Below are 142,932 nucleotides of genomic sequence, written 5' to 3' on the forward strand. Positions count from 1 at the left end.
GCACTGCTCAACTTTGGTTTATGGTGGTGTGGAGGACTGAATATGGGATCTCAGAGCCGTAAGCACTAGAGTCTGTTTGCATAACCGTTATGTTATCTCCCCCACCCCCAGGGTGGATATTTCTTGAGAGTGCAGAAATTCATGCCCTTTTACCCCCTGCAGCTTCTTTACTAAAAGAGTGTACCTGGCACAGAAAAGATGCTCCTAAGTGGCCTGGGAAGTGTCACAGTGGATAAAGCAGTGGACTCTTAAACATGAGGTTCGGAGTTTGATCCCCAGCATTGCATGTGCCAGAGCGATGCTCTGATTTTTTTTTTTTTAATATTTATTTCCTTTTTGTTGCCCTTGTTTTTATTGTTCTTGTAGCTATTGTTGTTGATGTCGTCATTGTTGGATAGGACAGAAAGAAATGGAGAGAGGATGGGAAGACAGAGGAGGAGAGAAAGATAGACACCTGCAGACCTGCTTCATTGCCTGTTAAGCGAACCCCCTGTGTGTGGGGGGGGGCTTGAACCGGGATCCTTACACAGGTCTTTGCACTTTTTGCCATGTGTGCTTAACCCGCTGCGCTACGCCCGACTCCCGATGCTCTGATTCTATCTTTTCTCTCCTCTCTCACTAATGAATAACTAAACATCTAACAAAAACAAACACAAAGAAAGAGAAAAGGAAAGGAAAGGAGGAAAGAGAAGAAAAGCTGCTTCTAGGGCCTCTTGAGTCTGGCCATGGTCTTCTAAAGCAGAGAGCAACATAAGTAAGATTCTAGAGGCATATTTAAATTATGCAAGACCCAGGCTGCCTGTGCAAGGACTTCAGATCACTGACCCCAGGAACATAGATCATGGAGAATTGGCTGGTGGGTGCTCATGTTCCTGACCCAACAAATGGGACAGCCCTAGCAAGAACTAAGAAGTCACAGTCTCGGTCTGAACATGGCCTGCAGTTTGGCCTTGAGGCCGCTCCCATCCTTAGGTCCACCTGCATATTCATTCATTCTGTCCCTAAGTCTCACTACACTCCTATCATTCAAAGCAGTGTCACAGGTGCGTCTAGGAGCCTTCCCTTTTCCTTCTTTTCTTCTTTCCTTCCTTCCTTTTCATCCCTGTCCCCTTCTCCTTTATCATACCTGTGTCACCCTTGGCCCTCCAATATGTGTGGGCTGGCACCACACCCTTCCTTCCCAGCACAAAGAGGTTACTTTTGAGAGGACCAGGGTGAAACTACATGTCTCTTTTGAGTCTTGCCTGGTGTCTACCTCCCTTGGCTCTGGCTTGGCTCCTGAGGTTAAGTTTTGAATCTCTTAGGTCCTTAGGAAATCACCAGTCTGTTTTCAAAGTTTGCCCCAACTTCACGCAAGACCCATAGAGTTAGGATCTCCAGGGGAGGTTAAGGGGTCTTGTGATCTTCATTCCAAAGGATGAAGCATGAATGTGGGGCTCATCAGTGACAGCCCCAACCCCTTTATTTTCCAGACTGGCAAAAAACCGCTTAGAGCAGACAGCTCTGAGAGGAGGCCAAGGTCTCAGCTACATGCAGTCCCAGAGATTACCTCTGGGCTTTGTCCCATCTGCTTAATGAGGGCTAGTGCTATAACCTTGGTCTAACTTTCAGGGCCCTTGAGCCAGGTGTCATTATCTTAGGGATGGGAGTGACTGGCACAAGGTCACCCCCCCCCCCCACACACACACACATATACACCTACACCTGCCTGTTAGGTGCCAGGGGAGGAGGATTCACGTGGGAACAACTTGTTGGGGGAGTTGACATTCTAGTAAACAATACAGCTAGTCAATGAGCGAGATCATTATGATAACAAAAGAAAGGGAGTTTTGACAGTCAAAGGTGTGAGTGTGTGTGTGGGGGCTGCAGGCCTGCCCAGGAGGGGGCCACTCCAGCAGAGACCTGGAAGCCCCAGAGAGACCCCAAGGGGGGGGAATCTGGTTGTCAGAAGCTCAGAAGCTGCAGAGGGGAGGTAGCCCCCTCAGACCCAGCCGTTCCCTGGGGTGCTCCCCCTCCCCACCCACGGCAGAGGTGGGCAGCATCTTTGTCTCCATGGTTCTCTTTATAGCCTCTGCGACCCCCCAGCGCTGTTCCTTTTTGACCCCCCGAATAACTTGTTGGCTTCTCCCGGCGAGGCGGAGGGGTGTTTGTTCCCCCGGGGGTGTGTGGGTGGGTGGGGTCACGGCCCTTGGGCAGCTGGGTGACCACTCGAGCCCCTGGAGGGGCCCCTCATCGGACACCCCCCTCCCCGCCTCCGCCTCCCCCTCTCCGCTCGGAGACTGGGGTCAAAGGCAGCCCGCGTCACGTGGTCGCCGAGCAGCACCGAGTCGGCCGCGGGAGATTCCGGCTGGAAGCCGAGACCTCCAGCCCCGAGAGCGGCGCCCGCTCCGGTCTCGGGGCGCCCCCAGCCGGCCCGCCCGCGCTCCACCACAGGATCGAAGCCCGCTCCCGCCGTCGCGGCTCGGGGATTCGAGGTAGGCGGCGCGGCCCGGGGGAGGCTGCAGGGAGGCACGCGGGGGCTCCGCGCTGCGCCCCCCAGCGCGCGCTCTTCCCGTAGCCGGGGGTGCAGGGGTGGGGGTGCAGGTGGGTGCGGCAAGCCGCCTCCGCTCGGGGTCCGGGCCGTGGCCGGGGCTGGGGGCTGGGCAGCGGCGGGCGGGCGGGGCGGGAGGCGGAGCGGCGGCGGCTGCGGCGTGGAGCGGGGGTGGGAGCGGCGGGCGGCGGCAGCCGTGAAGGGGTTAAGCCGGGCCGGGACCCGAGGCCGACGGCGCGCACGCACACCCCGGGGTGGGGTGCATGGGTGCAGGGTGCAGGGGTGGGGGGGAACCTCGGCGTCTGGCCTGCAGCGACCCCCATTCCCCGGGCGGCGCCCACAGCCGTGGCAGGTAAGCGAGCGGGAGGGCCGGGCCGGCCAGTCCCCTGTCGCCGAGTCCCGGGCCCCGAGCCCGGCCATGCAGGCCGCGCGGAGCCCCCCGGCGGCCGCCTGCTCAAGTTTGGTGCGGGCGGGCTCCGGGCGGGCGGGCAGAGTCGGCGGGGCCCTGGGCACGCGGGGGCGGGGGTGGGTGGGAGGACAAAGGGGGTGGGTGGCCGCGCGGGGTCCCGGGCAGGCCGGGGTGCTCGCGAGGGCAGCGCGGCAGCTGGAGGTCACGGATAATGTCACTCACGAGGAATGCCCCCTCCCCCCTCCCCTCCTCCCGGACTGGGGAAACTTTTGTCTGGAGAGGGAGTGTGTGGGGGGGGGCGGGTTAGAGGCCGGGTCCCCGCTTTGGGAAGGCGAAGGCAGCCCGACCGGTTTTCTCAGCCGCCTGGTCTCTAACTCCCTTCCACTCACCCCCCCCCCCCCGGGCTCTCGGCAGCCCCCTCCCCCCTGATCCTTTCAGAGCAGCCCCCCCTTGCTGGGATGGGGGCCGCGGGGGTGGGGGCAGGGGGCGCCTACGGACGAGTGGGCTGTAGTGCTGGGTCCATGGTGCTGTGGACCGGCCTCCTGACTTTGGCCCAGACTGGGGCACCCAGTCAGCCTGGGCAGGTCCAGGGCTTGGGGCACCTCACCCAAAGTCACGCCCCAGGACTCTATCCCGCCCCCCACTCCCTTTCCATCCCTCAACACTGGGAATGACCTGGGGGGGGGGGTGTTACCCTCTGGCTTGAGTTTCTGGAACTGACCTGGTTGTCCTGTCACTTCCCCAGCTGTGACCTGGGGCTGGTTCCTTTTCCTTGCCCTAGCCTCAGTTTTCTCAGCCATGAAATGGGAAAATAGAGTATCTGCTAGAGTCAGATGCATGGGGATGGGGGGGGGGCAGCAAAGGGCGGTGTGTTTATATTCAACAGGTCTCTATTTACACATTTACTAGGTGCCAGGCGTTGGGCTTTGAAGGGTTACTTGCTTTTCACATGTGCCATCTCACTGAATTGTTCCATGTGACTGCCAGCCACTTTTTTTTTCCCAGAGGGGGAAAACTGAGGCACATAAAGGTAGAGGCCACACAGGTAAGAAATAGCTGTGAGCTTAGATTTGATGTCCCATGCCTGAGTTTGATCCGCCAAGATCCTGCTGTAAGGGAACTTGGTTTCATTTTTAGTTGAAGTCAGTGTGGTCACCTGCCCTTGTCTCCATGACCCTCATCCCTAGGTGCGGCCGCTTCTACCTGCAGGTGCTTCAGGCCAAGGTCCTGTGTCCTGGTTTCTGTTGTTGTGGGCAGCTGGAACAGAAGCCATTGGAATAAGAGCCTTGGTGTCCCTGGTGGCCCGAGTCTTCAGTTGTTGGCTTGGCCCCCTGCAGGAACCTTCTCCCACCCAGTGTTGGTGGCATAGGGAGGAGCCCGTCTCCCTGGCTCTGGCTGAGAACAGCTGGTGGCATTGTAAACAGGCTGTCCCCCCACCCTCCTTCTCCAGCACCCAGGGGACCCTTGGTCCTTTCATTTCATTTTGGACCAGGTCACTTTCAGATCAGCAGGGGGCAGATGGAGGGCCAAGAAGCAGAGCCCTTGGGAGCATGAGAAACCTAAGAGCAAGGGACGTAGAGGCCAGATGTCCCCTCGCTCCACTCATCCCAAGGCCCTCCTAGCCAGACTACTGGACTGCTGTCGGAGCCCCCACTCCCAGAGGCCATTGACAGTAGTGGAGATGGACTTTGAGTCAGTGTTAAGATTGGAAAATCCTAATAGAAAATGCACGTGTATGTGGGTTTCTGAGCCTGGAAAAGTGTGGACCCTTAATCAAATAGCCTATGAGTAATGATCTATCATGGCCCAGACTTCCACTGGTGGGAGTATCCTGTGCTAGCCCGACCTTTTGGAGGAGGCACTTGATCATGAATATTGGCCCTGATTAGGGAGCTTGAGTCACTTTTTTAAAAAATTTTTTAAAAATATTTTATTTATTTTATTTTTGAGAGAGATGCAGAGAAAGACACAGAGAGAAACACCAGAGCACTGCTCAGCTCAGGCTTATGGTGGTGCGGGGGATTGAACCTGGGACTTAGGAGCCTCAGGCATGAGGGTCTGTTTGTATAACCATTATATTATCTCCCCGCCCTTTAATTTTTTTTTTAAATTACGTTTATTTATAGGATAGAGACAGCCAGAAGTCAAAAGGGAAGGGGGTGATAGAGAGGGAGAGAGACAGAGAGACAACTGCATCCCCTGCTTCACCACTCACAAAGCTTTTCCCCTGCAGGTGGGGACTGGGGGCTCGAACCTGGGTCCTTGCACACTGCTACATGTGCACTCAACCAGGTGAGCCACCACCCAGCCCCTTCCATTCCCTTTAGAAATGGAAAATAGTGGCCTAGGAGGTGGTGCAGTGTATAAGGTGTTGGACCCTGAAGCGTGAGTTCGATCTCCAGCAAAGCAGGTGTCAGAGTGATGCTCTGGTGCTATCTCTCTCTCTCTCTCTCATCAATAATGAACACATCTTTAAATGTGTAAGAATGGAAAGAAAATTGCTAGCTAATAAGTGACTACCTGAAACAATAAAGTGGGAAGTAAGAACAAAACCTTCTTGGAGAGGAAGATATGTGTGTTTTTGATTTAGCTGTTCTGTGGATGTTTCCTGTTCCCTGGGGAGAAGGTGCCTTCTGGTCTGACAGCTCACTATCAACTTTTTTTTTTTTTAAATTGCCACCAGAGTTATCACTGAGAATTAGTGCCAACACTGCAAACCCACTTCTCCTGATGGCTAGACTTTTCTTTAAAAATGTTTTTTTTTCTTTTTATTTATTTATTATTTATTAATTTATTTAAAAAAGGAGACATTAACAAAACCGTAGGATAGGAGAGGTACAACTCCACACAATTTCCACCACCAGATATTTGTATCCCATCCCCTCCCCTGATAGCTTTCCCATTCTTTATCCCTCTGGGAGTATGGACCCAAGGTCATTGTGGGTTGCAGAAGGTGGAAGGTCTGGCTTCTGTAATTGCTTCCCCGCAGAACATGGGCGTTGACTGGTTGATCCATACTCCCAGCCTGCGTCTCTCTTTCCCTAGTGAGGAAGGGCTCTGGGGAAGTGGAGCTCCAGGACATATTGGTGGGGTCGTCTGTCCAGGGAAGTCTGGTCAGCATCATGCTGGCATCTGGAGCCTGGTGGCTGAAAAGAAAGTGAACATACAAAGCCAAACAAACTGTTGAACATTTTGTTTTCTTTTTAAAAAATTCTATTTATTATTGGATAGAGACAGAGAGAAATTGAGAGAGGAGGGGGAGATAGAGAGGGAGAGAAAGAGATACCTGCAGCTCTACTTCATCACTTGTGAAGCTTTCCTCCTGTAGGTGGGGACCAAGGGCTTGAACCCGGGTTTTTGTGCACTGTCATGTGTGCGTTTAACTAGGTGTGCCACTGCCTGGCCCCTCCATGTTTTTCCTCTTTCAAATTTTTAAAAAATATTTTGTTTATTGGGAGCCTGGTGGCACATTACCAAGTGCAAGGACCTGAGCCCCTGCCTGCTCCCCCCCCCCCCACCTGCCGGGGGTTCATTTCATAAGCGCTGAAGCAGGTCTATAGTTGTCTATTTTTTTCTCCTTCTCTCTGTCTCCCTGTCCTCTATAATATCTCTCTGTCCTGTGTAATAGACAGAGACAGGTACATCTGCAGCCCTACTTCACCACTCATGAAGCTTCCCCCCTGCAGGTGGGGACCTGGGGCTCAAACCTGGAACCTTGTGCATAGCAACATGTGTACTTAAACAGATGTGTCACTGCCTGCTCCCCTTTTTATTTCTATTTTATTTATAGGACAGAGAAACTGAGAGAGTGGGGGAGATAGGGAGAGAGAAGGATGGACACCTGCAGATCTGTTTCACTGCTGAAACTGTCCCCTCCTGCTGGTGGGTCCTTATACATAGTGAGCTCAACTGGGTGCACCACCACCTGGCACCTCACTGTCAACTCTTTGGAACTAGAATGGGAATTCCACTACTTCTGGGGATTCAGAAAAGCAGGTGGGTGTTGAGTGGAGGACATGGGGAGACTGTCCTTGTCATGATGATGGGAGTGGGAAGAAAGGCCTCTAGGAGAATCAGCAGGTAAAGGGAGTCGGGTAGATGAGTCAGCCAGGGAGAGGGGTGAGATAGCATCATGGTTATACAAAAAACTCTCATGCCTGAGGGTCTGAATTCCCAGGTTCAATTCCCAGCACTACTGTAAGTCATAAGCCAGAGTTGAATTATGCTGTGGTTATAAGACAGAGAGACAGAGTGATAGACATAAAGAAAGGAGGGGCTGGGTGGTGGAGTATCTGGTTGAGTGCACATATTACCATACACAGGAACCTGGGTTCAAGCTCTAAGTCTCCACCTGCAATAGTGAAGCTGTGTTGCTGGCGTCTCTCTTTCTCTTTCCTGCTCTTCCTTCCCCCTTTTTAATTTCTCTCTCCTAACAAGTAAATAAAAAGAAGGAAGGAAAGATAGATCCTGAGTCTCCCACAGTAAGAAATATTCAAGGAACAGTTGTACAGTCACAAGTTGAGGATGTGCATCATAAACTGGGCCTTGGTCTAGGGACCAATTGGGGGAACTTTGTATCCCAAGACCTTAGGAATGAGCTTTGGTCTGCACAGCCTGGCGCCCTCTGCCTGCCCTGGACTTTGGCCCTAGACGAGCCTTCTTCCATGCTTTGGGACCACAGCCAGGTCTGGAAGTCCCTAAAGACTGGGCAGGCTTCTGCTGGCTTGGAATTCAGTTCTGGGTATGGCTTCAAATATCTGGGCTGCTTGGAGGACTTGGACATTCTTTACTTGAAACGGAACACTGGAGTAATTTGTTAAATATGTATGGAAAATGTCTGTGGATGGGAGGGTGCACTTGGGGGGGGGTTGTTGGGGAGCAGAGATGAGGTGAAGTGCTATGGCTCTGCCAGGGGAGGGGGCATGGAGGTGCTGGTGATGGCGACGCAGGAGAGGCAGGATGCAATGGGTGATAGATGGGTTTTCGAAGGTCAGTGGAGGGGAAAGCCCTTCTAGTTGTGCAGGTCAGCTGGTTGGGCTTCCTGGGGGAGGAAGTGTTGTGAGGATGTAGGCTGGGGGGAAGTGGGGGGACTAAGGGGAGGCAAGATTGGGCCATGGGGAGCTGGCCAGCTCCTGAACTGGAGTTGGGGTTTGGTTCTGGACTGGTTGGGGAGGACGGAGGACTGGGAGTTGCTCATGGAGCCAGTGCCTGTTACTGTGCCCAGTGCCAGGCTCCTGACAGACAACCCATTGAAATCTCACAATGCCCCTGCAGAGAAGCTGCTGTGCCCCTGCTGCTGCTAGAACTCCACCCCTGCCCCATTTTCTGATGGGGAGATGGAGGCCCAGCCCAAGCTCTTCTCACCCTTCTGCTTGCTGGCTGCCCTGCTCAGAGGCCCTTTGGCTGGTGAGACTGACAGGGCCGAAGTGATGGTGCTGATCCTGGCCTGGCTGGGGTTGTGGAGTCAGGAGGGAAAGAAGGGGAGCATTGGATGTGCGGTACAGGGGTTGGGAATTAGGGGGGCTCCACCTTGTCTTGTGGGGCTCCTGCAGGCCTAAAAAGCTAACAAGGAAATGAACAGCAGGGGGACAGGTTGGGTGGGGCTCCCCATTGCTGAAGGCATGCAAAGAGGATGAAGGGTTGCCAAAGACCTGGGTGATCTTTTTCAGTTCCTTTTTCTTTTTTGCCACCAGGGTTACCACTGGGGCTCCTGGCACTACAAATCCAATGTTCCTGGTGGCCATTTTTTTCCCTTTATTTTTACTTGATAGGACATTGAAGTTGAGAGGGGAGGGAGGATAGAGAGGGAGAGAGACAACTGTAGCACTGCTTCACTGTTAGTGAAGCTTCTCTCTTGCACATGGGGAGCAGGAGCTTGAGCCCAGGTCCTTGTTCATGGTGATGTGTGTGTGTGCTCACCAAGTGTGTCACCACCAGTTCCCCCCCCCCTTTTTATCTTTATTTTTATTGGATAGAGACAGCCAGAAATTGAGAGGAATGGGGAGATAGGGAGAGAGACAGAGAGACACCTGCAGTCCTGCTTCACCACTCATGAAGCTTTCCCTCTGCAAGTGGGGTTGGGGGCTTGAACCTGGATCCATGTGTACTATAACATGTGCGCTCAACCAGGTAGGTGCGCCACCACCCGGCCCTTTCCCCCCCTCCATTTTTAACCAAAGAATCTCAGCATTTGAGGAGATGCTTAGCCTCACTTCCTCCTTCTCCCCCCATTTCTTACAGCTTTCTAGACTGACTGATTTCCTCTTGTTTGTTCTTGGGGAAGTACCATGCACCCCAGCCTGCAGTGCTGTACTTGAGGGTGGCAGTTCTAGTCCTATGACCTCGGAGGCCCCCCTGTGTTATGTTTGGATCAGCCTCCAAAACTTGGGGCACTGGAGAATGTGGGTTCATAGAGGACTGGGACCTTCTGTTTGGTTTCTCCAGTCTGTGGAGTGAGTGCAGTCTTTTTCCTTAAAGGTGAGAAAATAAGGCTGAGTCACGAATCAGGCTGACTCAGTAGAGGGTTGAGAAACCTGGGGGTGTTGAAAGTGAGGAGTGTGTGGCTGGGGAGGTAGTTCAGTGGGCAGAACACAGGACTTCATTTCCAGTACTACTACATGGGAAGGAGCTGCAGAGTTAGGCTGAGTACAAAAAGGTGGGCTAGAACAGAGGAGAAGAGAGGTGGGGGGTTGAGGTGTTCGTTTCCCAGGTTCATTTCCCGGGTTCATTTCCCAGTACTGCATATGCTGGAGCAGAGTGGTGCTGTGCTTTCTCTCTTTCGATAAATCTTGAGCAGCCAGGGAGGTGGCACAGTAGCTAGAACTTTTGCTTGGAAGCATGAGGTTCTGAGTTCAATCCTTGGCATGGCTTGAGTTATGCTCTGGCTCTTGTTCTCTCTTATCTCTCTTCACTAAAAGATTTAATTTTCTATTAAGTGAGGTAGAGGGGGACGGGTGGTGCTGCACCGGGTTAAGCGCACAGCATGAGGACTGGCATAAGAATCCTGGTTCAAGCCCCCAGCTCCCCACCTGCAAGGGGGTCGCCTCACAAGCAGTGAAGCAGGTCTGCAGGTATCTTTCTCTCCTCCTCTCTGTCTTTCCTCCTCTCTCGATTTCTCTCTGTCCTATGCCAGCGACAGCAATAACAACAATAATAACCACAACAACGATAAAACAACAAGGGCAACAAAAGGGAAAAAGATAGCCTCCAGGAGTAGTGAATTTGTAGTGCAGACACTGAGCCCTAGCAATAACCCTGGAGGTTAAAAATAAATAAATAAAGGAGCAGGAGTGGTGCAGTGAGTGGGTAGGTGACAGCATTGTTCCCTGCCTTCCTCACTGTAGAGGTGAAAAGAGGGTCTTCTGGTCTCTGGAGTCATCAGCAAAGGTGCTATCTCTCCTTCCTGCCTTGGGGCTGTTAGAAAGCTCTGTTCATCAGCCTCTGCTTAGAGATAAGATACTTGGTGGAGGTGGGGTGGTGCACTGTCTTGTCTTGGACTGTGTGGCTTCAGAGCTTGAACCAATGTTATCAAAGGAGTCACAGCGGGGCTGGGTGGTGGCTTACCCAGTCAAGCGCACACATCACCATGCATGTAAGGATCTGGGTTCGAGCCCCACCCACTGCCCACCTGCAGGGGGAATGCTTCATGAGGGATGAAGCAGGTCTGAAGATTTCTTTCTTTCTCTCCCTCTTGCCTTCTACTCTCAGTTTCTCTGTCCTATCTAATGAAAATAGAAAGAAAGTGGTCTGGGAGGTGGTACAGTGGATAAAGCATTGGACTCTCAAGCTTGAGGTCTTGAGTTCAATCCCCAGCAGCACATGTACCAGAGTGATGTCTGGTTCTTTCTCTTTCCTTCTTTCTTTCTCATTAATAAATAAAATCTAAAAAAAAAGAGAAAGGAAATAGAAAGAAAGAGAGAGAAAGAAAATAAAAGGGTCATAGAAGGGCCCAAAGCTATCTCTTCTTCTTTTTCCTACTTCTCTTCTGCTGGAATCCTGCTCATCTCTGGTTTATGGTAGTTCAGAAGATTGAGCCTGGGACCTCAGAGCCTCAGGTGTGAAAGTCTTTTTACATAATCATTATGTTATCTCCATTCCTGGGACTGTAACTCTTATCTAGATGTTTCTACAGTTTGTGCCAAATGACCACCCAGTCCATTTATTTGTTTACTTACTTATTTATTGGATAGAGACAGAAATCGAAAGGGAAGGGGGAAGACAGAGAGGGACAGAGACAGAGAGACAACTATAGCATTGCTTCACCGCTTGTGAAGTTTTCCCCTTGTAGGTGGGGATGGGGGTTTGAATCCTGGTCCTAGTGCACTGTAATTTGTGTCCTTAGCCAGCACTACCACCCTCACCTGGTCCTTTTTATTTTTATTTATTTAATTTTTTAAAAGATTTTATTTATTTATTTATGAGAAAGATAGGAGGAGAGAAAGAACCAGACATCACTCTGGTACATGTGCTGCCAGGGATTGAACTCAGGACCTCATGCTTGAGAGTCAGTGCTTTATCCACTGTGCCACCTCCCAGACCACACTTGGTCCTTTTTAAACCTTACTGGTTTCATTTCTCAGCACAGGTGGGGTGAATCTAAAAATGCATGTTTATTCCTCGGAGAGCAAGAGTATGGGAAGTGCCCCACCCCTTGACCCCGTGTGCCCCCTCTCTCCCCACCTCAACCCCCCACCTCTCTTCTCCTCTGTTCTAGCCCACCTTTTTGTACTCAGCCTAACTCTGCAGCTCCTTCCCATGTAGTAGACCCTGCCATCTGGACCTTTCTGGGGCCCTCACCTGCATGGCTGAGAGAGTCCTAACCCCTTGAAATATGGTTCATCTCTCCCAGGCTGTCTGCTCTGGAGGCTGGGCCTGTGTGTGGCTGCCTGAGTGGTAGTGAGGGTTAGGAGTCCTGGGTTCAGATCCCTGCTCTGTCATCCCTCATGGCGCAATCTTGAGCAAAGGGCTTAAACCTCTCTGGGCACTGGTTTCCTTTACTGCTAACTGAAAAGAAAAAAACCTGCTTTGCTTTTGCTTTTTGCTTGAGTAGCTCAGAGCCAGGGCCACAGTTAAGAGCTCAATCACCGGGAGATGCTCTAAGCTAATAATAGTTCTTTTTTTTTTTCTTTTCTTCTCTCTTCCTTTCCTTTTCTTTCTCTCCTCCTCCTCCTCCTCTTTTTTTTTTTTTTTTTTAACCAGAGCACTACTCAGCTCTAACTTATTATAGTCCTGGGGATTGAACCTGGGACTTTGGAGCCCCAGGCATGAGAGTCTCTTTCCATAGCCACTATGCTATCTATGCTTGCTCAATACTGGTTATTGTTATAGTGTGTTATAGTGCTCTGTCTTTTAGAGGTGGTGGTGGTGGGAGGAATTCCTGGAGCTTGAGTTTCAAAACCTTCTCCTTCTCTTCCTTCTTTCTTTTCCATCTGCTAATGAGAGAGTGAGAGGGTGAGTGAGCAAGTGAGAGAGAATACACACCAGAGCATCACTCTGGCATTTGTAATAGAAGGGATTTAACTTGGAGTCTCATACCTGCAAAGTCTGACACACTGCCTGCTGTGCCACCTCCCTGGCTGATATATATATGATTTACTTATTAATGAAAGAGAGAGAGAGAAGGGAGAGAGACACACACCACACACAGAGAACATTAGAGCATCACTCTGGCATGAGCAGTGCCAGTGATCAAACTCAGGACCTCATGTTAGAGAATCCAGTGCTCTACCTACTGGGCCACCTCCTTCCTGGGCTGCTCAGAATGTTCAGTGGCTTGAGAGGCCTCATTTAGAGCAGGAAGCCAAGACCCCAAGAACCTGGGCAGGTTGTCTAGAGGATGGGATTAGTATGAGGTCTTGTGTAGGAAGCTCTATGCAGCTCTGTTATCTTTGTCACACCTGTCCCCGCCCCCCCCCCCCTCGGCCTAGTGAGCTGTATCTCAAACTTATATCAAACTTGTAGCCAATAGCTGAAGCTTCCAGAGACCTTCTGCAGCCCCCTCCCCCCAGCACCCTGGGAGAGGAAGAGGAGGGTGGTAGGGAGAGGTGGCTGGTGCATGGAGGAGAGGCCAGGAACTCAGCTCTGGAGCCAGAAGGCCTGGGTTCAAATCCCTGTTTGGCTCCTTCTTGTTCCTGGGACTTTGGGCAAACATGTCAGTTCTCTAGCTCTCCAGAGAGGCAGAAGTGGTCCCCATGTTACACAGGGCTAAGGATGACAGGGAAGGGGCTTAACTGGGAGCTCCACCCACATTCCCTAAGGGGGTGGTTGTAGAGGCTGATCCTGTTAATCCTCCCAGTAGCATTAGGAGCCTGGTCTGTCTTCACCCCCCCACCCGTTAGCAGATGTGGACACCCCAGGAGTAGCAAGTGGATGCTGTGCCTGCAGAAAGGCTCAGATTGGGGGTCATAGTCAGGGCCTCAAAGACAACTGAGGCCGATGAAGCAGACTTGTTCTGGGAGGCACTGGCGATGGGACAGAACCAGAGCCGGCCAAGAAGGATGGGCTTTTGTCTGGAGCGGATTCAAGTGGCAGCGGTGAAGGTGGTGCAGGTTCAGGTGTGGACTCTCCTCCTTCAGGCTGGCGGAGGGTTGCCTGTCAGGGCAGGCCCTGGGAGGCCGTCATGAGGTTTTCACAGCAGCAGCCTCCTCTGGTTTGCACCACCAGCCTGGCACCAAGCAGCATGTCCATGCAGGGGGCCAGCCAGGAGGAGCGGGTGTCATCATGGCAGGTCTCTCTGCCTCTGCTACTCACCCTGCCAGCCCCTGCTCTGCTTTCCTCTCCTCGAGGAAGCCCTCCCTGTTTCACCTGCAGTCAAGCCCTTGGTTCTCAGAGTTGGTCTTTGGAACAGGGAAGCCTTTAGAAATGTCAGTTACTGAACCCACCTCAGGACTACTGAATCAGAAATTCTGGTGGTGGTGGTGGTGTGTGTGAAACTTGCAGTAGATTTTAAGAATAAATGTATTGATTGATCATTTACCAGAGCACTAGCCTATGGTGGTGCTGGGACCTTTGGTACCTCAGGCATGGATTTTTTTTTTTTTTTTTTTTTTGTATAATCATTATGCTCTCTCCCTAGCTAAAATTTTATTTATTTATTTTTAAAATATTTTTCTTTTTAAATTATCTTTATTTATTGGCTAAAGATAGCCAGAAATTGAGAGGAAAAGGGGTATAGAGAAGGAGAGAGACAGAGAGATACTTGCAGTGCTGCTTTAACAGTTGTGAAGCTTTTCCCCTGCAGGTAAGGATTGGGGTCTTCAACCAAGGTCCTTGCGCATTGTAACATGTATGTTCAACCAGGTGCGCCACCACTTGGCCCCTTATTATTATTCTTTTTGTTAAAGAGATTTATTCACTAGTGAGTAAGAAGTGAGCGAGAACTAGGGCACTGTTCTGAGGGAATATATGTATTTTAAAGCAGAGCACTGCCCAAACTCTTGCTTATTATGGTACTGGGGATTGAACCTGGAACATTGGAGCCTCTGGCATAGAAGGCTCTTGCAGAACCATTATGCTATGTCACTAGTCTCAGAGCATCGATATGTACATGCAGTCTTGAGGATTGAACATAGGACCTCATACTTGAGAATCCAACGCCTTAGTCACTGTGCCACCTCCTGGGTAGCTCAGTCATCTATTTTGAGACGCTGTAGAGATGATTCCCATGCATGCTGAAGTTCAAGGAGCATTTGGTTAGGTAATTTTAGAAAATGGATGAGTCTCTGTTTATAGGCTCAAAGGAGAATAGAGTTTCAGATCCCCGGAAGATGTGGGAGATCCAGCGCAGAGCTCAGTCTCTCTTTCCCCCCTGTCTTTAAGGAGCTACCATCTGTGACACTTAGTAGCTTCCCTTTCCTGGGAACTGAGCTTGCTGCACACTGCACAGTGACGAGGTACAGCAGGACCCCAATGTGATTACAGGAGACAGTGCTAGAACTACTTGGAGAAGGCAGGATCAGAGGACACGAAGGGTGGTGTGCTTTCTGGATAGCAGAAACAAGCCTGTTGCTTTGTAGGACTGAGCCTGGGGTTGGGCAGAGAGTGGGTGTGCTGGGGACAGGGGGTGGGGGGGGAGGATGCATGTTGGGTGTGGGGGTGTGAACTTATAGCTGTGACCCCAGAGGGCTGAATAGCCTCAGCAGGCAGCAGTCCAATGGTTTCTAGCTTTTGAGGGATTTTTAAGAGTGATGGTCATATAATTGCCACTCACATTTATTGAGAGCCTCTCAGTGCTTGCAAGACGCTCCTATGTAGACACCTCTTAGAACACTGCCCAGAATATTCCTGTTGGGTCGGCTTTATCATCACTCCCATTTCACAGGTGAAGGTATTGAGGCCACACAGTCGTGAGGTGGCAGAATTCTGTGGAATTCTACAGGGGTGTTTAGCAGCAGGAGCTCTTGGGAAGAAAGGCAGTGGGTCAAGCGTTTTTGGAGGGTGGAGTTGTGTGAGGGTGGTCAGACCTCAAGCCTCCAGGATAGAGCTTCCATGGGAAATATAGTCTCTGTGTGTGTGTGTGTGTGTGTGTGTGTGTGTGTCTCTGTGTCTCTCTCTGTCTTTCTCTGTCTCTCTGTGTTAATTTTTTTTTTTTTTTTTTTTTTGCCTCCAGAGTTACTGCTGGGGCTTGCTGCTGGCATTATGAATTCGCTGCTCTTGGCAGCGGTTTTTTTTTTTTTTTTTTCTTTTTCCATTTTATAGGATAGAACAGAGAGAAATTGAGAAGGGAGGGGGAACTAGAGAGGGAGAGTGAAAGATACACACCTGCAGACCTGCTTCACCGCTTGTGAAGCAACCTCCTGCAGGTGGGGAGCTAGGGGCTCGAACTGGGATCCTTGCGATTTGTACTGTATTTAAAAAGCTTCACTCTGGTGTATGTGTGATGGTGTATGTGTGATTCAGGACCTCATAGTTGGCCAGTCCAACTGTTCATCTACTGCACCTCCTCCTGGGTCACTTCTTTTTTTTTTTTTTTTTTTAAAGATTAATTGATTTATGAGTGAGAGGAAGAGATGGGGGGCAGGGGGAACGAAAACACCAGAACACTCCTCTGCCATATGTGTAGCCAGGGATTGAACTATGCTCAAGGATGTCATAACTTTTTCTTCCCAAGCACTGTCTCCTGTGCCGAGTATATATGTATATATATTGTATATATGCATATGTATTCATTTTATTTATTGCATATGCAAGACAGTTTTGTATAAGACAGAGAAACAAGCCAGAACACCTCTCTGGTACATGAGGTGCTGGGGATTGAACCAGGATCCTCAGGCATGCAAACCTAAAATCCTGTCAATTAAGCTATTTCCCTAGCAGTCTTTCTCTCTGTTTTTATGGACTGACCATTTGAGGCTTTGAAATTCAGTGCTGAGTTCAAAGTCCCACAGCCAGGGGAGGAGAACCTGGTGCTGACCCGGCTGTTTGTGTCATCACCCTCTCCCCCAATCCCTCTGTCTCAAAATCTGCTTTTTATTTATTTATTTTTATTTTTTCCCAAAGCACATCTCATCTCTGGTTTATGGTGGTGCTGAGGATTAAACTTGGGACCTTCAAGCCTCAGGCATGAAAGATGTTTGCATCACCACTATGCTATTTCCCAGCCCTTCTCAAGTATATTTAAGTGAGAGAGAGAGAAAGAAAGATGCATGCACGCACATGCACACACACTCCAGAGCACTGGCTTGCTCTTGCTTGTGGTGGTTCTGAGGACTACTGATCTACCTATGTATCTATCTAATCTTTCTTGTCATTTTAAATGTTTTATTAATGAGAAATCAAGAAGGAAAGGGGAGATATAGAAGGAGAGAGAGACACCTGTAGCACTGCTCTGTAGACACCACTTGCAAAATATCCCCTCTACAGGTGGGGACCAGGGGTTTGAACCCAAGTCCTTGCACGTGGTAATATGTGTGCTCAACTAAGTATACCACCACCTGGCCCCTTTTATTTCTATCTTTCATTTATTAGTGAGAGAATCAAAGCATCACTCTGGCACTTGTCATGCTAGGGATTGAACTCAGGACCTCGTGCTTGAGAGTTCAACACTTTATCCACTGTGCCACCTCCTGGCCTGGACTGTAGACTCTGCTGTTCTTTCTGCTTCTGTCTCCAAGATATTTCATGATCCCATGCAGGGACTTCTCCTTTATTAGTGGTGAACCCAGAACTCCCATGGCCCTGCCCAGGGAAGGTTTATCCCGGAAGGCTCTCCTTGCCTTCCCCAGTTTCAGTTCTGGACATGCTGGGTAGCCCTTGAGCTGGCCTGGAGCAAAGCTGGGGCTGACCCAGGCAGGTGGGCGTGTTTGAGGAGCAAGCTGCCAAGGAGGGACTGGTTGGCTTCCCAGAGGAAAGAACCCTGAGAAGCCCAAAGCCCAGACGGAAACCAAGGTCCTGGGAGGATACTGGGAACAATGGAAGTGGGATGAGGGAAGTCGGCCTCTAGCAAGGACTCCTGGAGATCCTCAAACAACAAAAGAGGGAGTCAGGAGGCTTGACTTCTATTTCTTTTGGAGGATGTTTATGTAACTTCCAGAAAGTGAGGGTCCACCACCTTGTGAAATTTGTCTCCTACTGTTTAAAGACCCAGGGATTTAGAGCCACCAAGGACTTGAGGGAAGTCTCCCCTCTTAAAGGTGAACCAGGGTGCTGGGAGGCGGGAGGGGCTGCTTGCGGTGGCACAGTGGGTCTGGAACCTGGGTCTTCTGGGCCTTGTCCACCTGAGTCACTGCGCCCACAGGAAGGCTGGGCAGTGGCTGCCTAGGCATTCCCTTTGAAACACACCTGGAGCTGCTGAGGTGGGAACAGGTGGGCTGCTGCCAGGTAGATAGAAGGTTGGGGTGGGACGTCTTCCAGATGCTGGCCCAGCTGTGCACTGGCTGCCCCTCAGCTGGGAGTCACACCCTATAGGTGTGGAGGCCAGGCTATTGTTCCTCATGATTCATCTTCTCCCAGCCCTGGAGATTGACTAGGCCCCAAGCCCTAATCCCAGCCCATACGACTAAAGCTGCTGTGTGTGTATGTGTGGCTGCAAGTTCACAGATAGGTTGGGGCCCAGAGAACCTGAGGGAGTCTCTCCTTCACCACCCCTTCCTTATCTCCTGTGTATTCCGTGACCGGTGGGGTGGGGGCAGGGGATCTGTGAGCCCCTGAAGCCACAGGCCACTTTTGGCAGGTATTTCTGTATAGGTACCTCATGCTAACCGATTGTGCCACTGGAGCTCCTGGTAGGTGTGTGTGTGTGTGTGTGTGTGTGTGTGTGTTTGCTTTACCAGAGTACTATTCAGCTTTGGCTTATGGTGGTGCTGAGGATTGAACCTGGGACAGTGGAGCCTAAAGCATGAGTGTCTATTGCATAACCATTATGCTGTCCTATCAGGACCCCTACTGTATGTTTTTTTTTCTTTCAGAGGGAATTTATAGGTTTCATCAGGTTGTCAGAGGACTAGGGGGTACCCAAAAGGGCTAAGTGTTTATCAGGGCATTGCAGGGGTGCATGGAGGCTACCGAGAAGGTTGCTGAAAGGCATATGGCTCACATGGAAAGTAGCCTGGTGGCAATATGGTGTCATGGTTCTGAGAGTAAGTGTGGGACCCGGCCACTGTTGGGTTCTGACCAGCTTTCCCCTTCTTCCTTTTACTCCTCCTTTTACTCCTCTTCATCTTCTTCATTCTCCTTTTCCTTTTTTTCCCCCAGAGCAGTGCTCAGCTCTGGCTTATGATGCTGCTGGCATTCAACATGGGACCTTTGGTGACTTGGGCATGAAAGTCTTTTTTGCATCACCATTATGCTGTCTCCCCAACCCTAGCTCCTTTAGTTTTGAGTTGTCTGCACTTGACTGTCCCCATCCTCAAAATAGCAGGAATAGTTATTTCAGGACTGGAGAGATGGTTCCCTGGGTAGTACGTTGCCTTGCCATGTGTGAGGCCCTGACCCACCACATGGTGGGGGGGGTACCATGCCACTGGGAGAAACTATGATGCTGTGATATCTCTTCCTTCCTTCTCTCTGAATGATAGAGTGGTCTGGGAGTCATGAAATGAGGCCCTGCATTTAAAAAAAAAGTTATGGGGAGCCAGTCGGTAGCACAGTGGGTTAAACGCACGTGGCGCAAAGCACAAGGACCGGCGTAAGGATCCTGGTTCGAGCCCCAGCTCCCCACCTGCAGGGGAGTCGCTTCACAGGCCGTGAAGCAAGTCTGCAGGCGTCTGTCTTTCTCTTACTCTCTCTGTCTTCCCCTCCTCTCTCCATTTCTCTCTGTCCCATCCAACAATGATGGCATCAATAACAATAATAACTACAACAACAATAAAAGAACAACAAAAGGGAAAATAAATATTTTTTTAAAAAGTTATATCATGGCATTATAGCTTTTTTTTCTCTCGACATTTCAAGATATATTTATTTAGTTATTGACATGAGAGTGCCCAAGAAAGAGAATGAAAGCATCACTCTGGCATATTCAATGCTGGGAATTAAGCTCAAGGCCTCATACATGCAGGTCTGGCACTCTACTTGCTGTGTCATCTCCTGGACCATGGCCTTAGGAACTTTTTATTATTTTTACCAGAACACTGCTCAATTCTGGCTTCTGGTGCAGGGGTTTGAACTTGTGACCTTGGAGCTTTAGACATAAAAGTCTTCTGTATAACCACTATACTGTCTCCTCCACCCCCTTAGAGACTTTCCAATGTGTAAGGAATATACTCTAGTGCCCGATGCAAAGCAATCACTCTGTGAAAGTTGGCTGCTATTATCATTAGTTCTAGCATGGCTACTAATTTGCCCTGTGATTTCTTGAAGTGCCTTATCTCTGGCCTCAGCTCTGCGCTGGAGAACTCTAGGGCCTGACTGGAGTGCAGGGGGGGGGGGGGGGAGGAGAGGGCGGGGCAGCTCTCTGTGGCCAGAGCTCCCTGGATCAGGTCCTCCCTGGTGGCCTGAGCGAGGTTTTGTCCAGAGGCAGGGTTATATAAACCTGCCTGGGATGCTCAACCTTGCTTTGCCCTCCGTTGTCTCTCTCTCCCATTCCCCCATGGAGCTCTGGCACTAGCTGACTTGTTTCTCCAGCTCTTGGGAAGAAATGGAGCCTCTGTTATTCCTTTAGTGATTGATGTAGTCCAGAGGTTCCATGGGCAGGTGACCCCTCCCCCTGCCACCTGGAGAAAGAAACAAGCACTTTCTTTCTTGCTTCCTTTCTTTCTTTTTATTCTTTTATTTATTTTTTAATTTTTTTTTTTTTTTATAAAAAGGAAACATTGACTAAACTATAGGATAAGAGGGGTACAACTCCACACAATTCCCACCACCAGAACTCTGTATCCCATCCCCTCCCCTGATAGCTTTCCTATTTTTTAACCCTCTGGGAGTATGGACCCAGGGTCACTGTGGGATGCAGAAGGTGTTGGAACGTCTGGCTTCTGTAACTTTTTCTTTCTTTTAAAAAAACGTTTTTTAAAGTTTTTATTTTTGGAGGTGGCAGGGGAGGCAGGCTGTTGGCTGGGGGCAACTTCACTCAGGGAGGGAGCTCAGAACTCCCTCCCTGCCCCAGGGAGCCCCTAGGCTTCTTCACCTAGGAACCTTCCTGGAGGCAAGGAAGCCAGCCCCTGCTGAGCCTGCAGTGTGTCCTCTGTCCCTTTTAAGAGAACAGAGGTCACAAACTGGCAGGTCATGTCCTCCCTGTCCAAAGCTCACTTCACCCATGCCAAACACTGAGTACTGTGCCAGCAAATTATCATCATCATCATATTTAACGTAAAACCTGGAACTTCTGGCTTCCCTTCACAAACTGGGAAGATCAGAAAACCTTGAGCCTACATTTCCTATAGGACAAGGTAGTGCAGGCCACCTTGCACTGTCCCTACCCAGTCTGGCCTCTTCACCAGCCCCGGGGCCCTCCCCAGGATGAGCTGGGCTGCCTAGCCACACAGTGGCAGCTTCTCAGGAGGAATGTAACAGTCAGTGGGCCTATGCCCCTCAGGTGGTGGTATACACAAGGAGAGGCACAGCTGCCTCACTCTCACTGTCCTAGGGGATAAGGAGGCAGGGAGCAGCCTCAGAGGCTAAGACTAAGACCTTGCATCCTGAGTGCAGCAGAGGAGGGGCCATCATTTCAGGTGTTCAGGGAGCTGGGCTTGGGCTGCTTTTGCTTTGATTCTTTTTGTGAGAACACACACACACACACACACACACACACACCATCCACCAGCCTGTTTGTCCAGCTGAAAGGGTCCCTAAGATTTTTTCTGTTTTTCTTTTTTTAAAGATATATGTATTAATTAATTAACTAATTTACTAATTTTTGCCTCCAGGGTTATTGTTGGGGCTCGATGTCTGCACTATGCCCCTGATGGCCTTTTTTTTCTTGTTTTTTTTTTTTTTTTTGGATAGGACAGAGAAAAATTGAGAAAGGAGGGGAAGATAGAGAAGGAGAAAGATAGACATCTGGAGATTTGCTTCACTGCCTGTGTAGCTACCCCTCTGCAGGAGGGGAGCTGGGGGCTCAAACCAGGATCCTTTTTTTTTTTTTATATTTATTTATTTTCCCTTGCTTTTATTATTGTTGTAATTGATGTCGTCATTGTTAGATAGGATAGATGGAGAGAGGAAGGGAAGACGGGAGAGAAAGGTAGACACCTTAGACCTGCTTCACCACCTGTGAACCGACTCCCCTGTAGGTGGGAAGCCGGGGGCTCGAACCAGGATCCTTATGCTGGTCCTTGCACTTCGCACCAGGTGCACTTAAGCCGCTGTGCTACTACCCGATTCCTCAAACGGGGATCCTTATGCAGGTCCTTGCGCTGTGTACTATGTGTGCTTACCCTGCTGCGTCACCACCTGACTCCCTGTATTGATTTATTGATGAGAGAGAAGCAGAGCACCCACTCTGGCACATGAGATGCTGGGGGTCAAACTCCAGAATTCATACCCAAAAGTCCAATGCTTCACCCATTACACTACCTCCCAGCCCACAAAATTAATTAATGAGTTAGTTGTTATTATTTTCTAAAAACCTGAGCACTGCTCAGTTCTGGCCTGTGGTGACAGCAAAGAGTGAACATGGGACCTCAGAGCCTTAGACGTTCAAATCGTTTGGCACAATAACCACTGTGCTATCTCAACTCCTTTTCTCCCTTAGGTTTATCTCACCCCTTTCACTGAAGCCCTAATCATTCCTCCAGGTGGGCAAAGATACCGTCTCCTGCAATAAGACAAAGTTTAGGGGTCAGAATTCTTCCAGGTACACTTCGGTGGTGGGTGTGATGTGGAGCTATATCTCCTGTTACCGCACAGTCTTGTAAATCACTATTAATCACAAATAAAAAGGTGACTTGATACAGAAACAAAATAAAGCACAGCTACAGGACTTCGTACAGGTACTGGGGTGCTGTCCTGTTCTCCCAATATATAAATTTTTGTAATAAAATAGAAGAATTATTTTGGGTGCAAGAAAAACCTGGATGCTTGTGAGAAAGTGCTTGCATGTTTCCATCTCTTTTCTTTTTTTATTTTATTTTATTTTATTTTATTTTATTTATTTTTTTATTTAAGAAAGGATTAATTAACAAAACCATAGGGTAGGAGGGGTACAACTCCACACAATTCCCACCACCCAATCTCCATATCCCACCCCCTCCCCCGATAGCTTTCCCATTCTCTATCCCTCTGGGAGCATGGACCCAGGGTCATTGAGGGTTGCAGAAGGTAGAAGGTCTGGCTTCTGTAATTGCTTCCTCGCTGAACATGGGCGTTGACTGGTCGGTCCATACTCCCAGTCTGCCTCTCTCTTTCCCTAGTAGGATGGGTCTCTGGGGAAGCTGAGCTCCAGGACACATTGGTGGTGTCTTCAATCCAGGGAAGTCTGGCCGGCATCCTGATGACACCTGGAACCTGGTGACTGAAAAGAGAGTTAACATACAAAGCCAAACAAATTGTTGAGCAATAATGGACCCTTTTCCACTTGGAAAAGTGGAGAGGAAGTATTAGGGAGGTACTCACTGCAAACTCTAGTATACTTCTGCTTTCTTACTTTGGTGCCATACTCCAAACTCAGTCAATTTCTGCTTTGCGTTTCTACCTCTTTTTTTTTTTACATGCATAACATTCCCCAGATTCCCATTTAGCAATACAACCCCCACTATTTCATTCATCATTTTTCATGGACCTGTATTCTCCCCACCCACCCACCCACCCCAGAGTCTTTTACTTTGGTGTAATACTCCAATTCCATTTCAGGTTCGACTTGTGTTTTCTTTTCTAATCTTGTTTTTCAACTTCGGCCTGAGAGTGAGATCATCCCATATTCATCCTTCTGTTTCTGACTTATTTCACTCAACATGATTTTTTCAAGGTCCATCCAAGATCGGCTGAAAACGGTGAAGTCACCATTTTTTACAGCTGAGTAGTATTCCATTGTGTATATATACCACAGCTTGCTCAGCCAGTCATCTGTTGTTGGACACTTGGGTTGCTTCCAGGTTTTGGCTATTACAAATTGTGCTGCCAAGAACATATGTGTACACAGATCTTTTTGGATGGATGTGTTGGGTTCCTTAGGATATATCCCCAGGAGGGGAATTGCAGGGTCATAGGGTAGGTCCATTTCTAGCCTTCTGAGAGTTCTCCAGACTGTTCTCCACAGAGGTTGGACCAATTGACATTCCCACCAGCAGTGCAGGAGGGTTCCTTTGACCCCACACCCTCTCCAGCATTTGCTGCTGTTACCTTTTCTGATGTGTGACATTCTCACAGGAGTGAAGTGATATCTCATTGTTGTCTTGATTTGCATTTCTCTGACAATCAGAGACTTGGAGCATTTTTTCATGTGTTTCTCGGCCTTTTGGATCTCTTCTGTGGTGAATATTCTGTCCAATTCCTCCCCCCATTTTTGGATGGGGTTATTTGTTGTCTTGTTGTTGAGTCTGGTAAGCTCTTTATATATGTTGGTTATTAAACTCTTATCTGATGTATGGCATGTAAAGATCTTCTCCCATTCTGTGAGGGGTCTCTTGATTTGGGTAGTGGTTTCTTTTGTTGTGAAGAAGCTTTTTAATTTGATGTAGTCCCATAGGTTTATACTTGCCTTAGTCTTCCTTGTAATTGGATTCGTTTCATTGAAAATGTCTTTAAAATTTATGCGGAAAAAAGTTCTTCCAATATTTTCCTCTAAGTATCTGATAGTTTCTGGTCTAACATCCAAGTCCTTGATCCACTTGGAATTTACTTTTGTATTTGGTGAAATACAGTGATTCAGCTTCATTCTTCTGCATGTTTCAACCCATTGTTTCCAACACCATTTGTTGAAGAGACTCTGCTTTCCCCATGTAATAGTCTGGGCCCCTTTGTCAAAGATTAGATGTCCATAGGTGTGGGGCCTCATTTCTGGGCTCTCAATTCTATTCCACTGGTCAGTGTGTCTGTTCATGTTCCAGTACCAAGCAGTTTTGATGACAATGGCCCTATAATATAGTTTGAGATCTGGCAGTGTGATGCCTCCGGTTCTGTTCTTTTTTCTCAAGATTGTTTTGGCAATTCTAGGTCTTTTCTGGTTCCAGATAAACATTTGTAGCATTTGTTCTGTTCTCCTAAAAAATGTGCTTGGGATCTTGATGGGGATAGCATTAAATTTGTAGATGGCTCTGGGTAATATATTCATTTTGATGATGTTAATTCTTCCAACCCATGAGCATGGAATATCTTTCCATTTCTTTGTGTCTTTTTCAATTTCTTTGAGTAGTGACTCATAATTTTCAGTATACAAGTCTTTCACTTCTTTGGTTAGGTTTATTCCTAGATATTTTATTGTTTTTGTTGCTATAGAAAAAGGAACTGATTTCTGGATTTCAATTTCTTCTAACTTAGTGTTTGCATAGAGGAATGCCACTGACTTTTGAATGTTAATTTTATAACCTGACACATTACTGTATTGCCTGATGATTTCCAAAAGCTTCTTGCTAGATTCCTTAGGTTTTTCCATGTATACTATCATGTCATCTGCAAATAAGGAGAGTTTGACTACTTCTCTTCCAATCTGTATTCCTTTAATTCCTTGCTCCTGCCTGATTGCTATGACAAGAACTTTCAACACTATGTTGAATAGTAATGGTGATAGTGGGCAGCCCTGTCTAGTACCTGATCTGAGGGAAAATGCTTCCAGTTTTTCACCATTGAGTATGATGTTGGCTGTAGGTTTGCTATATATAGACTCCACTATCTTCAGGAATTTTCCATCTATTCCTATTTTTTGTAGTGTTTTGATCATAAAGGGATGTTGTATTTTGTCAAAGGCTTTCTCTGCATCTATTGATATGACCATGTGGTTTTTGGTCTTGCTTTTGTTGATGTGGTGGATCACATTGATTGATTTACGTATATTAAACCAACCTTGCATGCCTGGGATAAACCCCTCTTGGTCATGATGGACAATCTTTTTGATATACTGCTGTATCCGGTTGGCTAGAATTTTGTTCAATATTTTCGCATCTATGTTCATCAGAGATATTGGTCTGTAGTTTTCTTTTTTGGTTGTGTCCCTGTCTGCTTTTGGTATCAGGGTGATGTTGGCTTCATAGAAGCTGGCAGGGAGTATTCCAGTGTCTTCAATCTTCTGGAAGACTTTTAAAAGTAGAGGTATTAGTTCTTCTTTGAAAGTTTTGTAGAATTCATTTGTAAAACCATCTGGTCCAGGACTTTTATTTTTGGGAAGATTTTTGATAACTGTTTCAATTTCATTAGCTGTGATGGGCCTGTTCATGTTATCCACTTCCTCTTTACTTAGTTTTGGAAGTTGGTAGGTATCTAGGAAATCATTCATTTCTTCCAGGTTCTCTAACTTGGTGGCATATAGTTGTTCATAGAAGCCTCGCAAGATATGTTGAATTTCTGCAGTGTCTGTTGTGATATCTCCTCTTTCATTTACTATCCGATTTATTTGGGTCTTCTCCCTTTTTTGTTTTGTGAGTCTGGCTAAAGGTTTGTCGATTTTGTTTACTCTTTCGAAGAACCAACATTTACTTTCATTGATCTTTTGTATGGTTTTCCTATTCTCAATGTTATTTATTTCTGCCCTAACTTTAGTAATTTCTGTCCTTCTGGTTGCTTTAGGGTTCCTTTGTTGTTCTTCTTCTAGGTCTTTAAGATGTGCAATCAGGCTGTTTATTTGTGCCTTTTCTTGTTTCCTAATGTGTGCTTGTATAGCTATGAACTTCCCTCTTAGGACTGCTTTAGCTGTGTCCCAAATATTTTGATAGCTTGTGTCTTCATTTTCATTGAACTCTCGAAACATTTTGATTTCTTCCTTGATTTCCTCTTTGACCCAGAAGTTGTTAAGAAGTGTACTGTTGAGCTTCCACATTTTGGCACTGTTACTAATCTTTTGTTGATTGTTAAGTGTTAGTTTAATTCCACTGTGGTCTGAGAAGATGCTTGGGATGATTTCAGTGCTCTTGAATAGGCTGATGCTGTCTTTGTGGCCTAACATATGGTCTATCCTTGAGAATGATCCATGTGGATTTGAGTAAAATGTGTATTCCAGTTTCTTGGGATGAATGACTCTGAAAATGTCCAATAGTTCTAGTTTATCTATCTCTTCATTTAGCTCCCTTATGTCTTTACTGATTTTCTGCCTGGATGATCTGTCAAGTTGAGATAGTGGGGTGTTGAAGTCCCCTACTATGATTGTGTTACTGTTAATATATTGCTGTAGCTCTTTCAGTAGAAGTTTGATGTATTTAGATGGCTTCTCATTGGGTGCATAGATATTAATAATTGTTAAGTCCTCTTGATTGACTGATCCTCTGAGCATTAAGTAGTGTCCATTCCTATCTTTTTTAATCTTATCTATTTTAAAGTCTATCATGTCAGATATGAGAATAGCTGTTCCTGCCCTTTTTTGTGGGCCATTGGCTTGAATGATAGTTTTCCATCCTTTCACTTTAAGTCTGTGTTTGTCTTGTTGCGTTAGGTGAGTTTCCTGTAGACAACATATTGTTGGGTTGTGTTTTCTGATCCATCTTCCTACTCTGTGTCTTTTAATAGGTGAATTCAGGCCATTCACATTTATTGATATCAAAGATTGAAGATATTTTAACGCCATTCTTATAGAGTTTTAGAGTGTTTTGATATATGTTCTATTTGTGGTGGTCTGGTTGTTTATAGGAAACCTTTCAGAACTTCTTTCAAGGCAGGCTTGGTGATGGTTGCTTCCTTCAACTGTTGCTTGTCTGAGAAGGTTCTGATGCTTCCATCTAGTCTGAATGACAATCTAGCAGGATATAGTATTCTTGGCTGAAAGCCTTTCTCATTGAGCACTCAATAGATATCTTGCCATTCTCTTCTGGCCTGTAGTGTTTGTATGGAGAAGTCCGCTGCTAATCTTATGGGTTTTCCTTTGTAGGTGACTCTTTGTTTTTCTCTTGCAGCCTTGAGGATCCTTTCTTTATCCTTATTCCTTTCCAATCTAAGTATGACATGTCTTGGTGTCTTTAGGTCTGGGTTAATTCTGTTTGGGACCCTCTGGGCTTCTTGAATCTTTATGTCTTTGGTGTTGTCTAGACTAGAGAAATTTTCAGCTATTATGGCCTGGAGAACGCTTTCTTCCTCCCCTTCTCTTTCTTCCTCTGGTAAGCCAATAATGTGTATATTGTTTCTTTTGAAGTCATCCCATAGGACTCTGTTGTTGTTTTCAGCATCTCTTAACCTCTTTTTGAGATCTCTTACTTCTTTTTTAGTTGTCTCTAATTCATCCTCAATCTTGCTAATTCTGTCTTCAGCCTCATAGATTCTACTCTCTCTGCCCTCTACTGCTTTCTGGAGTTCATCTAATTTGTTGCCCTGCTCTGATACTGTTTTAGCTTGTTCAGCTAGTTGCCTTCTTAGCTCAGCAATTTCAGCTTTCAGCTCTCTAATAACCATGCGATTATTAGAATTTTCTTCCATATTCTCATTTGTTGTTCCTGCAGTTCTGATTACAATTTTTTCAAATTCTTTACTCACTCCTGTTATTATTTCCTTAGCTAATGTTTGGATGTTGAACTCGTTGTTTTGTGCTTCGCCCTCTGGAGGACTTTTAGCTGGACTCTTGTCCTGGTTCGAGTCTCCATTATTTTTTCTTGTTGTTTTAACCATTTTATATAAGTTAACAGTTTTTTCAATCCCTGAGTTGGAGTTCAGTGGTGTAAAAGCCTTTTTTTTTCCCCCTGTAGGCTATGGTAGCCTGAGGGCTTTTAAACTATCAATAGGCTTCTTGGCTTAATCAATGACTCCTGACCAAGAGATAAAGCAGGGTGTGGCAGAGATAATCCAGTGGTTATGCAAAGAGACTTTCACAGCCCTTCAGCTATGCCACCGAGGTATAGGTCTTCTCCTGAGTTTCCCTGTTAGATCTCTGTGCCCTGGTGTCCCTCCCTGTTGCTGCTCCAGATTCTGAGGGTAGTAGCAATGGAGACTCAGAGTTGTACTTGGTGAGTCTCTGGGGAGTCCTTTCCTCCCTTCAGCTGTCCCCTTGTTGGTGGAGCAGACTGGAGGTGGTGTCTCCACTGACAAACTGTCGAACTGTTAGCAGTCACTTAATCTCTCCTTAGGCCCCTCTCTCCTCTCTGTCACCAGCCACGCGTGTTTGTACTCACGGGTGATTTACTGGGTTTCTGTGGTCATTCTAGTCCTGTCTTGTTTCGGTCCGGGTGGTCTCCTTTGGTATTCCTAGTTCTCTTTTTCTTTTTTTTGGTTTGTTTTAGTTATTTATTTTTTTTAGTATTGTTAGTTTATTAATTTTTAATTTTTTTATTATCTTTATTTATTGGATAGAGACAGCCAGAAGTTGACAAGGTAGGGGGATATAGAGAAGGAGAGAGACAGAGAGACACCTGTAACACTATGTCACCACTTGCAAAACTTTCTCCCTGTATGTGGGGACTGGGAGCTTGAACCTGGATCCTTGTGTATCTGCTCAGTCAGGTACACTACCTCCCAGCCCTTTGTTAATTTATTTTGTTGAGAGAGAGAGAGAGAGAAAAGAAAACCCAGAACATTGCTCAGCTCTGGCTTATGGTGGTGCTAGGGATTAAACCTGGGATTTGGAACCTCAAGCATGAAAATCTTTTGCATAACCATTATGCTGTGCTGTCTCTTCAGCCTAGTTCATTTTTTTTAACCTTTATTTATTTATTTATTTATTTATTTATTTATTTTTGACACCAGGATTATTGTTGGGGCTCAGTGACTGTACTACAAATCCACTGCTTTGGTGGCTATTTTTCCTTTGTTTGTTTTTTTCTTTTTGATTAGATAGGACAGAGAGAAATTAAGAGGGGAGGGGGAGATAGAGAGGGAGAGGGAAAGATAGACAACTGCAGGTCTGCTTTACTACTCATGATACTTCCCCCTGTAGGTAGAGAGCAAGGGCTTGAACCCAGGTCCTTGTGCATGGTAACACATGTGCTCAACTGGATGTGCCACTGCCTCCCCCCACCCCAAGTTATTTGTTCTTTCCATCTTTGGTTCCTTTAGGCTAGGCTGCAGCTTCACCCTTCTTGTCATGGGAGTCCATGGACTGCTTTGGGGACCTCTCTGTGGGCAGAGCCCGGGGCTGGAAGGGAGGATGCCTGGGTGGCGGCTGTGCTATGTGAGGTGGCCACGTCTCGTTCCTTCTCTGGGCTTGTCTCCCACCCTCTGTGCATCAATGTGCCAGGCCCTCCCAGTGACCGAGGCTGCAGAGTGCCGTGTGTGCCATGTCTACATGGGCAGCAGAGGGAATGGGGCAGGTGCCCAGTGCCCATGGCCCAGTCCCAGCCCCTGCTCAGGAGAAACATGCCAGGTGCTAGGGAAGGAGACTGGCCAGCAGCCGAGGCCAGATTGAGTGGAGGCTGTGCCCTCAGGTCAGGCTGCACAGGCAGGGCTTGTTGTGCCTGGGGACCCTGTGACCTGGTCCCAAGTTGGGGGGCGGTTCCCACTGGGTGGTGCAGTCACAGATGGGTAAACTGGAGTACACCGAGGGAGTCACTTATGAATACATGGAGAGCTGGGCCTGGACCCCAGGGCTTCTGACCACCCTACCCCAACCCCTGAAAGGCCACTTAGCTCTGTCCCCACCTCCCTGGGCAGAGCCAGGGCCAGGTTGCATAGCTAGACCAACCGTCTGATTGTCTCTGGTGACCTCAAGGGTAGGGTCTGAAATGGGAACTGCTGCCACCACCACCGCCACCACCACCGCCGCCACCACCACCACCACCACCGCCGCCACCACCGCCGCCGCCACCGCCGCCGCCGCCGCCACTGCTGCTGCCATTGCTGTCACAGCCACCCTGGAGGCACAGAACTGGTTGGGCGTGCAAACCACTCCTCACACATTTTCATCCGCCATTCTGGTTCTTCCTTAAAGTGTCTCTGCTGGGCCAGCTGCCTCTGTGCCCACTTCCGCCTGGCACTGGACTGCACGCTTTTTATTCCTAGAACAAAGCCTCCTTCTGATGATCTTCCTGCTGACAACAGGGAAAGGGCAGGCAGGGCACTGGACCCCCCTCCACTTCTGCCCACTGGGAACAAAAGGGCATCCTTGGTCACAAGTGGGGTTTCACAGCTGGGAGGGCAGCAGCAGCCTGGCCCATGTCTCTATGAGACTGGAGCCACCATGACCCAGTGCCAAATTCAGTAGTTGTCCTTGAGTGACTGAAAGGATGGACAGAAAGGATGGGGAAGTGACATAGCACTGGAGCACAGGACTTGCAAACAGAAGGTCTTGAGTTTGATCCCCAGCACTGCACGTACTAGAATAATACTCTGGCATGCTCATTCATTTTCATATTCCCTCCCTCCTCCCCCTCCAATACATGTTTTTTTTTTTTCATTTCTTTATTGGGGAATTAATATTTTACATTCAACAGTAAATACAGTAGTTTGTACATGCATAACATTCCCCAGTTTCCCATATAACAATACAACCCCCACCAGGTCCTCTGAATCCTTCTTGGACCTGTAGCAATACATGTTTTTTTAAAAAATGATTTTTATTTATAAAAAGGAAACACTGACAAAATCCATAAGATAAGGGGTACAACTCCACATAATTCTCACCACCAGAACTCCATATCCCATCCTCTACCCTGATAGCTCTTCTCTTCTTTATCCCTCTGGGAGTATGGACCCAGGGTCATTATGGGATGCAGAAGGTGGGAGGTCTGGCTTCTGTAATTGCTTCCCCACTGAACATGGGTATTGGCAGGTTGATCCATACTCCCAGCCTGTCTTTCTCTTTCCCTAGTGGGGCAGGGCTCTGGGGAAGTGGGGCTCCAGGACAAATTGGTGGGGTCATCTGCCTAGGAAGGTCTGGTTTTCATCATAGTAGCATCTGGAACCTTGGTGACTGAAAAGAGAGTTAACATATAAAGCCAAACCAATTGTTGACTAATCATGAACCTAAAGGCTGGAATAGTGCAGAAGAAGATTTGGAGGTCTCTGTTTTATAGATAGTTAGTAGGCCTATTTTAGTTACATTCCAAATGGCCCATGACTATACTAGTGGGTTTTTTGTTTGTTTGTTTTGCTTTGTTTTTTCTGAGCCTGGACATCTGATATGCAGGTGGACTCAAGTTATTGTCTGGGGAGATGATGTCATGGCTGGAAAAAGGACCAGAAATCTGGATCAGGGAAGAGAGTAGCTCCCAAATATGGGAAAGGGGTATAAATATTGTTGACTGTAAACCCCATTGATTTGATTTGATCTGATCTGGGGCCCATATTCAGCTTAGGAGCCTATGTGACCTCTGCATCCCTGTAGATCTGAGCTCACATTGTGTGGTCATGAGTAGCAATGTCCCAAGCTGCCCCAATTTTAGGACCCATCTTCCTCAGGTGGAGCATAGAGTATGTTGTCCAGCCTCCCTTTGGAGGATAGAACATTCTCTACCGTTGTTGATCCATGTTGAGTACAAGGTCCTATGGGGGCCTATAGAGGAGTCTATGTGTTGTTCCTGTACATTATTTTTAAAAAAAGATTTTGAAAAACTGGGGGTTGGGTGGTGGCACACTGGTTTAAGGGCACATAGTACAAAGCACAAAGACCTGCGCATGGATCCTGTTTCGAGCACAGAGGGCAAGTGCTGTTTAGTCTGGCTACCGAGGGGAGGCTGCTCGAGGGTCAGGATGGAGCTCTGACTTGTTTAGGCAGACAGGAAAGGAATAGGATTCCCTTGGGAGAGGGATGGATGGAGATGGGAGCAGGCCAGGCCAGAGGTTGCTCAAGGGTTGGGTCGGGATGGAGCTCTGACTTGTTTGGACAGAAAGGAATAGGGTTCTCTCAGGAGAGGGATGGAGGTGGGAGCAGGCTAGGCCAGAGATTGCTTGGGAGAGGACTTGGTGTGTGCTCATGGAGGTGCCAGGCTGAGTCTCTGCACAGAAACTGATGAAGGAGGTGTGAGAGGAAGTATGGCCACAGCTAAGTTCCTGGCTTGAGGGAGAAGCAGGGCATTATTAATTCATTCATTGGTTTTTATTTTGTTTATTTTTAACTTTTTGTTTATTTATTAGGTAGAGACAGAAAGGAATTGAGAAGGGGGAGGAGATAGAGAGGGAGAGAGACTGAGAGACACCCTCAGCCTTACTACAGCACTCATAAAGATATCTCCCTGCAGATGGGGACCAGGGTCTCGAACCTGGGTCCTTGCGCACTATAGTGTGTGTGCGATTAACCAGGTGCACTACTGCCTGGCCCTTAAATTTTATTTTAACGAGATAGAGATGAAGAGAGAAAGACACAGACACTGGAACATGATGGCGGAGGAGGACCTAGTGGGGGTTGTATTGTTATGTGGAAAACTGGGAAATGTTATGTATGTACAAACTATTGTATTTTACTGTCGACTGAAAGCCATTAATCCCCCAATAAAGAAATTTTAAAAGAGAAAGAAAAAAGAAGAGAAAGACACAGACAGGGCAATCAGAGCACTGCTCAGCTCTGGTTTATAGTGGTGCTGGGAATTGAACCTGGAACCTTGGAGCCTTAGTTGCCAAAGGTTCCTTCCTTCCTTCCTTCCTTCCTTCTTTCCTTCCTTCCTTCCTTCCTTCCTTCCTTCCTTCTTTCCTTCCTTCCTTCCTTCCTTCCTTCCTTCCTTCCTTCCTTCCTTCCTTCCTTCTCTTTCTTTCTTTCTTTTTACATAAACCTTTGTGCTATCTTCCCAGCCTGCATCAATCCTCTTCTGCGTCTCCCTTGTCTGTCTATCCCAGGGGCTGACCTCAGCAGTGGGAGTGAGGGGAGGCTCATGGAGTGGGTGACAGTGATGGGTCTTGTGTTGCAAGTAGGTGATGGCACAGGGCTGGAGTAGCATTGTACATGGCACTTGCATATCCCAGGGGGCACTTCTGGGTCCTGGCTGGGTGGGGCTCATACCTTGCCTGTGGAACCGTGGAGAAGTTGACCATGGGTGGAATGTGGCCCCTCGGAACCCACACTTGAACGGAGCCCAGGCATGCCAACTGGGCCCTGGGTTTCTGTAAGCCTGTTTCCCAGCAATTGAGCCATGCCAGGATGGCCAAGGACATTTCAGAGCTCCCCAGGGCTTGCAGCCAGACTGTCGCCAAGCGCTGCTTGTTTTCCCAGGGTTCAAGCATTTTTAGGGGGTTGGAGGAAGCTCTGGAGCAGTTCCAGGGACTTTTCTTAACAGCTGGGTAAATTGACCTCCAGACTGAGCAAGGCACTTGACCAAGGTCTCACATGGCCACCTCCCTTCTACCCCCCCCCCCCCAGTTCCCATGTGCCCTGCTCAGACTCCTGGCCTCCTGCCTGGACCTTTGTAACAGCTCCCATCTCAGGGGCTCTCCAAGAGCTGTGTTTGTTCTCCTATTATCACACTCTCTCCATCACCTGCCAGGCACGTGTGCTCTCAAGTGTGTCTGGTCTCCTACCCCCTCCTGACACAGTAATGGGGTGTGGATGGATCTGAGCCAAGGCTCCTCCAGCCAGACAGACCTCCATCCAAGTCCAAACTCTTCTCCTGCCCAGCCTGGCAACATGGGACCAGATACTTAACATTTTTGATTCTGTGAAATACAAAGAGTAGCAGTTCTTCACTTATGAGGGTGTTGTGATGGTGATATAAGTAATTGTGTGAAGTGCTAGGTGTGATTCCTGCCCACAGTGAGTCATTACTGTGGTCTGAGAGGTGATGCAGTGACTGGAGTGTTGGACTCTCAAGCATGAGGTCCTGAGTTTGATCCCTAACACAGCATATGCCAAAGTGATATTCTGGTTCTCTTGGCTCTCTCATTAATAAATAAGTCTTTGGTGGACCAGAGAGATAGCTCAATGTATTGAGCATAGGACTTGCATGCCTGAGGCCTCAGGTTCATTCTCTGACCGTAAGTCTGAATTGAGCAGGGATCTGGTCTGCTTCTCTCTCTCTCTGTCTCTGTCAGTCTTTCTCATAAAGATTTAGCAAAACCGAACGTCATGGTCACTGTTATTAGGAAGGCCCATCAAAGCCTGTTATACTGAAAGTCAAGAGCATGGAGGAGTAGACAGTCTGGGATCCAGAGGCAGAAGAGGCAGGCTCTCAGACAGGGAACTTGAATTGTAATATGTATGTTTTACTAGACGTGCAACAGCCCAGCTCCTTCTCCTTCTCCTTCTCCTTCTCCTTCTCCTTCTCCTTCTCCTTCTCCTTCTCCTTCTCCTTCTCCTTCTCCTTCTCCTTCTCCTTCTCCTTCTCCTTCTCCTTCTCCTTCCCCTTCCCCTTCCCCTTCCCCTTCCTCTTCCTCTTCTTCCTCCTCCTCCTCCTCTTCCTCTTCTCCTTTTTAAAAATATTTTATTTATTCCCTTTTGTTGTTTTATTGTTGTAGTTATTATTGTTGTTATTGATGTCATCGTTGTTGGATAGGACAGAGAGAAATAGAGAGAGGAGGGGAAGACAGAGAGGAGGAGAGAAAGATAGATACCTGCAGACCTGCTTCACCACCTGTGAAGTGACTCCCCTGCAGGTGAGGAGCTGGGGGCTCGAACCGGGTTCCTTATGCTGGTCCTTGTGCTTTGTGCCACGTGTGCTTAACCCGCTGCACTACCGCCCGACTCCCACAGCCTAGTTTCTTAAATCCACTCTCAAATCTTTTCTTGTTGTGTACTTTTTGGGGAAGTTGCTCATCCTCTGGGAAGTCCTCTTCCCTCTCTTGGGGGAGGGGGAAGCAATCCCTGTTGTATCTGTATAAGGTTGTCATGTTACATTGAAGCTGTGTCTGTGGGGAAACCCATGTTTTTCTGTACACTGGTTTAAACCTGGTGCTGTGGGGACTGTGGTGGGCCGGTGGCACTGAGGACATGTGACCACTTTGTGGACACGTGATCAGTCTGTAGAGGCTCAGTGCCCACACTCGCTCCCCACCAGCCTGCCTGCCTTGTACATCAGGTTTGGCACCTCACCCTGGAAGAGGTGAGAGGTACAAAAACACAGTGACATCCTTCAGGCCCTGTGGCTGTGGGGTCATCTGTGACTGAAACCATGGCATGTAGGGATTAACATCAGACTCTGGTTCAAATCTCAGCTGCTCACTTCCTGTGTGGGGGGTACACAGCCATGTGCAGAGAGTGGTGTAGAATGCGCTTTCCACCCAGAGCACAGGGGCTGGTGGGTTGATTGAGAGACACTGTGCTCCCTTCATTACCCATCCCACTATTTCTGGCTGTACTTGTCAGGGTCAGTTATGCTTTCTGCAAAAGTCACTCTGCTTAGGATAAGGCCAGGCTGGAGAGACAGCATAGTGATTATTCAAAAAAAAATTGTCATACCTGAGGCTCTGAGGTCTCAGGTTCAGTCCCTAGCACTACCATAAGCCAGAGCTGAGTAGTGCTCTGGTTACAAAAAGGAAAAAAATATTAGGAGGATTCTTGGGACCACCTGGCACAATCCCATTTTATAGGCCAGCAAAGCAAGGCCTGGAAAGGAGTAGGTTCTTGCCTGAAGTCATTGGCAGTGTTCTACCACAGCACAGCTCAGCTCCTGCTATTGATGACACCAGGGATTGAACCTGGGCCCTCATGCATGTAGGTCCCTGCACAAACTGCTGTGGTATCTCCCCAGCCCCACCTAAATGAAGCTTTAAGGGCTGGTCAGGTAACTTGTTTGGGAGGGTGCCTGCTTTGCCATGTGCATAACCCGGGTTCGAGCCCTGGGCACACCATGTGGTGTGGGGAACTTCAGTACTGTGATGTCTCCCCCTTTCTCTCCCTCTGTCTCTGTGTCTCTGTTCATCTTTCTCTTACACACACACATATGTACACACACAAATAGAGCTGTAAGAAGCACTCCATCTCAGCTGCTCTATAACGGGGTGCTCCCCTCTCCCTCTCAGTAGCTTATAGACGCACAGGTAACTGACAGCAAGTGCTTCCTTCGCATTTGTACCTGCTTCCTTGCTTGCCACACCCTGGCTTGGTCTGGAGCCAGAGTTCCAGTCCCTTGGCCCCATGGACTGTCGCTGAGTATTGGGACAGCAGAGTGGCACCATCCAGTCTTATGCAGCCCCCCGGCCTCTCTGAACGGAACTGTGCTAAGCTGGTTGCTCTGTGTGTCTGCCTTCTGTGCAACAGAGGAGAAAGGACCTCCAGCCTCCCTCCCCTCCACCCGCACCACGTGACAGCCTGTTGAGCCCCTCATAGCTAAGGCATCTGTTGCGGGTTCCCGTGGCAGTGAGGGCCCTGGCGTGTCTGGAGGGATGTTTCCCTAGAGCGCCTGCCTGGGAGAAGCCTTTCTGATCTCTGCACCCTGTGTGGTTCTCACCAGGCCATGGGGAGATTAGCAGGCTTGTGAGTGTTTCAGAGCTACCCTTCCTCTTTGTCCCTTTTCACCCCACATGCCTGGCTCTTCTCTGCTCAGGCATCTGTCTAGGCCAGTTAACACCAGTGGGCCTCCTGACTGGACCTGATACATGAAGAGGTGGACACACTGCTCATCTCTGTGGAGGCTCCTACGATTTGCCAGGGCCACCCTGGTGGTATGGCAGAATGGGCCGTGCTTAGCTGGTCTAGTCTCCTGCCCAGGCCCCACAAGTACAGTCTCCCTGTCTTTACTCCTCCCCTCCCCAGTGCTGCTCTTGGGCCCTGAAGCTCTGGTCTGAGCAGCTGGCCAAGTGCACATCTTGGCTGTCAGCTCCTCTGAGAAAGGATGGGGCTCCTGCTGAATGGCAGACCCAGCCTCTCTCCTCTGCTCTCCTCTGGGCTTCCTAAGGTTGTTTTCACTTATGGAACCTCAATGCTTTGCCTGGGCTCCACATTTACTGTGTGCCAGCCTCCCTTCCCTGACCCGACAGGGCAGGCTATGGAAGGGACTAGTGACTGCACTGGGGTCATCAAGCATGAGCATTTTTCCTTTCTCCTCTTCTCAACATAGATGGAGAAACTGAGGTCTGGAGTGGAAAGACCTTGCTTCAGATTACACAGGGAGTCTAGGCAGCTCAGTTCCACCCTTGCTGCCAGTGAGGGCTCCTTCTTCTGTGCTTGGCTGGCGACTTCCTCCTTCTCCTTCTCTTCCTCCTCCTGCTCCTCCTCTTCCTCTTTCCTTCTTCCTCTTCCCTCTCCCACTCTCCCACCTCTTTTCTTTTCTCTCTCTCTCTCTCTCATTCTTTCTTTCTTTCTCTCTCTCTCCCTTTCTCTATTTCTTCCTTTCTTTCATTTTCCCTGTAAGAGCACTGTTCAACTCTGCCTTAAACCAGGGACTTCAGAGCCTCAGGCATGAAGTCTTTTTGCATAACCATTATGTTGTCTCCCTTGTACCCCTCCTCCTCCTCTTCTTCTTCTTCTTAAAAAGAAAATTATTTTACCACTAGGGCTATCGCAGGGACTCAGTGCCTGCATGACTCTGTTATGAAGCTTTAGGGGTTGGTCAGGTAACTTGTTGAATGGAGTTGTGCTAACATTCTGAGTGGTCATCTTATCTTTTCTTTCTTTCTTTCTTTCTTTCTTTCTTTCTTTCTTTCTTTTTTTTTTTTTTGATAGACAAGATAGAGATAGAGTGGCCCTAGAGGTAGCACAGTAGATAAAGCTTTGGACTCTCAAGCATGAGGTCAGGCAGCACATGTACCAGTGTGATACCTGTTTTTCTCTCCTCCTAACTTTCTCATAAATAAATAAAATATATTTCTTAAAAAAGGAGAGCTAGAGGGTGGGGAGAATACAGGTCCATGAAGGATGATAGAGGACCTAGTGGGGGTTGTATTGTTATATGGGAAACTGGGGAATGTTATGCATGTACAGACTATTGTATTTACTGCTGAATGTAAAACATTAATTCTCCAATAAAGAAATAAAAAAATAAAAAAAGGAGAGCTAGAGATGGGGAAGGGAAGAATAGAGAGAGACAGACACACTTGGCAATACTACTCAACTGCATGAGAAGTTTTCACCTTACACGTGCGGACTTGAAGTTTGAACCTGTGTCTGTGCACTTGGTAAAGTGTGTACTCTACCAGTTGCTCTACCACCTGGCCCCTGCTGCCACTTTCTTGACAGAGGCCTGAGGGCCAAGTGGTCCAAGCTTGGGTCAGGGCCCTGCTCTCTCCTTTGCATAGGAAGGTGTGCCCTGGAGGGTTCCCTGACTGCTGTGGGTCCCTGGACCTGAGGCAGAATCCGGGACTGGTGGCCTTTGGCTTGGGAATACCCTTAGCAGGGAGGGGGAAGGTTAAGGCTTCCTGGAATATGGTTGGTCGTTCAGGGTGCCCTAGGGCCACCTCTTCCTCCTCCCCTCCCTCCTGGGGAGGGTCTTGGCCCACAGTAATACCATTTGTCCTGGCTCTGGGATTAGGTGCAGCAGGTTAAGTGAGCAGCACGGAGCTGTTAAGAGGACACGGTGAAGCGAAGCGGAGTCAAGCACTGTGGCCCCAGCCTTCTCAGGTCTGTCTGGATGTGTACATGCCCCCCCCCCCAGTGTCCAGTGTGTCTATATCCACACTTCACAGTGGGGCCCCTGGCCTGGGGCTTCAGTGGGCTTTCCCCACAGCCTGCCTGCCTGTTGCTGGGTACCGCCCAGTTTAGCATCAGTAGCAGGTTCTTCCAGCATCTCAGCTTCCTGGCAGACCTGGCAGGAGCAGGGAGGGCTTGATCTGGGTGTCTCTGACAGGCAGACAAGCCCGCAGAATCAGCTCAAAGGTGTTGGAGATTGATGGTGCTGGGAGGGCAAGCCCAGGGCACTGGAGGGTTATCTTCTTAGCTTCAGTCCTGGCTAATGCTGAGAACCACAGCTCAGCACAGCCCTCAGGGCGTCCCTGTTCTTGATCCAGCTTTTGGGTTGACCAACCACAGCCTACTGAAGGTGTCCAGGATGTGGTATTGCCTCAGGCAAGTGCTCTGACAGCCTTCAGTTCTCAAAAAGACCTTGTGACCTCAAGAGACCCCACTTCTGATGAAGCCCACTGTGCCACATGACCTAACACAGCAGACAGGGTCAGAGGGCTGAGGAGGGGACAGGCTCAGGGTCCTGTGTGATGCCCTGGGCTTGATCCCTGGCACAGTGTATGCAGAAATGGTGTTCTGGTCTCTCTCTCCTGCTCTATTTCTCTCTCATAGTATGAATAAATATTTAAAAATAAGCAAACAAGCCACCCAAAACAGATTCAGAGAAGGGGGTGGGTCTCACCCAGAGGCTCAGAGGGGGCCAATGGAGGTTCTGGGTTGCTGACCTGGCTTCCAGGCCCACACAGCTTTGGCTACTACATCTTGGAGCTGAAGTCCCCTGAGTTTGCCCACTTCCTGGAATCTCAGGACATCTGGCTTCTTGGGGTGAACATGTGGGGTGGGGGGTAGGGGCTGAGGCTCAATGGCATATCCCAGCTCCTCTGCAGGAGATGACAATAGGCAGTGGGGGAGATTCCAGGAATAAATGAGGAATCATTGACTGCAGGACTGGGGAGGGCTTTACTAAGCATGCGGCAGACCTGAGGGGCCTGTGGGTCTCCTTCTTCTGATCTGTATGCCCATCTCCTTTTTCAAAAACCTGGGGCATGGGGAACCCCCCTTTTCTCCAGTTGGGGATCTCTGCCTCTCCTGGGAAGACTGAGAACCCTCTGGGTTGAGGGCTTGCCTTTATGAGCTGTGTAGCCTTGAGCCAGTTGCTTCTCCTCTCTAAGCCGGGGTTTCTTTATCTGTAACACGTCACTATCCATGACAGCACTTCTCAGGGGCCAAGCATTGGGCGTGACAAGTCAGAGTCAGGGGAGGCTCTACATGGCTTTGATGGGGTGTGGGCAAGTGGCCAGGGCCTAGGTCAGTGCTGCTGTCATCAACGTGCATGTGTGTGCGTGCGTGCGCACGTGTGTGAGGTAGTGCCTGTGATCCGAACCCAAGGAAAGCCATTAGGGACTGTCATAGCCAGATTTGGGGCCCTGGTGGAGAGCTCCCTGTTCCAGAAAGCTAATGACCATCATGCCCCGTGGTGTCTCTGCTCACCTGATCAGCACCAAGAACCTCATCAAGCAGGAGGGGAACTTGACCCTGGTTGGGGACAGGAGGGCAGCTGGCCTTGACCTACCTACTCAGATCTCCACCCCTCTCCTGCCTTCCCCACCTGCTTTGACTGTTTGCTGGGTAAACCCTGTCTTTGGAGCTGGTGCAAAGGTAAACTCTCAATCCCGGCACTGTTGGAGGCAAAACAAATTCTCAACAAGTGGGGCCTGAGCTCCCAAGGTTTCTTCTCTTGGTGCCCTCCTGGCAGGGAGTTGAGAAAAAAGCCCTGGTTTGAGAGCCTGGGAGTGAACCGGCACTCTCTGCTTTGTTTGTTTGCTGATTGATGGGTGATTTGTGGGTCTGTTTCCAAGAAGGAGCATTAGAGGCTGCTTTTGATGTGAAAACACACATAAAATGGAGGAAAACAAAACCAGAAAGAGAGAGGGCATGAGAGCTAAAGCTCGGGGGGGGGGGGTTGCTGATGTGTGTTTGCTGACCTGCTGAAGCCCGGTTACCTCCACTGTGGGTCTGGGCAGGACACGGCCCCTCTGTGGGCCTCAGTTTCCCCTTCTGGCTAGTGGAAGATCAATGGAGAATCACATTGCTCACACATGGGAGCCTCTGCCCCTGAAAAGCTTTTGGGAAGTGTTGGGGGTGGTGGGGCTAGTGTTGGATGGTGAGAGCCTCTGACAGCTAGTGGAGACACAGGACTCAGTGAGCACTTCAGAAATCAGATTTGATTTTTATTTGATAGGACAGAGAGAAATTCAGAGCGGGAGGGGGAGGGGTAAGGGGAAGGGAAGGGGGCAGGAAAAGACACCTGTAGATCTGCTTCACCTTCTGCTTCACCACCTGTGAAGCTTCATCCCTGAAGGTGGAGACTGAGGGCTTGAAGCTGGATTTGCTACATGGTAACATCTGCGCTCAGCCTGGTGCACTACTGCCCTCTCCCACCCCCCCAGCCCCCCCACCCCGCCCCTACACACCACACACTTTAGAGGATGGGCAGGGTTTTAATGGATAACGGAAGGGCCCCAGGTGGGTGGGGGCAGAGGGTTGTGGGCAGGCCTGATGCAAGCCCCAGGGGTTCCTTTCCCTCTCAGCTCCTCAGCATCTTCCTGCAGAGTGGACCAGAGCATTGGGGGGGTGGGGGGGGGGGCTTGAGTTGGGCCAGGCTGCCCACAGCCCCAGTTGGTGGCCCAGGGTTCCCTCCTCTGGGTAGCTGATGGGCGGCCACTTGGCCAGGCCTGACTATCCTGCTGGGCTGTGGGGGGGATGGGGATGGCACACTAAGCATTTCACCAGAGGTAGGGATTTGCTCCTGCTCTCCCAGGGGTGTGATTCTTGCACAGCTGGGAAGCAAATGTGGAGGCTCAGCTTTGCTGTGCTTTTCTGGGTGGGTGGGGCCAGTAGGGTTGGGCGGCCAAGCTCTGGGTGGCAGGGGGGGTGTGGCAGGGTGGTGGGTGGTGGCGTGACTGAGCTGGAGGAGGTGTGGCAGGCTGGGAGGGGCCGGCTCAGCTGTGGGGAGTGGCCCTGGGATTGTGGGATTGCCTGCTGGGGACACAAGTGTCTGGTTTGCAGCCACTCCTACCCCAAAGCCCAGTTATACATGGGGAGCTGGCTCAATGGGGGCTCCTGCACCTCTTCTCATCCCCCCCCTCACCCCAAACCCCCGTATGTACTTGAGGCCTGGATGCCCATGATGACACCAGGGGGACATGTTGACCCTGTGTGAAGTTGTGTGCATGGGAATGTGGGCATGTCGGGGATGAGAGGGCTCGGTCAGGAGTGACCCCAGCAGGAAACAGAGCCTATGGGGATCTCCCTTCTCACCCCCTGCAACAGAGTCACACCAGAGACATGAACCCTTTCAGCCCTGAGGCCCTCAGTACCCATTCATTTGGGCGAGGGGGGCTCTGCATGTCCCTGATCCTGGGAGTACTCCCAGACCTGACCTCCCTGGTGTTCTCTTTCTGAACATGTGGCCTGGGACTAGTCCTCTTCCCCCGTCCCTGCCTCAGTTTCCCAGTCTGTGAAATGGAGTGTGAGCCTGTCTCCTTCTGAAGTGATCTTTTGCAGGCCATCCCTCATTGTCTTGGTAGCAGCCCTGTAAGAGAGAAATGTAGTCCAAGCCCCACGGTCCACCAGGGGAAACGCAGCCTCAGAGAGGCTGGGAGATGTGTTCCAGGGTCATGAAGCTGGTCAAAGCAGGAGGCAAGGTGGTGCCCAAGTGATCCTTGAGGCCTTGCTGGTAGTTCCTGTTGAAAGCCTGATGCACATGGCCCTTCACAGGAGCCTCCTAGTGTGTGTGGGCTGGGTCGCTGGTTGCATCGCATCACAAAACAGCACCAGAGGCTCAGTCTCAGGGACCTCGTGGAGCCACCTGTTCCCACAGGGAGCTACTGGATGCCCCCTCTCCCCCATTCTGTTCTTGACAAGGCATTTGTACCCCTGCCTCCTTTCTCTCTGGAACTTAGGGAAGATCTGGAGGCAAGGGGGAGTGGGTTGGGTGTGGACCAGAGTATTTTGGAGTTAGGGGTGGGGCTAAGAGTGACTTTCATCTCTGGGGCAGTGGCCGCAGTTACTGTGGTATTTCCCGAAAGTGCTGCGTTGTCATGGTGTCTCCATGGTGACCAGAGCATCTCATTCATTATCCCCAGCACCTTGGCAGGGAAAGCTGGGCCTAGGGCTGTGAGAGCACAGTGGGAACCCTAGCTAAGGTCTGGGAGTCTCAATGGATGACTACTACCTCCACCCCCAAGTCTTTCTATTATCTAACCCATGGGGTTTTCCCAAATGACCTGAAATCAAACAAATTATGGCTAGAGAAAATGCTTACGTTACAGATACATTAAAGATGGGAGCTCAGCTAGGTTATTGAGTCTCAGTCATATGCACCAACCTGGTCAAGGTTCTTCAGTGGGTTCCAGTGCTGTTCCCATCTTGTGGGCTCTGGACTCAGATTTCAACTCTGTCACTGGCTAGCTGTGTGATTTTTAGGCTAGTAACTCAACCTCTCTCAGCCTCATGCTCCCCAGCTGGAAATGTGAGCAATGACAGTATTCGTTGTTAAGGCATAATCAAGAAAAGATATGTTGTTGTGACCCCAACTGGAGTTTGGGGCTATTAGCATACGAATGACGTCACCCTGAGGCGGGACAGACAGAAGGGAATGTATAAAAGCATGGGACTTGGAGCAGGTTGCTTTCTTTGGCTGCTGCTGCTTCTGGTCAGAAGCATCTCCATGGAGGTGCTCCAGGTATCCGCCATGACTCCTTCTCCTGGGAATGGAACACGTGTGACTCTGCTAGCCGGTAAACTTTTAGACCCCTCTACAGCCATGGGCAACCTTTACCAGAGCTGATGATTGTTTATCTTATGGGACTAAACTTTTGATAACTGTACTCAGTGTACTCTTTTTTTTTTTTTTTTTTCCCCTCCAGGGTTATTGCTGGGCTCGGTGCCTGCACCATGAATCCACCGCTCCTGGAGGCCATTTTTTCCCCCTTTTGTTTCCCTTATTGTTGTAGCCTCATTGTGGTTATTATTATTGCCATTGTTGACGTTGTTCGCTATTGGATAGGACAGAGAGAAATGGAGAGAGGAGGGGAAGACAGAGAGGGGGAGAGAAAGATAGACACCTGCAGACCTGCTTCACCGCCTGTGAAGCGACTCCCCTGCAGGTGGGGAGCCAGGGGCTCGAACCGGGATCCTCACGCCAGTCCTTGCGCATTGCACCACATGCGCTTAACCCACTGCGCCACCGCCCAACCCCCACTCAGTGTACTATTAACCCCTGATGATAATTGCTTATTTTGCCCTTTACCTGTTTTACCCTAATAAACCTTGTATTGTTTAAACCGGTTCCCAGCTCCTCTCTGTGAATCCTTTCACATGCCGGAGCAGTCCCCAAAACTCCTTTATAAGTGAAGTAACAATATGTGAATGTGTTTAGCACAGTTCTAGACTCACAGTAATGTGGCATTCATGACAGCAGTGAAAAGTAACTGTGGTGATGTCCCCTGGGAGGGAGCACTGTGGATAAAGCACTGGGTTCTCAGGCATGAGGTCCCGAGTTTGATCTTTGATTTCCTATGTGCCAGATTGATGTTCTGGTCCTCTCTCTCTTGGTCACTCATCAATCAATCAATCTGTCTCTCTTTAAAAAAATAACAATGGGGAGTCGGGCTGTAACACAGCGGGTTAAGCACAGGTGGAGCAAAGCACAAGGACCAGCGTAAGGATCCTGGTTCGAGCCCTGGCTCCTCACCTACAGGGGAGTCACTTCACAAGTGGTGAAGCAGGTCTGCAGGTGTCTATCTTTCTCTCCCCCTCTCTGTCTTCCCCTCCTCCCTCCATTCTCCCCTTCTTTGTCTTCCCCCTCCTCTCTCCATTTCTCTCTGTCCTATCCAACAACAACAACGACAACAATAATAACTACAACAATAAAACAACAAGGACAACAAAATGGAATAAATAAATATTTAAAAAATAGCAATGAGGGCTGGGGAGATAGCATAATGGTTATGCAAAAGACTCTCATGCCTGAGGCTCTGGGTTCTCATGTTCAACCCTCAACACCACCATAAGCCAAAGTAGAGCAGTATTCTGTTTTTTCTTTCTTTCTCTCTGTATCTTTCTTTCTTTAAAAATAAATATATATGGGGGAGTTGGGTGGTATCGCAGTGGGTTAAGCACATGTGGCGCGAAGCGCAAGGACCAACATAAAGATCCCAGTTTGAGCCCCCGGCTCCCCACCTGCAGGGGAGTCGCTTCACAGGCGGTGAAGCAGGTCTGCAGCTGTCCATCTTTCTCTTCCCCCTCTGTCTTGCCCTCCTCTCTCCATTTCTCTCTGTCCTATCCAACAACAACGACAACAGTAATAACTACAACAACAATAAAAACGAGGACAACAAAAGGGAAAATAAATAAATAATATATATGTATATATTTTGAAATGACAGTGGTGGAGGCTAGGCGGTGGCACATAGCACAAAGTACATATATGTTACCATGTATAGTGACCTGGGTTCAAGCCCCCTGCTCTCTACCTGCAGGAGAGAAGCTTCATGGGTAGGGAAGCAGTGCTGCAGATGTCTCTCTTTCTCTCTCTTTCTCTCTCTCTCTTCAGAGCTGGGATCTTGTACATACATGTACAGCATCACCCTTCTTGGGCCAACTTACTCATTCAGAGAGAGAGAGAGAGAGAGACACAACAGCATCAGAGCTTCCTCCAGGGCCAGAGCAGCTCCCGTGTGGTTTCGGGGTTTGAGCCTGGACCACATTCATGACGAGGCATACACCGTCTCTAGTGAGCTATCTCTCTCCAGCTCCAGAACATGCTTTCTCTAAAGAGGAATTAGCCATTCTGTTATGTGTCCTGGTTTCAAAATGTTGCTAATCAACCTCACATTAAAGAGAAATACTGGGCAGACCAGGGAGATAATACAGTGGTAATGCAAAAGACCATCATGCCTGGGGCTCTGAGGTCACAGGCTCAATCCTCAGTACCACCATTAGCCAGAGCTAAGTAGTGCTCTGGTCTCAGCCCCCCCCCCATTATAGTAAAATAAGTAAACTATATTAATAAAACCATTTAAAGAAAAAAGAGAAGTGCTGGACAAACGGAGGAGCAGGCATCTGTGGCCTGTGTGGCCAGGCAGCCTGGCTCTCAGCTTCTAGTACCATGTGGTAGGGGTGGGGCTGCACCCTCCTTCCCCCAAGGGCGGTGGTGACTTCAGAGCCATCTGGAAAAAATGAGTGAATGTCCCCAGGGCTGGGGAAGAGCCCAGGCAAGGGGGATTGCATGAGCAAAGACCCAGATACACAAGTAGAGACTGGCTTGTGAGGCTGGAGGTGTGGAGAATGGTTGGTGAGGGAGTCAAGGCTCAGGGCAGTGGGGCAGGGTCTGTGCTCCTTCCCCTCTTGGCTCTCCATGATGCAAGGCAGAGGGCTGCCCTTAACAATTGGAAATGGGACACCTTGCACCGGGCCACAGACCCCACCCAGGGATTCTGCCTCTTCTTGTCCCACTCAGCTGGAATGGCAGTGAGTCCCAGGAACCCCTGTATGCTGTCCTTGTCTCCATGTGGAGATCTCCCCTGCTAACTGTTAGCAGGTGCTTTCATTCAGTTTTGAGGGGATGCCATTCAGGGGAGGGAAATAGGGGTCTTTTTGTTGCAGTGTGGATGCAGGGTCTTCAGTAACATCCCAAAGAAACAGATACAGATGAGGGGTCAGACTGAGCCGGAGATGTGGACCCTGAATGTTCTGGGTTCTTGGAGTCAGTGAGGGCGTCCTTTGGCCAGCTTGGAATCTTTGTGCTAGGGACCCAGTTGCCTACTGTTGTGGACTAGCATGGCACCCATGGGCACAAGAGTCAAGGATGAGAGGTGACTGCTGCATTAGAGGCCATAGTGACAGCTGCCACTTGTTTTATGCTATTTGTGCCAAGTCCCTGAGACAGGTCTGCCTAGTTAGCTCTTGGCACTAGGCCTGCACTGCGGGGTGGTGGTTTTATAGATGAGGACACTGGTGCCTGCGACAGGGGCTGTTCATAGACGAGGACCTGCCTCACAGCCTCGGGCGGGGATCCTGGCTTGGTTGCTTTGCCTGAGTCTTGCTCTTTTCATCTGTTGGATGGGACCATTGGGCATGTACTGAGAGAAACATGGGTAAGGAGGTGCCTGACCTCAAGGATGTGGCATTGGGTTGGGATTTAGAACATTTCTGAGAGCTCCCAGGCCTTACAAATGTGTGTGTGTGTGTGTGTGTGTGTGTGTTAATACTATTTTATTCATTTGTTTTGCATAGAGACAGAGAGAAATTGAGAGGGAAGGGGGAGATAGAAAAGGAGAAAGAGGGGACCAGGCAATGGTGCACCCAGATAAATACACATAAGTTAAGAACCTTTGCAAAGATCTGGGTTTGAACCCCTGGCTCCCCACCTATAGTGGTGATGCTTCACAAGCAGTGAAGCGGGTTTGCAGGTATCTATCTCTCTCCCTCTTCTCTCTCAATTTCTCTCTGTCCTGTCTAATACAATGGAAAAAATGGCCACCAGGAGCACTGGATTTGTAGTGCTGGCACTGAGCCCCAGTGATAACCCTGGAGGAAAAAATAAAAAAAAAAAAGAAAGAAAGGCGAAAGACATCTGCACAGCATACCTGCTTCACTGCTCCTGAAGCTTCTTTCCTGCAGGTGAGGACTGGGGACTTGAACCCTGGGTCCTTGCTTACTGTAATGTGCCTGAATGTGGTCCTGAGGGCCCATAGCCAGAACCCCCTCCCCCACCTCACGCCTACGAGCCCACATTCTGGTTTATAACATTTGACTCTCCTTTCCAGTCTTGGCCCCGGTGACCCCACTGAGAGAGCAGCATGCAGCACCCCTGGACCTGCCTGGTGTTCTTCAGCTCACTGCCCAGTGTCCCCAGGATGCCCTGAAGCCCTGGGGTACTTCTGCTGTGCACAGGACCACGTGGGGGTTTGCCATGGTGACATAAAGGGGTGCGGAGGAAGGAAGGAACACACCAGCCTGTGGACTGTGCCCCTGGCTGGGAGGAAGGGCCAGGGGCCCGGTTCCTCCACTCCCGCTGCCCTCCCTCGGGAGGGCCTCCCCTGCTAAGTGTCTGTGAACAATTCTGGTGTCTCCCCGAGCTCGGGGCCTTGGGGTGGCCGCTGCTGCGGGGCCCAGGATGCCCGCCCTGGCTCGTCTCCGCAGGCTGTGTCGCCACGTGTCCCCGCAGGCGGTCCTCTTCCTGCTGTTTGCCTTCTGCCTCTTCAGCGTCTTCGTCTCTGCCTACTACCTGTATGGCTGGAAGCGGAGCCTGGAGCCCTCTTCTGTGGAAGCCCCAGAACCTGACTGCGGGGACCCTCCCCCCGTAGCCCCCAGCCGCCTGCTGCCCCTCAAGCCCCTGCAGGCGGTCACCCCTTCCCGCACGGACCCGCTGGTGCTGGTGTTCGTGGAAAGCCTCTACTCCCAGCTGGGCCAGGAGGTGGTGGCCATCCTGGAGTCCAGCCGCTTCAAGTACCGCACTGAGATTGCGCCGGGCAAGGGTGACATGCCCACACTCACCGACAAGGGCCGCGGTCGCTTTGCCCTCATCATCTACGAGAACATCCTCAAGTATGTCAACCTGGATGCCTGGAACCGGGAGCTGCTAGACAAGTACTGCGTGGCCTACGGCGTGGGCATCATTGGCTTCTTCAAGGTATGCAGGGCGTGGAGGGAGAGGATTCGACTTTGAGCTCCTCTGCATGGGCCTGTTGAGTGTCGTGTCTGACTTTCCATCCTTTCCTTTTGTTTGTAAAGGTTTATTTATTAATAGGGTTGGGAGCAGCAAGTGAGAACCAGAGCATCTCTGGCACAAGCCATGCCAGGACCAAACTCAGGATTCATGCCTGCAAATCTGCCACTTGATCTATTGCACAGTCTGTCTCCCCCTTCCCCCAACAACTGAGTGTCTGAGTTTTCTGTCTGTAAAATGGACATGATAGGAGGGCATAACTCTGCTGTTGTGAGAACCTGGAGCCCCAGTGCTGGCTCCTGTGGAGTGCTACTTTGTGAGTACCAGCTTTCCTTAGGAGCACAAAGCAGTGGGTGCCTGATACCCAGGACACAGAAGGCATGGACCCAAAGGAGAAAGCATGATCATTTCTCCCCACCTTTACCCCCAAGAGTGGGAGTGTGTTTCCATTTTGCCCATGAGCAAACTCAGGCACAGGAGGACCATTGTTAGTGCTCTGAGGTCTTGCCACCTGGGAGTGGGAGTGGGAGGATTTTTGAATCCAGGCACAGGTAGGTTTCCATCTGGATTGAATACTTTCCCTGTTGGGTGTAGTGAGCCTTGGAATTTTATGCACCTCCTCATATTTTGCACTGGGAGAAAGGAGAAGGAAATCCAATGGGCTGGTGAGCTGCTCCATACCCCTTCCCCGCAGCAGTGATTTCTGGGAGCACTGTCATGGGATGGCTCATGGAGGGGGAGGTATCCAAGGACTCTGGCCAAAGAACTTGGAGCTGCAGGGTTTGGGAAGCATGCACCACTGGGGATTCTAGGTAGGTGCTTGGGGCACTGTCCCTTCACTCAGCAAGTGTCAGGCTAGTGTTGCGGGCAGGAGAGAGCATCCAGGGACTCGTGGTGGTATGGTAATACAATTCTTTATTCACACGGGAACGCCCCAGAGTCAGGTGTGAGCACAGCAGGTTAGCCACATGGTGCCAAACCACAATGGCCACCTCCTGCTCTGCATGCCAGCCCTTCTCCAGGTCAGGACGCAGGAGAGAAAAAAGAGCGAAGCCAGGAACAGAAGTGGGTTTTATGGGATAATGCCGGAAGTGGCAAGTCAGAAACGGAAATGGCTAGGAAAGGGGGTGGAGAGAGGTAAAAGGCATGCTGGGAAGGTGGAAGCGTCCTTAGCAACTGTTGCGATGCTTTTAACTGGTCGGAATTAGCAATACCCTGAGGGGATAATGTGGCGGGGAGACCTTTAGTCGTTTCTAAGACAAAGCAGAAGATTGGTATGTAAATAATAATACTTGCATGGAAATATGGTGGTCTGTGGGCCCTGCAGTGCTCACCACATCTGCACAATTTCCCAACAAGCAAGTACTTCCTGTGCTCCAGGCCTTGTGCCGGTGAGGGAAGTGGGCAAAGTCCTTGCTGTCGTGGAGCAGGCATTTCAGTGCAGTGGGGTGGAGTGGGTGGCAGACAGGGAACAAACAAACATACAGTGTGGCAGATGGTGATAAGTATGAAAAGAAATAAAGCAGGAGAAGGGCCAAGAGGGTGATGGGCTTGGGCCGTTGATAGTTTCTGATGGCACCGCCAGGGTTGCCGTCCTTGATAAAATGTTAGAAAGCCAGGCTCTGTGTGAAGGGCCTTCAGAGCAGAGGCTCCTGAAGCAGGTTCCTGCTGAGTATGAGTTGGGAGAGGAGCAGGAGATGTGGTAGTAGTGACCTGTGGGCTGCAGAAACAGCATAGGGGTTCTGCAAAAGACTTCCTCCCATGCCTGACACTCCTGAGGTCCCAGAGTCAGTCCCTGGCACCACCTTAAGTCAGAAAGTCAGAGCTGAACAGTGCTCTGGTTTAAAAACAAAACAACAGGCTGGGCTGTGGTGCACTGGGGTAAGTGCACATAGTGTGAAGCACAAGGACCTGCCCAAGCATCCCGGTTTGAGCACCTAGCTCCCCACCTGCAGGGGGGTTGCTTCACAAGTAGTGAAACAGGTCCATGGGTGTCTATTTTTCTCTCTCCCTCTGTAGCTCTCCCTCCTCTCTCAATTTGTCTCTGTCCTATCCAATTAAAAAATTAAACAACAAAACAAAACAAAACAGAGAAACAACAGACACCTGTGTCCACCAGCAGGCGCCTGTTAGTCCCATTGTCTCTGAGCACTACTGTGACCTGGCGCTCTGGTGCCCTGTGCATAGGGCTTAGAGGGGCCAGTCTCACTGAGTTTCCCTTGGCATATCCAGTGACGTGGGAGCCCAGCACCAAGAAAGGTCTGTCACCAAGAAAGGTCCTTTGGCTCCAGCAGTGGACAGACCTGAGGAGTCCCTCCCCAGAATAATTCAGGAGATCTGTTCCCCAAATGGCGTGGTCACGAGACGCTCTACTCTCGAGTAGCCTCTGGGAAATGCTTACCTGGTTTATGGATTTATGGTGACACATGAAAGATGGGCTTTAGTGCCAGTGCTTTTTTCTCCTGGACTTTGTCCCCCTTTTCATCATGAACTTCATTAAGTCTGAGCCAGAGCCCAGGCCTGAGAAATGTCACAGTGACTGACATTTATGGAGTGCTCCCCCAGTGCCTCTGTTCTCTGTATGGGCGTGAACTCCAAGGCAGGCGGATAGCATCCTGGATTAAGAGAGAAGTAAACTCAGAGAGAGGGTAAGGGACACTCGCCTATTCTCCATTCCCTAACAGATACAGATCTAGGATTTGAACCCCGGCAGTCTGTCTCCAGACACCCTTGTGTTGTGTTGCGTTGTATTCTGTTGTACTGTATTTGATAGGACAGAGAAAAATTTAGACGGGAGGAGGAGATAGAGAGGCAGAGAGAAGGAGAGACACCTGTAACACTGCTTCACTGCTTATTAAACTTCTCCTCTGCAGGTGGGGCAGGGGGCTTGAACCAGGGTCCTTGTGTATGATAGTGTGTTCATTAGACTGGGTGTGCCACCACCCAACCCCGAAACCCCCTAGTATTAACCACAACGTGCTGAGCCTGAAAGCCTCCCACTCCATTTATTTAGTAGAATCTGCATCAAAGGTCACATCCAGTGCACAGAAATCCCACAGCATCTGGGGACCCAGCAATGGGCGGGGCTCACTTGGTACAGTTGATGCAACAGTGCTTCACTCTACTAGAGGTGAACGTGAGACCCAGGGGAGGACAGGGACAGATTCAGAGTCCCATTGTGAGGTCTGCAGCAATGCCAGACTTCCTAGTCCTTCCTTCAGATGAGGGCCCTATGCTGGTCAGTGCTCACCTTCTGGCTCCCCATGCCAGTCCTATTCAAAGCTGTGCCTTACACTTGTCAGACCCGGCAGGCTTGTGGACTTGAGGGGTCCGGAGAGTTCCATCAGAGATATAGTTCCCCCTGGTCTGGGCTTCCAAGTGAATGTGAAAGCAGGGACTGGATAGTCTACCCTGCTTCCAGCCTTTCTGTCACTTATAAGCAGAGTGGCTTATCTTTGCAGTCGACCACAGCTCTTGCCTCAACACCTGTAGATAAAATGAGACGTGGCCTGGCACTTTAGTCACCCAATAAATAACAGCTGCTATGCTCTCTACAGAAAGCACAGCAGGTGGTGGTACTTTGACTTTTTTGGGGGGCCAGGCAGTAGTGCAGCAGGTTAAGCGCACATGGCCCAAAGCACAAGGACTGGTGTAAGGATCCCAGTTCGAGCCCCTGACTCCCCACCTGCCGGGGGGGTCGCTTCACAGGTGGTGAAGCAGGTCTGCAGATGTCTGTCTTTCTCTCCCCTTCTCTGTTTTCCCCTCCTCTCTCGATTTCTCTCTGTCCTATCCAACAACAACAACAACAGCAGTAACCGCAATAATAATAACAACAACAATGATAAACAACAAGGGCAACAAAAGGGGAAAAAAATAACGTGCAGGAGCAGTGGATTTGTAGTGCAGGCACTGAGCCCCCAGCTCAGTAACCCTGGAGGAAAAAAATTTTTTTAAAAACTGTTCTTTATAGTATTATTTCTTTATTTATTGGATAGACAGACAGAGAAATTGATACAAGGGGAGCGGGAGATAGAGAGGGAGGAAGAGAGACACCTTCACCACTTTGAAGCTTTCTCTCCTGTTGGTGTGGGGACTGGGGCTGGAACCTGGTTCTTTGAGCACTGGTGGCATGTGTACTCAGCCAGGCATGCCTCCACTTGGTTCTGACCAACAGGGTCCTCTCAAAAATCCTGGAGGATGGGGACCAGATAGGCTTTCCTCAGCCAGCTCAGCCTTGTATCCAGGTGTCTCCGACCTCCTGGTAGAGGACACAGGCTCCCTGGCCTCTTTCCTCGGGCTGTTGCTGTGTGTGAAACCCCGAGCTCACCATTTTGCAGCCATAATCATGCCCTATGTCCCGCAGGAAGCACGCACCTCATTTCCAGGTTAAGCATGGGGACTGGGAAAGGCAAACAACTGTGTCTAGTAATTCAAGAGTCAACACTTCACAGCTAGGGTTGAGCAGGTATCACAGTGGTTATGCTGAAGATTTTCAGGCCTGAGGCGCTGAGGTCCCAGGTTTAGTCCCCAGCACCACTGTAAGCCAGAGCTGAGCAGTGCTGTGGTCAAAACAGATCTGACACTCAACCCAGCCCAGGTGAGCACGTGAAAAGCAAAGCAGACAGGGGAGCCAAGGCCAGGGGAGCATTTCAAGGTCATTAGCTATTCTTATCTGAGTCCCTTCTAGGCCTTCTGATTCCCAGATTAGGGCTTCCTTCCTCGGCCTGGATGACCTTTCTACTAGGCTAGGGTGTGTGGGGGTGTTGCAGGGGGTGTGGTCTGCTGAGTGGGTTCTCTGTGCTGAGGACATGAGGGATTCCCTCCCATGAGGTGAGGCCTGCAGTGAGGGTCTTTCTCTGCAACCTGAAGCTCAGGCTTGCTCAGTTTCTGTCCCCAGCTGGTTCCTTTTGTTGCCAACTGGGGTGAACCATCAGCCCACAACTTGGCTCTGTCCCTTCCTCGACAGCTCCCAGCTGGGCAGCTGGCTGAGCCGGGAGTGCCTGGCAGTCAGCTCCAGACTGGGGCTTTGAAATGGGATCTCCCAGTGCTCTGACCCAGTGTGGCCTCCTGGGCCACTGCAGGTGAGGGAGTCAGGGTCTGATGTGTCACTGCCCCCCTTCCTCCATCTTTACCCCCACACAGTCCAGGCAGCTCCCAGCCTTGACCAATGCTGCTTAGGAGTGGTGGGAGAGGGGGTACTAAAATTGGGAGGTGGGGGGCGTGATCTCTCAGGATGGGGCTCTGCCTTGGGCTGAACCTCATCAACTATCTCAGGTCAAGTGGGGTGCTGGCAGTACACTTGGTGTGTTGAGAACTGAATGCAGATGCCTTATCACAGCTCGCAGGCCGGGGCCCCACAGAACCCCAGTGGGAATCAGAGAAAAGCACTTCTCCGTGGAAATCAGTAACAGACACCCCTTCCCCAGACACTGTTCTGCTTGGGGCTCAGACTCAGCCTGCAGTGTCCTTGGACAGCATTTACCTGGCCAGCTCTTCAGGGCCTTGTGACCATGCCAGCCTATCTGTGCCCTTTGTCTACTCCAGCTCTGCCCCACTCCACTCCTCTTCACAAGCAGCTGGAAGGAGCAGATCAGAACCTGTCATCCTCTGTTAAAAATCCTCTGATGTTTCCCCACTGCTGCTTCAGGCCTTGGAGTCCTGCAGCATGGCCCCAGCCTGCCTTTCTGCCTCCTCTCCTCCTCTCCCAATCGACCTCTATTTTTTTTTTTCTCCAGGGTTATCATTGGGGCTCGGTGCCTGCACTACAAACCCACTGTTCCTGTGGACACTTTTTTTTTTTTTTTTTTGGATAGGACAGAGAGAAATTGAGAGGGAAGGGGAAGACAGGGAATAGAGAAAGATAGATACCTGGAGACCTGCTTTACTGCTTTGAGAAGTGAGTCCCCTGCAGGTGGGGATTTGAGGGCTTGAACTGGGATTCTTGTTTTCATGCTTAAGTGCACTATGTGTGCTTAACCTGGTGCACCACTGCCCAGGCCCCTTCCTTTCTCTACAGAACTCTTTTTAAAAAATTTTTGTTTGTTTGTTTTATATAGCTATGTCAGGCCCTCTCAGGACCTGTTCCTACCTCCCTTAGCAGGAAACCTTTCCAGAGCCAGCCAGTCAGGTCTAGTCAGCAGCTGTTTTCTTTCATTTTTTTTTTCCTTCCTTTTTTCCTCCCCTTCCTTCCTTCAAAATATTTATTATTTATTGGATAGAGTTAGAAATTAAGAGGGAATGGGGAGAGATGGGGGGAGAGAAAGAGGGGGAAAGAGAGACACCTGCAGCCCTGCTTTACCACTTGTGAAGCTCTCCCCCTGCACATGGGGATATGGGGGCTTGAGCCTGGCCAGGTGCTTATGTACTGTAATGTGTGTGCTCAACCAGGTGTGCCACCGCCCAGCCCATGATGCTTTTTCTAGTACAGTGATTCTGCCCTACGTATCATGTGCCACAGTGAGTTTCCGTGTTAACTTTTGCAGTTTTAGTTGGCGTCTCTTTTTCCAGCTCTGCTTTAAGGTTCATGAGGGCAGGGGTCATGCCTGTCTTTTCCTTTTATATCCCAGGCACTTAACATGGCTGTAAGGTCAACAGTTGTAAAATGAACAAACAGGGCACACGTTGAACCATTCTCACATGCCAAGTCCTGGGTAGCTGTCTATTCCTCTCTCACTGTTTAAAAAAAAAAATCCACTTACAGGAAAACAAGACAAAACAAACAAACAAAACTAAAAAAAACCCAACAAACTCCACTTCCTGGGGTCAGGGTAGCTCACTCAGTGGAGTGTGGGCCTTACCACGTGTGGGGTCTGCATTTGAGCTCTGCTGCCACACAGGAACACCATAAATGACCCTGGACAAGCTCTGTGAGTGTTGGAGTGATGCTGTGGTATCTCTTCTTTCTGCCCATGTCTCTTTCCTCAGCCTCTCTATTTAAAATAAGAATGGAAAAATTTGCCTGTGGAGGTGGTATCCTACATGTTCCAGGTCCTGGTGCCCTGTAAAAAAAAGTCAGCTTAGTTATCAAACACATACTTACTGCCAGAGGGTGTCAGGCCTCTCTACTGGGGTGTAGGAATCCAAAGGTGCAAGCAGCCCCACCCTTCAGAGGGTTCGGCCTGGTGGGAGAGAACTCTAAGACAGTTACTGCGACAGCCTAGGTATGAAGTGCTATAACTCAGGGTGTGATACAGCCTCAGGGAAGATAGTACAGAGGAGAGGTTATATGCCCTGGGTTTTGAAGGATGAACAGTAGTTGTTTTTTTTTTTTTAATTAAAAAAAAAATTTATTTATTCCCTTCTGTTGCCCTTGTTGTTTTATTGTTGTAGTTATTATTATTGTTGTCATCGTCATCATTGGATAGAACAGAGAGAAATGGAGAGAGGAAGGGAAAACAGAGAAGGGGAGAGAAAGATAGACAGACACCTGCAGACCTGCTTCACTGTTTGTGAAGCGACTCCCTGCTGGTGGGGAGCCAGGGGCTCGAACAGGGATCTTTGTGCTTGTCACCACCTGCGCTTAACCCGCTGCACTACAGCCCAACTCTCTCTTTTTTAAAATCTAATTTCCTTTTTTATTAATTTTTAAAAAATATTTACTTATTCCCTTTTGTTGCCCTTATTGTTTTCTCATTGTTGTAGTTATTGTTATTGTTGTTATTGATGTTGTCATTGTTGGATAGGACAGAGAGAAATGGAGAGAGGATGAGAAGACAGGGGGAGAGAAAGATAAGACACCTGCAGACCTGCTTCACCGCTTGTGAAATGACTCCCCTGCAGGTGAGGAGCCAGGGGCTCGAACCGGCATCCTTACGCCAGTCCTTGTGCTTGGCGCCACCTGCGCTTAACCCGCTGCACTACTGCCCAATTCCCTGAACAGTAGTTTTTTTTATTTTTAACAAAATATAAATTTTAATTGAAAAATACAAAAATAATTTTTGTTAAGTCAGTGGGTAGGTTCTACAGCAGAGTGATACAAAGAAGCTGTGGACTTGATGACAGAGAAATAGAAACAATACTATCTTTTTTAAAAAAAAATTTTATTTATAAAAAGGAAACATTGACGAAACCATAGGATAAGAGGGGTACAGCTTCGCACAGTTCCCACCACCAGACCTCCGTATACCAACCCCTCCCCTGATAGCTTTCCTACTCTTTAACCCTCTGGGAGTATGGACCCAAGATCATTGTAGGATGCAGAAGGTTGAATGTCTGGCTTCTGTAATTGCTTCCCCACTGAACATGGGCATTGACAGGTCGATCCATACTCCCTTCCGGTCTCTCTCTTTCCCTAGTGGGGAAGGACTCTGGGGAAGCAGAGCTCCAAGGCACATTGGTGGGGTTGTCTGTCCAGGGAAGTCTGGTTGTATCCTAGCTTCTGGAACCTGGTGGCTGAAAAGAGAGTTAATATACAAACAATCTGTTGGACAGTTATGGACCTAAAGGCTGGAATAGTGCAGGTGAAGTTTTTTTTGGGGGTCCTCCATTTTGTAGATAGCTAGTAGGCATATTTTAGTTATATTTCAAAGGGCCTGTAGCTATACTAGTGTTTTTTGTTTTTTGTTTTGCCTGAGCCTGAAATCTGATATGCAGGTGAATCCTAATTATTGTCTGGGGAGATGATGTCATGGCTGGGAAAAGGACCAGAAAGCTAGATCAGGGAAGAAAGTAGCTCCCTAATATGGGAAAGGGGTATAAATATTACTGTAAACCCCATCAATTTGATGTGATCTGGAGCCCATCATTAGCTTAGGTGCCTGTGTGACCTCTATATCCCTCTAGATCTGAGCTCACATTCTCTGGTCATCAGTAGGAACATTCCATGCTGCCCCAGTATCGACCCATCTTCCTCAAGTGCAGCCTAGAGTATGTTGTCCATCCTCCCTTTGGAGGATAGAACATTTTCTACCATTGTTGATCCAGGTTGAGGGCAAGGTCCTATGGGGGCCTACAAAGGGGTCTATTTTGTTATTCCTGATAGAGATGACCGGTAACAATGGAGAGAGGGATTTATTTGAGGTCTAGACCCATCATGTCTGTTTGGGAATCTCAGGACTCCCTGATTAGGGCCCCAGCTGGTGGAATGGCCTGATAGTGACTAAAGAGTCATCGTTAAAGTATGCCAGTCTTTTGCCCTTATTCAGCTTTTGCCCTCCTTGCTTTGATGAGGTTAGCTTTGGAGTGAGTGAGAGAACTGTAAGAGGAAGTAGGTGAGGAGGGTATCTTAAGTCTAAGTGGACACTATTTCATTATGAACTTGATACTGACTCACTACAGACTATTGTGTCTTTTTGCTTTCAGGTATATATTTTGCCCTAATTTATAGATACATGTGAACATATGCTCTATCTTACGGGACCTGGCCTATATCTAGGTTTTGGGACTTTGTTAGGAAATGAACCTCCTGGAATGGAATTAGAGACTACCATGAAAGGAAAGGTCTCACCCGAGTGATGAGGGTGAAGGGTTGGCAATCCATGCCTGATGTCTCTGGACACAGTCTGAGGTGAAGCATGCTGAGATCGTACTTGTTGCATTGATTAGGTTGGAATCAGCAGATGCAATATCATTTGGCCTGACTGGAGAGAAGCATGCAGGGAAGTGAGCCCCACCCCAGAGGTTCTAGGATTGGGGGAAACATAGGCTCTATAGACGAAGCGGGAGATTCCTGTTGTCTTAGGGTTTAAGAAGACAATAGATAGTTACTGCAATAATCACATTGTTTGGCAATTGGGTTAACTTTGAAGAATCCCTTTTTTGGGATTTGCTGTATCATATACACCCTTACCATATTTCATGTCCTTTGACATTGTTTGCATATAGCTATGCCACCAGTTGCTTTTGTTCTCCCTGGAGTAAGCTTTTAAGAGAGTCAACATATCAAAGACTCAGCCTATATATTAAAAAGACTCAGTCTGTACTTTAAAAAGTTTGAGATATTCAATCATATTAAAGTTTGAGATATTCCCCTCTCATGTTAATTAAATAGAGACTTATATGACTGCAGATTGATAGGAGTGTACATAAACACCATTCCCACCACCAAGAGTCCCATCTCGCACCCCCCACCCCATGAAGCTGAACATTCACCCTCACCCTCCACCCAGGGTTTTTTCTTTGGTGCCCTACTCCAAATTCAGGCAACTCCTGCTTTGAATTTCCCTTTCTGTTCTTCTTTCTCAACTTCTGTTTATGAGTGGGATCATCCCATACTCATCGTTGTCTTTCTGACTTAGCTCACTTAATAATTTCTTCTAGCTCCATCCACGATGGGTCAGAGAAGGTGGGTTCATTGTTTTTAATAGCTGGGTAGTATTCCATTGTGTATATATACCACAGCTTTCTCAGCCACTGTTGTTGGACACCTGGGTTGCTTCCAGGTTTTAGCTATTGTGAATTGTGCTGCTATGAACATAGGTGTGCACATATCTTTTTGGTTGGGTGTTAGGGAGTCCTTGGAGTATATCCCCAGGAGAAGAATTACTGGATCATATGGAAGGTCCATGTCTAGCCTTGTGAGAGTTCTCCAGACTGCTCTCCATAGAGGCTGCACCAATTTACATTCCCACCAGCATTGCAGAAGGGTTTCTCTGTCTCCACAGCCTCTCCAGCATTTATTGCTGCTATCCTTTTTGATGTATGCCATTCTCACAGGGGTGAGGTGGTATCTCATTGTTGTCTTTATTTGCATTTCTCTGACAATCAGCGACCTGGAGCAATTTTTCATATGTTTGTTAGCCTTTTGGATCTCCTCTGTAGAGAATGTTTTGTGTTGAGAATGTTTTGTGTTGAACAGTAGTTTTATAGACCATAAAGATAGAATGGAGCTGACCATAGGGGCAAGAATAAATTGTGTTCTGCCCAGGGGAAGGTTACTAGGAGGGGGAGGGTGGTGTAAAGGAGCAGGGGCTGTGAGCCTTATGAAGAGAGGCAGAATGCTGTGGGAACTGTCACCAGGTCCCCAGGAAGTGAGAAGGGAGACCTGGGGCAGGAGACTGTGGGTACTAGGAAATGAGAAGGGAGACCTGGGGAACTGGACATCCTGAGGGGCAGCCCAGGGCCTGTTATGAGGGTCAGGAATGCTGTGAAGCAGCATTTGTTCCAGCACATCCCATAAAACTTCCTCTCTAATCTCCTTGTGCTGGTGTCCACCTGAGGTTTCCGTTGAAGGCAGGGCTGTGTGGTATAAGTCTACTCCAGGCAGTCGTCCAGGAACTGCCAGTCACGTGGACTCTAGGCCCGGCTCCCCTGACTGTGACTTGGGGTCCTCCTGACCCTTATGTGACGGAAGCCAACACACCTGAAAAGCCTCAGTTTTCCCTGCCATGATGTGGGTGGGGTGGCAAGGGAGATTGTTCCTTTTGTCTGAGGGCAAACTGAGGGCCCTGCACTGAGAATTTTGCCTCTGTAACACTTTCCTTTCACCACCCCAGGCTGCATTTCACAGCAGAGGAAACTGAGGCACACAGAGGTTGTGTGGCTTGCCTACGGCTTGGCAGTCTAGTGACTGAGTGCATGTCATGCTGTCAGCTGCTGTGAGGCAAACAAGGGTTAACTTCTTAGTTGAAGAAGAATGCAGCTGGCTATAATCTTTCCCCCTCCTCCCAGCATAAACAGGACTTCCTACTGCAATAATCAAAGTGGTCTTGGTCAGTGGCCTTAGAATCTATTTCTGCCCGAGTCTGCCGATAACCCAAACAAGTTGTATTCTCTGTATGCACAAAAGAAAAAGTAACCTGCTAAGCTTGTTGCTATGAGTTACCACGAGAAAGCTGATGACTGTATAAAGGGGCAAGCCCTGTGATGCTCGGGGCTCATGTCTTTTGTGGACATGAATCCGGCTGGGTCTGCTGGCATAATCATCACTGCTTCCTACAGTAAAGCCTCAGTGTGTCCCATCTCTCTGCCTAAGAATTCAATAACAGCTGCATTTTCCTCTGTATGATTTTGCCTCAATCTCTGTGTCTGTAAAGTGGGGACTTAGCTGTGCCTGCACCATGGGGTCACTGTCATGCTGACTTGAGGGGGCAGGAGCAGTGCTCAGTGCCGTTTGAGGGAGCACATCTTTCAACTAGTTGTGCACTCTATGGTTGGGAGCTGGCTTTGCAAGACCAGGCTCAGAGTGGACCAGGGGAGATGGGGAGCTCTTTGCAAGGGTTTCCCTTTTCCCAAAGACAGTTATTTTAATCTACTTAACTGGTATTGATTGATTGATTGATTGATTGATTGCCTCCAGGGTTATCACGGGTTCGGCACCGGCACTATGAATCCATGGCTCCTGGTGGCCATCCCCCCCCCCCATCATTTTATCCTACGGGACAAAGAGCAATTGAAAGGGGAAGGAGAGATAGAGAGGGAATGAGAAAGTCAGATACCTGCAGACCTGCTTCACCGCTTGTGAAGCATCCCTACTACAGGTGGGGAGCAGGGGCTTGAACCTGGGCCCTTGAACATGTCCTTGCACATAGTACTGTGAGCACTTAAGCAGGTGTGCCACTCTCTGGCCCCCACTTAACTAGTTTTTTTATTTTAATTTTATTATCTTTATTTATTTATTGGATACAGATAGCCAGAAATCTAGAAGAAGGGGTGATAGAGAGGGAGAGAGACAGAGAGACACCTGCAGCCCTGCTTCACTCGCAAAGCTTTTCCCCTTCAGGTGGGGACCAGGGGCTCGAACTTGGGTCCTTGCGCATTGTAACCTGTGCACTCAACCAGATGCACCATCACCCAGCCCTCCACTTAACTAGTTTTTAATGAATGATTTAATAGTGGTTTACAAGGTAACACGGTTATACTTCCTCACCATACCCATCACTGAAGTCTTGTGCTCCCACCCATGCAAGGATAGCAACATTGTTCTCACAGTCTTAGAAATAATTTGGTCACTTTTTTGCAAGTTCAAGTGTTTCAGTTCTCTATATTCCACATATGAGTGAAGCCCATTCAGTGTTTGTCTTTCACTTCATTATTCCACTAAACATAATCACCTGTAGGTCCTTCCATTTTTTGTCACAAGGAACACAATATTGTCTTTTTTAAGTACTCCATTGAGTATATGTCCTTTTCCTTCTTTATCCAGTCCTATGTTGATGGACATTTAGGTTGCTTCTATATTTTGGCAGTTCTGAATAATTCATCTATGAACATGGGGATGCATGTGTCCTTTGCGTTAGTGATTTCAGCAAAGATCCTCTTTATTTTTAACTAAAATATTTATTAATATGGAGAGAGAAGGGGAACTGGCATGTGACTCTGGCATGTGACATATCAGGGATTAAACTCAGGACCTCATGCTTTTATTTATTTATTTTGATTTTTAAATGTTTATTTACTTATTTGGACAGAGACAGACAGAAATTGGTGGGGAGGGGAGATAGAGAAGGAAAGAGACAGAGAGACACCTAGAGCCCTGCTTTACCACTTGTGAAGCTTTCCCCCTGCAGGTGGGGACCAGGGGCTTGAACCTGGGTCCTTGTGCATGTTTAACTAGGTGCACTACTGCCTGGGCCTGCTTTTATTTATTTTAGATCCTTTTATTTATTTTTTATTTCAATTCATTTATTTCTATCATTTTAGTGGGGACTTAATGGTTTTCAGTACTGTTGTTGATACATGGGTATAATTTCTCATCTCTCCATGATAGATGTCTGCAAAATCTTTCTCACCTCCCACTTAGGTCTATTTCCACCATCATGCATTGGGAGTCAACATTCGCTTCACCCCCTCCCTCCCTTTTTTTTCCCCCCCAGAGTCCTTTGGTTTGGTGCAATACATGACATTCAGTCCAAGTTTTACTCTGTGTTTTCTATTTCTGTCTTTGTTTCTTAAATTCCACCTATAAGTGAGCTCATCTGGTATTTGTCCTGCTCCTCCTGGCTTGTGCCATTTAACATGATTTCTCCAAGCTCCATCCAAGATGAGGCAAAGGAGATGACTTCATCATTCTTGGTAGCTGAGTAAAATTCCATTGCATGTATATGCCACAACTTTCTTAGCAACTCATCTGTGGTTAGGCTATCTGACTTGCTTCCAAGTTTGGGTTATTACAAATTGAGCTGCTATGAATGTAGGTCTACATAGATCTCTTTGGATGTGTGTGTGTGTGTGTGTGTGTGTGTGTGTGTGTTCGTGTGTGTTCTTCCTTTGGATATATCCCTAGGAGATAAGCTGCTGGGTCATAGATGTGTTCATTCCTACTGTTCAAAGGAGCCTTCAGTCTGTTTTCTACAAGGCTTGAACCAATTTATCTTCCTGTCAACAATGTTACCTATTATCTTTCCCCATATCCTGCTTGTTGTTTCTGTGTTGTCTAATGTGTGACATTCTCACAGGTGTAAAGTGGTATCTCATGGTTGTCTTTGGTTACATTCCCTGATAACCAGTGACTTTGTGTATCATTTTTTCATCTGTCGGCCTTCTAGATCTCTTCTTCAGTGAAGATTCTGTCATGGGTCTCTCTGCATTTCTAATGGATTTTTTTTTTAAATTGATTTATTTCCTTTTTGTTGCCCTTGTTGCTTCTATTGTTGTTGTAGTCATTATTGTTGTTGATGTCATCTTTGTTGGATAGGACAGAGAGAAATGGAGAGAGGAGGAGAGAAAGATAGACACCTGCAGACCTGCTTCACCGCTTGTGAAGCAATTCCCCTGCAGGTGGGGAGCCAGGGGCTCGAACTGAGAACCTTATGCTGGCCCTTGCACTTTGCGCCACGTGTGCTTAACCCGTTGTGCTACCGCCCAACTCCCCCCCCTTTTTTTTTTGGTTGTTGTTGAGTAGGACCTCATGATTTTAAGTCCAATGCTCTAGCCACTGCACCACTTTCTGGACCTTTCAAAGATGTTTTTATTTGTTTTATATGAGACAGAGAGATTTCATATGATTTTCATATGTGTTTCACATGATTTTTTGAATATGTGTGTGTAGGGGGGAGATTCAGAACACCCTTCTGGTACATGCAACACTGGAGCCTCAAGCTTGCAAGTCCTTTGCTCTGTCAACTACACAATCTGCCATGACGCCTCTGGCTTCTGGGTCTGATCCCCTTCCCCTACTCCATACAGGCCAATGAGAATAGCCTGCTGAGCGCCCAGCTCAAAGGTTTCCCCCTGTTTCTGCACTCAAACCTGGGCCTGAAGGATTGCAGCATCAACCCCAAGTCACCGCTGCTCTATGTGACGCGGCCCAGCGAGGTGGAGAAGGGCGTGTTGCCCGGCGAGGACTGGACGGTGTTTCAGTCCAACCACTCCACCTATGAGCCGGTGCTGCTGGCCAAGACGCGCTCGTCCGAGTCCATTCCACACCTGGGTGCCGATGCCGGCCTGCACGCTGCGCTGCATGCCACAGTGGTCCAGGACCTGGGCCTCCACGACGGGATCCAGCGTGTGCTGTTCGGCAACAACCTCAACTTCTGGCTGCACAAGCTCGTTTTTGTGGACGCCGTGGCCTTCCTCACTGGCAAGCGCCTCTCCTTGCCTCTCGACCGCTACATCCTGGTGGACATTGATGACATCTTTGTGGGCAAGGAGGGCACCCGCATGAAGGTGGAGGATGTGAAGGTATGGGGGCAGTTTCAGGGTGGGATGGGATCCTGTCACCCTTTGCCCTGCCTTGTCGTCCCCCCCACTCCTTGGCCCTCCTTGTGCCATTAGTTCTTCTTTTGGCCAGTTGCTTTTCTTCTCTTTATTTTGTTGTTGTTGTGGGCTCGTCACTTCAAGGCTGACTTTTCCAGACAGAGAGGGAGAGTAGGTCTGGCAATGCAAGGACCTGGGGTTCAAGCCCCCTGGTTTTCACTTGCAGGAGGGAAGATTCACGAGTGGTGAAGCAAGTACTGCAGGTGTCTCTTTTCTTCTCTCCCTCTTCCCTCTCAATTTCTCTCTGTGCTATCAAATAAATATAATTAAAGAGAGAGAGAGAGAGAGAGAAAGGGAGAGATACCACAGCACCAAAGTTTCTTCCCCCCAGTGGTGTGCTGGGGATTTGAACCTGGGTTACATGCATGAGAAGGCAGGCACCCTCCCAGGTGAGCTGTCTCACCAGCCTACACTTAACATTTTGGAAATGATGAAAAAAAGTCATCTGAACTTTGGACATTGTCTCCAGATAATTAAGACATTTACTGTCTACAGATTTATCTTATTCTTACTGGAAGAAATAGAAGTACATATTCTCAATTTGGTTTAAAATATATATATATATATACACACACACATACATACATACACACGTACATGCATGCACAGACACACACATAGATAGTATATTTATTTTGCTTATAGAGAGAAGAATTGAGAGGGAAGACAGATGGAAAGGGAGAGCAAGACACTTGTAGCACTGCTTTTCACCTCCTGTGACGCTTCCCCCATAGGTGGAGGTTAGGGGTTTGAACCAAGGTTGTTCTGTGTGGTAATAGGTACGCACAACCAGCTGTGCCACTGCATGGCCCCATAGTTGGTTTTTATTAGCTGTTCCACTAGAAGCAAGTTCCATTGTACAGTCATGTCAATTACTGAATGGAGAGAAATTCTGCGTATAGAATGGGGAGCCCACAAATCTGCCTTTGGGAGGAAGAGACCAGTCTTAGAAGCAGAGATTAGAACTCAGCAGGATAGCTTATCTGCCTTTTATTCTAGATGTCCTTTTTCCCCTCTCAGAAATGTTTATGTCAGTACCAGAGCCCTTCCAACACTCCTCGTACAAGAATTAGAGCTTTAAGGATACAGAAATGCATATCAAAAAAGAAGCATTTTCACGAGATCTGTAGTTTGTGGAAATGTATGTGTTTCATTTAGAAATCACTTACCAAGCTAAACTATATGCAGAAGTATTTTACAAACCACAGAAATTTATCCTCATCAGTCAAAGCCTGTAAGGTAAGACCGCTAAGAAATCTGTAAAATAAGGTTTTCACCTCCTCTCTGTTTCACTCAACTCTATTTGCAAAGGGTAGGACATTGTTGCTAGTGTAAATGGGGAAAGCCCCTGTTGCCTCTCTGTTGCCATCAACAGAGAGCCGCCCTAACAATAGATCCAAGGCAAACAAAACAGGGGATTAATTCTAGAGACTACTGCCTGCTGACCACTGTCCTCCCTTGTCTGAGATTAACAAGTGTCAGAACATATTATCACCAAGCCAGGACTTCTTTTTGATGTTGGGAGGAGGACTGAGATTCCTAGGAGGAATGCTTCCCTCCCCAGTGGGGTTGATTCCCTTAGTCTACATCTTCCTGAGTCACTGTTGGAATTGGCTCTGGGGCCTGTTGGGATGTGGCCTTCTGCCTCATCAGCATGGAGACTCTGCCCTTCCTGACAACCCCCCTACTCCCATACCACCACCCCCCCCCCCCAGCAGAGAGAGAGGTGGCACTGGGGACAGGCTTTGTTTACAGTTTTGCTTTTTTTTGTAGTTATTATTGATGTCATTGTTCTTGGATAGGGCAGAGAGAAATGGAGAGAGGAGGGGAAGACAGAGGGGGAGAGAAAGACAGACACCTGCAGACCTACTTCACCACCTGTGAAGCGACTCCCATGCAGGTGGGGAGCCGGGGGCTCAAACCGGGATCCTTATGAGGCTTTGCGCCACGTGCACTTAACCTGCTGCGCTACCTCCCGACTCCCAGTGTTTTTTTTTTTTTTTTTAAGAAAGATTTTTATTTTTTATTTTTGTTTGTTTTTTATTCCCTTTTTTGGGCTTATTGTTGTTATTAATGTCATTGTTGTTGGATGGGACAGAGAGAAATGGAGAAAGGAGGGAAAGACAGACACCTGCAGACCTGCTTCACTTGTGAAGCGACCCCCTGCAGGTGGGGAGCTGGGGGCTCAAACCGGGATCTTTAAGCCGGTCCTTGCGCTTTGCACCACATGCGCTTAACCCACTGCGCTACCACCCAACTCCCTGTTTACAGTGTTTAAGTTCCCCTTTGACCCTGACCCACTGGGCGATTCTGGTAGATCCATTCCTATCTCTGAACCTGAGTGATAAGATGACAAGATGGGGTGAGTGGGAAGTTTGTGGCTGCTTCCTAGGATGGGACAGGCATGTCACTCTGTTTGGCTTTACAGACAGTGCTTCCTGCTAGGAGTGTATCCCTTCCCAGTGAGGCTGTAGGTTCTCTGTAGGAATCCCAGGGGGACTATGCCCCTTTCTGCTTCTTTCCATCCCCATTCCCGTCCCCTTCTTCACTCCCCCCTCCCAATGTGGGCTTCGGGGCTCAGAGAAGTGCAGGGACTTAATCACATAGCTGGGGTGTACCTGTGAACCAGGAAGATGCTGGTGGTGCCTTGGAGCATTGGAGCTTCGCTGTTTTTTTTTTCCCCTTTATTTATTGGGGGATTAATGGTTTACAATCAGCAGTAAAATAGATTAGTTTGCACATGTGTAACATTTATCAGTTTTCCACATTTCCATTCCACCTCCTCTGCCATCATGTCCTAGAACCTGAACCCTCACCCCACCCGCCCCAGAGTCTTTTACTTTGGTGTAATACACCAGCTCCAGTCCAAGTTCTGCTTTGTGTTTTCCCTTCTTTTCTTATTTTTCAACTTCTGTCTATGAGTGAGATCATCCCATATTCTTCCTTCTCTTTCTAGTTTATCTCACTTCACATGATTCCTTCCAGTTCCATCCAAGATGAGGTAAAGGTGAATTCACCATTTTTAATAGCTGAGTAGTATTCCATTGTGTATATATATCACAATTTACTCAGCCACTCATCTGTTGCTGGACACCTGGATTGCTTCTAGGTTTTGACTATTACAAATCGTGCTGCTATGAACATAGGTATACACAGATATTTTTGGATGGGTGTGTTGGGTTCTTTGGGATATGTCCTCAGAAGAGGAATTGCAGGGTCATAGGGTAGGTCCACTTCTAGCCTTCTGAGAGTTTTTCAGACTGCTCTCCATAGGGGTTGGACCAATTTACATTCCCACCAGCAGTGCAGGAGGATTCCTTTGCCCCTGCAAGCTCTCCAGCATTTGTTGCTGCTACCTTTTCTGATTTATCTCACAGGAGGGAAGTGGTACCTCATTGTTGTTTTTATTTGCATTTCTCTGACAGAAATGCTCAGAGAAATGCAAATAAAGGCTGTTTGGCTCTAGCTTATGGAGGTGTAGGGTACTGAACCTGGGACCTCAGAGCTTCAGATCTGACAATCTGTTTGTATCACCATTATGCTATTTTCCTTGCCCTTCTCTGAGTTTCTGACAGCAGGCCTTTGCAGATTTCTCAGCAATCTTGTGTGTCATGAGTGCAGGGATATTTTGGAGCCCTAATCCCCAGGATAACTAACTGTTCACTTGTTTTGCAAGTGTAGACAGCTCTTCACTAATTTGCACAGCACCAGCAGACCCTGCATGGGAACAGTGTCTTTTGGGGCCCACAGAGCATCCTTGGGAAAGTCTGTGTCCTTTGCCACCAGCCTAGCATCCACCAATGAGAAGCTGTCACTTTGGACAGAAGATCAGAGGGTTCCAGTGACTGTGACCACAGCCTCAGCAATGACACCCTTCTTGCCAGGCAGTTTTACCCATAACCTCAGTGTATTTTCCCCAGGAAATTGGGCTCCGACCTTCCCTTACCAGGGGACTGGGTGCAGGACCTGTGCTGTCACCTAAGCACCCTATCTCTGAAGGAGCCTGTATAGGGTTTGATGTCAGTTTCTTCACAATCTCACTTCTGAGCAAGACTTTCACATTTTTCTCGTATTGCCTACAGATTTTGTAGTTGGTCCTGCAGCAGTTGAGCCTTTATTTTTTGGGGGGGTCCAAGTTGGGTAAGAGGGGTGACCCCTCCCACTTCATCTTACCACTCTTCCTCCTCTGCCCGTTCTAGGCCCTGTTTGATACGCAAAATGAGCTGCGTACACACATCCCAAACTTCACCTTCAACCTGGGCTACTCAGGGAAATTCTTCCACACAGGTAAGGGCCTAGCTTAACTGCCATACCACTCCCCAGCAACTCTCAAGGGCTCCCCAGAAGCTGGACCCTTAGAAACCAGTGCCATGGGGACTGGTGGCCCTGCATTAAGGGCACTTTGACGCCTGAGACTCCCCTGAGCCAACAGCACCAGGATGAGGGCATCTGGGCAAAGAAACAGTATGAGGCCCCAGCCTCCCTACTCTTTTCTTTCTGGCCTTCAGTCTGTGTGGTTGGGTCACCTTCTCTCCCCCTTCAAGCGCTCTCTCTCTCTCTCTCTCCTGCCTTTACAAATTATTTGTCCTCCAAGCCAAGAGATAGCTTCCCCAGTCAAGATCAAAGTTTACTATGAGAGGACCCAGATTTGAGCTCCTGGCCAAAACATGGGAGTACCATGCCAAAGGGGAAGCTTCTTGAGTGGTAGAGCAGTGCTGTAGTGTCTCCTTCTTCTCGTCCTCTATCTTTCTTTCTCTTATTTTCACACTCTATTTAAAAAAGTATACCAGGGGAGTCAGGTGGTAGCGCAGCAGGTTAAAGCACACGTGGCACCAAGCACAAGGTCCAGTGTAAGAATTCTGGTTCGAGCCCCTGGCTCCCCACCTGCAGGGGAGTCGCTTCATAGGCGGTGAAGCAGGTCTGCAAGTGTCTATCTTTCTCTCCCCCTCTCTGTCTTCCCCTCCTCTCTCCATTTCTCTCTGTCCTATCCAACAACGAGGACATCAGTAACAACAACAATAATAACTACAACAATTAAACAAGAGCAACAAAAAGGAAATAAATATTAAAAAAATCTTAAAAAAAAAAAGTACACCAGGAGGAGTATAGTCATGCAGGTGAGAAATCCCAGAGACAATACTGTTGGCAAAAACAAACAAAACTCAGAAGAAAAAAAAAAGAAAAATTATTTGCACTATTTCCGCTTTAAAAAAAGTTGAATTTTAGTGCAAGGGCCGGCGTAAGGAGCCCGGTTCGAGCCCCTGGCTCACCACCTGCAGGGGAGTCACTTCACAGGTGGTGAAGCAGGTCTGCAGGTGTCTGTCTTTCCCTCCCTCCCCGATTCCCCCTCCTCCATTTCTCTCTGTCCTAACAACGACATCAATAACAACAACAATAACTACAACAACAATTAAAAAAAGTTGAATTTTAAAGACACTATATAAATACATAGTATAGAATGTGGAATACTCTGTGACTGTACTTAACCTTGGAGATGACCACTGTCCTGAGTTTATGTTCTGGCCTTAGACGGGTCCAGACCACAGACTAGTGTCTGTGTGATCAGACCTCCCTTCGATGTTTGGCTCTCCTAGGCTCCTCTCACACTGTCCTTGCAGACAAGAACAGTATGACCTGGGCCTGGTTGTGGCCTCTTGCTGCTGTTGCAGTGTAGACTGACAGCTTCTCAGGAGTGCCCTGATAGCAGAGGTAGTTAACACTACTGGATATGAGACAAAAGACTAAACACCTTGTATATATAAAGAATGACTACAAAGCAGTAAGTTGCAGATGAGGAATTACTCAGTAGAAAAGCAGAAAAAGATGGGTGAGGGACAGGTGGTGGTGTACCTGGTTAAGCACACACATTAATTATAGTGCACAAGGACCCAGGTTTAAGACTTCAGTCCCCACCTGCTTCACAAGTGGTAAAGTAACACTGCAGGTGCCTCTCTCTCTCTCCTCTCTTCATCTATGTCCCCCATTCCTCTCATTTTCTTTCTGTCTCTATAAAACAAATCAACAAAACAGGGAAAAGTTGGGCCAGTGAAATAGCTCGCATGGATAGTGCTCTGCTTTGCCAGGTGTGTAACCCAGGTTTGAGCCTGACTCCTACCTCACTGAAGGAGGCTTCAATGCTGTGGTCTCTTTCACTTTGCCTCTGCCTCTTTCTACCTTCTTTGTCTATAAGAAAGTAAGGAAGGAAGGAGGGAGGAGAGGAGGGAGAGAGGAAGGGAGGGAGGGAGGGAGGAAGGGAGGAAGGAAGGAAGGAAGGAAGGAAGGAAGGAAGGAAAGAAAGAGCAAAGCAAGAAAAGGGTCAGAGCTGGAAGAAACCCTTGAGGTCCTTGCCTGTGAATCCCATATTGCTTAGGTGGGACCCCAGAGCTTGGAGAGGAGAAGGACTTGGTATTAATTAGTTAACCACTGAGACAAGGACTATTCTGGAAAATTCAGGGCTGCAGATGATGTGTCTCCTATGTGCGGTAGCTCAGGTTCTGAGCAGCTGTGTGTGGGTGGAAGCCCCTGGCTCCGTCCTCACACCCTGGCCATGTGGTGAGTGGGCCAGGCTGAGCAACCTGCACCTGGGCTGTAGGTACTGATGCTGAGGATGCCGGGGATGACCTGCTGCTGTCCTACGTGAAGGAGTTCTGGTGGTTCCCCCACATGTGGAGTCACATGCAGCCCCACCTCTTCCACAACCAGTCTGTGCTGGCTGAGCAGATGGCCCTGAACAAGAAGTTCGCTGTCGTGAGTAAGATTCCCTGCTGGGCAGAGCTGGGTGGGCAAGGGGCTGGGCTGGGGCCGGGTGCTGGCCTCTCACTGTGTGGGCTGTTCAGTCTGGTTGCTTTTGGCAAAGGTCCCCATAGCCACGATCTTCCCCAGAGCCCCAAGAGGCAGACATTGATAGCCTCAATTTTAGACAGGAGATGGAGTCTTGGGGAAGGGTAGACCGGCTAGTAAGAATCTGAATCCTTCAGGCCTGCTTGTTTCTGGAGCCCAAGTTGTTGGGGGGGGGGATAGGGGTGGTGGTGGGCAGGGAGGATCCCAGGCATTAGCTCACCCCAGCTCACCAACCATTGAGAGGCCCAGAAATGCAGGGTAGCCTCTCATCCTTATTCCCCACTGACCTGCTGGGCCCCAAGTTCTCCTTCCAGCCTGGCTGCTGACTCTTGAGATGGAGGTGGGGGAGCACACCCCTTTCCCTCCCTGCACTTTGAGGCTGGGAGCCCACTGCCCTATAGTTCTGGTCTCTGATTCTTTGGGGAGATAAAACCCTGAGGAGAATGAGCCCCAAACTTACCCCTCTCTTGCCCTTCTTCTCCCCAGGAGCATGGCATTCCCACAGATATGGGGTATGCGGTGGCACCCCACCACTCAGGTGTGTACCCTGTGCACGTGCAGCTGTATGAGGCCTGGAAGCAGGTGTGGGGCATCCGTGTAACCAGCACTGAGGAATACCCGCACCTGAAGCCAGCCCGCTACCGCCGAGGCTTCATCCACAACGGCATCATGGTGAGCAGAGCAGCTCGGGAGGGGAGTGGAGTGCAGTGCACTGTCAGTGTGGCTTAGCTGAGCCTGGTGGCTGCTCATGCCAGCTTCTACTCTTGAGACTCTCTGTCCTGGGGAAGGTGGCTGCAGTCTGTTTCTCTTGTGATATGCTTGTTATCTTTGGTGTCAGGGCAACTTGTGTGTGTGTGTGTGTGTGTGTGTGTGTGTGTGTGTGTACACACCCTAGGTCCATTTCTTTTTTTTTTTTTTTGTCTTATTTATAGATAATACACACACACACACACACACACACACACACACATATATATTCCTCTTTGTCACTAGGGAAATTTAACAAGGGGGTGGAAGGCAGACATATTTTACTTTTGCTTGCTTTCTTAGATATCAGTGCTCTCTAAGCTGAATTTTATTTGTTTTATTGTGTTAGGTTATTTATTCATTTTTTTTCAGTGCTGGGGCCTCACTCATGAATAATCCCTCTAGGCCAACATTTTCATTCTTATTTATTTCAGTTAGATAGATAGAGATATGGAGATAGATAGCACCACTCCACCCTCTGTAGTGCTTCTTTGAAAGCCATAATGTCCTCAAGAGGTATCACATCAGGGATCTAACCCAGGGTCTCATACATGGTAAAATGTGCACTTTGCTGGGTAAACTATCCTCTAGCCTGTAGCTTATTGATTTTTAATGTAGGGCCAGGGAATCAACCCAGGAACATGTTCAGGCACAATACTGCTGAGCGAGTATTTCACCTACACTATTTAGAGAGAGACAGAAAGAGGGAGAGGGAGAAACAGTGATGTTCTGCTCCACTATTCATGGTGCTCTGCATGGTGCTCACATACAGAGGTAAGGGACAAACCTAAGGCTTCTTTTTTTTTTTTCTTTCCCCACTTTAAATTCTTTTTTTTTTATTTAAGAAAGGATTAATTAACAAAACCATAGGGTAGGAGGGGTACAATTCCATACAATTCCCACCACCCAATCTCCATTTCCCACCCCCTCCCCTGATAGCTTTCCCATTCTCTATCCCTCTGGGAGCATGGACCCAGGGTCATTGTGGGTTGCAGAAGGTAGAAGGTCTGGCTTCTGTAATTGCTTCCTCGCTGAACATGGGCGTTGACTGGTCGGTCCATACTCCCAGTCTGCCTCTCTCTTTCCCTAGTAGGGTGTGTCTCTGGGGAAGCGGAGCTCCAGGACACATTGGTGGGGTCTTCAGTCTAGGGAAGCCTGGCCGGCATCCTGATGACATCTGGAACCTGGTGACTGAAAAGAGAGTTAACATACAAAGCCAAACAAATTGTTGAGCAATCATGGACCCAAAGCTTGGAATAGTGGAGAGGAAATGTTAGGGGGGTACTCACTGCAAACTCTAGTGCACTTCTGCTTTCAGGCATATATTTTGCAGTAGTTTACGGATACGTGTGAACATAAGCTCTCTCTCACAGAAACTGGTGTATATCTAGGTTTTGGGACTTTGTTAGAAAGTGAACCACCTGAGATGAAATTAGAGTATACTATGAAAGGAAAGGTCTCACCTGAGTAATGAAGTTGAAGGGTTGTCATTCCACACGTGAAGTCTCTGGACACAGTCTGAAGTGAAGCATGTTGAGGTGGCAATCGTTGTGTTGGTTAGGTTGTGATCGGCAGATACAATATTATTTGATATGGATTGGGAGAGGCATACGGGAAAGTGGGCCCTATCCAAGGGTTCCAGGACTGGGGGAAGTAGAGGCTTTATAGTGGAGATGTGAGGTTCCTGCTGTCTTAGGGTTCCAAAAGACAATGGATAGTTAATATTATCATCACATTGTTTGGTAATTGGGTTCACTTTGAAAAGTCCTTTTGTTAGGGTTTGCTGTACAGAACCCAGTATCTTGTATATAGCTGTGCTACCTAGGTCCATTTCTACCATCATGCATCAGGATCCCAAACCTCCTCCTCCTTCCCCTCCCTCCTCAGAGTCCTTTGCTGTGGTGCACAGCACTAAACCAGTCCAAGTTTCACTTTGATGACCTCACTCCTGGGCACAACAACTCTTTCTTTGTTTTAAATGTAGCCTGAGTCTCATACATTCAGGAGTATGCCATACTGCCGTGGGCCAAGTTTTTCATTCTTTATTTGGAGATAGAGAGGGAGTTACACACAAAGAGGAGAGACATGACAGCACTGCTCCACCATCTGTGGAACTCGCCCGGTATTTTCCATAGTGTTCCCATGTGGCTCTGGGCCTTTGAACAGATCATTATGCATGGTCAGACATACATGCTGTTGTATGAGGTATCTCCTGACCCAGAATTAGCCATTTTTTATTAGCAATTTAAGATTGGTTTATAAAATTATAAGATAACAGAGGTACAATTCCATACCATTCCCTCCACCAAAATTCTATGTCCCCATTCCATCCATTGGAAAATACAGTGGTTTTCCCAAGGTCACAGATATGGGTTGACCATTATTTCTATATCTATCTATATATCTATATATATGTTTTTTTTTTTTTTTTTTTTTACCAGAGCACTGATCAGCTCTAGTTTATGGTGGTGCAAGGGATTGAACCTGGGTCTCTGGAGCTTCAGGCATGAGAGCCTGTTTGCATAAACATTATGCTATCTATCCCTGTCCATATGTATTTTTTGACTATTTTTTTCTATGATCCTACCTTCTCTTCCTTTCTAAGTCACACCTACACTTACTATACTTCCAAATGTCTTTCCTTTTTTCTTTTTCTTTCTCTTGGTCCTAAGGGAGTTGGAGTTCAGAGCCTTCTAGTCATCTTTTCTTGACATTTCTTTCCCTCGGTGAGTCTGAATTAAAATTATTTTGAGGGTACAGAAGTTGAGAGTTCTGGCTTCTGTAATTACTTCTCCAGTGGATATGGATGTTGGCAGGTGGATCTATATATATCCGTAGTGGGACAGGGCTTAAGCAAGCATTTAAAAAATTTATTTCTTTACTTATTTTTATTTATTTATTGGATAAAGCCAGAAATTGAGAGGGAAGTGGATGGTAGAGAGGGAGAGAGACAGAGAGACACCTATAGCACTGCTTCACCACTCGCAAAGCTTCTCCCCTGCAGGTGGGCACTGAGGGCTCTAGCCCAGATCCTTGTGCATTGTCACATATGTGCTCAACCAGGTGTACCACCACCCAGCCCCTCGAGTGAGCATTTTTAAAAGAGTCCTCTGTGCTAGTCATTTGCTCATTAAAAAAAAAAAAGATGTGGGGTGGGGTGTGGACCATGTACTGTGGGTCTGTTCCTTTTCCTTTCTAGGTATGGGGGCTTCAGAAATACACAAAACCAGCAAACATCCCTGCCCTTGAAGATCTGACTTTCTAGTGACGGGAAATGGTGTGTGCTCTGAAATGTGGAAAGTGTGTGATGGTCTGATGGAGGGAAATCAGTCAGGGAAGGGGAGTGTCTAGGGCTACGGGCTAAGGAAGAAGAGACATTAATTTAAATAAGGTGGTCAGGGGGCCCCTCTGGGTGTGAGCCCTGCTGCTATATGAGGAAGAGAATTTAAGGCAGAGAAAACAAGTTCTCAAAGGCCCTGAGGCAGAATTACAGAGGGGAGTTTGATGACCAACTTTCTGGTATGACTAGAAAGGAAGAAGGGAAGGGAGAGGTGGCAGCAGAGAAATTCAGAGGGTTGGTGGGTTCCTCAGAATGTGTACTGTAACCTAAGGTTATCGGGTAAACACTGAGATGGGAAGAGGTTTTTATGTGGAGCGCCACTATGATCGAACTCTAGTTTTATTATTTTTGAACCTTTTTTTTTTGGATTTGTGATTGATAGCTGCTTATAAGATTGTAAGATTACAGGGTATATAGTTCCACACTGCCTCTACCACCACAGTTCTGTGCTGCCCCCCCCCCCCCCAACAATCTGCCACCTATTTGAAAAGGGTCTTCATCTTTCTGGCTGATATGTAGAGTAGAGATAGTAGGAGACAAAGGGGGAAGCAAGGAGCCCAGTGAAACCACTCCACCATCCAGATGAGAGATGGGGTGGCTTGGAGCAGTGTGCACTGTTAGGGTATAACCTGATTTTGGACTGATTCAGAGTTTTGAGCCAACAGAATCTGCCAGTGAGTTAGATTCAGGATGTCGGGGAGGAAGTTGTCAAGGATGACTCCAAAAGTTCTAGCATGAGTCTTTGGAAGAATGAGTTTTTATCAACCCAGATGAAGCAGCTGTGGAAAGGTCAGGTCCATCCATTCATCCATCCACCCATCTACCTACCCACTTACCATCCATCCATCCATCCATCCATCCATCCATCCATCCATCCATCCACCCACCCCTCCACTCATCCACCCACCTATCCACTTATCAACTCACTCATCTATCCATCCATCCATCCATCCATCCACCCACCCACCCACCCACCCACAAACACACTGATGTTTTCATGCCAGACATTCCCTTGTGTTTACTGCAGAATGAAGTGTTGATAAGATAGGCAAGTTTATTGCTGACCAGGAGCCTGCTGTTTCATGAGGAGGAGACAAATCATTGAGCCATTAAGCCAGTGCATGTCCGGGGTGCTAGCAGGCTAAGCACTAGTGCTGCAGAGTTGCAGGGCAAGGTTGGGAAGGGGCTGCACCAGGACCCTTCTGGGGAAGACAGTCTACACTTCAGACTTGGTCTGTCTCGGTTATTTGTGAGTCTGCTCATTTGTAGGAAACAGTAGTGGAGTATGGAAAATGGGCCTTTCAGGCTGATGGAGTGCCAAGGGCTGCATGTCTCTGGGGCAGAGACCCCTTTCCCCATGGGGGAGTTGTGCAGTCCCCCCCTCCCCCAGCACCCAAAGAGACTGCCTTTTAGAGGATGTCTCCTCTGCTCTCCTGCTGAGGAAGGGTCCATACTCCTCCTGTCCCTGCAGGTCCTCCCGCGTCAGACATGTGGCCTCTTCACTCACACCATCTTCTACAACGAGTACCCAGGGGGCTCCAGTGAACTGGACAAGATCATCAATGGAGGCGAGCTCTTCCTCACCGTGCTCCTCAATCCTGTGAGTGCTCCAGCTGCAGCTGGTGCTGTGGGTGGTCCCAGACAGCTGGTCTGCAGGCAGGGCAAGGCAGGGCGTCTGGGCAGCAGGGCAGGAAACCCACTGTTCATCCCTGGCTCTGCTCCCCATCTGCTGTCTGACTCTGTTTCAGTTAACAGTGTTAGCATGTTCATGTTCTCTTTCCAGCCTTTGTGTTTGTGCACACGCATTCATGCATGTATGTTTATATAAACTGCCTACTGGTATGGATACTTGCATATATATGAATATGTTAATAGTGTGTTTTAACATCCAGACGAAACTATTGATATATTAAATTATGACACATTTAGGCTATTCACTTGAGCTTCTGGACCTTTATTTGCTTAGGTGGAAAATGGAAATAACCATCTATACTTTAATAACATCAATTAGATATCTAGTGATGGCATTCTCCTTATTGGATAGAGATAAAGAGAAATTGAGAAGGGGGACAGAGAGAGAGAGAGACCTGCAGCACTGCTTCACCACTCATGAAGCGTCCCCCTGCAGATAGGGATTGGAGCTTGAATCCAGGTCCTTTCCATTGTAACGTGTCCTCAACCAGGTATGCCACAATGCATCTCTTCTCCTTATCTTTCATGTCCTACTAGTCCCCCCCCAAACCAAACAACCAATGGATACCCCAGTTACTGTGTAGCTGGTTGTCCATCACACCTGGACCCAACATCCTGCCATGAGTTTGCTGATTGCCCCAGGGACACTTATGCAGTCACCAGGTGGCTCCATAAGCTGAAGCAAGACCCGAGAGTCAGATGTGGGGTAGAGATGACTCCCTCTACTCTGATTAACCAATCCCCACCCTCCCCCCTGCCCCCATTCCGCACAGATCAGCATCTTCATGACACACTTGTCCAACTATGGCAATGACCGCCTGGGCCTGTACACCTTCAAGCATCTGGTGCGCTTCCTGCACTCCTGGACTAACCTCCGGCTGCAGACGCTGCCCCCCGTGCAGTTGGCCCAGAAGTACTTCCAGATCTTCTCCGAGGAGAAGGACCCACTCTGGCAGGTGGGCTGTGAGGGGGCCTGGGGGCTGAGTGGCCAGGATAAGATATCTGCCTGTCACAGGCATGTGCTACAGAATACTTGCTCTCACATGTAGACTCAGGCGCTCCCCAGGTGCTTGTTTTCGTGCACATGTTTGCACAGACCTGTGCACTGGTGCACCCACCCACAGCCCCTGAAAAAGCAACATCGAAGGCTGTCAGAGGACATGGTGTGGGTGATGTGGGGAAGGCAGCTGCTGGGCCTCTGTAACTCTGATACTCTCTGAGCTCCTTCTAACTTCAGCAGGTCTGAGTTAGGGAATGGGGATGGGAGTGTGTGGGAGACAGTTCTTGGTGAAAGTTACCCCCCACCCCACTCCCTTGGCCTGTCAGAATTGAAAGTGTGTTATGACAGCTGGCACGTGGTTGATGCTGGGTTTGACTGGGCTGGTCTGACCAGTACAGCGGGAATCACTCTTTCCTGTCTCCATGCTCCCTGCATGTTCTGTCGGGGGCTAGAGGAGTCTCGTCCTGGGTCAGGGGGGTACAAGTAGCTGCACTTCCCTGCTAGATCCTCAGTGAACTCTCCAGATCCATTTGTAAGAAGATGTAGGCAGTCGAGCCTCCAGACACTTCCAGAAGAGGCACTGCTTACGGCAGCCTGCCTTTGCTAAAGCAAAACAAAACAGAAACAAATTGATGGACATCACATAGCCTAACTGGAGGTTCACAGAACCATGACTCATGGGCCATGGTATACTTTTTCCTATATATATGTATATTAATAATAACAGAAGAAGCAAGGGGGAAAGGCAGAGAGAGAGAGAGAGAGAATATCAAAGCATCACTCTGGCACATGAATGCCAGGTGTGGATCTCAGGGCTTTATGCTTGAATATATGACACTTTAAAAAAATATATATTTCCTTTTGTTGCCCTTATTGTTTTATTGTTGTAGTTATTGTTGTTGTTTTGGATAGGACAGAGAGAAATGGAGAGAGGAGGGGAAGACAGAGAGGGGAAGAGAAAGATAGACACCTGCAGACCTCCTTCACCATTTGTGAAGTGACTCCCCTGCAGGTGGGGAGCTGAGGGCTCGAACCGGGATCCTTACTCCGATCCTTGCGCTTTCCGCCACCTGCGCTTAACCCACTGCACTATCACCAGACTCCCTGGCACTTTCTTTATTGTCCCCCCTTTGTGGGCTGCCCATGGATTGTTTTTGTAAATAAAGTTTCAATTAATTCGTTAATTTATTTTATTGTCAGCAGGGTTATCACTGGAGCTTGGTGCCTGCACAAGGAGTCCACCACTTCTGGCAGCCCTTTCTCCTCCCTCCTTTTTACCTTCTTTTTATTTTTTTTTAATTTTTAAAATTTATTTATTGGGGAATTAATGTTTTACATTCAATAGTAAATACAATAGTTTGCACATGCATAACATTCCCCAGTTTCCCATATAACAATACAACCCCCACTAGGTCCTCTATCATCCTTTTTACCTTCTTTTTTGATAGCGACTGAGAGGAATTGAGAGGGTGGGAGGAGAAGAGAGAAATGGAGACATCTGCAGCAGTGTTCTACCACTTGTGAAATTCTGCCCCTGAAGGGGGGGGGGGCTGGGGCTTAGACCCAGGCCCTTGTGCATGGTAACATATGCTGTATCATCGTCTAGCCCTGTAAAGAAACTTTTATTTGGCACACAGCTGTTCTTTCAGTGACTTCTTTGATGCTTCAGTAGTTGAATACACTTCTTCCTTGACTCAAGGAGGGGTTGCATCTTGATAAGCCCATTGAACTTGAAACTGTATTTAAGTTGAAAATACATCTATACACCTAGCCTCCCAGCCATCACAGCTTGACCCTGCCTCCTTTAAAAGTGCTCAGAACACTTACATTAATCTACAGCTGGGCAGAATCCTCTCACACTAAGCATACTTTGCAATAAAGCACCGATAGCTTGTGCTGTTTACTGAATACTGTACTAAAGGCAAAAACCAGGATACCCTAATTCACAACTCCATGGATGGCCTCTCCTGAGTGCACATTGCTTTAACACCGTCTGAACGTTGAAAAATTGTGAGGTCCTACCATCGTTTCATGGGGACTGCCTGTAGTTGCGAAAGAGAACAGCTAGTACCCAGGCCTAAAATATTTATTAAACATTTACCAAGAGATTTACAGAACTCGATAGAGAAAGTTTGCTGACCCCCAGTTCAGACTCAGCTTGTCCAGTTAAATTCAGCAAGCGCTGGTGTGGCCTTGTGATATGCTGAGCACTAGACTGAGTGTTCTGGGTGTGGAGGTGGGGGTGGGGGTCATGGGATTTACTAGGAGTGAGTGGATCTAGTGTGCGTGCGTGCCTGCGTGTGTGCAATAAGGATGAGCATAGTCCTTGCGCTTGACCACCAGGGCTGTAAGAAACAAATATCTGTGTGTATGGAACCTTATTCTCTAGGTTCTTTCCCCCCTAACTTCTCTGCCACTCTTGTTTTAGGACCCCTGTGAAGACAAACGCCACAAAGACATCTGGTCCAAGGAGAAGACATGCGACCGCTTCCCAAAGCTCCTCATCATTGGCCCCCAGAAAACAGGCAGGTCCCTGCACTCTGATGGCCACCTCCACAGTCAGCACTGCATTCTGAGCAGCTCATGGCATCAGGCATACTTGCTAATGACCTCTTTCCCCCATACCCCCTTTTTGTGAAGCAGGGGTGTATATGAATTGCCTGTCAGTGTAAAAGTGGTGGGGGTGGAGAATGGGCCCAGCATTCTCTCTGGCCCATAACCTCAGAGAGCACTGAGAGACTCCACATCTAGATGGAAGGACCCAGATTAGCTGCTCTGAAAGTCTGAGTTAACACTGGTTAAAAGTGGTTCCGGGCATAAAGTCACAACCTATCAGTCACACCCACTAGAGGCTTGGGAGAGAGTAGCAGTGATTTGGTGGCTAACTATTCGCCAGCCATGTACCCTATGTGACACAAATAGGCAGTCCCATATCACAGAGATGGAACCCTAGGCTCAGAGCAATGAAGCCACTTAGAAAGGGGTGGGTCAAGGTTTTAAACCCTGGTCCCCATGCCCTCAAAGCTTATATTCTTGATCACCAAACTCTATAGTCTCCATCTCTTCTGGGACACCCCCCCCCCACTGTAACATGTAAACAAACCAGACTCACAAGCTCAGAAAAGGTGTGCTCTGAGGGAGGGAGTCTGTGCCATCAGATGGGGTATGAGTGAGGGGAGGATGCAGAAGAGGTGGCAGTTGAGCTGGATTAATTTCCTCCCTTCTTTCTTTTTGCTCATTGCCATGCCTCTTCATTCAGGACCAACTTTTTCAGATAGAAAGAGACAGAGGGCAAGGTAACACAGCACTGAAATTTCTCCCAGGGCTGTGGGGGCCATGCTTGTGCTTGAGTGGCAAGTATGGCAAAGCAGGTATACTATCTAAGGGAGCCCTCTTGCTAGCCCTGAGATAGATTTCTTAGCCCTTTGAGAATTCCCTGACAGCAGAGGAGAGAGGCTGGAGCACCTTGTTCTTTGAGTTCTTCCTGAGTGCTGCAGAGGGAAGACTCAGACTGGTGGAGCTGAAGGAGCCAGCAGGCAGTGTCTATCAACAATTCTAGGATTTGGGGCAAATTCTAGGCAGCTGGACGTGGATGTTGGAGTACAGTGCCAGGGGGAGGATTCTGAGGCCAAGTCCATGTTTAGTGATGAAGTGTGCTATGATCCATTAGTGATGTCTGAGGCCAAGTCCATGCTTAGTGATAAAGTGTGCTATGATCCATTAGTGATGTCTGCTCTAGCCACCAGGTGGGGGACCACAGGCATGTCATGCATCTGGCTTTAATGTGACTGCTTCCTTGTCTGAAGGAGGAAATTAAACCCCAGAGAAAGGGAGGGGCTAACCTTGCTCTCCAACATAGGGGTGGAGAACTTGGACAGGTCTACAGGGTTTCAGACTCCTTTTTTTGGGTTTGGTGGTGGTGAGGGATCTGGCCCTGGTCTCAGCTGCCTGGACCCCCACCCCCCTTCCCCCACAGGCACCACTGCCCTCTACCTATTCCTGGGCATGCACCCAGACCTCAGCAGCAACTACCCCAGCTCCGAGACCTTTGAGGAGATCCAGTTCTTCAATGGCCACAACTATCACAAAGGCATCGACTGGTGAGCAGGCCTTTCTGTCCCTAGTGGGGGAGGAGGCCAAGGGGGCCCGCCCAGGAGGAGGGCTGCCCAGCAGGAAGCAGCTGGTGCTTGCTCACAAACAGCTGGAGTTCCTGTAAACAGCGATGGGGCTCAGTGACCCTTGAGTCATGGTGTTAGAGCCTCATTACAGACAGGACACTCCAGGAGGAAGGCCTTTGACCCTTTGCATTATTGCCCCGGGTTAGAGATTGCTGGAAGGCAGAGTCCAGTGCCTGGCTGTGCTGCATAGAAACATCCATAGTCCCTCAGGAGGAAAGGGGCTTGCCTGTGGTCCAAAGAGCTGGGGATGCGGCAGGGTCAATATATAGACTCCTGGCCTGAGACTGGCTTCTTTCACTGTGCTTGGCTGCCTGTGGAGCAGCTGTCCTTGGAGGGGAGGAAGGACCGAGTCTGAATTTTCCCTTCAGGAACTTCCATTATTTAAAAAAAATTTTTTTCCCTTCTTTTCTCACTGAGCCTGGCCTCATGCATGCACGATTTCACCCCTTCTAGGCTGGCTTTTCCATTCAGATAGACAAACAGGGAGGGAGAGATATCATGGTACTGGGGCTTCCTCCAGTGCTACAGACAACATACTTACTTAGTGTTGGGACTGGGTCCTAGGCTATTCGCATGGCAAATCAGGCATCTTTCCCAGTAAGCTAATTCTCAGCCCTTCTCACACATCCCAGTTTATTTATTTATTATTTATTTTCTATAATTCCTTCCTGGGTTTTTTTTTTTTTTTTCTCACCAGAGCACTGCTCAGCTCTGGCTTATTATGGTGGTGCTGGAGATTGAACCTGCAGCCTTGGAGCGTTGGGTATGAAAGTCTTTAGCTGAACCACTGTGCTATCTCCCAGCCCAGTGATATTTGTATTAATGAGCCGGTATCACTGTGATGTCCACAGTGTTTGTTGAATTGTTCATGGGGCCTTCAACCCACAAGTGGTCCCAGAGGACTAGTGTGGGATGCTGGAGGCCCACCCAGGAGGCTGCCAGCCATACTCACATGACACTGGGGGACTGTGGGTGGCAGGAAGACCCTCCCCTTGCCTTCTGGCTCATAGCAGTAGCCTAGAAAATGCCACCTCACATTGGAAAAGAAGCTCTGCACACCCAGGCAGAAGAAGGCTTCTCTCATTCAACTGTGGTCCCTGCCTGCCCCCTAGAGGTGGAGAGAGTCCAGTTGGTTTAAGTGGAGCATCTGCTTTAGGGTAGAAAGAGTGCCCCTTGTGCCCTGCAGCCCATACCACACTCATAAGTCTGCAGGTCCTACAGCCCCCTAGCTGCCCTCACTGAAGTACTGGATTCTGAAGTGGAAGTCTGCCAGGTGACTCCCCTGTCCAGAATTGGGCATGGGAGCCCAGTCACACCTGTCAGCAGAAACTTGCTGAAGTTTGTGCCGTTCATTCCTACTGTGTTCGTTGGGCCCCTTGCTCATGAATCTCACCTGTGACTGCCCCCCTCATCCCCTTGGACTTTCTGCAGGTACATGGAATTCTTCCCTATCCCCTCCAACACCACCTCCGACTTCTACTTTGAGAAAAGCGCCAACTATTTTGACTCGGAAGTGGCTCCCCGGAGGGCCGCCGTCCTGCTGCCCAAAGCCAAGGTCCTGACCATCCTCATCAACCCAGCAGACCGGGCCTATTCTTGGTACCAGGTGAGTCAGTGGCCCTGCCACTCAGATGCTCAGTCATTCAGCATTATTTTTATTCTCAGCTAGAGAATAAAGTCTCTCTCAGCTAGAGACAGAGAGGCAGAAAGAGTGAAAGAGACAGTCGGGCGGTAGCACAGCAGGTTAAGCACATGTGGCGCAAAGTGCAGGGACCGGCATAAGGATCCCGGTTCGAGCCCCTGGCTCCCCACCTGCAGGGGGGGTCACTTCACAGGCGGTGAAGCAGGTCTGCAGGTGTCTGTCTTTCTCTCCCCCTCTCTGTCTTCCCCACCTCTCTCCACTTCTCTCTGTCCTATCCAACAATGAACGACATCAACAATAACAATAATAACCACAACAAGGCTACAACAACAAGGGTAACAAAAGGGGGAAAAATGGCCTCCAGGAGCAGTGGATTCATGGTGCAGGCACTGAACCCCAGCAATAACCCTGGAGGCAAAAAAAAAAAAAGTGAAAGAGACCACAGCACCTAAGAGTACTTCAGTGCGGTGGGAGCCGGGCTTGAACCTGGTTATGCACATGGAAAACAGGACACTAACCTACTGAGTGATTTCACCAGCCCCATTCGGCACTTCTTTGGTAAGCACCTCTGTACTGCCAGACCCAACCAGTATCCTGGGATGCTGTTTCAGGAAGCATAGGGTCCTGCTTCCACACCACTTGCAGCCTGGTGAGGAGACAGGCAGAAATCAGCCAACAGTTTCCTGCCCACTCTTCTAGGTGTTCAGGGGCTTCCTGCCTCCACACTTGATGCCGGCAAGAGGCAGGCTAGTTCCCTCCTGATGAAGCCTAGGTTTGGAGCACCAGAGATCAGGTTCATGGTCATTATGGCTGTCCTACTGGGCTCTGGGGAGGGCAGGAACTCCGAGAAGGCAGAGAGAGGATCCTCCTCTGTACCCCACCTCTTCCTCCTTTGTAAATATGTGTGTGTGTGTGTGTGTGTGTGTGTGTGTGTGTGTAAATTTCTTTATTGGGGAATTAATGTTTTACATTTGGCAGTAACTACAATAGTTTGTACATGTATAACATTTCCCAGTTTTCCATATAACAATACAACCCCCACTAGGTCCTCTGTCATCCTTCTTGGACCTGTATTCTCCCTACCCACCCACCCCAGAGTCTTTTACTTTGGTGCAATACGCCAATTCCAGGTCAGGTTCTACTTGTGTTTTCTTTTCTGATCTTGTTTTTCAACTTCTGCCTGAGAGTGAGATCATCCTATATTCATCTATTTCTTACTTATTTCACTTAACGTGAATTTTTCAAGGTCCGTCCAAGATCGGCTGAAAATGGTGAAATCACCGTTTTTAATAGCTGAGTAGTATCCATATATATATACCACAACTTGCTCAGCCACTCATCTGTTGTTGGACACCTGGGTTGTTTCCAGGTTTTGGCTATTACAAATTGTGCTGCCAAGAACATATGTGTACACAGATCTTTTTGGATGGATGTGTTGGGTTCCTTAGGATATATCCCCAGGAGAGGAATTGCAGGATCATAGAATAGGTCCATTTCTAGCTATCTTTTTAATATACTGCTGTATCTGGTTGGTTAGAATTTTGTTCAGTATTTTAGCATCTATGTTCATCAGAGATATTGGTCTGTAGTTTTCTTTTTTGGTTGTGTCCCTGTCTGCTTTTGTGATTCCTTTAACTGTTGCTTGTCTGAGAAGGTTTTTGTGCCTCCATCTAGTCTGAATGACAGTCTAGCAGGATACAGTATTCATGGTTGAAAGCCTTTTTCATTGAGTACTCGATAGATATCTTGCCATTCTCTTCTGGCCTGTAGTGTTTATGTGGAGAAGTCTGCTTCTAGTCTTATGTATTTTCCTCTGTAGGTGACTCTTTGTTTTTCTCTTGCAGCCTTCAGGATCCTTTCTTTATCCTTATTCCAAAAATGATGTGTCTTGGTGTCTTTAAGTCTGGGTTAATTCTGTTTGGGACCTTCTGGGCTTCTTGAACCTTTATGTCTTTGATATTGTCTAGACTAGACAAGTTTTCAGCTATTATGGTCTGAAGAATGCTTTCTTCCTCTGGTAAGCCAATAATGCGTATATTATTTCTTTTGAAGTCATCCCATAGGTCTCTGTTGTTGTTTTCAGTATCTCTTAATCTCTTTTTGAGATCTCTGACTTCTTTTTTAGTTGTCTCTAATTCATCCTCGATCTTGCTAATTCTGTCTTCAGCTTCATTGATTCTATTCTCTCTCCCCTCTACTGTTTTCTGGAGTTCATCTATTTTGTTACCCTGTTCTGATACTGTTTTAGCTTGTTCAGCTAGTTGTGTTCTTAGCTCAGCTATTTCAGGTTTGAGTTCTCTAATAAGCTTGAGATAATTAGTGTTTTCTTCCAGAGTCTCTTTTGTTGTTTCTGCATTTCTGGTGCCAATTCTTTCAGCCTCTTTACTAACTCCTGTGATTATTTCCTTAACTAGTGTTTGGATGTTTACCTCATTATTTTGTGCTTCACCCTTTGGGGGGCTTTTAGCTGGACTCTTGTCCTGGTTCATTTCTCCAATATTTCTTCTTGTTGGTTTAACTGTTTTATATATAATGCTATAAGGTCCCTCTCTCAGCGCTTTTCAAATTACTGATCACTATTGCCTGGATTGACTTGTGTCTAAGTAAGGTAATTAAAGGGTTCACAGTTGTGGAACAGTTGCTTCAATAGTCTTTTAATCCCTGATTTGGAGCTCAGTGGCTTAAAAGCCTGTTCTTTTTCTTCCCTGTAGGCTATGGGAGCCTGAGGGCTTTTAAACTATAAGTAGGCTTCTTAGCTTAATCACTGACTCCTGACCAAGAGATAAAGCAGGGTGTGGGGAGTCTGGCTGTAGCGCAGCGGGTTAAGCGCAGGTGGCGCAAAGCACAAGGACCGGCATAAGGATCCCAGTTTGAACCCCGGCTCCCCACCTGCAGGGGAGTCGCTTCACAGGCGGTGAAGCAGGTCTGCAGGTGTCTATCTTTCTCTCCTCCTCTCTCTCTTCCCCTCCTCTCTCCATTTCTCTCTGTCCTATCCAACAACGACAACAACAATAATAACTACAACAATAAAACAACAAGGGCAACAACAGGGAATAAATAAATAAATAAAATAAATATTTAAAAAATTTTTTAAAAAGCAGGGTGTGGCAGAGATAATCCAGTGGTTATGCAAAGAGACTATCACAGCCCCACCACTATGCCACTGAGGCATAGATCTCCTGAGTTTCCTGGTTAGTTCTCTTTCCCCTGGTGTCAGCACAGGGCCTCCCTGCCATTGCTTCAGACTCTGAGGGCAATAGCAATGGAGACTCAGAGCTGCACTTGCTGAGTCCCAGGGGAGTTCTCTCCTCCCCTCAGCTGTCCATTTGTTGTTGAAACAGACTGGAGGTGGTGCCTCAACTGATAAACTGCCAGACTGTTACCAGCCACCAAATCTCTCCCTAGGCTCCTCTCTGTCCACCAGCCACACGTATTTGCACTCACTGATGATCTGGTGGGTTTCAGAAGTCATTCTAGTCCTGTCCTGTTTCGGTTCCAGGTGGTCTCCTTTGGTATTCCTAGTGGATCCCTGTGAAAATATTTTTATTGGGAATTTTTTCTTTATTTTTATTTTTTTATTGGGAGGCTAATGGCTTATAGTACAGTTATTAGCACATAGGGACAATTTCTCATCTCACCAAGATAGTCATCTGTAAAACACTCTCACCCCAAAGTTAGGTCCATCATCCTATACTAGGACCTGAAAGTCTCCTTCCTACCCTGGACCCCTTCTCTGCCTTCCTTCTCTAGAGTTCTTTGCTTTGGTGCAATGTATCACCCGTACAAGTTTTACTTTGTCTTTCTCCTTTCTGTTCTTTTTTCTTAAGTTCTGCCCATGAATGAAATCATCCTATATTTACTTTTCTCTTTTTGGCTTGTCTCACTTAACATGATTCCTTCAAGTTCCATCCATGATGAAGTGAAGAAGCTGACTTCGTCATTCTTAATAGCTGAGTAGTAGTCCATGAAAAAATAAAAAAGAAGAAAAGAAGTTCTAGGTCACTGATTGTCAGAGAAATGGAAATTAAGACGACAAAATAGCACTTCCCCCCTCTGAGACTGTCACACATGAGAAAGGACAGTAACAACAAATGCTGGAGAGGTTTCTGGAGTAAAGGAGCCCTGCTGCACTGCTGGTAGAACTATAAATTTGTCCAGACCTTGTGGAGAGCTGGCTGGAGAACTCTCCGAAGGGTAGAAATGGACCTATCCCATGACCCTGCAATTCCTCTCCTGGAGATAAACCTTGAAGAATCAAACACACCCATCCAAAGAGATCTGTGTATACCTATGCTCATAGCACCACAATTTGTAATAGCCCAGACTTGGGACCTACTTTCTCTATTGGAGGGTGCAGGCATCTGATTAGGTTAGGCACCTACCCGAATTTCAGTCATTTCTGACTTGCACTAGAGAACACTGCAATATCATTGTCACATTTATGAATGCTTACCCTATATGTGATAATGTGTCCAAGTTTTTCACTTATGGAGGTTATAGTAAGGGTCTTCCCCCCCCCCCTTTTTTAGATCATACCCTGGTCGTATCCATGTTGTGATTTCACCACTCTGAATAACTGCTTCATTCAGATAGACAGAGAAAGGAGAGACAGCATAGCACCAGAGCTGCTTCTAGTGCCTTAGAATCTTTCCTGTGGTGTTGGGTCTTAAGCTTAAGTCAAGTATATGGCAGAGCACATATTTGACCTGAGGAGTACCCCCCTCCCCCGATAATTGAGTTCTATGCTGAAGTAAGTGTATCTGAGTAAGGGAGATGAATCAATGTGAGTAGAAGCTGATCTGGGCACAAATCACAGATGTAGTATGTAAGGGACCAACATTTGGAAGCTTTGGTTCTGTCTAGTTGCTGTCTTGCAAAGGCAGCAGGGTTCAGATGGTCTAGAGATGTCTCAAGGTGGATTGGCAGTGAGAGGCAGAGTAAGGTTTCTTTTTTTAAAAAAAAAAATTATTTATTTATTTTCCCTTTTGTTGCCCTTGTTGTTTTTATTGTTGTAGTTATAATTGTTGTCGTTGTTAGATAGGACAGAGAGAAATGGAGAGAGGAGGGGAAGACAGGAAAGGGGAGAGATAGATAGACACCTGTAGACCTCCTTTACTGCCTGTGAAGCGACTCCCCTGCAGGTGGGGAGCTGGGGGCTCGAACTGGGATCCTTATGCCAGCCCTTGCACTTCACGCCACGTGCGCTTAACCTGCTGCGCTACCGCCCAACTCCTTTTTCTTTTTTTCTTAACCAGAGCACTGCTCAGCTCTGGCTTATGGCGGTGTGGGGGATTGAACCTGGGACTTGAGAGCCTCAGTCATGAAAGTCTCTTTGCATATCCATTATGCTGTACCCCCACCCTAAGATTAAGGTTTCAAACCTCAGCTCCTAGTTCCAGCCCAAGGTTCCCTCCTGCCTGCCCTGCCATACAAGCCTCCTCTCATTCCTGGGGGCCTGCTGACTGTCTCCCATTGTCTGCAGCATCAGAGAGCCCACGATGACCCAGTGGCCTTGAAGTATACTTTCCATGAGGTGATCACCGCGGGGCCCGATGCATCTGCTAAGCTGCGTGCCCTCCAGAGCCGCTGCCTGGTCCCTGGATGGTACGCTACCCACATTGAACGCTGGCTCGCTGCCTTCCATGCCAACCAGGTAGCCTGCCCCGCCCCTACCCCTGCCCCCCTCCCTGCCCCTGGGGAGGGAAGCTGTTATCCTTAGCTGAGAGCTTCAGAGTCTCCTCTGCCACTCATTGGGCCAGAAGTGCCACTGTCAATGAGTTACATCTTTGAGGTCTTGAGGTTTCAGTCTTTTAAATGTTATTTTAATGAGAGAGAGAGAGAGACAGAGACTGACACACCAGAGGACTAAGCTCAGCCCTAGCTTATGGTTATTCTGGGAATTGTACCTGGGACTTTAGAACCTCAGGCATGAGAGTCTTTTTGCAATACCACTGTGCTATCACTCCAGCCCTCAGATTTTAGTCTTGTTTATTCCAGTATTAGATTTATGAGAACCTTTAAGCCCCTGTTTCCATCTCAGAAGGCTCTGTATCCCTAAGGAGACACAAGACACCCTGGGTAGGCCCCGAGGGTGGGAGAGACTGGGGATGAGACACAAGTCCGGTAGAAGAAGCAGAGTCAGTCACTTGGGACCATTTTGAGAAAACCCTTGGGGGGGATATGGAAAGTGACCGGTGGAGCAAACACTTGGTGAGAAGTCAGAGGAGGATGTCCTTGATATGACTTCAGGAGAGGATGCATTTATCAGGGAAACAGGCTGAGAGCAGGGGGGCACCTGCTGTGCAAAGGCAGAGGGGCAGGCAGATGGCAGCAGATGGCAGCATGCAGGGCCCCCCAGACTGTCACTAGCAGAGCCTGCTGCTGTGGCGGTGGACTAGAGTGGAAGTGGGCCAGTTCACTCTCTCCAACTCCTCTTTCCCACCAGATTCTGGTCTTGGATGGCAAACTGCTGCGGACAGAACCTGCCAAAGTCATGGATACAGTGCAGAAGTTCCTGGGAGTGACCAACACCATTGACTACCACAAAACTTTGGCGTGAGTGTCACTTTCACCTTTGGATGGGAGGAAAGGGATTGGGGATGGTGGTGGTGGTGATCCTTAGCACCAAAAGCCAAAGACCTAAGTGAGTGTAGGAGAGAGAGACACTAACTAGAAGCTACATGTTTCCCTGATAGTTTAGCAGGGGAAAAAAAACACTAACATTTATTGTGACCTGAGGCATATGTGTATAGGTATCAACTCAAGAAAGAAGGAGGGTGATATGTCTATTTAACTCTAGTTAGTCCCATTCCTAGGATGTTTGAACATGAACGTGTGTGTGTGTGTCTGTGTGTGTGTGTGTGAGAGAGAGAGAGAGAGAGAGAGAGAGAAAGAAAGAAAGAAAGAAAGAAAGAAAGAAAGAAAGAGATTTGAGAAGAGAAACAGAAACAGAGCTTTACTTAGCACATGTGGTGCCAGGAGTTGAACTCAGGGCCTCAAGCTTGAGAGCTCAATGCTTTATTGTAAGTTAGATTAACTGAGAATAGTCTCAATTTCCCAAAGGTTTCTTTTTAAAAAAAAAAAATTTATAAAAAAGAAACATTGATAAAACCATAGGATAAGAGGGGTACAGCTTCGCAAAATTCCCACCACCAGCCCTCCTTATACCAACCCCTCCCCTGATAGTTTTTCTATTCTTTAACCCTCTGGGAGTATGGACCCAAGGTCATTGTAGGATGCAGAAGGTTGAAGGTCTGTCTTCTGTATTTGCTTCCCCGCTGAACAGGGGCGTTGACAGGTCGATCCATACTCCCAGCCTGTCTCTTTCTTTCAGTGGGGAAGGGCTCTGGGGAATTGGAGCTGCAGGACACATTGGTGGGGTTGTCTGTCCAGGGAAGTCTGGCCGCATCCTGCTAGCATCTGGAACCTGGTGGCTGAAAAGAGAGTTAATATACAAAGCCCAACAAATTCTTGGACAATCATAGACCTAAAGGCTGGAATAGTGCAGGTGAAGCATTGGGTGGGGGGGGTCCTCCATTTTGTAGATAGCTAGTAGGCATATTTTAGTTATATTTCAAAGGGCCTGTAGCTATCCTAGTGTTTTTTTTTGTTGTTGTTTGTTTTTTTGTTTTTGTTTTTTTTTAAATTTTTTATTTAAGAAAGGATTAATGAACAAAACCATAAGGTAGGAGGGGTACAACTCCACACAATTCCCACCACCCAATCTCCATAACCCACCCCCTCCCATGATAGCTTTCCCATTCTCTATCCCTCTGGGAGCATGGACCCAGGGTCATTGAGGGTTGCAGAAGGTAGAAGGTCTGGCTTCTGTAATTGCTTCCCCGCTGAACATGGGCGTTGACTGGTGGGTCCATACTCCCAGTCTGCCTCTCTCTTTCCCTAGTAGGGTGTGTCTCTGGGGAAGCTGAGCTCTAGGACACATTGGTGGGGTCTTCAATCCAGGGAAGCCTGGCCAGCATCCTGGTGGCATCTGGAACCTGGTGATTGAAAAGAGAGTTAACATACGAAGCCAAACAAATTGTTGAGCAAAGGTTTCTTTTAAAGAATAATTTACAAAGGTCTATTTTACTGATTACATATGAGAGGGAGTTTCACAGAGACAGAGGAGAGAAAGAAGCCAGAATACAGTCTGGTACGTGCAGTGCTGGGGATTGAACTGGGAACCTCAGACATACAAGCCCAGTGCTTTACCAGTTGAGTCATTTCTCCAGTTTCCAGGCAGAAGTTTTCTAGTATCAGTCTGCGGCCCAAGTTTTGGGAAAAGGAAGCCAGCCTGTGTTGTATGGAGCTCAGGACCAGGGAGAGATTGTCTTCCAGGGCTGTCATACACTTAGCAGCTAAGGGGCCTCTCAGGAGAGGGAGGACCAAAGTGACCTTCTCTGGCTCCCTTTCTTGGGCAGATCTTCCCCTCAGAATATTTCCTCTTCTCTGTCTTGGAAGTCGAAGGTGGAGGAGGGAGATCATTCATTCATGTTGAGCAGAAAGGAGCAAGAGCTAAGGATGTAAACTGTGGCCCCAGAGATGCCTGGTCCAGGAGTTCAGACCCTTCACTTGTCTGTGTCTTATTCCTTCAGTCCTCACTTTCCTTATCAATAAGTTGGCTAATAGACTAGTCAAATAGCTTGCTTGGATAGCACCCTGATTGTCATGTGCATGACCCAGGATTGAGCCTTCCCCCACTGCATTGGAGGAAGCTTTGTGCTGCAGTCTCGGAGTCAGTCTCTCTCCATGTCTGTTTCTCTCTCTCTCTCTCTCTCTCCCTCTCCATGTCTGTTTCTCTCTCTCCCTCTCCCTCTCCCTCTCCTTCTCCCACTCCCCTTCCCTCCCTCCTCTACCTCTTGGTCTCTTTCTGGAAAAAAAAAATGCTATAAGTTGACTTACCTCCCAGCAGTCACTGTCTTGTGTGGAAGCATGCATGCAGAGCCCTCAGCTCAGTTCCTGGCTTGTACTGATGCTGATGGTTACATCATCACTGCCATCATCACCATTGTTATCATCTCCACTACCATTTATACCTACTCTGTGACCCAATCAGAAATCCCCATCTCCAGTAAACTAGACTTGCATGCCTGAGGCATCGAACATCCCAGCCTCAGTTCAGGCCACTACTGTATGTCAGCACTAAGTAGTGTTCTGGTGTCTCATTCTCTTTGTCTCTCACAAAAATACAGAAATCTAAAAAAGGAAAAAGAAACCCTTCTTCCTAAAGAAAAAAAAAGTCCCCATCTCTCTCACCTGCCACATGTGAATTTAGTTTTCCTGCTGTCCTCATATCTCAGAATTGCCCGATGAGCCAGGACAGAATTCTGATACTCATACACTTCTCCCTGGGACACTTTCGATCTCATTTCTCCAAAACACCCACAAAGACCCATCTTGACATGGGTTCCTATGTCACAAACAAAGGCAGTCTTTCCCTGTCATTTCTGAAATTTACTTCCAAAGGTAAAAGTCTGTAGTGGTAGACACTGCCTTTCCTGATAATCTGTTATAAAGAAATTTATTTTGTGTTTGTAAAGATTTATAAATTTATAAAAAAAAATTCTAAAAACAAAGATAATTTACTATATATAAAAGAACCTCTAGGAAACCTCCCCCCACACACACACATTGGGTACTTGGATAAAAAAAAGAAAGTTTTGTGACCTTTGAGTTGGTGCAATAGATAAAACATTGGATTCTCAAGCATCCTGTTCAATCCCAAGCATTGCAGGTACCAGAGTTATGCTCTAGTTCTCGGTTTTTAATAAACAAACAAACAAACAAGAAAAGATATAAATCTAGGGGACTTGCTGGTGATGCACCTGGCTGAATACACATGTTACCATGTGCGAGGACCTGGGTTTGAGTCCCCACCCCCACTTGTGGGGCAGAAGTTACATGAGTGGTGAAGCAGGTCTGCAGGTGTCTCTTCTTTTCTCTTATCCTCTTTGTCTTATCTAATAAAAGAGAAAAAAAAAAAAAAAGGAAATAATGGCTTCTGGAAGCAGTGGATTCCTAGTGCCGGCAAGGAGCCCCAGCAATAACCCTATTGGCAAAACAAAAACAAAACAAAATTGCTCACCCTAAGTTAGAAAATGCTTGAAAGATGTCTATGGCCATACCACTCTGAACACACCCGATCTCGTCTGATCTCAGAAGCTAAGCAGGCTCGGGCCTGGTTAGTACTTGGATGGGAGAAAGTGCTTGAAAGAGACTTCCAGGACAGTGGAGGGTGGTGGTGTTCATTTTCCAGATACTGCAGGAGCTTGAACTACCCAGCCAGGGGAAGCAAAGTCAGGGCTCAGAGCAGGTGAGGTGCGCTGACCAGAAAGAAAAAGCAGGCTGATTTAGTGGAACTTCAGGGCAAAATTGGGGCCAGCAGATACAGGGTCAGCCCCGTACAGCCTATGGTTCTAGAGGACGCAAAGGCAGGCGGGCTGTGGTTTCTTAGCTGCTGCCATTCTAGGGTCCATGGATGCTGTCATAAACTGGGAAGGGGTGGGCAGGACAGTCCCCACTCATAGACTCTCTCCACCTCTGCAGGTTTGATCCAAAGAAAGGATTTTGGTGCCAGCTTCTTGAAGGAGGAAAAACAAAGTGTCTAGGCAAAAGCAAGGGCCGGAAATACCCAGAGATGGACTCGGATGTAAGTGAAAGGCCTGCTGTTTGTGGCACTGGATAAACAGAGGGAATCCTGGACTGCACACCCATGGCCTCAGCATTTCTTGGACACGTGCTTAAGCAGAGGAAACACAGGCAGGAAATATGGTGGTTTGGGATTAATCTAGTAAAAAGAGAATCAATATATTGAGTTGTTGGAGAATTCATGGTGTATTTTGCTATGTTTCTTGATGCAAAAATGTGTTAGTGACTTTTCTGAAAGCCCAGTATTCCACTATGAACGGAATGCTTAGGACTCTCCAGGATGACTCAGACGTTGCTCTTTGCCTTCAGGGAAGTTCTAGTCCAGGAGGGAAGTGGGGAAACACACACCAGTAGGTAGAATATGAGACAGGGAGTGCTTCATACAGTGAGAGAGGTGCACACAGTGCCACATGAAGTTGGGATGGAGAAAGAAGGATTCCTGAGGCTGGTGAGATAGTTCATCTGGGAGGGTGTTTGTGCTGCCATGTGCACAACCCAGGTTTGAGCCCCAGTGCACCACATAGAAGCACTGTGGCTCTGAAGGAAGTCACCCTGGAGTGATGATAAAAGAAGCATTCACTAAGGAGTTGGGGTAGAGGGGGGTTAAGGATTGACCTAGAAGGATGTGATAGAATTTGGACCCTTGGATGGGGGTCGGTCGGTAACGCAGTGGGTTAAGCCCCCATGGTGCAAAGCACAAGGACCGGCGTAAGAATCCCAGTTCGAGCCCCCGGCTCCCCACCTGCAGGGGAGTCTCTTCACAGGCGGCGAAGGAGGTCTGCAGGTGTCTATTTTTCTCTCCCCCCTCTGACTTCCCCTCCTCTCTCCATTTCTCTCTGTCCTACCCAACACTGATGACATCAATAACAACAATAATAACTACAACAATAAAACAACAAGGGCAACAAAAGGGAAAAATAAGTAAATAAATATTTTAAAAAGTGGAAAAAAAAAGAATTTGTACCCTTGGAGAAGAAGGGGAAGGCATTATTATGGGAGAAAAGGTACAAAGGATATAGGGAAGAGGTCACACAGTGTGACTTTTAAGTTGCTCTTCTCCTGTCTGTCATTGGTTTTAATTAGTTCTTTCCCCTGCTACGATTAGAATTGTGCACTCCATTTAGCACTTCTACTAAACTGGCTTTTCTCCTTTTCTCTTGGCGGTTTCCATTTTGAGGAAGATGTGAATACACACTAAGCGCATGGGCTGATGCCAATGGGGTTAGGTAGTTTTAAGGAGGATGGTTCACTTCTTACTTAATTTATGTCTAGGATCTCAGTTTTCTTTCTTGTTACAGTCCCGCGCCTTCCTGAAGGATTATTACCGGGACCACAACGTGGAGCTTTCCAAGCTGCTGTATAAGATGGGCCAGACACTGCCCACCTGGCTGCGGGAAGACCTTCAGAACACCAGGTAGCCACGGCCACCACAGCCAGAAGGAACACTTGTGGCAGCAGGGACATCCTGCTGCACACTGAGCCAGACTGACCTGCAGAGTGGGGAGCAGGACCCGAGCTGGCCAAGCACGTATGAGCAATACTCTGCCGAGGCCCTGGAAGGACCAGGAGAAGAGCTGAGACAGGTCCATAGGCACCTCAGAGCATCCAGTGCTGGGTCTGTGACCTACGGGACCTCCCTTGCCACCGGAGGTCTGTTCTGTTCACAGTCTATTGTGGCGAGGCCACTTCATGTTGGTGTGAGGGCCATTTCTCCCCCTCACTGTGTCCTACCAACCGTATCCTCCCCATTCATCCTGTTACTCCCTGTCTTAGAAGGGTTCCCCTCAGCATTAGCTGTCATATTTCCCCTATCCTCCAGACAATAAGGGAGAAGAGCCCAGCTGGGCCTTTTGCCAAACCAGGGAGAAAGACTGGTCATTTCCCTGACTGTTTTGAGCCAGGCCCTTCAGAGAGGTCTGCTGGGTACCCTGGGTCAAGCAAGTCATTAGTCTGGCCGTCTCACAAGGACATTGAAACTCCACACACACATTCTGGCTCTTACCTTTACATCTCACCTTCCCCTTTGGGGATGGGGAGGGGGAAAAAGCGCTGGTTCCTACAGTATCCACCCCATCCTCAAGGCCTCGTTCAGGGCCTTGGGGCACTGCCATGCCATTTGGATCCAGAGGCCCCAGCCTCAACCCTGACCCCTTTCTTCACCCTGGGATACGACGTGTGTGGTGTTTCCTGTGGTAAAAGACTACGATGGCGGTTCAGGAGTCTGCCAGTATACACGTTCCAATGTACATATATGTCCCTGTGCCCTCCCTTCCAGCGGTAGCCCTGGCAAGCACTGGCAGAGTGGGTGGGACTGCTATCCACTGCTTGGCCTCAGCGACCTATGGCAAGGGTTTCCAGAGACAACCCTGCCCCCCCCCCCAACCTCCCCAATACTAAGAAGCTAAAGTATTTTAATAATTTGTTTTTTTTTTCTTGGTGCCAGAGTTTATACCCTGGGTGCTGGGGTCGCACTGTGTTGTATATATGTGTATATATACATATATATGCACATATATGTATATATATATAATGTGTATATATATATTATATTTTTTTTTGGTTGGGTTTATTTTTAATTCAGTCGTACAAAATGGTGGCAGAGGGTGTCATATCTCAGTGCTGGAGGAGGAGATAGGAGGGAGGAGGAGGGTGTGTCTCTGTGTGTCTGGGCCTCAAGGAGACAGTATGGAGATGCCCTTAGAGAGACCTCTGATTCCTCTTTAAAGTGCTGTGGCCACCCTGTGGTTGTCCTGGCTGGTGAGGCAGTGAGATACAATGAAGACTACTCTCCAGAAAAGCTGGCTAAGTGAAGCCCAGGAACCTATGGGGGGGGGGGGGGGACTTTTGGCCAAAGGATCAGCCGGACTGGGTTATGAGACTGGGTCCCCCACCGCCGACTGGCCTGTTCCCCTCCCCTCACATGGTGCTAGGTTGGGAGCTGCCCAGGAGCTGGGAGGCTCAAGGGGACCCACACAGCTGTCTTCAGGCTCTTCCTGCAGGCAGCTGGGTCTCTGAGCAATTTTCTGGTTGAGGTCTGCTCCTTCCCCACTCCCCACCCCCTTCTTAACAATGTGAAGTGACTACGGATAGGGTGCCTCTCCCCAGGCCCTCCCCTCCCACTGCCAGTTCAGTTTGGAATTGATGTCCAGGGAATTGTTTATGGAGAGCCTCTCATTATGTTCAGAAGTCCTAGCATGCTGGGCTCTCTGGCAGGTATGGAAACCCATCCAGAAAGGGGAGGTAGCCGCTTTGGCCAGTGTCCTGGTTGGCAGCGGGCTGAGAATTGGATTTGCGGCTCCTGAGTCTGAGCCCAGTGCTCTTCTAATGCCACACTGCCTCTGAGCCCATCCTGAGGGCACTGTCTGTGTCAGGTTCCTGTGTCATCCCCCCCCACACACCCCGGTCACACCCTTGGTCATCCCAGGACATGGGGACAAACCACTCCTTCCGAGCCAGGGTGCCTTTGAGCTTTCTCAGCTCTAGATCTGCATTGCCGTCCCTGTTTTTTCCTCCTCCCCACCTCCCTGCTCCACAGGGCTTCTCTCCAGCTAGCAGGGCCTGGGCCTGGTTCCCTTTGCCCATACTCTCCACTGAGATGGGCAGGAAAGCTGAATGCTCAGCAGGAAAGGCTACAAAGGGAGTATCCCAGCAGTGCCGTTGGGGCAAGGAGGCATCATCCTCGCAGGCGTGAGGCAAGAAGTGGTGTCAGGGATGGAGAGCCTAGCCTACTTGCACTCTCATGAAGACATGCCCAGGCCAGTTTTCACAGAGCAGACTCTGGGTCTCTGTGGCCAGCTGTTAGTGAGATACTCAGCTCTGTGTCCTGTGAGGACCTATCCTTCCTACCACACCTCCATGTTCTGAAATCTCCCCTCTGGGCCTATCTGCCTGGTGGACAGACATCTTTCTATTGTTTATCTCTCTAGTCTAAGGAATGAATGGGTAGGACCCTGGGGAAGTAGAGAAAATGCTAGGAATTTTTGTTCAGGTCCTTCTGACAGGCTGGGAACATAACTTGCCACACTATCTTATTATTATTATTTGTCATTGTTAGAACTTCTGGTCTCTGGACTGGCATTTTCAGAGAGAGAGAGAGAGAGAGAGAGAGAGAGAGAGAGAGAGACTGAAAGATACTGAGCCACCAAAGCTTCCTCCAGTGCAGCAGGAGCCAGGCTCAAACTTGGATTACGCACATGGCAAAGCAGGCACCCTCTCAGGTGAGCTGTTCAGCCGGTCTGACCTGTTACAGAGTCCTAAGTCTTCCTTTTCTCTAGGCTCCCTTGCCAGGACCTGCAGATATGAGGGCAGGGGAGGGGAGGTTCAGTTTAACTCCTTTGGGGTTCTCAGTATCTGAGTCTGTAGGTCCCTCCCCTCATAAGAAGAGGGAAAAAAAATGGATATAGCAATATCATTGATATTCACCAATTCATTGTAGGTGTTTGACTGGGAAAAGAAAGAATATATATAATTTCATGAGACTTCACTTCAGAATGTGTCAGCTGGCATTGGGATGCTCCCTATAATATCACATCCAAGGCAATAGTAATTTCCTAACAACATCTGCTGTTCAATCTGATTTCAGAGTCCCTCATACCCCCCTCCCCTTCCCATCCCCAGTAAGTTATTATTTTGGAATCAGGGCCCTGTCAAGGTCACAAGCTGCATTTTGTAACTATCTTTTTAAATTTTGTTGGATGCTAAAAAATCCTCCTCTGCTTGGTTTGATTTGAGGAGAGGGGCAGGGAAATCAGCATTACTATTTATATTGAGTAAAACGATTGACACTTGAATGCCAGAAATGTATTTTTTTTTCTCCAGTTTTGTCAAGATAGCGTTGACTCACTTTAATTATCAAGTAACATTGTCTCAAGGCTGGCAGGCGTGCTGTCTAGAGAAGCCTCGTGTTCTGGTTAAGTCTGACACAAACTGACGGGGGTCCCAGGCTCTGTGGATCTTTCCCCTTTGTGCTGATGTGGCAACTCCACTCTAGCCCAAGAAGCCCTCAGCTGTCACCTGTACCAAGTGCCAAACCAACAGAAGGGTGAGGCCAGGATACCAGAACCTTGGGGGAAAGCGAGGGAGACCACTGGCTTTGTGCAGACCCAGATTTGGCTTCAGAAGGATGAGGCCCCCAACATGGAGGCTGGGTCTATGGGAAATGGATGGGTGTCTGTGCTCAGAAGCAGCCCCCTTGGGTTCTAGGGATGAACCACCTGAAGCTTCTCTCTATCTATCTCTTGTTTTGTGAGCTTGGGGTGGGGGCCTCACACCACCTCCCCTGCTGTGGTGTGAGAAGAGCAGGTGCTGGAAGTGGGAGACAATGGAGTTGGTTCCAGCTGGGCACAGCTTTCCACTTTAGAGAGAGTGCAGCTGTCTGAACAGACAGTGAGGCTGTCTGTCAGGCTTCTGAGGAGGAAGTGGGCCTGGTCTTCTGGAACCTCTCTGGTGGCCCTCACCAGCTTAGACACCTAGAGATTGTTTTTTGTTCTGAGGAGGGGATGAGGCTGAGTTTTGTCCAGGGGTCAATCTCCAGGGTCTGGAGAGATTCTGGCTATATTTTCTCCAAATGAGCTCCTGCCTCCTTCCCTCCCTCTTTCCCATCCTCCTTTCTTTCCCAGGCCCTTGAGGAGAACGGGGGTGGGGGAGAGGGTTTTCTATGACTGTGCTAGCTTTTATTATCAGCAAGAGGGCTCTTTTGTAATTTGTGCATGAAATTCATGTCATTTCATGGGGAGAGGAGAGGGCTGACTACAGGTGGGGGCACTTCCAGGGATCAGGCCAAGGATTTCTTCCCTTGTGAGGTGGGGAGAATGGCTTGGAAAGGGAGTGCTACCCAACTCACCTGTTCAGGGCTCTCCAACCAGCCGTTTTGGGTTGTGTTAAAAAGTGGGAACCTTCCTCCATTAATGTACAATCTCGAACTAACTGCTAATAAAGTGGGGTTCTGTTTGTATACCTTGGCCATGTCTGTCTGTCTGTTTGGACCTTTTTTTTTTTTTTTTGCAAGGTCTGTGGGAGAGGGAAGAGGAAAAAGTATATCTGGGAAGAGGAAAAAGTATATCTTCAGGCACAACCAGTCACATCCCCCCATACATTCCCCCTCATACCACGTGCCACACCCCCATATCACACACATGCACCTTAATCACTTACATACATTCCACACTCACCACACACATAAACCACTCACGCTCAGCCATCCTATATACCCCATACGTGTACATGCGACATATACTACCTATACGTACACTTGTATCGTGACTTGATGAAATTGAAGATTGTCTCCTTGGATTTGAGACTCTAGCTGTTCCCAGTGTCAGAGAGGCCTGGCTCCAGTTTCAGTGCCAACTTTCATATGTGATGGAGAGCCGGCAAGGGTGGGATTAAACCTCACCCAGAGAAGGAACTCAGTCTAGATTTGGTTTGGCCACAAATGTGCACTATGGCCAGGAACAAGTCACTGGACCATTTTGACTCAGTTTCCCTCCTCTTTCTGTGGTGTGGAAGGAGTCACACCCAGTGGCTGCTCATGAAGACTGTGTGCTTAAAGTGCAGGTTCCTAGGCCACAGGTCTGGGGTCCCTTTCCAGCAGGTGACCTTTTCTGGTCCCCTCCTATGGGTTTCAATGAATTCAGAGAGCACCACTGTCTGAGGATTCCAAGCTAGGCAAAGCAGGTGACTGTCTAGCTCCCAACCTGATAGAGAACTAGGCTGGAGCATTAATTCAGAGGGTAGAGCCTGGGAACAGACCCACAGGGGTGGGATCTGGTCTCATAGAACCTCCCTGTGAGGCTTTATAAAATCCATGTTCATGCATCCTCCCCGACCCCACCCCACCGACCCGATTAGGCCCTTGTAGTGGAAGCCAGCGGTGAGCATTAACCCCTTCTCCCTGCGTTCAAAGGTCTGAGTAGGGCCACCAGGTATGAGCTAGAGGTTCATGTGTGAACACCTCCTGAGAGATGTGCTGGGGACACACCCGAATGCCACCCCCACCCCCCCCCCCCCCCGGGCCCAAGGACAGCACTTGCAGGAAACTTCTTTTAGAGTGTGTCAGAATGAGCTGAAAACAGGCCCTGTGACATTCAGAAGTCATCTGGAAGCTGTGTTCACAGAGCAAAGCCTAGGGGAATGACACAGAAGGGATTCTGGAGCCAGCTTGTGGGGGGCAGTCTAGCTCAAGCAGACATAATTGAATTTTAAAGCTTCCAAGAATGGGGACAGCATTGTGGTTGCATAAAAGACTTTGATGCCTGAGATGCTGAGGTCCCAGATTCAATCCACAGCACCACTATAATCCAGAGCTGAGCAGTGCTCTGATAATAAGTAAAAATAAAACCAAGCAACCAAACAAAAAACTCCACTTTTAATTTATTTTTAAATTATCTTTATTGGATAGAGAGCCAGAACTCGAGAGGGTAGGGGGAGATAGAGTGGGAGAGACAGAGAGAGACCTGCAACACTGCTTTACCACTTGCAAAACGTTCCCCCTGCAGGTGGGGACCAGGAGCTCGAACCTGGATCTTTGCACATTGTAGCATGTGCACTCAACCAGGTGCTTCATCACCCAGCTCTTCAAAACAAAAAATTCTATAGAGACTTTTTTTTGTTCCTGTCTGGTCTGCTGCGAGCTTTATGCATGTAGAATCCCAGTGCTCACTGCAAGGAGAAGAGGTGGTTGGCTGTGGGTGGAAAGAGGACACTATAGCGTGCCTGTCTCTTGGACCTGTGCTTATCTCTCTCACACACAAAGTTGGTCATAGAACTTAACTTCTGCCAGAGGTAGAGATAGGGAGTGGAGTCTGCTTTTGGCTGACTTGCTGTTTAGTGGCTTTAATGTTTGTAATTTAGAAGTCTTTTTTGTTAGGGGCTGGGTGGTGGCATACCTGGTTAAACACACATGTCAAAATCTGCATTGACCCAGGTTTGAGCCTCCCACTTACAGGAAAGAAATTTCATGAAGCAGTGAAGAAAGTGCTCCAGGTGTTATTCTTTTCTTTTTTAATTTTTTTATTTATAAAAAGGAAACATTGACTAAATCATAGGATAAGAGGGGTATAACTCCACACAATTCCCACCACCAGAATTCTGTATCCCATCCCCTTCCCTGATAGCTTTCCTATTCTTTATCCCTCTGGGAGTATGGACCCAAGGTCATTGTGGGATGCAGAAGGTGGAAGGTTTGGCTTCTGTTGTTGCTTCCCCGCTGAACATGGGCATTGACAGGTCGATCCATACTCCCAGTCCAGGTGTTTTTCTTCTCCCTCTTTATCACCCCCCCAATTTCTTTCTGTTCTATCAAGTAAGAAAAAAAATTAAAATAAATATTTTTGTTGTGCTTAGTTCATGTTTTCTTTATGTACAACACATGAAGGTATAGAAAAAGACCAAAAAAGCTCTTTTTGCTGGATTTATAAAATCAATGCATTTATTAGGCTCTTAAAAAACCACAGTAGGGGGAGTTGGGCGATAGTGCAGCAGATTAAGTGCACATGGCGCAAAGCGCAAGGACAGGTGAAAGGATCCTGGTTTGAGCCCCCTGGCTCCCCACCTGCAGGGGGAGTTGCTTCACAAGTGGTGAAGCAGGTCTGCAGGTGTCTATCTTTCTCTCCCCCTCTCTGTCTTCCCCTCCTCTCTCCATTTCTCTCTGTCCAACCAACAATGATGACATCAATAACAACAGCAATAATAACTACAACCATAAAACAACCAGGGCAATAAAAGGAAATAAATATTAAAAAGAAAAAACACAGTAGGGGGAGCTGGGCAGTAGCACAGCAGGTTAAGCACACATGGGATTGACCTAAGGATGCTGGTTTGAGCTCCCGGCTCCCCACCTGCAGGGGCTTCACTTTACAAGCGGTGAAGCAGGTCTGCTTTCTCTCCCCTTCTCTGTCTTCCCCTCCTCTCTCCATTTCTCTCTGTCCTATCCAACAACAATGATAAACAACAAGCACAACAAAAGGGGAAAAAATAGCCTCCAGGAGCAGTGGATTCTTACCGAGCCCCAGCAATAATTCTGGAGGCAAAACACACACACATGCACACACACACACACACACACACACACACACACACACACACACACACACACACACACGGAAATAAGCAAAAGAGAAGACCAGTCAAGCGGCATGAATCACAAGTCCTTCAATATTGTTCGCCAGCATTCAGCTTCCACGATGATTGGCTCTCGGGAGAAGCAGGTGAGAGAGACGAGGATCCAAGGGCAGTAAGCATAAGAGAGCAAAAGTGGGCGGCACTTCCACCAGACCTGTCCTTAAATACCTTAAGTATCTGTGCAAGTCCTCTTGTGCTTATGTCCTGTGCTAATCTCTTGTATGCTGATGACGTCAGCTGTATGCTAACCAGGCACAAATGGCAGAGCCTTCCTTTTGATTACAGTCAATAAGGCATAGCAGATTCCCAACACCTCCCCACTTCTAGAGTAAAAAAAAAAAGGACAAAGATGCTCCCAGTCTTTATGGGTATTGGTGAACAGGCCAATGTTCTGTGTCACTGGAGTTTACTCTGCAAGCCCTGACCTTGCCCCCAAGAGTGCAGGAATTATACCTAGGTACCATATAAAGGCTTTGTGTTAGCCTGGAAACCTGTTGGTCTGTTCACCTGTGTGTAACCCAGATGTAGCCAACCCCTGGAAGCTACGACCAGAAACCAGCAAAGGTAGCCCCAAATCCAAGTGGTTCTTGGGTGGTGATCATGGGATAGGTGGAAAAATGTGAATATGGATGACTTGAGTTAGGAAATAGTGGAGTATCAATGTTGCATTTCTTGATTTTTATTATTGTACTGCTTTGTGAGACTATCTCATGTCACCAGGGTTATTTATTGCTGGGGCTGGGTGCCTGCAGGACTCTTACCACTCCCACTTCGTTCTTTTAGTTAAAGCAGGCAAGAAACAGAAATAGAGAAACAGAGAGGAGGAGACACAGTAGCACAGCTCCCTCACTTGTGGGGCTCCTACTCCAGCCTGCAGGCATTCCCACATGGTGATCTGGCTTCAATATGCATACTTGAGCATGGTATTAGGTGCACTCTATTGGGTGAGCCAGGAGCCATCCCCCAGAACTTCACTTTTTTTTAAATTAATTTTTCTTTATTGCCTTTTTGTTGCCCTTGTTTTTTATTTTTATTGTTGTAGTTATTATTGTTGTCATCGTTGTTGGATAGGACAGAGAGAAATGGAGAGAGGAGGGGAAGACAGTGGGGGGAGAGAAAGACAGACTGTGAAGCGACTGCCCTGCAGGTGGGGAGCTGGGGCTCGAACGGTGCTCCTTAGTCTGGTCCTAGCACTTTGCGCCACCTGTGCTTAACCTGCTGCGCTACCACCCGACTCCCAGACACACATCTTTAAGAAGTGCAAACTGAAACAGTTACTAGTAAAAGGGAAGAAATGACTTAACTTGAATTTTCACTCACACCCATTTGCCAGTAGGTCAGGTGTAATCTGGTGCATTTCAGAGTTCTGTCCACTAGATGGTGTTATCACCCCAGTCTCCGGTTAGAGTGTTCTGTACCTCCCCCACAAAAGATTTGAGTCCGTGGGTGTTACTGTGTACAGATTAATGATACATAAAATCATGTGAATAAGATAAGGTAGTCCTGACTGTGTCAGGTGGGCCCTCTACTTCTCAAGTACTGTCTCTTTTTATGCCAGCAACTGCTCTCTGAGGTTGGCGTTACCATTACATAGAAGGGGATCTGTGGTCAGAGAGATTAGTCCTTCCAGAATCACATGGGTTGGGAACCTGCGAGATTCCACAGCCTGAAGCTCACCAAGAAGTCCTGTCTCCTAATACCTGAAGCTGGCGTCTGGGAGTAGGTAATCCTGGGAACCCTCTGACAACATTTAACTGTTTATCTTGTCTACCTACCTGTCACCTGTCTAGTTAACTAAATACAAGACAGAGCAACACAGTGCAGCAGGGCATATTGTGATATATATTATTGCCCAACTCTTGTTTATTCTCCAGCTTCTCAGAGGAAGTCACCACTGTGACTCCAAAATTAAAAAAAAAAAAGGTTTTTTTAACTTATATTTTTTGAACACTATATTCTTTGTGATCCTTTATTTAGATCACCATGACTATATTACATTAGTTTTTAAAAGATTTATTTTTTTTTGTAGGTGAAGAGTAAGAAGAGATGAGAGAGAGAGAGAGAGAGAGAGAGAGAGAGAAGTGGAGACACCTACGGCACTGCTCCACCACTCATGAAGTTTGCCCCTGCAGATGGAGACTAGGGGTTTGGAACAGGTTCTTTGTGCATGGAAACCCCTAGATTACTTTTTTAAAAAGACTTTTGGGGCCTGGTGGTGGCACACCTGGTTTAACATACACATTATTGTGCAAGGACCCACTTTCAAGCCACCAACCCCCTCCCACTGATGGGAAGCTACACAAGCAGTGCTGCAGGTTCTCTCTCTCTCTCTCTCACTCTTGCTCTCCCTGTCTCCCCAGCCCCTCTCAATTTGTCTCTGCCTCTATCCAAATATATATATATGTATATATATATATTTCTACCTGTTAACACAAGGGAGAGAACCAGAGCATACTACCAGCACATGTGATGCCAGGCATTGAACTCAAAACCTCATTTTCTTTCTTTTTTTTAATAAAGAAACAGTGAGACAAAGAGAGAAAGTGATCACAGCACTGAAGTTTCCTTCAGTGAGTGGTGGCCAAACTCAAACCTGGGTTCTGCACATTGGCAAAGCAGCACACTGTCCAATGAGTTATTTCACCAGTTGAAGACTTCATGCTTTTAATTCCTATTCTCTAGGCCTTGTGCCACTTTCTGGGATGCCAAGAGATCATTTTATATGAGCAAGCAGCCGAGGACATCTCCACACATAGTTGGCGCCCACAGTCCTGACTTTCTGCACTTTGTTTTTTTATATTGAAATCACAAACATATATTTTCATTATTCGTCCTTTACTTGGTCTTTCTAAAATTGTGTTACAATCTTTTTTATTAGTGATTTAATAGTTTTGTCCAATTACATGTCAACAGGGGTATAATTCCATGCCTTTCCCACCACCAGAGTTCTGAATCCCCAATCCATCTATTATAAGCTACAGCAGTTTTCCTAAGGTTGTACATATGGGTTACCTATTACTTCTACAACTATCTGTCTATATTTTATGGAATTGCTCTCCCTTGCCTTTTCTTTTTATAGGTCCCATCTTCCTTTCAAAGCTACATATAACCCTATTACTACACCCAAATACTTCTCCCTTTTCCCTCTTCTCTCCAGGTCCTTATAGAGTTGGAGTTCAGAGCCCTCTTATCCTCTTCCTCCTATCATGTTTCCCCCACTGGGAGTATGGATCAAAATTGTTTCTGGGGTGTAGAAGGTAGGAGTTCTGGCTTATGTAATTGCTTTTCTGCTGGACATGGGTGTTGACAGGTTGAGTCGTACTCCCAGTCTGTTTCTATCTTTCCCTAGTCAGGTAGAGATCTGGAGAGGTGAGGTTTCAGGACACACTGGTGAGGTGATCTGCCCAGAGAAGTCAGGATGGAATCATGGTAGTGTCTACAACTTGGTGGCTGAAAGGCAGCAAGACATAAAGTGGGATGAAATGGTTAATAAACAGGAACCAAAAAATAGGAACAGAGCAGATGAGATTAGGAATCTTAGGGTGGAAGGTAGCTAGGAAGTCCATTTTAGGCCCATGACTATTGTAGTTTTTTGCTTGAATTTGATAGCTAACAGGAATTTGGACAAAAATATTTTCTGAGAAGATGGTGTCAGAGTAGAGAAAAGGGCTAGAAAGTTGGATTAGGGCAGAGAGTAGATCCCATTGTTGAAAAAAATTCTATGTGTAAAACTGTTTATGTCATTTACCTGATCCAGGGCCCATGTGTGTGTGTGTGTGTGTGTGTGTGTGTGTGTGTGTGTGTGTGTGTTTGTGTGTATCATAAGAGCCTGTGTAGCTTCTAAGTCCCTATTGAGCTTGCAGTTCATAGCCACAGCTGGGAATATTGCAGGCTGCACTCATTTTGGGACTAGTGTTCCTACCTGAGTGCCAGGGCAGGATGACCCAGCTTCCCTTTGGAGCCTGGGGCAGTCCCTACTTTGGCTGCTTTATGGAGAAGGCAAAGTCCTGGGAAGGCCCACAAGAGAGCTTATGATGATGTTCCAGGTGACAGTGAGGACTGATGGCGGAAGGAGGGATCCATTAGAAGTCTAGGCTGCGCAAAGCACAAGGACTGGCATAAGGATCCTGGTTCGAACCCCAGCTCCCCACCTGCAGGGGAGTCGCTTCACAAGCGGTGAAGCAGGTCTGCAGGTGTCTATCTTTCTCTCCTCCTCTCTGTCTTCCCCTCCTCTCTCCATTTCTCTCTGTTCTATCCAATAACGACAACAACAATAATAACTATAACAATAAAACAACAAGGGCAACAAAAGGGAATAAATAAATAAAATAAATATTAAAAAAAAAGAAGTCTAGGTTGGTCACATTTGTGTGGGAATCCCAGGATTCCCTGACTAGGGCCCTAGATGATAAGGCAGTGTGGTATTGACCAAAAGGGATGTTATTAATTGAGCCAGTCTCTTGCCCTTATCCAAGTTTTGTAGTCCTCTCTTTAGCTGACAACCTTAGACTTTCTCCCAGCATTGAGTGTCATTTGTTGTTCCCAGTCAGAATTAGGTTTTTGGAATCTGACTTCTTTGGACCTTTCTGCTAGATTGCCTAACTAATTTGGTCTAAGTCTGATCCACTAGAGAACTATGATGCCTTCTACTAGGATTCCAGGCTTACTAGGTCAAGTCTTATCACAGAGAGCTATTAATCATTTTTTAATTCTCTTTACTTACTGGATAGAGACAGCCAGAAATGGAGAGAGTAGGGAATATAGAGAGGGAGAGAGAGAGACACCTGCAACCCTGCTTCACCACTTGCAAAGCTTTTCCTCTGCAGGTGGGGACCAGGGGTTCGAACCTGGGTCCTTGAGCACTGTGACATGTGCACTCAACCAGGTGTGCCACCAACCTGTCCCGCTATTAATCATTTTTTACTTTGAGTTCTATAGTTGCTTCTTGCTTATGGATACATGTACACCTGTACCCAATACCCTAAACTCCATCCTGTATCTAGTGTCTGTAACTTTGTTAGGTGATGTGCCTTCTTTTTTTTTTTTAATTTTTTAAAAATATTTATTTTATTTATTTATTCCCTTTTGTTGTCCTTGTTGTTTTATTGTTGTAGTTATTATTGTTGTTGTCGTTGTTGGATAGGACAGAGAGAAATGGAGAGAGGAGGGGAAGACAGAGAGGAGAGAAAGATAGACACCTGCAGACCTGCTTTACCACCTGTGAAGCGACTCGCCTGCAGGTGGGGAGCCGGGGTTCGGACCGGGATCCTTATGCCGGTCCTTGTGCTTTGCGCCACCTGCACTTAACCCGCTGTGCTACAGCCCGAATCCCAGTGATATGCCTTCTAAAGTGAAACTAGATAGGAAAGATCTCACCAGATTTGAGGAGTTGAGAGGTTGGCATCTCAGGTTCAGTATCTCTGGCAACAGTGCAGATAATTCAGTAGCAGCATAACCTGGGTTAGAAGCACTAGTAGTGATTTGGTTGAGGTCAACAGAGGTGGTATGGCAGTAAAGGCATCAGAGAAGAAATATCAGGAAGTATGGGCATAGTCCTAGAGGTTCCAGGACTAGGAGAAATGAGGATCTTAAACTTTGTGCACTTTGCTTCCTCACAGGAGCCTCTGGCATTAGGTGGTGAGTTTTTTGCTGCTTTGCATTGTGACAGTGGAGGTTCTTTTTTTTTTTTTTAACATTTTTTATTTATAAAAAGGAAACATAGGATAAGGGGGGTACAGTTCCACACAATTCCCACCACCAGAACTCTGTATCCCTTCCCCTCCCCTGATAGATTTCCTATTCTTTAACCCTCTGGGAGTATGGACCCAAGGTCATTGTGGGATGCAGCAGGTTAAAGGTCTGGCTTCTGTAGTTGCTTCCCTGCTGAACATGGGTGTTGACAGGTCGATCCATGTCCTGGAGCTCTACTTCCCCAGAGCCTATCCCCACTAGGGAAAGAGAGAGACAGACAGTGGAGGTTCTTCTCTGTCAGAGATGCCCTGTGTGTGCGCATGTGAAACCAGAGACTGAGTTTCCCAACCTTTGCCCCATTCTGGATTGTTTTCCCTTGGGAAGGAATTGGTGCTGGGGTGGGCAGTACAGTTATGGGTTTCTCAGAGACCTGGTTCTTCTCTTGTCTGCATCTGAGTCTGAGCTCAGTTCTGGCACCTGCCAATATAGGTCCAGAGGTTGATGTGGATGGAGCTGAGGGGCTAGAGACTCACCCAAAGTTTGAAAGCATAGCAGATGCGATTGTTCTCCCCAAGATCCTTACAGTGAACAAGGCTGGATGATCTGGGACCCAGAGAACGATCCCTCAACATCCATGACAATGCTGACTTCACAAAAGACCTCTGTGAATGACCACACACCCACAAAATGAATGATCTATATGAAATGGACAAATTCCAGGGTGTCCACAAAAGGAACTCATGAAGAAATGGAAAACCTGACTATACCTATCAGAAGTCAGGAGACCAAACCAATAGTCAAAAAACTCCCAGCAAGCCCAAGATCAGGTGATTTTGTTGGTTAATTCAACCAAACATTTAAAAGACTTAGATTCCTTTACAAAACTAATGAGGAGGAGTCACTTCTTAACCTACTCTGTAAGTCCAGTTTTATGCTGATACTAAAGTTAGACACACACTCTGCAAGAAATATTGATTTTTAACCAATATACACAAAGAACTCCAGCAACTTAACTAAAAAATGGACAAAGGACTTGAATAGGCATGTCTTCTCAGAATATGTATAAACATCCAATGAACACATGAGAAGATGCTTAACATCACTAGTCACTAGAGAAATTCAAGTAGCAGGGGCCAGGTGGTGGTGCACCAGGTTGAGTGCACATGTTACAGTGCATAAGGACCCAGGTTCAAGCCTTTGGTCCCCACCTGCAGGAGGAAAGCTTCGTGAGTGGTGAGTAGTGCTACAGGTGTCTCTCAGTCTCTATCCCTCTCTATCACCCCTTCCTTCTCAATTTCTCGTTGTCTCTATCCAATAAATAAAGATAATAAAAATAAATAAGAGAAATTCAAGTAGCTATGCTTTTTTAACAGAATATAATTTTTGGTGAGGATGTGTAATCTCATAATCTCAAGAAGTTGTTTAGGCATCACTACTATTTAACCGCAGAGTATATAATCACTTCAAAAAGATAACATATGCACTTAAGCAGGTGTGCCACGGCCCAGCTCCCTTAAAAAAGGAAAGCTCGGGAGTCGGGCGGTAGCGCAGCGGTTAAGTGCACATGGCACAAACCGCAAGGACTGGCGTAAGGATCTCAGTTCAAGCCCCCGGCTCCCCACCTGCAGGGGAGTTGCTTCATAGGTGGTGAAGCAGGTCTGCAGGTGTGTATCTTTGTCTTCCCCTCTCTGGCTTCCCCTCCTCTCTCCATTTCTCTCTGTCTAACCAACAATGAAGACATCAATAACAATAGCAACAATAAAAACAACAAGGGCAACAAAAGGGGAAATAAATAAATATAATAATAATAAAAAAATTTAAAAAACAAAAAGGAAAGCTCACAACCATTAACAGTTGCTCCCCTCCTCTTCTCTGAATCTGGTAAAACACCAAACTACCTTCTATCTCAAAGGATTGCTTTTTCTGGCCATCTCACATACAAGAAATCCACAATAAGTGGCCTCTTATATCTGAAATAGTTCATAGCATAATGTTCTCAAGATTCATCCATGTTGTATTGATACCACATACCAGTACTTCATTTTCAGGAGTGAATGATATTTCACAGTGTGGCTAAGACATATTTTGAGTACCTATTCATTATTTGATGGGTGTTTGAATTGTTGCCACCTTTGGCTATTGTGAACAATGCTGCTATAAAGATGAGCATATGTGTGCTGGTTTAAGTGCTTGACTTTTAAAAAATATTATTATTATCATTAAGTTTATGTCTAGAGTAGAATTGCTGGGTTGTAAGGTAGTTCTTTTTGTTCATTTATTCATTCTGTTCCCACAGAGGCAGAGAAGCAGAGAGAGTGAAAAAGAAGCTTTTTCACAGAAGCTTCCTTCAGTGTGGTGGGAGCTGGGCTAGGGCTGGATACATGGCAAAGCAGTGCACTACCCACGTGAGCTATTTCACTGGCCCTTATTCAAAATTTGTAGTGATTTTTGAAACCAGGAAGTGTGAGTCCTCTGGATTTTCTCTTTTTCAATTTGGTTATAGTTATTTTAGGCTCCATGCATATCCATGTGAATTTTAGGGTCAATTTGTTGATTTTTTTTTTTAATTAGAATTTTGGTGGGGACTGTGTTGAATCTGTAGGATCATTTGGGAAGTTTTGCCATCTTAACCCCATAGGAAGTCTTCTAGTCCATGAAAATGGGGTGCATTTTCATTTTTTTACATCTTGAACTTTTCCAGTGATGTTTTGTAGTTTTCAGTGTGCAAGTCTGGTTCTGTTTTTGTTTGCTTGTCTGTTTGTTTGTTTTCCACATGGGAAATGTCTAGAGTGTGACAAAGAGATCTGTTTAGACATGACATTTATAACTGAATTGAGTGGGAGACGTGACCTGGGTCAGGGACTCTGTCTTGTGCTGAGTTCCTATGAAGTTCTGTTTGGGAGTGTCTGGGGCTGGCAAGTCCTGGATGTTTAATCCACTTGTTTTTTCCCCCTCCTCTTCTGTGTTTGGCTGTCTTTGGGGGTAGGGGGTTCTATAGATTCTCCTTCTTAGGTGACCTCATAAAGCCCTTCACCCTCAAGTCTTCCTTGCCCTCTAGCTATCATATTTGAGGAGGTTCATTTCCCCTGCTCGTCAAAACAATAGCTGTTCAGTCTTCCTGATTTGCTTTTTACATACTTTCTATCACATATCCATCATACTTAAAAATTCAGAAACAGGGCTAAGGATATAGCACAATAGCTATGCAAAAAAGATGCTTGTACCTGAGACTCCAAGGTGTCTGGTTCAGTCCCTGGCAACACTGTATCAGAGCTGAGCAGTGCTTTGGTGGGAAGAAAAGAGAGGAATAAAGTAAAGGAAGGAAGGAAGGAAAGAAGGAAGAAAGGAAGGAAGGAAGAAAGGAAGGGAGGCTGTGTAGAGTGCACATGTTATCATGTACAAGGACCTGGTTCAAGCCCCCACCTGCAGGGGGTGGGGAGCTTCACAAATAGTGAAGCAGTGCTGTAGGTGTCTCTCTCCCTCTCTATTGCTCCTTCCCTACCAGTGTCTCTCCAAACATTAGACAAAATTTATATACATATATATAAAACAGAAGGATAAAATATTTATAATAATATATAGGTTATACTATAGATAACTTTATTATAGGATGTTTATATCATCACATGGTATGTATTTTTATTTTATTACAGATATCTACAAGATGGCATTTAGTCCTAGTATGGAGATGTACAAATTTATCATGACATAGTAGAACTGAGGCCAATCTAGTCTCTTAGCCACCCCCCCCCCCCCAGTCATCTGGGGCTTCACTGCTCTGAACTGATTTTTTAATTTTTATTTTTTTAGTTAAAGACAGAGGCAGAGAGAAAAAAAGAGAGAGAGAAATAGACAAACAATGCCAAAGCTTTCTTCAGTGTGGTGGGGGCTGGGTTCAAACCTAGGTTGTGCACACGACAAACCAACACTATCCAAGTGATCTATTGTTCCAGACCCCTCTCTTCATTTTATAGATAGGTAAACTGGGACCCAGGATAAAGGTAATGGAGCTCAGGGAACTGTGAGGAACCCTTTCCCCTGTGCCTTCCTCTACTCAATTGTATGCTCTCCCAGGATCAACCCAGTTCATTCTCTGGTTGCCAGACTTATAACAGCTTGTTCCTCAAAGATGAGGAGGCAGACATCAAGTCCTCAGTGACCAGTCCAGCCCCCACCCGGCTGCCCATAGTCCCACCTAGCCCCACCCAGCCCCCACTTAGTCCCCACACTGCCCCCATCCAGTCTCTAGCCTGAATGAGGGCTGGGCAGCCTGCACAGCTGGAATTGGTTACCCAGCTGTTTATGGGGCTTTGCCTCTGGTGTTTATAGTTCCGCCTTTGGGTCTGCTCTGCGGTTCCCCCCTAATTAGAACAATACTCCAGGAGGCGGAGGGGCTGCTGGACAGGAGGGAATGGGCTGGTCCTGTACCCTGGCTTCTGCCTTGCCCCCTTTCAATACAGAGCTCTTGGTCTGGGGGGTGGTGCGGTGACTAAAGCATTGGATCTTAATACAGAGCCCAGGCCTTGCCAAGGAGACAGGCAGCATGGCAGCATGGCAGGAAGGCAGGCCCAGGGTGGGGAGAAAGAGGAGGCAAGGAAAAGACTGAAAACGCAGTCTGCTGTGACTTGCACACTTAGTGCAGCCAGACTCTTGGGCCAAGTCTCTCCTTTTAAGAACATCCAGCTTGTTTGAATCACAAAGTTATAGCTGTCCACTGCAGATGAGTGAGAACATCCAGAATCCAGACGGAGGAGGAGAAGTGACAATGCCTGAATCTTATCCCTCCGGTGTAATTGCTGCTCATGCCACGGGACCCTTCCATGCTGGCTGATGAGAATGCAATTGAACAGTGCAGGCCCCACCTGTGCAGGTCCTTTCAGCCTTGGCCAGTCGCCACGTCTGAGGAGGAAGAAGACTCAGAAGAAGTTGTGCCTGAAGACCAATGGGCAGGCTGGGGAGACAGCATAATGGTTTGGCAAAAGACTCTCATGCACAGACTCTGAGGTCCCAGGTTCAATCCCTAGCTCCACCATAAGCCAGAGCTGAGCAGTGCTCTGATCTCAGACTCTCTCATCAATGATAATAATTATAAAATATTTTTTAAAAGAGAGAGAGAGAGAGAGAAAAAACCAGTGGGCATGAGACAATCTCGTAGACTATTGCCTGTTCTTCAGGCTACTCTTTTTTATTTGTCTGTTTGTTTGTTTTGTACACCAGGGTTATTTCTGGGGCTTGGTGCCTGCAAGATGAATTTACGAATCCACCAATCCCAGTGCCCATTTTTTCCTCCTTCTCTTCCTCCTCTTTTGATAGGACAGAGAAACTGAGAGCAAGGGAGAAAGGGACAGAGACATAGAGACACCTGTAGTACTTGTTTCATCACATTTGAAGCTCCCCTTGTAGGTGGGGACTAGGTGCTTGAACCCAGGTTCTTACACATGGTAACATATGTGCTCTACTGGGTGTGACACCCTCCAGCTCCTTGCTTTTACAGCTGGGACATTCCTATGGCATGGATGCTGAAATTAAGGCAAGCATTGTAGTGCCATAAACTAAAGCAAAGGTAGTGACATCCTGTAGAAACATTTTTGTTTTTGTTTAACCAACCTTCCTTCCTTCCTTCCTTCCTTCCTTCCTTCCTTCCTTCCTTCCTTCCTTCCTTCCTCCCTTTCTTTCTTTCTTTCTTTCTTTCTTTCTTTCTTTCTTTCTTTCTTTCTTTCTTCTTTCTTTCTGTGAGAGGAGAGAGAGAACCAGAGCATCATTCTGCATGTGCAATGTGGTAGATAAAACTCAGGACTTCATGCCTAAGAGCCCAACACTTTATCTATTGTGCTACCTCCTGGACCATGAAACAGTTTTAAGGAAAAGAAAAGACAGGGACCAAGAGCTATCTTAGCTAGGGCATGTGCCTTGTCACACTTAGTGCCTGGGTTCAAACCCCAGCACTGCCTGGGAGGAGTTATGTCACTGGAGTAAGCTCTAGTTGTGCTGTGGTGTCTCTTTCTCCCTCATTTGTGCCTCTTTCTCTGTCCTTATCTGATTGAAAACATGGCTAATAGTGGTGAAATGATACATGTAAGAGGCTCCAGCTCTGGTGGGGGAAAGGAAAGAAAACAAATAAATGGAAAATCAGAGATTACGACATATTTCCATAAAGCTACACCCAGTGTGTCTGCCTGTCCTGCTTTCTATTAACCTTTTCCACACTGCCACCCTCAGACAGGAGAGACCACCCCCTCCTCATCCTCCAACTCAATATTAAGATGAGGGGTGGTGGGAGATGAGTCACTTCCACTGAGTGAAGAGCAAATGCAAGATATGCTCATTGACTATTAATGTTATTGGTAGGGTCAGCTGCAGGCTATTTTAATTAAGTTTAGGGGAGTCAGAAGTTATACATGAGGGATAGGGACAGGGTGGTGGCTCACCCATTAGAATGCACTTAAGTCCTCAGTACCCCGCAGGAGAGAAGCTTCACATGGCAGAGCAGTGTTGCAGGTGTCTCTCTTTTTCTGCCTTTTTTTTTTTTTTTTTGCTTGCCTTTTGTAAGAGAAAGAAAAGAAGAAAGAAGGAAAGAGAAGAAGAAAGGGCCACAGGCAACAGTGGAGTTGTTAAGGCCCCAAGCCCCAGGCTCCAGCAATAAATCTGGTGGGAAAATTAAGGGGGAGGGAGGAAGAAAAACAGAATGTTATACACGAGTTTTTGACTGTGTGTGGGTTTGGCCCCCAATTCCTGCATTGCTCAAAGGTGAACTGTGTATGACACTTTGCTTTGCAAACTGCTTTGGTGAACCTAATATAAACATTTTTTTTAAATGGGAATGAGCTGTCTACATCATTTTATGTTAATATTTTCTACATCGGATTATGCCATTTCTATTTATTATTAATTTTTTTTATTTAAGAAAGGATTAATTAACAAAACCATAGGGTAGGAGGGGTACAACTCCACACAATTCCCACCACCCAATCTCCATTTCCCACCCCCTCCCCTGATAGCTTTCCCATTCTCTAGCCCTCTGGGAGCATGGACCCAGGGTCATTGTGGGTTGCAGAAGGTGGAAGGTCTGGCTTCTGTAATTGCTTCCCCGCTGAACATGGGCGTTGACTGGTGGGTCCATACTCCCAGTCTGCCTCTCTCTTTCCCTAGTAGGGTGGGTCTCTGGGGAAGCGGAGCTCCAGGACACATTGGTGGGGTCTTCAATCCAGGGAAGCCTGGCCACTTTTTTAGACAGTGCTAGTGCTTTGTACATATGTGGTACCACTGCTGTTGGTCCAACTTTTTCTTTCTTTCTTTTTATTCAGACACACATATATGTAGTTAGCAAGGGGAAGAGGAAGAGGGAGAGAGATACCATCTTACCATCCATGGAGCTTCCTCTGGTGCTTCGGTGTTCCCTTGTTCTGTACCTTTTGCTTGGCAAGGCAAGGCATGTGACCTTCTGACTGATCAAGCACCCAACATTGTCATTTCCATACTTCTAAGGCCTTTTATTTATTGGTTTTCTTAATGTGTCAGGAATTGAACTCGGGACCATGTGAATTTTACTGCTGCTGAGTCACCCTACACTCCCACTCTTTCCAGCAGCATTTTTGTTTTTATTAAGACAAGAGTAGCACAATGAGTAACGCGTCTGACTATGGATCAGAAGACAAAAGGTGGTCATGAAAGAGTTGTAGTGCTCAGTGTAGAGCACAGAAGTGAAAGCACAGGTAACCCCCCCACCCCCCCGTGTGATCAGGTGACTGCAGGGGACATGGCAGAGAAGTGCTTAGGGGAAATCACCCCAGGGTGTGCAGAAGGCAGCAGGAAGGCTGGCTCTCTACCCTTTCTCCTCAGAGACGCTCAGAGAACCACAGGAGCCAGATGTGATGAACTCAACATAAACCTCCCACAGAGCCTCATGAGTGAAGCCACAATTGGAGTTAGAAGATGAACGGTGGGGGGGGGGGGGGCGGCAGTGGCACACTTGGCTGAGTGCACACATTACCATGTGCAAGGACCCAGGTTCGAGTCCCTGGTCTTCACCTTCAAGGGGGAAATTTCATAAATGGTGAAGCAGGTCTGTAGGTGTCTCTCTGTCTCTCTCCCTATCTTCTCCTCCCTTCTCAATTTCTCTCTGTCCTATTAAAGTGGATTCAGATTCATCATGTATGCACTGAGTCTCAGCGATAACCCTAGTGGCAATAAAAAAAAAAAAAAGAGGAGGGGGGGCTGGGCAGTGGTGCACCTGGTTAAGCACATATGTTACCATGCTAAAGAACCCAGGTTTGAACCCCCTGCCTCCTACCTGCACTGGGGATGCTTCACAGGTAGTGAAGCAGGTCTGCAGGTGTCTTTCTCTCTCCGTCTCTATCTCCCTCTCCCCTCTCAGTTTCTCTCTGTTCTATCCAATCAAATGGGAAAAAATTGGCTACCAGGTGAAGTAGATTCATAGTACCACCACTGAGCCCCAGTGACTACCTTGGAGGGAAAAGAAAGAAAGGAAGAGAAAAAGAGGAGGAAAAAGAGAAGGAGCTGGTGAAATAGTTCACTTGGACTGTGTGTTGTTTTGCCTTGTGTGTGGTCTAAGTTCTAGCTTGCCCACATTAAAGGTAATTTTGGTGCTGTAGGCTCTCTCTCTCTGGAGAGGGAGAAGAACAGGGAGGAGGAAAAGGAAGAAGAGGAGGAGGAACAGGGAGAAACCAGTTTGCAAAGGTGGTAATCAGTTCATCTCCAGCAGAGCGGAGAGGTGTCTCCTTCCTCCACAGAAACTGGTTGATTGTGGTGGCAATCCCTGCAACAAATCCAGGAGGCCCTTGTCTGTGTGATGCTTTTGTTGTATGCAAAATGGGGTCTTTCACAGGATGGAGGGGGGAAGGGGAGGGAGGTTACATGAGATGTGCAGTGTCTGTCCAGGTGCCCTGGAGCTTGGGTGCTGGGCTGAGTTTTGGAGGACTAGTTATATAGGGTGGGGAGTGAGAAGGTTCCCAGCAAGGGAAGCAGGAGCCAAGCCTAGAGGTAGGAGATGACTGATAGAAGGCCAAAGTGTGTGAGTCTGTGTGTGTGTGGGGGGCTCTAACTTGAGAGTAGAGTCTAGGGAGTGAGAATGAGGGCATCATGGGCTCTGAGGCCAAAGATGGTTGCTGGGTCTCTCATGGATGGGGGTCAGGACTCCATGGTTTCCTGCATTGACAGAATTGCTAAGGTAGTTGGGTACAAAGGTAGTATGCTTCCCTCCTTTTCTTTTCTTTTCTCTTCTTTTCTTTTCCTTTTCCCCTATTCTTCTCTTTCTTTCTTTCTTTCTTTCTTTCTTTCTTTCTTTCTTTCTTTCTACCAGAGCACTGCTCAGCTGTGGCTTATGGTGGCATAGGGGATTGAACCTGGGACTTTGGAGCCTCAGGCATGAGAGTCTCCATGTATAACCATTATGCTATCTACCCCCCACCCCTTCTGGTCTGTTTTTGAACCCCTAGGCATCCTTCTCTGTGCCAGAGGTGCCCATTCTAGGAATGAGGTGGGTGGAGGGCATGGGTCTTGAACCCTCTAGACAAGGTCTAGAAAGGTTCTGTGAGCAGGAGAAGAGCCAAACATGGAGCTAGGGGCACTGACCCTCAATCGCCCCATTCACTGGACAACCTCAGAGAGGCCTTTCCACACCCTCAGACAGCCCTTTGCTGTGTGGTTGCAGCCTGCTTGTTTACTCTGTCTGTGTCATGCTTTTGTTCTACGTAAAATGGGGTCTTTCACAGGATGGGGGGGGGAAGTTACATGAGATGGTGCAGCGTCTGTTCAGTGACTTGTCAGCAAGCATGCCTTCCCTCCAGGCCTTGCTGTAAGGGAGGTGGGACAGTAGGCCTTCCTGGGGCTGTGGTGGGCTTCTACAACTCTTCTGTGAGGAAGCTGATGACACTTCAGAGCTGAAGCCTCACACTCTGCCCCCCTCTTCAGAAGTGAGGTCACAGCAGGAGGAGACTGTTGTTCCAAGCTGTCCCCCATCCCCATGGCAATTAAGCTTGTGAGCCTCAGGATCCTGATGAGTTGGACTAGACTCCAGGGGCCAGGGCTGTGCCCAATTCACTAAACATCACCTCAGGGTCTCTCACATGCCCCCACGGGGCCTCTGACGCCCCCTCCCCCTTTTTGTGCAGGGAAGCTGCCATCAGGACCCAGAAAGACTCTGTCAGTTGTCTGGGCTGAGATCTTAGAATGTGGGTGGTGGGGTCAGGGCCTGCCCTTCTCTGTCTGACCACAGTGCCCCCAGCCCAGCCCCAGATCAGGCTCCCTGGCCTGCTGCCCTCCCCCCAGGAAGGGGTCACCCCACCTGGCCTGGCTGTGGAGGTGAGCTGCCGAGCTCTCACAAGGCGCCATTCATCCTGGCTGCCACTGATTGAAACCATGTGTGGTGTAGCCGGCCAAGGTGGCGGCCACTGAAGGAGCCAGGCCTGGCAGGAGGCTTTGGGGCTGGGGGCTGGGGGGACTGGTGGAGATGGGGCAGCTGACCCACTGGCCTGTGGGGCTGGGGGCTTTCCAGGGGTGACTGAACTCCCCATCCCCTACACCATATACTCATCGAGGGGACTCTGAATGAAGAGCCTGACTCCTAGGCCCAGACTGGGTGAGTGAGAGCCAGGGAGACAGAGCCAGGTGAGCATGGAGACCCAGGCCTGGGGCCTCAGGCGGGTCCAAGGCTGTGCTTGGCTGGGCTGGGCTCCTCAGGAAGGTGCTAGTGTGTGTGTTTTGGATGTATGTCTATTCGTTGTGTGTGTGTGTGTGACTTGGGATGTGTGTGTTTGTGTTGGGTGTGTTTTACTGTGTTTGTGTATGTATGTGACTTATGAGCATTGTGTGTGTTTTAAGATTTATTTATCTGTCTAATTTTTGTCATTGTTAGGGCTTTGCCTCTCTGGGCTGACTTTTCCAAATAGAAAGAGAGAGATTGGGGGTCGGGTGCTAGTGCTATCTTGGGTGTCTCAGGCATGGAAGTCCTTTGCATGACCACTATGCTATCTCCCCATGTGTGCTGAAATCTATGCAAGATGCCCTGAGCTCTTGGACTCCTGGTTGTGCCAGTGTTTCCAGAGCACAGCTGTGTGGTGGTGGGAACTGTGAGCTTGAGTTCCCTTCTGTTGCTTCCCTGCTACTTGACCAACTACCCAGTCTTGCTGAGCCCTACTCATTCATTCATCAAGGAGACCAAGTTCTGGTCATATGGTCTGAGCTAAGATGGAGCTGCATTGGCTCAGGTGGAGTCTGGGTGCTCATATGTCACCCTGCTGAAGTGATATCCCTAGACCCCAGCCCCTGAGCCCCCAAAGTCACTTTCAACCTGACTCCATGTCTCTGAGCTGAGGCCTACAGGGAGGGATCCAGGGAGGGGCCTAAATATGGGGTGTCTGAATTTCCTTTTAAACCTGACGGTGCTGGTTAGGAGAGATATACAGGGGGTATTGGACTCTCAGTCCAACCTGAAGCTGGGAAGAGGGACATTTTGAGGGCATCCTGTCTGTCTGTATATATATTATATGCACAATATATCTAGACATTTACTTGTAGATGCACTTAGATATACAAGATACATACATATAATTATGTATTACATAGTTTATATATTACAGGGTGAGTTGGTGAGCTGGAGACCCAGAGAGTTGATGGGTAATGTAGTTCTAGTTTAAGTATTTTGTTTGTTTTTTGTCTCCAGGGTTACTGCTGAGGCTCAGGGCCTACACAGGAATCCACTGCTACTGCCAACCATTTTTTTTTCTTCTTTATTTGATAGGACAGAGAGAAATTGAGAGGGGAGGGGCAGTTAGGGAGGAAGAGACAGAGAAACACCTGTAGTACATGCTTCACTGCAAGTGGGGACTAGGGGTTTGAACCCCTTGCACATTGTAATATGTGCATTTTACCAAGTGCACCACTGTCTGGTGCATTTTAAAAATGTATTTATTATTTTATTGGATAGAGACAAGCTGATGTGGAGGGGGGAAGATAGAGAAGGAGAGAGAGAGACACCTGTAGCACCACTTCACTGCTCGTGAAGCCCCCCCCCCCACACACACACAGGTGAGAATGGTCTTAAACTCTAGTCCTTGTGTATGGTAGCATGTGTGATCAGTCAGGTGTTTCACTACCTGGCTCCCTGTAGTTCAAGTTGTTTTACTTGGCTGACACCTATGGATCCCAAACACACAGAAGTGGAAACACTCATAAAACATCCATTGTATACTAGGGAGACAGAATTAACTAACTTTGTCTTCACAACAGTCCTTTGTGGTGGCTACTATAATTCACCTCACTTTTCAGGAGGGGAAACCAAGTCACAGGGAATCTTGTATTGTATCCAAGATGCTGTAGCAAGGAAAGAAAGGAGTGGGTAGAGGACACTTCAGCCTGCTGCCTCCCTGACAGCCCCCGCCTACCACTTCTAAATACAGAAGGAGGTTTGAGGGTGATGAGGAAACCTTTAAGGAGCAAGTTTCCTTGTGTTTCAATCTATGTGAAGTCAAGCTTTGACTCTTCAGATTCATCTTGTTTTGTTTTGTTTTTCCACCAAGGTAATTGCTGGGGCTTGATGCCTGCACTATGAATTCACCACTTCTGATAGCCATTTTATTTCTTTCTACTTTTATTTGACAGGACAGAGAGAAATTGGGAGGGGAGGGGGAGGTGGAGAGGGAGAAAGAAAGATAGATACCTGCAGACCTGCTTCACCGCTTGTGAAGCATTGCCCGTGCAGGTGGGGAGAGGGGGCTCAAACCTGGGTCCTTGTGCATGATGATATGTGCGCTTAACCAATTGCACCACCACCCAGCATCCCCCCTTCTTTGCTTTTAGTTCTTAATTGCAGTGCATACCCAGAGGAGTGAACCTGTCAACCCCCTCTGACTTTAATTAATTAATTAGTTAACTAGATACAGAGAGGATGAATGAAGTCACAGCATGAAAGCTTCCTTCAGTACAGTGGGGATTCAGCTCAAAGCTGGGTCTTGCACATGGCAAAGTAGCACATTATCCAAGTGAGTTATTTTTCCCTCCCTATTTTTTTTTTAACGTAGTACAGGGGCCTCACACATGCCAATTGTTTTTTCTTTTTTTATCACTTTTAAAAAATATTTATTAATTCATTCTGTTTTGTTGACCTTGTTGTTTTATTGTTGTAGTTATTATTGTTGTCATCATTGTTGGATAGAACAGAGAGAAATGGAAAGAGGAGGGGAGACAGAGAGAATGAGAGAAAACACATGCAGAACTGCTTCACCACTTGTGAAGCGACTCCCCTGCAGGTGGGGAGCCAGGGGCTTGACCCGGGATCCTCACACCGGTCCTTGAGCTTTGTGCCACCTGCGCTTAACCCGCTGTGCTACTGCCCAACTCCCTGCCGATTGTTTTTTCAAGCAATGCGGGAAGCTTCAGTGCTGTGGTATCTCTCCCTCTCTCCTTCTGTTTCTTTCTATCTGAAAAATTCAGCTTAGAGTGGTGGAACCCTGGCAATGACAAGCTACAAAACATTGCTGAAGTAAATTAGAGGTCTAAATAACTGAAAAAAAATCATATACTCATGGGTTGGAAGACTCCACTAATGTTAAGATAGCAGTTATTCTCCATTGATCTACAGAGCCAGTACAATCCCTGTCAAAATCTTGGTGGACTTCTTCGTACAAATTGGCAACTTGACCAAGACACTTAGCACTGAAGCTTCACTGAGTGTGGTGGGCACCAGACTCTAAGTGTAGTTGTGTCCATGATAAAGCAAGTACACTGCTCAGCTGAGCTATCTTGCTGGTCCATGAAGATACAACTTAGTACTTTGGATTATACTTCATAGTCTGTGCTAATGTTATATCTACTTAAAGATGTTTCCTTCCTTAGTGTTCATTATCATAAAACTTGTGTCTATAAAATTAGACTTGCTAATTATTTAATTAAAATAATTAAAATAAAAAGTATATAATTTTTTGTTTAGATTGCTATCTTAATTGGCAGCTGAAGAAAATCACTTTGAAATAAAGCTTCTGTTTGTTTGTTGTTTTATTTTTTTAATTAATTAATCTTCCCTTTTGTTGCCCTTGCTGTTTTTAAAGCTTCTGACTTTTGAGTTTCAGTCCAAAACAATAACAACCAATTGGCAAGTTGATCCTACATTCACAGGATACTTCAAGGGATTCAGAAACAAATAAAATGAAAATAAATAAATCAGTAAATCTTGGAGAAGAGGCTGGGGAGATAGCATAATGGTTATGCAAGAAGATTCCCAAGGCCACAGGTTTAATCTCCAGCACCACCATAAACTAGAGCTAAGCAATGCTCTGGTAAAAAGTAAAAGAAAAAAAAAAGTAAAAGCAAAGAAATAGAAAAAAAAATGCCCCAGAAAAGAAGACTGAAGTAAGAGAACTCACACTTCCAATTTCAAAACAGAGCATGGTAATCAAAACAATATGGTACTGGCACAAGGCTGGACTTGTACATCAGTGGACTAGAGCTGAGAGTCCAGAAGTAAATCTACACATCTGTAGTCGACTGACTTTCTTCTTTTTATGAGCAGAAGAAAGACTATAGCACCACTCTGCCGTTTATGATGATGCTCCATTTCTTTGGCCTTTCTTATTTTATTTGGTGCTGGGGATCAAACCCAGAGCCTCATGCATGCCAGGCATGTTATCAGCCACTAATGCATCTCTCAAGACTCTTGACTGATACTCAGGGAAGGTGCCATGGCCATTCAAAGGGGGAAAGAAAAAGTTTTCTTTTTCTTTGGTGCCAGAGCATTGCGCCTATATGGCTCTGTGCTTCCTGGCAGATTCCCTCCCCGCTTCCTTTTTAGTTCCAGATAGAAGCAGAGAGGAGAGACGCAATAGCAAAGCTACTATATATGAAGCTGCCCCTGGTGTGGTGCATACTGCTCTACCCGGTGAGCTCTGTCCCAGCTCCAAAACTTGTATTTTCTTTTTCTTTTCTTTTCTTTTTTTTTTATTTAAGAAAGGATTAATTAACAAAACCATAGGGTAGGAGGGGTACAACTCCACACAATTCCCACCACCCAATCTCCATATCCCACCCCCTCCCCTGATAGCTTTCCCACTCTCTATCCCTCTGGGAGCATGGACCCAGGGTCATTGTGGGTTGCAGAAGGTGGAAGGTCTGGCTTCTGTAATTGCTTCCCCGCTGAACATGGGCGTTGACTGGTGGGTCCATACTCCCAGTCTGCCTCTCTCTTTCCCTAGTAGGGTGGGTCTCTGGGGAAGCGGAGCTCCAGGACACATTGGTGGGGTCTTCAGTCCAGGGAAGTCTGGCCGGCATCCTGATGACATCTGGAACCTGGTGACTGAAAAGAGAGTTAACATACAAAGCCAAACAAATTGTTGAGCAATCATGGACCCAAAGCTTGGAATAGTGGAGAGGAAGTGTTAGGGGGATACTTACTGCAAACTCTAGTGTACTTCTGCTTTCAGGTATATATTTTGCAGTAGTTTATGGATACGTGTGAACATATGCTCTGTCTCACAGAAACTGGTGTATATCTAGGTTTTGGGACTTTGTTAGAAAGTGAACCACCTGAGATGGAATTAGAGTATACTATGAAAGGAAAGGTCTCACCCGAGTAATGAGGCTAAAGGGTTGTCATTCCACACGTGAAGTCTCTGGACACAGTCTGAAGTGAAGCATGTTTTGGTGGCAATCGTGTTGATTAGGTTGTGATTGGCAGATGCAATATTATTTGATATGGATTGGGAGAGGCATACGGGAAAGTGGGCCCTATCCAAGGGTTCCAGGACTGGGGGAAGTAGAGGCTCTATAGTGGAGATGTGAGGTTCCTGCTGTCTTAGGGTTCAAAAAGAAAATCGATAGTTAATGTTATCATCACATTGTTTGGTAATTGGGTTAACTTTGAAAAGTCCTTTTGTTAGGGTTTGCTATACAGTACCCAGTATCTTGTATATAGCTGTGCTATTGGTTGCTTCTGATCTACTTGGTCTAGGCTTTTGAGAGAGTCTTCATATCAGATACACAGCCTATATATTAAAAAGATTCAGTCTGTGTTTTAAAAAACTTCGAGACATACAATTGATTTTCCCCCTCTCAAATTAATTAACTACTGATTTATATGACTACATTTTACTAGGAGTGTACATAAACACCATTCCCACCACCAGAAGACTGTGACCTATCCCTCCCACCCACTCCCACCTCCCACTGGCCCAGGAAGCTGCATGTCTACCCCTCACCACAGGGTTTTTACTTTGGTGCCCTACTTATAATTTGGTGAGGTCCTGCTTTTAGTTTCCCTTTCAGATCTTCTTACTCAACTTCTGTTGATGAGTGGGATCATCCCATACTCATCTTTATCTTTCTGACTTAGCTAATTTAACATAATTCCTTCTAGCTCTGTCCAAGATGGGTCAGAGAAGGTGGGTTCATTGTTCTTGATAGCTGCATAGTATTCCATTGTGTATATATACCACAGCTTTCTCAGCCACTCATCTGTTGTTGGGCACCTGGGTTGCTTCCAGGTTTTAGCTATTATGAATTGTGCTGCTATGAACATAGGAGTAAGAAAAAAAAAAGACGGGGGTTGGGCGGTGGCACAGTGGGTTAAGCACATGTGGCGCAAAGCACAAGGACCCGAGTAAGGATCCCGGTTCGAGCCCCCGGCTCCCCACCTGCAGGGGAGTCTCTTCACAGGCGGTGAAGCAGGTCTGCAGGTGTCTATCTTTCTCTCCCCCTCTCTGTCTTCCCCTCCTCTCTCCATTTCTCTCTGTCCTATCCAACAACGAACAACATCGACAATGGCAATAATAATAGCCACAACGAGGCTACAACAACAAGGGCAACAAAAGGGGGAAAAATGGCCTCCAGGAGTGGTGGATTCATGGTGCAGGCACCGAGCCCAGCAATAACGCTGGAGGAAAAAAAAAAAAAAAGACTTGTTCATTGACTAATGAGAGAGAGACAGAGAGACACAGAGGATAAACATATTAGAACATCACTCTGGCATATGCAATGTTAGAGATCAAATGTACGACCACAAGCTTGAGAATCCAACATTTTATCCACTGTGCCTCCTCTTGGACTGCTCGTGAATGGTATTTTCAAAAAGAGCAGATCAACGACAGGAGCATGGGTTTGGAGACCAGGCAGATTTTGCCATTGTCTCATTGTGACTCTGAACAAGATCTTGGCCTCCCCAAGGCTGAGTTTTCTCATCTGTTAACATTCTCATCTCACAGGTGTATGGACATGCAGGAACCCCTATGGGAAGCTCAGTTCATATCTGTCTCTTGGGTAAACCCAAGGACAAGGTGGAGGGGCAGAGTGGGACACAGGAGTGAGGTTTAGGGTCCAATGCTCTCCTCTATGTCCCCCTCCCCCGCCCATCCCTTTCCCCAAGAAAAGGCAGGGCTGGTGGGGTTTGAGCCTACAGGCTAACTTGGTGGAGCTCTGTGGCTTGGTAATAAATGGACAGGAAGCAAAATTCCATTACACAGGAATGTCTGGGGAGGGGGTGGGGAAGGAGCTGCTGCTTCTCCTATATTAGCCAGTCCTGTAGTCTTGATTGATGTGCCTTGCACCACAGCAGTGGGGTCTGGCAGAAGGGGGCCCCTCCGTTCCTCACCCCTCCTGGAGCAAGGCCAGCAGCCAGATGTTCCCGGCCTTGGGGGAATGGGGAAGGGGGCAGGGAAGGCCGGCAGCTGGCCAGGGGGCAGCAGCCCAGATGTCGAGCCTCCTCCTCCTTATCCTCCTCTCCCTCCTCTTCCTCTTCCTCTTTCTCCTCCTCCTTCGCAGCTGGACTCAGGTGGCCTTGGTTCTGCTATTGAACTCTGTTCTGATTTGGGACAGAGATCTCCACTTACCCTGTCTAGTTACCCAGTAAGGACCTTAAGTCCAGAAAGGAAAGTCTTCCAACTATCCAAGGCTTGGGTTTTTTGGTTTGTTGTTGTTGCTGCCACCAGGCTTATTTCTGGGGCTCAGTGGCTGCTTGACTTTATGGTCTGGGTGCTATTTTTAATTATTTACTTTGATAAAGGGTGAGTGATAGAAGGAGAGACACCTGCAGCACTGCTCTGCCCCCACCCCCCACTTCTGCAGGTGGGGACTAGAGACTTGAATCTGGGTCCTCGTGCATGGTAATGCATACACTTTACAGGGTACACCACTGCCTGCTCCCCCCCTCCATACTCACATATCAAAGCTCTTGATATTATTCTGACCAGAGCCTTAGGGTATGACCAGGGGCTGAGCACTCCCTGGGGTAGGAAGACATAGGTGAGGCCCAGATCTATGATTTGGGGAGTTGAGTTGAGGCAAATTCTGAGCAAGACGGTTGCATTCCAACAGCAGGTGTTAAGATAGATCCAAGGCATAATTACTGCCTTATAAGCTCCTCTGAAATGCCCTGATTATAGCAAAGAATTGCACAGCATTTTCTCTGGGTCTGCTAGTGACTTTAGCATTGAGCACATGATAATTAGAAAAGAACAGGAAGAACACACTCACAACACACACACACACACACACACACACACACACACACACGTATGAGGAATAACAAAAAGAACTGATTATCGGGTCTGGGAGGTGGCACACCCAGTTAAGCTCACATAGTACTATACATAAGGACATACACAAGGACCCAGGTTTGAGCCACTCCCCACCTGCAGCAGGGATGCTTCATGAGCAGTGAAGCATGTCTTCAGGTGTCTGTCTTCCTCTTTTCCTCTCTATCTCCTCCTACACTCTCAATTTCTCTTAGTACAGTCAAATAAAATAGAAAAAATATAAATGAATACCCCCTGGAGCTATGGATTTGTAGTGCCAGCACCGAGTCCCAGCAATAACCCTGGAGGCAAAAAAAAAAAGCAACTAATTATTATTCCAGATCCATCATGCAGAATGATCAATAGCTAACATGTTGGTGTGAATTCTTCTGTTTTTTCTATTCTGGGTACATGTATGTGTATGCACACCCAAAATGGGTTTGCTGTTGCCATCTAGCTTAGTAACCAGTGTCCATGCTCATCAGGGCACCTCAAGTGTCACTTGGAGGGGTGGGGAACTTTGCTCTCCACAGACCTGTGGCTGTATTTCCACTGGAAGTAGTACTTCAATAGTTGACTTTTGGGTCGTCATCAAGATTTCCCCAATATGGACAATAGGACACCAAGTCTCTTTGCTTTTTCATCTTTGAGACTCTTCTCTTCAGATCAGTTCCAAGAAGGAAAATTGCTCTATCTAAGGGTAAGTCACTAAGGGGGGGGGGGGGGACTGTGTTGGGGATTCAGAAGAGGAGCATGTGTTCAGTCCACTTCCTAAAAATATGGACCAATTCAACTCACTGATGCAGGTCTTCCTTCCCCAGCTTGGCTCCCATGAGTGGCCTAGGAATCAGCCATCTGTGTCCACCATGCCTTGGTCCCACTTTTGGAGCAGGAGTGCCTGGTGGGACATCTTGCCAGGTCTGCCTGTTGACCTAGGAGTGCTGTGTTCCAGAGGGCACCAGCAGGTGGCAAGTCCTCGATTAGAACTGAGAAGACTGGGGGCTGGGTAATGGCCCACCCAGTAGAGTGCACACTTTACCATGTATGAAGAACAGGGTTTGAACCCCTAGTCACCATATGGGAGCAATTGTGTGGGAAAATCTTCATGATCAATAGAGCTGTTCTGTGGTTGTCTCTCTCTCTCTCTCTCTCTCTCTCTCTCTCTCTCTCACACACACACACACACACACACACACACACACACACACATGTTTTATCATATGGTAGTTCTAGGGATAGAGCCTGGGACTAGAGTCGACCAGACTTCCCTGGGCAGACAACCCCACCAATGTGTCCTGGAGCTCCACTTCCCCAGAACCCTTCCCTACTAGGGAAAGAGAGAGACAGGCTAGGAGTATGGATCGACCTGTCAATGCCCATGTTCAGTGGGGAAGCAATTACAGAAGCCAGACCTTCCACCTTCTGCATCCCATAATGACCTTGGGTCCATACTCCCAGAGAGATAAAGAATAGGAAAGCTATCAGGGAAGGGAATGAGATACAGAGATCTGGTGGTGGGAATTGTGTGGAGTTGTACCCCTCTTATCCTATGGTTTTTGTCAGTGTTTACTTTTTATAAATAAAAAAAAATTTTTTAAAGAAGTCTTTTGAGTCATCCATTCTCTCCTTCTTTCTCTTTCTTTCCTTCTCTCTCTCTCTCTCTCTCTCTCTCTCTCTCTCATCCCCTATTTGGAAAAATTTAGAAGTTTGCTGATTGGGAGTGGTTAGTTCTAATAGACCTTGGCTAAGTCCTACTTGATCCTCACTTTGCCCATCTGTAAATTGAGGGGTTTGGAGATGATGTCACAGCTCTTCCAGTTCTTACAGTCTGTGAACCATATCACTTCCTTTTCACCCTGCTCAGTCCCAGGGACTTACTTCTGTGATGCAAGGGGACTGTAACAGGCATGAGGACAGGATGTCCATTTCTCAAGCTCTCAGCCAGGCACCAGGCACTGCTTGTCATGGGCAGATGGAGGACACCAGGCTAGCATGAGCCATGCAGTCTCTGAGATTCTCAGAGAGAGGCCAATATGTCCACTAAATGAAAAGCACTGGAGGAGGGGAGTGAACTTGGAGGAGACTTCTGAGAGCTTCCTGGAACTTGTAAATCCTGTGCACACAATGGTGCTCACATGCCTATTCCATTCTGCCCACGGCAGTCCTGCATATGCATGGACTCAACCCTCAGGCCGAAGTCTACACTTTGATCACCTCATGCACACTTGCTCACATTCAGACACAGTGAGAATAAAATAATAACAACTTTTCCCCTTTGTCAGGTCTTTGCACCAGTGCAATTCTACTGCTTCCAGCTGACTCTACCTTAAAAAAATTTTTTTCCAGGTAGATGGTGAGAAAAGAAGGCAGGAGAGAGAGAGAGAGAGAGAGAGAGAGAGAGAGAGAGAGAGAAGAAGGAGGAGGAGGAGGAGGAGGAGAAGGAGAAGGAGGGGGAGAAGAAGAAGAAGCAGGAGAAAGAGGAGGAGAAGGAGAAGAAGAAGAAGAAAGAAGAAGGAGGAGGGGGAGAAAGAGAACAAGAAGAAGAAGCAGGAGGAAGAGGAGGAGAAGGAGAAGAAGAAGGAGGAGGAAGAGGAGGAGGAAGAGGAAGAGAAGGGGGAGAAGAAGGAGGAGGAGGAGGGGAGAAGAAGAAGAAACAGGAGGAAAAGGAGGAGAAGGAGAAGAAGAAGAAAGAAGAAGGAGGAGGAGGGGAGAAGGAGAACAAGAAGAAGAAGAAAAAGAAAGAAGAAGCAGGAGGAATAGGAGGATAAGGAGAAGAAGGAGGAGGAGGAGCAAGAGGAGGGGAGGAAGAGTTGGAGAAGGGGGAGAAGAAGAAGGAGGAGGAGAAGGAGAAGGAGAAGGAGAAGGAGAAGAAGAAGAAGAAGAAGAAGAAGAAGAAGAAGAAGAAGAAGAAGAAGAAGAAGAAGAAGAAGAAGAAGAAGAAGAAGAAGAAGAATTAGAAGAAGGAGAAACCACAACACTACTTCATAGCTCCCATGTGATGGCCAGGGGCTCAAACCCAGACTCTTGCATATGGCAAATGTGCACTCTACCCGATGAGCCATCTCCTGATGCCCTAGACTCAGGAGAGTTATAAAGACAAATTTAGTGACCATGTTCTACTTTCAGGAACCTCCCAGAGAGCATTTCATTGTCCCCTCAGCAGTCCCCCATTATTTTGCCCAGAGGACGTGAATCCAGTTGCTGGAAGTGGTGGAAGTTGGAAGAGGTGGAAGCCAGTGCCCATACGTGTCCCCACTCCCTTTACATACCCTGGTTGCCTGATCTCCACACACTGCCTTCTTGCCCAGGCCCCCACTGGTGGCTGAGTGCTGGCAGCCACAGACATCCCTCCATGCCACACCCAGCCCAGGGTACACAGTGGGACAGACCTGGTTTGTGCAGACCAGGCAGCTGAGGACACAGCCAATCTGGGCTGCAAGCCACCTATGCAGACCCAGAATTTTCTGGAGAACTGGGCTCTCATCCCCACGTGTCCCAGCCTTTTGCTTTCTTTCATTTCTTTTAAACTTATCATTTACTTTTTAAATTTTTATTAGTGATTTAATAGTTAATTAAAATATTTTTATTTGTTTATTATTAGACTGAGGCAGAAAGAAACTGAAAGGGGAGGTGGAGATAGAGAGGGAGAGAGAGGGGCTGGGTGGTGGTGTACCTGGTTGAGTGCACATGTTACAATCAGCAAGAACCTGGGTTCAAGCCACCCTGGTCCCCACCTATTGGGGGAAAGCTTTACAAGTGGTGAAACAGTACTGCAGTTGTCTCTCTGTCTCTCTCCCTATCTTCTCCTACCCTCTCTATTTCTGACTATCTCTACATAGTAAATGAAGATAATTAAAGAGAGAGACACCTATAGTACTGCTTTACCACTTATAGAGCTTTTCCCCCACATGTGGAGACCAGAGGCTTGAACCTGCATCCTTGTGCACTATAATATGTGCAGTGAATAAGATGTGCCACCACCTAGCCCTGCAATTTAATAGTTATTTACAAGACTATAAGGTAAAAGGGGTATAATTTTATACCACTCCCACCACCAAAATTCTGTGCCCCTACCCACTTCTAGTGGTAACCACCATAGTTCTCCCAAGGTCACAGATATGGGTTGACTATATATAACACCCCCACGTTCGTGTGTTTCAATCATCTATATTTTACATATGACTGAAATCCTACAGTAGTTTTCTATCATTTCCTTACATACTTCAGTAAGCATAATCGCTGCCAGTTCCAACTATTTTTGTCCTGAAGGACACAGTATAGACTTTTAAAACTCCATCCCTGGGGGCTGGGTGGTATCACAGCAGGTTAAGCGCACATGGCACTAAGTACAAGAACTGGCCTAAGGATCCCTGTTTGAGCCCCCGGCTCCTCACCTGCAGGGAGATTGCCTCACCAGTGGTGAAGCAGGTCTGCAGATGTCTATCTTTTTCTCCTTCTCCTTCTTTCTGTCCTTCCTTCCTCTCTCAACTTCTGTCTTATCCAACAGCAATAACAACAACAACAACGATAAACAAGGTCAACAAAAGGGGAAAAAATGGCCTTCAGGAGCAGTAGATTTGTAGTGTAAGCAGAGAGCCTCAGTGACAACCCTGGAGGCATAAAACAAAGCAAAACGAAACAAAACATCCTCTAGCCCTTTACTCTAGTCTTTCCTTTTTTAAAAAGAATTTATTTATTCATAAGAAAGATAAGAGGAGAGAGAGAAAGAACCAGACATCACTCTGGTACACGTGCTGCTGGGGACTGAACTCAGAATCTCATGGTTAAGAAACCAATAAATTATCCACTGTGCCAACACCTGGGCCACAGCCCTTTGTTTGTTTCTTTCTTTCTTTTAATTTTTGTTTATAAAAAGGAAACACTGACAAAAACCATAGGATAAGAGGGGTGCAACTCCACACAATCCCCCCCACCAGAACTCTGTATCCCCTCCCCTCCCCTGATAGCTTTCTTATTTTTTATTCCTCGGGGTCATTATGTGGCGCAGAAGGTGGAAGGTCTGGCTTCTGTAATTGCTTCCCTGCTGAACATGGGCATTGACAGGTTGTGCACTCTACTTTCTGTCCCTCCTCCTTTCTTCTCATTCTTTTCCTCTTAGGCCAACCTTGGGGACCTGTGTGTCTGGCTTTGAGGTCAGTGCTGGGCTCAGTGGAGAGAGTGACTGGCCTCTACTCTCCAAGGCTAGATGTTCCATTGTCTGGGGCTGTGGGGCCAGTACTGGGGGGAGCACTGGGGACAGGCTTATTCCAGACCACACTAGGCCTAATTGCTCTGCCTCCTCCAGCCAGCTCTTGTTTGGGGAAAGAGGCTACTGGAAGGACACATTGTTGCTCTGCCTTCTGAATGCTCAGGCACAGAGTGCTAGGTGATTACAGCAGCACTAGTTCCCACTGTGGCTCCAGTGTTCCAGGTGCTAGGATATCCAGACCTGCTAGTGCTATTTCTGGTTTAGTCCTGACCATGTTCAGTTAGGCAGATACTGTTATCACCAGTTTCCTCATCTTCTGCCCAAGGAGACCAAGACTTATAGCAGGTCAGGATTCTAAAACAGGCATTTTTCTCCAAAGTCAGGTCCAGATTCTCCAACTGGCATTCAGAAGGTGGAACAAAGGAGAACATTCTAGAAAATGAATATGGCCTGAGTTAAGCTATGGAGCTTAACTCTTGTGAGCTTCAGCACCAGTGCAAGGATGAGCCAAGTTGAAAGGGAGTTTGTAGGACTCCTCAGGCTCTTTCTGGAAGGAAGGGCTGGCAGGTAAGTTTTGGTGCGCTGGTCTGGGTCTCCCTGGGGACTCTGCTGGGGTTGGCTTCTGCATTGCTTCAGGAGGCCCTGAGCTGGGCAAAAGTCTCTTTGGCATCACTAAGCAGACCCAATGGAGGGAGGAGCCAAGGGGCTCCCTAGTGTCTGGGCCTTCCCAGAGGGGACCCCCAAGTCAGGTGCAGGCCCTGGGTTCAATATCAGGCCAAGTTTCCTGGGATAGGGGTTGACTGTCAAACTGACAGAGGCCAGTTCCACTTGCCACTTGTCTTTTTTTTTTTTTTTAAATTTATTTTCCCTTTTGTTGCCCTTGTTGTTTTCATTGTTGTTGTAGTTATTATTGTTGTTACTGATGTCATTACTTAGGGTGGGGCAGCTGAGGCCAGTCCTATGCCCACTTAAACCCCAGTACAATGGAGGCCAGGTTCAAGCCTGGGAAGTGCACTGGGCAAAGCAGACATCCTCCCAGGTAGGCTATCCCAGTGGTATTGTGTTTATGTGGAGAGAGAGAGAAAGAGAGTGAGAGAGAACAAAGCACTACTCCAACATCCTTCTTCTTCTTCTTCTTCTTCTTCTTCTTCTTCTTCTTCTTCTTCTTCTTCTTCTTCTTCTTCTTCTTCTTCTTCTTCTTCTAGCGTTTGCCCTTCTTCCGTAGCCAGTCAACAGCGTCAGGTTGAGCCTGATGTAAAGTTTCGAGACCTCCTTTGAATCTGGAGAGGTGGCAGTCGTTGACTATGTGGGTCATAGTCTGTCTGTAGCCGCAGGGGCAGTTCGGGTCGTCTCTGGCTCCCCAGCGATGGAACATAGCGGCGCACCGGCCATGGCCTGTTCGATAGCGATTGAGGAGGGCCCAATCATAACGTGCTAGGTCAAAGCCGGGTTGACGCTTGCAGGGGTCTGTGATGAGGTGTTTGTTCTTTACCTCAGCGGACTGCCAACTCTGTTTCCAAGAGTCTGGAACAGAGAAGTTCAGTGTAGGCGTAGGGGACCAGATTGGGTGACGAGACGTCCAACATCCTTAATGTTCACTTAGTGCTGTCTTTGGTGCTTCCATATGGTGTTGGGAATGGAACTCAGAGACTCACACAGGGAAAGTTATGCACTTTACCTACTTAACTACCTCCTAGAGTTCTGCATTTGTGCTTTAAAAAAAGAAGTGAGCAGAGAAAAGCTGTGGCAGGCCTGACAAATAACAGTGAATGATTTCCCAGGAGTGCAAGGGTAACAAGAATGTGCAGCCTTGCCTTTTCAGGAAGTAAAAGAGACCCAGTGAATTGTCCCACATCCCACTGAAACCACAGAAGAGCCAAGACTGGAACAAAAGCTTGTGACCCCTTTCCCAGACATTATTTTGCAGAATAATCGAAGATGGGGGATGGGAGTTGGAGTCACCTCAATCTACTTTATGCATCTGCCTCTCTCCCCACCCCCAACCCCCCCACCCTTAGATATAAACAAAGAAGGAGAGAGGCAGAGGGAGAAAGTAAAAGAATCTATAGCTCCCAAGCTCCCTGGGCTCATCTCTTTTTAAAAATATATTTATTCTGCTTATTTCACAATAGAAAAGAGAGAGGGAAACTTGTACTCTGACACATGTAGTGTCAGGGATCAAATGTGGGACCTCGTACTTGCAAGTCCAGAGCTCTGCCTACTGTACCACCTCTTACACCACTCTCTGTTCGTGTCTTATAAGAGAGCTGAAGCTCTGTAATTATTCACTTCTAATGATATTGCTGAACCACTATGTTCTGGCACTATAATAAACAAATAGGAAGTACCTGACTTTATCAGTATAGGTGTGTCATTCTAGAATTAATGTACCATTCTAGAACTAATATTTGAATAGTATGGTAGTTCAAAGTACTACCCACCCACCCTTCTGCCTATGCATTCTTTCATCACTGTCCACTCACTTATTCATTCCTCTACTACCCTTTCAGCCATCATCATTTCTCTAAACCATGTGCCCATCCTCCCATCCATCCATCCTTCTGTTCATCATATATCCATCCATCCATCCATCCATCCATCCATCCATCCATCCATCCATCCATCCATTACTCAGTGCATCCATTCTCCCATCCACTTACTCACCTACTCAGTGAGCCAGCTACCCATCCATATACCTACCCCACAAATACACTTGTATCTATACATTTATACACAGGTGTATAGCCACCTATTCACCCACCCACTTCTTCAACAAATACCCATTTTTTTCCTTCAAAACAAAGGTTACAGAGTCTTATATCACCCTAGCACTCTTGGGAAGTCCATTTTCACCATGCCTTGTCAGGCCTAGCATAGTCAAAACACACACACACACACACACACACACACACACACACACACACACACACACACACACACCTTTCTCAAGATGCAAACAAACAAACAAAACCACATATTCAGCAAATCTCTATTCTATATATCAGGGTCCAGGGTCTGTGGGCACTCTGGGAAACATGAAACACAGACGCATCTACAAAGCTTGCAACTGGTTGGTGATGTTTCTCTCTCCCTCTCCCTCTCCCTCTCCCTCTCCCTCTCCCTCTCCCTCTCCCTCTCCCTCTCCCTCTCCCTCTCCCTCTCCCTCTCCCTCTCCCTCTCCCTCTCTCCCTCTGTCTCTCTTGACCTGGAAAAGTTGGCCCAGAGCTCTGGCAAAGGCAGAAGACAAAAACAAAACATCAGTGAGGTAGATGCCTGGTTCCTAGGAGAGGAGACATAAGGAGACTCCAAGTCTGGAATGGGGGACTAGCCTCCACTCCCTTGAGCCAGCCAATATCTCCATGCCAGAGGTTCTGGCTCCACAGATTAACCTGGAAAATTCTCACTTGCCTGAAAGCCTGCACCCCCAACCCTGAAGCCCTGAGAGAAGGGGGTAAAGATCCAGTAGGGACAGCTTTTCTAAGTTTCCTTGGCCACCTGTACCAACCCCAAGGGAAAGGTGATTCATGTGGCAGGCAAGGAAAAGGTCTTTGTGGTGGCCCCAGAAGAGGGTAGGTGTCTGAGTAATCAGGAACCCCATAAAACAGGGTTGTGTGGAAGCTAGTGGTAGGGAAGAGGTGTAGGGTGCCAGAGGAGGCAGAAGAGGCTGGGTGGAAGTCACAGAGCTCTGGCACCAGATACTCAGCCTGACACTTCTGCACTTTGTCCTCCAGAGTATGAAAGACTTTTTTTTCCTTAAAGATTTGTTTATTGTATTGTTTCACTAGAGAGAGAGAGCATGAGAGTGAGAGAGCATGAGTATAGTGATTATGCAAAAAGCTTTCATGTCTGAGGCTCTGAGGTCTCGGGTTCAATCCCCAGCACCACCATAAGCCGGAGCTGAGCAGTGCTCTGGTGAAAAAACGACAATGACAAGAAAAACAAATCTGGGGGAGAGAGCATGAAGGGTATGTAAAAGTCTTTTATGCCAGAGGCTCTTAAGTCCCAGATTCAGTCCCCTAGACCCACATAAGTCAGAGTTGAGCAGTGCTCTAGTGAAAAAAAGAAGGGGGGCGGGAGAGAGAGAGACAGAGAGAGAAAAAGAGAGAGGAACACAAAAGGAGAGAAAGAAATTCTGGGGGCCAGGTGGTGACACACCTGGTTAAGCATACACATAACAGTGTGCAAGGACCCTGGTTCAAGCCCCTGGTCCCCACCTACAGGGAAAAAGCTTCACAAGTGGCGAAGCAGTGCTGCAGATGTCTCTCTGTCTCTCTCCCTCTCTACCCCCCTCCCCTCTCAATTTCTTTCTCTAATAAAAAAATTAAATAAATAGAAGTTTCTGGAAGTGGTATTGCTAGGTCACTCAACACTGGCAAGCAACATATGCATAGCGCCACATTCAATAGATGTCTCTAAACTGTGATCTGGGAAGGTTCTGAGCAGGGGAATGGCCGGCCTCCATGGCCTGACAATTGCGAAGAGCAGAAAGGATTTGAAAAGGAGCCACATGGCCTCAAAGGCCTAGACTACAGGATCTCCAAGTTAGGGTACTTTTGGAGTCCTGTGAGCCTCCAGGTGGTGCTCTCTGGAGTGTGGGAGCCTGGACCTTGCATTCCTCTACTGTGTGGGGCCCCCCAGCTCCAGAGCACACACAGGACCCTAGTCTCCCAGGAGTGACGGCAAGCAGTCCGGTGGGAGCGGGGAGGCAGCCAGCAGCTGTGAGGGGTGTGAGTTCAGCCAAAGCCCGCTCTAAGGGCTGCCAAGAGTTTCTTCTTTTCATTTCTCCAGGTCCCGTGCTCCAGGCTGGGCCATAGTGTCATCCTCCTGTTTCCTATTACTTTACAAGGCTCCCATCAAAGCCGCAGCCAGGCAGGCCCTTTGATGTCTGTGCCCAGTCTGCCTTGCCTTGGGGAGAAGTATCTTTGTGGAGGATAAGGCAGGCGGAGTGAAGCTGGGATGGTCTCCCAACCCTTCTCTGCCCAAAGTGCTTCCCTGTTCTGCTCAGGTCAGGGGCTGCAGGCTCCTGGAGGGGCTAGAGGAACCATTACCACCAGGGCCCAGGACCCTGTGATGAGCTCTGACACCTAAAGAGGGCAGGCAGCTGCTCAGGCCACAAGCAAACTGTTGAAGCAGACTGGGGGCTGGGGGCAAGGGGCAGGGCGAGGGGGCGGAGAGGGTTTCCATTGGGATCCAGTTGAGCCTGGCAGACACTTGTTGTCTGGTGTCTTGTTTCCCCACTCAGCTTTCCAGAACCCTGCTGGCACTGACACCCCACAACTGAGGGAGAGGGGGATGCAGTGAGGATGTCTGTGGTCACCCTGTCTGGGTCAAATCCTGGGCTTTGTCCCTTTAGGCTGTGTGACCTCAGTCAAGTGACTTAGCTTCTCTGAGTCCCAGTGTGCTCTGCTCTGAATGAGGAGAGTGACTGCTACCACCTTAGAGGGCCCTGGTGAGGATGAGGGGAGAAGGTTCCTGGAAGTCCTTAGCACAGGGCTTCTTCTGTACAGAGTGTCAGAAGGCATGTGTTGCTGTGATGACAGAAAAAGGGTGAGGGTGGGAATTTATATGTGGGGGCCCTAGTGTGGAGTAGACTCAGCAACAACCCCTGATTGACTGATTTGATTGACTGATTTTTATTTTTTGATAGAGACAGAGAAATTAAGAGGGAAGGGGAGATAGAGGGTGAGAGAGAATGAGAGACACCTGCAACATTGCTTCACTTCTCATGAAGCTTCCCCACTACAGGTGGCAACCGGGGAATTGAAATCAGATCCTTGTGCTCAATGTGGTATGGTACTGTCCACGTCCCCGCATTGTATTTGGAGAACTAAGCCTTCAGACTCTGCCCCCCTTATTCCTTCCCTAGCTTCCCATTACAGTGCCCAGGCTTTCTCCTGAGCCCTCCACGGAGGATGAAGGGGAGATGGAAAGAGGGTACAAACTCTGTGGGGACCCTCTGGGCTCTGACCCAGCAGTGAGAGGTGCAGAGGGGCCTCTGGGAGGATGTGGCCCTGCAGCCCAACTGGGGAGGCAGCTGGAATGGGGAAGGAGGGTGGTTTCCTGGCAAAACTGAAAAGGCTTGGATTTGGTTTGGAAACACATTGAGGAGTCCCTGGTGGCTGCCTCCTTGAAATAGCCTCTCTGAAGTGAAACCCGGGCTGGGGAGGCTGTTTTGTATAAAGGGGCTTGGGGTGGGGGTGGGGGCTCAGTGATGGAGGGCAGAATGGAGCTTCTCCCTCACAACTGCAGCACGTGCGGCCAGGCCTCCATGTTTCTTGGGCTGCTTCCAGGGAATGGAGGATCCCAGACACCAAGCCTGAGCCGGGTGGCATGGGACCAAGATGGGAAGTAAGGGTAGGTTCCCCATCCCTCAGAGGTCAATCCATAGCTGTCTTCAACTTGGGTCTCTTGGGCTCTACTTTCTCTGTTTCTGTTGTTGTTGTCATGATACTTGTATTTACTTACATAACATTTTCTTTAATTTGACTTATTTGGGTGGAGGTGGGGGGTGGAGCCAAGGCTTCAGGCATATGCATGATTTCACAGCTCCTGAGCTGCTTTTTCATTCAGATAGAGGGCTGGGGAGATAACACAATGGTGGTGCAAAAAGACTTTTTTTTCATGTCTGATGCACACGAGGTCCTAGGTTCAATCCTCATTGCCACCATAAGCCAACAGTGCTCTGAAAATACAAACTAACAACCCCCCCTTTTTTTTTTTAATTTAAGAAAGGAAACATTAACAAAACCCGTAGGATAGGAGGAGTACAACTCCACACAGTTCCCACCACCCGATCTCCATATCCCCTCCCCTCCCCTGATAGCTTTCCCATTCTCTATCCCTCTGGGATTATGGATCCAGGGTTGTTGTGGGTTTCAGAAGGTGGAAGGTCTGACTTCTGAAATTGCTTCCCCGCTGAACATGGGCGTTGACTGGTCGATCCATACTCCCAGTCTGCCTCTCTCTTTCCCTAGTGGGGTGGGGCTCAGGGGAAGTGGCAACCCCCTCTTTCAACTAGAGAGATAGACTGAGAAATCACAGCCCCAGAACTTCCCCTACATGGTGCTGGGGCTCAAACCTGAGCTGTGTATTTGATAAGCCCTACCTGGTGAGTTCTGTCTCTGACCCTAAATCAACTCACTGTAAGGAATCTGAGGGCTTGGGGAAATAGCATAATGGTTATGCAAAAAGATTTCTGGGGCTTCAAGCTCCCAGGTTCAATCCCCTGCATCACCTGAGTATTGCTCTGGTGAAAAAAAAAAGAATAAATAAAAGCAAAGCAAACAAGTAACAACAAAGCTTGAACACTTTCATTTTAAAAGGAACTTTATACTGCTACTACAAATAGAAGACTTGAATCCCCTGTCATACAGAGTAACCTTATTATTAAAATACCATAGGGCTAGGGAAAATAGTTCACTTGGATAGTGTGCTGCTTTGCCATGTGCATGACCCAGGTTCAAGCCCAGCTCCTACTGCACTGAAAGAAGTTGCGGGGGGGGGGGCAGGCAGTAGCACAGCGGGTTAAGCACACATGGTGCATAGTGCACAGACCGGCATAAGGATCCCGGTTCAAGCCCCCGGCTCCCCACTTGCAGGGGGCGGGGTCACTTCACAGGCAGTGAAGCAGGTCTGCAGGTGTCTTTCTCTCCTCCTCTCTGTCTTCCCCATCTCTCCCCATTTCTCTCTGTCCTATCCAACAACAATGACACCAATAATAATAACAGCGATAAACAAGGGCAACAAAAGGGAAAAAATAGCCTCCAAGAGCAGTGGATTAATAGTGCAGATACCAAGCCCCAGTGATAACCCTGGAGGCAAAATAACAAAAACAAAGAAAAAAACAAGTTTTGGTGCTGTGGTCTCTTTCACTGTCTTAGCTTCTCTGTATCTAAAATAGGGCTGGGGAGGTAGCATAATGTTTATACAAAAAGTCTTTCATGCCTGGGGCACCAAACGTCCCAAGTTTAATCCTCAGCACCACTGTAAGCCACTACCGAGCAGTGCTCTGGTAAAAAAAAGAAAAGAAATATTGTTCAAGTCTAGCTAGAGCTCAAGACTTGTTCTTTGATGAATAAGAGGAGTGTCAGCCAATGTAAGAACTTGGCTAGGGACAGACTAGCATGATTAGAGAGTCAGATAAAAAAAAACTCAGGATACCCAGCTATCTTCAAACTACGGATCAACAATTAATGATAGTTTAGAACAGATGTGTTCTTCACCTTGCAGAAGCCATATGTACACTGGAATAAAAGAAGGAAGGAATAAAGAAAGAAGGAGAGAAAGAAAGAAAGAAAGAAAGAAAGAAAGAAAGGGAAAAGAAAAGGAAAAAAGGAGATGTGTTGTTACCTGAAATTCCAAATGAACTGGGCTTCCTGTATTTTTATTTGCTGAATCTGTCCACTCTATGTTAGACAAATCAAGACAGTTTTTATTTTCCTATTTTAATTTTTCATTAGACAAAGTCAGGCAGAGAGAGAGAGGGAGAGAGAGAGAGAAATGAGAGAGACCATAGCACAAAGACAGAGAGAGAGAGAGATGAAAGAGATCATAGCATAAAGCTTCCTTCAGTGTGGTGAGGGCTAGGCTTTAACCTGGGTCCCCTAGAGCAGTGCCCTATCCAAGTGAGATATTTCACTAACTCGTGAGATAGTTTTTATTATATTTATTATTTTTTAAATATTTATTTACTCTCTTTTATTGTCCTTGTTTTATTGTTGCTCTTTTATTGTTGCTGTTGATAGGGCAGAGAGAAATGGAGAGAGGGGAAGACAGGGGGAGAAAAAGATAAACACCTGCAGACCTGCTTCACTGCTTGTGAATTGACTCCCCTGTAGGTGGGGAGCCAGAGGCTCGAACTGGGATCCTTATGCTGGTCCTTGTGCTTTGCACCACATGCACTTGACTCGCCGTGCTACCACCCGACTCCCTGTGAGATAGTTTATAAAGACTGACTACAATGTTCATACACCACCAGAAGTAGCGTGGAGAAAAGCAGTTCAGACTCAGGGGAATTAGATACTAGTGTGGGAATGTGGGGCATAAGGGGAAGCCTGAAGGCTTCAAGAAGGAGGTGGTGGCACTGTGCTGGACCTCTGGGCCAGTGAGAATAGAAGGAATAGCAGAAAAGACCTGGTGATCCAAGCATTCCCTACCAATGTTGACTAGGGACCCATGAGGCAGAGGCCCCCCTCAGGGCTGAAATCCTGACATGTTGTCAGAGGACAGAGGGCCTGTGTTTGAGTGACTGTGGCCAGGGAGCATGAGCAGCTGTGTTTACCCAAACCACACCCTCTCCAGACAGAAAAGGGCTTTTCTTTAACACCTCCCCCAGCCCCTGCCCAGCCCAGCTGAAATTGATGATGGAGGCTCACTGCTTTCCACTTTTATCTGTGGGCAGAGTGGGCTGTGAGAAAGCTTCTCCTTGTACTGAACAAAAATCTGTCTCCATTTTGCATCTCTGTATATGTGATGCCTGTGATCAAACTTGGTACCTCACACTTGAAAGTCCAATGTTTTATCCACTGCACTACGTCCTGGACCACTAGGCTTGGTGTCTATTCTCCTGCTTCTTCTGATGCTGCTTCTACGTCTCCTCTTTCTCCTTCCCCTCCTTCCGCTCCTCCTCTTCGTCCTCTCCTCCTCCTCCTCCCCCTCCCCTCCCCCTCCCCCTCCTTTTCCTCCTCTCCTCCTCCTTCTCTTTCTCCTTTTTTCTTACCAGCTTTACTGCTGGGACTCAGTGCCTGCATGATGATCCAGAGGCCACTTTTCTCCTGACAGACACAAAAAGAAACAGAAAGGAGGAAAGGGGAGGCAAAAGGAGAAAGAGAGACACCTGCAGCACTGCTCCATTGCTTATGAAGTTTCTTTCCTTGTAGGTGGGATCTGGGGACTTGAACCTGGGTCCTCACACATGGTGATACTTGCACTCTAATGAGTGCATTACCACTCAGTCTTCATTCTTACAGGTAAACATACAGATAGCTCTCACCTAATGATGGGGTTTCCTTCTAAAACCCAGATGATAAATGTCTTTCCCCATAAACAAGGAGCTGCCCCTTACATTTCAGGCATAAAGTACTATAC

The 142,932-nt window shown here is 47.7% G+C and overlaps 1 protein-coding gene across 4 annotated transcripts; it reads left to right on the forward strand.

The window, feature by feature from the left end:
- Positions 1-2,285: 2,285 nt before the first annotated feature.
- Positions 2,286-100,264, forward strand: NDST1 (N-deacetylase and N-sulfotransferase 1). Of its 4 annotated transcripts, none has more exons than XM_060181175.1 (16): positions 2,286-2,474; positions 38,708-38,796; positions 47,691-48,556; positions 63,656-64,150; positions 68,425-68,512; positions 70,818-70,972; positions 71,552-71,737; positions 76,624-76,752; positions 77,618-77,800; positions 80,273-80,369; positions 81,821-81,944; positions 83,454-83,628; positions 89,147-89,317; positions 90,110-90,219; positions 94,210-94,312; positions 95,610-100,264. In XM_060181175.1, exons 3-16 carry the CDS (start codon positions 48,041-48,043, stop codon positions 95,727-95,729), a joined length of 2,652 nt encoding a protein of 883 aa, XP_060037158.1. In that variant the 5' UTR covers positions 2,286-2,474; positions 38,708-38,796; positions 47,691-48,040; the 3' UTR covers positions 95,730-100,264. The 4 variants fall into 4 exon arrangements, with proteins under 4 accessions (XP_060037158.1, XP_060037147.1, XP_060037150.1 ...); XM_060181167.1 differs by lacking the exon at positions 2,286-2,474 and adding an exon at positions 2,688-2,882; XM_060181164.1 differs by lacking the exon at positions 38,708-38,796.
- The last annotated feature ends 42,668 nt before the right edge of the window (positions 100,265-142,932 follow it).

This window comes from Erinaceus europaeus, chromosome 2 (assembly GCF_950295315.1).
Source record: "Erinaceus europaeus chromosome 2, mEriEur2.1, whole genome shotgun sequence".
NCBI lineage: Eukaryota > Metazoa > Chordata > Mammalia > Eulipotyphla > Erinaceidae > Erinaceus > Erinaceus europaeus.

What these genes read in the sequence shown, in the direction of transcription:
- NDST1 (XM_060181175.1), top strand. Translation starts at nt 48,041, where the DNA reads ATGCCCGCCCTGGCTCGTCTCCGCAGGCTGTGTCGCCACGTGTCCCCG. An exon ending in GCATCATTGGCTTCTTCAAG is followed by an intron (nt 48,557 to 63,655) that starts GTATGCAGGGCG and finishes TACTCCATACAG; the next exon opens with GCCAATGAGAATAGCCTGCT. An exon ending in GGGCCTATTCTTGGTACCAG is followed by an intron (nt 83,629 to 89,146) that starts GTGAGTCAGTGG and finishes CATTGTCTGCAG; the next exon opens with CATCAGAGAGCCCACGATGA.